The sequence below is a fragment of the Ctenopharyngodon idella genome, chromosome 22 (genome assembly GCF_019924925.1).
Source record: "Ctenopharyngodon idella isolate HZGC_01 chromosome 22, HZGC01, whole genome shotgun sequence".
NCBI classification, from domain to species: domain Eukaryota; kingdom Metazoa; phylum Chordata; class Actinopteri; order Cypriniformes; family Xenocyprididae; genus Ctenopharyngodon; species Ctenopharyngodon idella.
Window position 1 is genome coordinate 5,329,888 of NC_067241.1, and position 105,061 is coordinate 5,434,948.

The following is a 105,061-nucleotide window of genomic DNA, read 5'->3' on the forward strand; positions in this document are numbered from 1 at the left end:
AGTTTCATCTGTTTCTTCATGTAATCACATACAGTTGCAAGAAAAAGTATGTGAACCACTTGCAGAATCTGTGAAAACGTTAATAATTTTAACAAAATAAAGGAGATAATACAAAATGCATGTTATTTTTTATTTAGTACTGTCCTGAGTAAGATATTTTACATAAAAGATGTTTACATATAATCCACAAGACAAACATGCAAACATCTTCTGGGAAACATGCAAGTATTTTCTGTTGCTTCCGAAGGGCAGTACTAAATGAAAAAAAAAAATGATATTCAAGCGGAATAAGAAAAATTTGGACCTCTTCATCCTGTTCAAAAGTTTTCACCCCCCGACTCTTAATGCATCGTGTTTCCTTCTGAAGCATCAGTGAATGTTTGAACCTTTTTTAATAGTTGTGTTTGAGTCCCTCAATTGTCCTCAGTGTGAAAAGACGGATCTCAAAATCATTCAGTCACTGTTGTAAAGGGTTCAAATATGCAAAAGATGGTGAAAAACTGAAGAATTTTTGGGACCTGGAGATTTTTTCTGAAGAACAGAGCTCAGTTTAACTGCTCAGAATACACAAGGGACTCATGAAGAACCATCACACAACAAAAAAACAGTCGTAGATCATCCAGGTAACCACACAGTATTAAGAATCAATGGTTCACAAACTTTTGAACTGGGTCATTTTAATAAATTCAACTATTTTTTTGTCTTATGGATTATATGTAAATATCTTTTATGTCAAATATCTTACTCAGGACAGTACTAAATAAAAAATAAAATGCAATTTTTATTATCTCTTATTTTGTTAAAATTTTGCACATTTTCACAGATTCTGCAAGTGGTTCACATACTTTTACTTGCAACTGTATTTCCTACTGACACACTACAGCAAAAGATATAAATAACTGGCTTAAAACTCTTTTTGGGGGGGGTGAAAAAATAATATTAAAATAATACTGAGGTAGAATAATGATATAACCACAATGTTTTGTGTTACAAGGCTGTGGCATTGGCTTAAAATGAAAAATGAAAGACCTTGACATCATGGTGTGAAACTTCCAGATCACTAATAAACAGTTTTGTTTCTCAAAAGCTCTCTATAAGTAGACAAGAAAAACAAAAAGGCCTATTGACTAAAGATGAGGCTTGAAGGCGCTGTGGCTCCTACGAAACCACAGGTCTTGTAGAAGAAACCTTGTGTATCTTTGCAACTTCTAAATGACACATGATGACAAGGTTAAATGAAACTTAAATGACTGGATTTCAGAGATCACTCTCTAGTGTGCCCAGGTGCCATGCCACCATCAGTCTGTCAGACTTGCTGTTTGCCAAGGTATTTGAGGTATCCTGGATTATTTACAATGCAAATGATGCAAAGAAGCATTTTCCACACTACCGCACCAAAGAATATTTTCCATGAGCTTCATCGTGCAGCAACGGGAGTACGTCCTGCCTGCTTTATCGAGCAGAGAATTACGAACGTTAGCAAGATTTCAAAGCTCATAAAAGTCATTTCGAGTCAACCGCAAGCGTGCCCAGGTGAATAGATATATTTTACATTTATTGAATATACTTTCATTTCCATTACACCACAATACAAGCAAATACTGTATGTTTAAACAGGTCTGCTTACATTATTTTCACTTGTATTGAGATCTACTGGAAGGCTAGACACCAATTAAAAAAATAAATCTATTTTAATTGGCAGATACATTTCAACATAAATAATTTGTATGGCAAATATGCTTATATACGTATATGTGCATCTTAATTTCTGTATTTACTGAAGGTAATAAAAAAGAAGACATTTGGAAGAAAGGAAGAAGAGCAACACATCTCAAAGAAACAAAGAATAAACTTCCATGGAAACGTGAAAAACAGAGAATTCGGATGACGTATTTGGCATTTCAGTAAACAAAATGAAAACTCAGCAGGACTCTAACATATCTAATCGATCATGGCAGTAGATTTCCAAACACACACTCACACACACGCTTGGATAAACGCTATTGTTTGGGACTGTTAGCGATTGGACATAAAAATAGACTGAGTCATCCATCTTGTTTCTTTTCTTGTATTTGGCTGTTTCCTTCTTTTGGCTGAGTATAATGGAAAATCTGTTCTTTTATCAATAATCAAGTCACTACAACATGTTTTTTAGAGCTGCATAGTAAATAAAAACTGTCAAGCTTGTTATATTTAAAAAATAAAGGCATGTATGCATAAAAGTAGGTGTGTGTATTTTGGGTAACAACTCCAAAAGATCATAAAATCCTTAGATTAGCTCTTGTATTGTATTGTAGGAAACCTCTCATCATAGAAAACAAATTGTGTATATAAACACTCTGTATATAAACACTATTAATTAAGAAGAGCATAATAACACAATGTCAAAGTACAAAAATCTCTTTGTATACATCTATATATCACAAAATAGGAGTAAAAACAGTGAGAAACGATCTTTCTGAAGAGGTAAAAACCTCACTGTAGACGCACATGAGAAAGGCAGATGTGGATCCACTGTCCTCGGTAAAGTCTTTCAGTTTTGCATCCAATTGTCTCTGCTTTGTGGGTATTAATATGTCCATGTCTCTTCTATGAACAAACCAAGAGCTCTGTGGCAGTCAAATATTGTCTCATGAGGATATATGGTGCTGGGTGATAGTCCGAAGAGGAGCAATGCAGTCTTATGTGGCCTGCCAGATAAAGTCTGGCTGTAAAACAAGGCTATACCCCCAACAACATGCCCATGAAATCTGAACCGTTCTGTATTGCGATCGATGCTCCAGCTGCATTGTCCACAAATATGGAGGTGTACTGCCCGGCCTGTTAGAAAGAAAACATCACATTATTCAGCCAATGTGAATTGCCATCTGTAACACATTATACTTCAATGATTTCATGAATCTGAAAAAATTAATAAACAAATAAATAAAAAGGGTATTCAGCAAGATATTTTGGAGGGTTTTCCTATCAAGAACTGATTAGATCAGGGGTGTCCAATCCTGCTCCTGGAAAGCCACTGTCCTGCAAAGTTTAGCTCCAACCCCAATTAAACACACTTAAACAGCCAATCAAGGTCTTATTAGGCATACTAGAAACTTCCAGGCAGGTGTGTTGAGGCAAGCTAAACTCTGCAGGACCAAGTTTGGATTAGATAGTAAAAACTGAGCGTTCCATACCAGAATGGATGTAATGCTTACTAAAACAATGTTACACCAATAAAGGTATTGGTTAACATTGTCCAATATATTTCATGGACTAAGTGAGCTTTTTTTTCTTTGGAATAACATGCACTGATGAATCACTTACAATAAGACCAAAAATGCGCATTAAAGGGTTAGTTCACCCAAAAATGAAAATAATGTCATTTATTACTCACCCTCATGCCGTTCCACACCCGTAAGACCTTCGTTCATCTTCAGAACACAAATTAAGATATTTTTGTTGAAATCCGATGGCTCAGTGAGGCCTCAGTGATTTCCTCTCTCAAGATCCATTAATGTACTAAAAACATATTTAAATCAGTTCATGTGAGTACAGTGGTTCAATATTAATATTATAAAGCGATGAGAATATTTTTGGTGCGCCAAAAAAAACAAAATAACGACTTATATAGTGATGGCAGATTTCAAAACACTGCTTCAGGAAGCTTTAGAGCGTAATGAATCAGCGTGTCGAATCATGATTCGGATCGCGTGTCAAACCGCCAAACTGCTGAAATCACGTGACTTTGGCGCTCCGAGCCGCTGATTCGACACGCTGATTCATTATGCTCCGAAGCTTCCTGAAGCACTATTTTGAAATCGGCCATCACTATATAAGTCGTTATTTTGTTTTTTTTGGCGCACCAAAATATTCTCATCGCTTTATAATATTAATATTGAACCACTGTTCTCACATGAACTGATTTAAATATGTTTTTAGTACATTAATGGATCTTGAGAGAGGAAATGTCATTGCTGGCTATGAAGGCCTCACTGAGCCATCGGATTTCAACAAAAATATCTTAATTTGTGTTCCGAAGATTAGCGAAGGTCTTACAGGTGTGGAACGACATGAGGGTGAGTAATAAATGACGTTATTTTCATTTTTGGGTGAACTAACCCTTTAAGAAACTTCATTTTCCAGCATTCACATCAACAACCAATTCTAATTGGTTATAAGTTAAGATTTTTAGCTTTTCAGCGCAGGAGAAAGTAACCAGCTTTAGAAACACTAGATTTGTATGATGAGGATACAATTAATTAACAGTAAAGCTGCATTAAACTGAGTGGAGTATGTTTAACTAACTCTTACCTGAAGTTCCAGCAGTCCATGGACAGATACTGTAAAGATCTTGCTGTTACTCTCAAGGCCAACAATCATTTCCAAGGATCTGCACAATGGTATAGAAAATATTATGAGCGAACAAATTATTCATTTGTAGATTTCATGAATCAATAAAATTTGTTACTTGCCATTTGTTTGTAATTGTTTGTGATATTTAATAGTAATTTCTGAATTTCTTTTTAGTTTAATTTTTATTTTATTTAATTTTTTTAATTTCAGGCAGCGGCTATTTGCACTAAGTGAAAATAGCATATTTTCTTAGCGATAAATGCTATTAACACTAAGTGAAAATAGCGATAGATTCTATTTAGACCATGTAAAAGTAGCAATTTTTTTCTAATAAGAATAAATAGTAATTAGATGCTATCAATACTTTATATTGGCAGATACTATTTGCACCTCAGTATTTTTGTACATTAACATGTTTCAAAATTTTATCATAGAGTGTAAATGACTATATCTATTAAAATTATTAAATGGATGCTGCCTTATTGGCCCTACACCTTCCCCTAACCCTACCCAATAAACACTTTTAATATTATTAAACACTCATTCGCAGTTTATTTCCACTTTTAGAACATTATTTGCATTTTTTTTTAAATACATGCGAGCTCGGCAAAAGGTGGATTCGAACCCATGTCAATCGCGTTAAAAGCCAGGTCTGCAAGTCTTACTCGCTACTGCTGCACCTCTGAAGATGTTGAATACTGTGCGTCTTTTTTGAAACTTGAGTGGCCCAACCAGACATTGGTGGGCGGAGCTAGTGTAAATAGCATTTGCCAACAAGAGATGCTATTTTCACTTAGTGTAAATAGACACTCGGTTTATTATTTATTATGTGCAAAATATTAAGTAGTATAAATGGGAAATAATTCCATTAAAATAAATTTTTACTAACAGATGTTTTGTGTAAGTATATACACAGTGTTAATGTTATTGAAAGAAATATCAATTTATGTTTTGTTATACAGAATACATTGATAAAAATGTCTAATTCCTAAAATTGCATAATTTTTTTTTAAAGGTCTATATAAGATCTATCCAGCATTAAGTTTTAAGAATTATCCTTCAGTACTGTTGCTAAGACCAACAGGGACCCCACAAGTCAAAGGTGGCGGTAAAGGTTACTAAGGTGACACGGACCAGACTGAAGGTGAGAGGACATTTTTTAAAGGCCTGCTCCACTTTAACACAGGAAATGCCTTGCTAGTTTCCACACAAGTTTGAACAGACAACATGCTTTACAGCCCATGCGTTACACACAAAGTGCAAAAGAGTGCTAACGACCAGCAAACACTGGAAGAGAGTTTATCCAGATCTGCCACCCCCATTCCCCCTTCACCATCTCATGTACCCCTAGCAGTTTTTCTTTCTTTCTTTTAAGTAAATTCATTTTTGTTTGATTTGTGAAAGAGGATTTTTATGACATGCACTCACACTCTTAAGCCACTGAAATAAAAACCACATGCTCTGAATGTAGCTCAAGAAAGGAGCTCAAGAAAAATACTAATTTTCATCATAAGCGATGTATTCCTTGAGTCTGAGTCATGAATTTATATTGATGTGGATGTGGTCTGTGGACAACGGGTACAAAATCGAATGTTAATAAATAGACTACTTGAGGGCAAATTAGACATAATGTAATCATAATAACTTTCCTAGCAAAATTGCTGGTGTCAGATTTTCTCCTGGATAGTTTTACTAACAGAACTGACACTGAGTCTGACAGAAAGACCTGAAATCACCAAAACTCAGAAAAAACTTTGTGTGGCCAGTCAGAAACACACTAGAATTCTAGCACATTAACTCTTTCCCAGCCTTTTTTTAAAGTTGCCAGCCACCGCCAGCATTTTTGATCATTTTCACAAATCTTTCATGGCCACCAGAATGCTCTGTTGTATGAATATCTGAACATGCAACATATCAAAAGAAAGAACAAAGCCTCTTCTTTACAAAAAACTTTGAAGAAAAAGCTGAGAAAATCCCGTTTTTGTCAAAGACTACAACATTTGCATAAGCAATGCTTCAATTGCTTGTTTCTGCTTCTTTTTAGCCTGTGTTTTGATCCAGAGATTCTGTACTCTTTCAGAAGATGTGTAATAGCGCCCCCCTACCGTATAACAGTGAAAACATGGATTGCCGGAAAATTCCGTCAATGGTGGGGAAATAATTAATTACTGTATATACAGTTTAAATGATTCATTCATTAATCCAACATGGCTACTTCCCTCAAGAGCCAGACCAGATGTCAAGATTGTCAGAAAATAATGACTAAATTTTAGTCTGTTCGTCAACAAGTATATCTTCACAAAACTTCTAAAGGGTTAGTTCACCCAAAAGTGAAAATTATGTCATTTATTACTCACCCTCATGTTGTTCTACGCCCGTAAGACCTTCGTTCATCTTCGGAACACAAATTAAGATATTTTTGATAAAATCCGATGGCTCAGTGAGGCCTGCATCGACAGCAAGAACACTCCCTTTTTCAATGCCCAGAAAGCTACTAAAGACGTATATAAAACAGTAATGTGACTACAGTAGTTCAACATTAATATTACAAAGCGACGGGAATACTTTTTTTGTGCCAAAAATAACAAAATAGCAACTTTATTCCACAATATCTAGTGATGGCCGATTTCAAAACACTGCTTCATGAAGCTTCAAAGCTTTACGAATCTTTTGTTTCAAATCAGTGGTTCGGAGCGCCAAAAATCACATGATTTCAGTAAATGAGGCTTCGTTACATCATAAGTGTTTCGAAACTTCAATAGTTCACGTAAGTTTGGCAGTTCGATACATGATCCGAACTACTGATTCGAAACAAAAGATTCGTAAAGCTTCGAATAGCTAGTGATGGGCGATTTCAAAACACTGCTTCATGCAGCTTCAAAGCTTTATGAAACTTTTGTTTCGATTCAGTGGTTCGGAACACGTATCAAACTGCCAAAGTCACGTGAACTATTGAAGTTTCTAAACACTTATGACGTAACAAAGCCTCATTTACTGAAATCATGTGATTTTAGCGCTCTGAACCACTGATTCGAAAAAAAAGATTCGTAAAGCTTCATGAAGCAGTGTTTTGAAATCGGCCATCACTCGATATTGTGGAATAAAGTCGCTATTTTGTTATTTTTGGCGCACAAAAAGTATTCTCATTGCTTTATAATATTAATGATGAACCACTTTAGTCACATAAACTGTTTTAAATATGTTTTTAGTAGCTTTCTGGGCATTGAAAAAGGGCGTGTTTTTGCAGGCCTCACTGAGCCATCGGATTTTATCAAAAATATCTTAATTTGTGTTCTGAAGATGAACGAAGGTCTTACGGGTGTGGAACGACATGAGGGTGAGTAATTAATGACTTATTAATTATGAAAATGAATAATTTTCATTTTTGGGTGAACTAACCCTTTAATATAGCGCACAAGATGTATGGACAATTTTATAATACTTTTATAGTGGTATCATTTTTAAGCTTAAAATCTTTAGTCGCTATTCATTGTAACTGCATGAAAAAGGGCAACTAATATATTCTGCAAAAATGTTTCTTTCATATTTTCTAGAAGAATAACATGAGGGTGAGTAAATGATGACAGAATTTAAATTTTTAGGTGAACTATTCTTTCAATGTGAGATAAAGCAAACTTACGTATATCTGTGGCAGAGGGATTCAATGCAGATCAAAACTCGGACATTGTCTCTGGCTCTCAGCTGGTTCTTACTTCTCTTCACCTCCGTGTGGTCTGCAAGAAAGCACACAAAGACCAAAAAATTATATTTCCTGAGAATACTTTTCAGACATGCACTACAAACTGTGAAGAGTAAAGGCTGTTGAAATGTTGTTTGACAGAGTTTTGTATCTGGAGCACATGATGCCACAGCCAGTCATGTTTGACCTCCAGCCGTGTCTAAATATTGGTCTCTTCTATAAGTCTGCAGTGGATTTGTGAATTTGTTTGGGGATGTTGATTTTCTGCCACAGTCTACTGCAGAGAGCCAATTCCTTTTCCCGGAGCTGCATGGCGGCGCCACAGCTTAGAAGAGTTTTGCATTCAGAGTCCCTGGGGCTTATTTCAGTGTAACTCCACATAAGCATTGCCTCTGAAACGATGGATGAAGTCAACAGGATCACTGGACCCCTTTTTAAGCATCAACCAACAAAAACAAAATACGCTTGTGTGCTTTCAGGGACGGCACAAATTTGTTAGCTTTTTAAACATGCAAGATTGTGCAAGACACCCTCAATCTCAGCAAACAAATGCAGCACGGTTGGAATGTAAGTTACAGGGGAATGCAATCCATCTGTTGAGAATGTGCCAAGTCTGAAACACATCCGTTACATGATGGCACCTTCTGATAGAGATGACATTGAAATATTAATTTGTACTCTATGCAATTTGTGTTTATAGCCGAGAAACAGAACTGTCCATTAATCTTTCTTCTGTATTTGGCAGATAAAGTCTCTTTTATACAAAGTAATTTCAATGTATACATTTTTAATGCTTTTTTCCATATACTGTTCAACAGGTTTGGTTAAGGTAAGCTTTTTTTTTTTCTTTTTTTTTTAAGAAATTAATACATTAATTCAGTAAGGATACATTAAATTGATCAAAAGTGTCAGTAAAGACATTTATAATGTTACAAAACATTTATTTTTCAAATAAATGCTTTTCTTATGATTAATCGAGAATCCTGAAAAAATGTATCATGGTTTCCACAAAGCTGATAACAATAAGTAATGTTTCACACTGAATATATACTAAATATTAGAATAATTTCTGAAGGATCATGTGACCATAAAGACCAGAGAAACGGCTGCTGAAAATTCAGCTTTGCCATCACAGGAATAAATTACATTTTTAAATATATTAAAATATAGAAAACAGCCTTGGTGAGCATAAGAGACTTTTTTCAAAAAAACAAAAAAAAGGAAGGGGAGAGAGAGAGAGAGAGAGAGAGAGAGAGAGAGAGAGAGAGAGAGAGAGAGAAAAAGAACTGAATGGTACTGTATATATAATTACAAAATATAAATTATTAATATTATTAAAGGGTTCGCCCAGAAATTAATTACTCGCCCTTATGTCGTTCCACACCCGCAAGACCTTTATTCATCTTCGGAACACAAATTAAGATATTTTTGATAAAATCCCATGGCTCAGTGAGGCCTCCATTAACAGCAAGATAATTAACACTTTCAGATGCCCAGAAAGGTACTAAAGACATATTTAAAACAGTTCATGTGACTACAGTGGTTCAACTTCAATGTTATGAAGCAACAAGAATACTTTTTGTGCGCCAAAAAAACAAAATAACAACTTTATTCAACAATATCTAGTAATGGGCGATTTTAAAACACTGCTTCATGAAGCTTCGAAGCTTTACGAATCTTTTGTATCAAATCAGTGGTTCGGAGCACCAAAGTCATGTGATTTCAGTAAATGAGGCTTCGTTACATCATAAGTGTTTTGAAACGTTTCGAAATTTCAATGGTTCTCGTGACTTTGGCAGTTTGATACATGCTCTGAACCACTGATTTGAAGCTTCATGAAGCAGTGTTTTGAAATCGGCCATCACTAGATATTGTTGAACAAAGTCGTTATTTTGTTTTTTTGGCGCACAAAAAGTATTCTTGTCGCTTCATAACATTAAGGTTGAACCACTGTAGTCACATGAACTGTTTTAAATATGTCTTTAGTACCTTTCTGGGCATCTGAAAGTGTTAATTATCTTCCTGTCAATGGAGGCCTCACTGAGCCATGGGATTTTATCAAAAATATATTAATTTGTGTTCCGAAGATGAACGAAGGTCTTACAGGTGTGGAACGACATGAGGGTGAGCAATTAATGACAGAAATTTCATTTTTGGGTGAACTAACCCTGTAATAATATACCATTATTATTATTTTAACTTATACTTAGTACATCCATATGGTGTATCATTCATATATACCTTAAAATCACTGTAAATTGTTAAACATTTTAGCAGTTCATGCATTCACTGGTACTAGCACCCATGTTCTTCTATTTGAGCTTCAAGAACTCATCATTATTTAAACCGCTAATCATTGTCATACCCCAAAACCTCATGTTTCACACTGAAAAAGATTACGAAAGACAGAATATTTGTTACTGGTGATGTGAACCTTTCAACCTTTCCTTACCAATATGAACATTGGCAGAGAACTGATAAATTCCAGTTACAGGAGCTGTAAATCGGCCAGTGGACTGGTCCATCCCCGTCCCTCTGAGAAAGGCACCTTTGGCAGGCGGCTGAAGGTATGAAACAGGTGAGAATTATAGAGGGCTTACCATGAACACACCTAATAACCATTAATCAAACATCAACACTGCTCACTCTCTATCTGAAAATCATATAGGCTACGTAAATTGCTGACTAGCCTTCCAAGAATGTCAAGAATATGTTTTTCAGCAGAATTCTTTCTCTCCGCACTCTAATAAACTCGCATTCAAATTGAAGCATCCCGCATACAGCATTAGAAAATATACCAGTTTTAGGGCTCAGTTTGGGAGCACATAACCATTAAATGGCTAGAAATATGTAGACATCTGCCAAGAATCCTCCGATTCTGTTTTTGATCATAACTGCACACTGCAGCCATGCCAGACCACATTATTCTGCATTACGCCTCCAGAACCCACCAAGAGTTCCAGACTCAGACGCTTTTATAATGAGTCCTCCGATTAGTGTGCTAAACACTGTTCAGTTCTGCCATTTTTTGCGCTGTCAGCTTTGAACACATACAATGAATGCCTTTCATATACATGTCCGATCCAAACAGATATGTGAGAAGAACGTAATTTCATTTGACATGTATTTCTACATTGGATGAATAAAACTTTTGCATTGACATTTGTCATTTCATCCATTTGACAGATTTGAAATACTATATGATTATAATTTCTCTAATACGGAAAGTAAGAATCATACATCCACAGTGATCAGGAGATTTAAACGCTCATTGGAGCTTAGAGCGAATCTTGTCTACATCAATCAATGGCAATTTCTTTTTTCGTAACGGCTGTAAAGAAAGCTTAACAAATAACATTTTCGTGTGTGTCCTTGGCTGATCAAAATACCACAGGGTATAGCTCTTCCTTGTAACAGCACGCTGTTTTAAATGGTGTCTATTTTTATACACACCACTCACTAGTCCAAAACCTCATACAGAGTACCTTTTGTACACCACCAAGAAAGCAATGTAATTTGAAAAAGGATATATTTTTTAGGAGGAGGGTGGCTGAGGTTCTGCTTGATTGGCTGAGTTAATGTTCGGCCAATCCAGTGTGTCATCACCTATGTTCATATGACAAGAGCCAATCATGAGGTTACTATCACAGCTGGCCTTAATTCAGCTGTGTAATTAAAGCTGATTGGGTGGTGCTATCTGTTTTACTGACCAATGGTAGACGTTGTCAAAAAACTGAATTTTTGCCATTCATTTTGATTCAGGATGCAGAAATTACACACTACAGTTTGAACACACACATGTTGGAAGCGTTTAGAATTGGTGTTTAGTATTCTGTAAAACTGTCACCGTGAAGAAGCCAAATGGAACGATGACAAAATAAGCCAATTTGAAATTATTTGCAACCGACTGGAATTTCTTACGTTCTGGCGAAAGCTGAACCCGCTGCCACAAAGAGACGATCACATGTGCACTTTGGAAGTTGTATCATTTACTGTAAATGACTGTTTCTAAATCACTGGAATGCTTATTCAAATTGGCGTTAGTGTGAATTTGCTGCTCCACAGTTTTATAAAACCTTGTTTCCTTCTTTTGTTTGGGCTGTTAGCACTAATATGCTCAATATACAGCACAAGTCTAATGAACCTATCATAAAGGTGCTCTTTTTTTCTTGTTCTTGTTCATTTGATGTTAAAGATCTAGATATAAAACTATTTGTGTAAAAAAGAAGAGATTTTTAAAACGCTAAAAAATCTCAATGTCATCCCAGCTAAGGGAATGTTCTCAGAACTTTGTCTAACATTGTGGCAAGGTTCTCTCAAAGCTATGAACAAACATTTATCTAGTAACATGAATAGAATGTTCGTTCAAAGTTATTCTGGTCTTCAAAACGTTAGCACAAAAACATTATTCTTACATTGTTTATGGAATTTTTTTTCTGAAACATTTTAGTTGGATGTTCATCTACATTTTTTAAATGTTACTACTTGTTTAGAATGTTCAGAGGACATTCAAAAGTAACGTTCCCATAATGATACAATGAAATGTTTCCTTAAAACATTTTAAAAACTGGACATTTTGAATGTTCAGGGAACATTTAGAAATAACTTTTCAATAACTTAATATAAACATTAGCAAAACGTTCTTAGAACATACTGTTAACATATTGTTCATAACATATGTTAACTGAGATAGAGACAAAATACACATGAATAAAAAAACTGTTACTCTACAGATCAAAACGGACACCGTGACCAGTGTTATTCAATTACACAACAATTGACTCTTATCAACCAGTTCTTTTTAGTGAATCAACAACATATAGCACAACCAGTATAGTCTGATTCACAAACAAATGACTCCATTAAATTAAACAACTGTAAGACAGTTTAGTCTTCAGTTGCTTATTCAAAACAATAAGGATTAGCTTGATGACGCCGTGAATGAGTAATGTATTAAAGTTTTATTAACGTTACTGTAGTGTGCAGCAGGGTGGAGAGAATGCTAATGAGAGACACCTGCACGACACACAGGTCTCGGAAGGATATAAGAAGTGAATGACGACAGTAAAGGGCGAGAGAGGACCTGGCCTGGGACATAAGTCAGCCGCGGGTGCTTCTTTCGTTTTGTTGTTTATGTTTATGTTACCGTTAAAGTCACGTTTAACATTTGCCCGTTCCCGCCTCCTTATTCCCTGAACTCGAACTTTGTTACTGTTACCTTTGATCACTTAAATTCAGATTATTTTATTTCATTCTAATGAAACAGCCACAAGTGCTGATTTACAATTCATACACATCACTTTATTTGACGAATTAAAATTGTGGGGTAATGCAGCGCTGTTTTACTTGGTCAAAACAATCATACTAAAAATACATTTGAGTGTGTTTAAAGTTATGGTTATAATAACATTACTCTGTACATTAGCTCATTGAGACACTTAATAAATAAAACACGGCTATGACCGCTTCACCCAACGGTTCTGTGTATCACTAACACAATGCCAACACCCTTAGCAACTACTCTTAGCAATGTAAACTGTATGTTCTCAATTGATATTGTTCATTGAGGCTTACTGTATTATGTAGAAGAGTATTGGGTAACACTTTATAATAACTGCACACTACGAAGCATTAGTTAAGCATTAGGAAACAGTCAATTCATCATTTATAAAGCATTAATAGACATTAATAAGCAGTTTATAAATACACCTATAAATGCTTTGTTCTTGATTTATAAGCATATCTATAATGTGTTTAATAATTGTATTTTCATACTTTATTAATGATCAATTTATCATTTCTAAATTAAGTATTACATTATTTACAAACCACTTATTTAGGAGTTGTCAGTGGTTCATAAGATCATTTATAAAGTGTAAGTAAATGATTAATAAACTATTTAAACATATATTTATACATCTTATTATTTAGACATATAGTAATAGTTCTAAAGTGAGCACTATTCATGCCTCGTAAAGCTTTACAAAGAAGATTTAAAGGCTTAGTGATCTTCTGCACTGCTGTTCTCTAATGTTTTAAAGTTAGTACTGAGGTAGTTTTGACACTGTGAAATATTTTATTACATTATTAATGTTTTATAAAAACATTATTTGTTGTATTTTGGCACTCCTGTAATCCAGTGTTGGCACTGGTAAAATTTTATTCAGCAATGTTTACACTACAGAAATGTATTTTTATATCAGATTGCAAAAGCTTAGTTTCATTTTACTGCACAGTTATGTTTTTCGGAGGAGTACAGGGATTTTTACTTTCTGTGAAATTGTAGAGGTTTACTTTTAATTTTATATCAAGTTACCCATCGTAAAGTTTCATTTTTTTCCTTGAAATAAATATTTCTATGTTCTGTATCCTTTAAATCTCCTTTATAAAAGCTTTACGAAGCATGAATAGTCCTCACTTTAGATGAGCTCACAAAAATAGTTAACTGACAACTACTAAATGTTTTATAACTACCTGAATTAATCATGAATTACAGTAGGAATATGTATTAAAAAAACATTTATTAACACACTGAGTAACTATTACTATATGTCTAAATAATAAGATGCATAAATGTACATTTAAATTGGTTATTAATCATTTACTTACACTTTATAAATGATCTTATGAACCACTGAGAACTCCTAAATAACTGGTTTGTAAATAATGTAATACTTAATTTAGAAATGATAAATTGATCATTAATAAAGTATGAAAATACATTTATTAAACACATTATAGATATGCTTATAAATCAAGAACAAAGCATTTATAGGTGTATTTATAAACTGCTTACTAATGTCTATTAATGCTTTATAAATGATGAATTGACAATTTACTAATGCTTAACTAATGCTTCATAGCGTGAGTTATTCTAAAGTGTTACAGAGTATTGTGAGACAGAGATCGATTGAGCGAGTTTATTACCTGCATTCAGATTTAGCATTTTCCTTCAGGTCAGTCCTATGTTCTTAATAAAAAATCTGTTTAAATGTCCGATGTATTATCTTGTCCTTTTAACAGTTAAGGGGTTTTCCCGTGACTGACAGCGCTAGTCAAAGCATTTGTCAGTTGCGTCTTGTTCTGTGTTCACAACAATTCAGTCTTCATAAAAGTCTTCGCTACTGACTGACACACTCATAAAGACAGTAATAAAATGGCGTAATAATGTAACTTCTGTTGCTGTTCACAGTCATGGACTATTTTTTCCGGCGGAAGGAAGGCTTTTAGTGATTTTACTTCATGAAAGTTGCATTGATACATTTTTGGCTTTATTTGTATTGTGTGGTAACCGTTTTATGTAAGCAATAAGGTACGAGAGGCTATGCTGTATCGTGAATAACTCCGCTTTGCGCTGTGCCTAACAACGCCCTTCAGCCGTGACTTCACAAAACAGCACCAGCCTTGAGTACCTTATTGCTTACATATTTGGTGTTTCCATGGTTTCTACTGAAGTAAAACCGGAACTCGAGGGTAACGCAGATATGACAGGCTACACAATGACACGGGCCGTTATACTGGTTAAAATTGCTGATTTCTCTGGATTTAAACATTGTTGGAAACATTTGGGATAATGTAAGTACACAAGTCAACAAAATACTTAACATTGTTCTATATGACACATACTGAAAAATGTTGACATTATTCTTTCTACAACATTTTTGTTTGTTTAGTAATGTTGTTTAAAATATAGTTCAGGATTGCATATATGCCATCTCTATAAAGACTGTGAAAAGTCAATGTAAACATGCCTTTTAAAAAATTTACAATTCCCATTCCTATGCATAGTTTCTTGGCCCTGTACAGAATATTTTTGGCCAATAAATTTGCTTGATTTACCCGGCATTGGCTGATGTGTCAAAAAGTTTTGGACCCTGCAGACACTTACTGTCTGAAAGTTCTGCAACTCTGCCAGAGTCTTTTTATCCACGACGACAGGACCTTTGAGTTTGCAGTGAAAGGCTTCCTCAATTCTCCTGTAGGAGGTCATACCCTCAAGGGTAATCAGAGTCGTTGGCAGCTGACTGGGTTCGTTGGGCCTGTCCACTGCTGCTCGCCTCTCTGTGGCCTCTGTTCAAGCAGATCACAAGTAGACGCATCACTGTATGCAGTTAGACACCTCATCACTGTGTCTCTCGAAATGTCCAGCTAATCCTTATGATGGCCCTTCGATTATGAACATGAAACATGATGAACATTTTGTGGAAATGTCCATCATAAAACCTGCGCTGAGATTTACATGTTGTGTATTGTGGGTCCTCACCTTTGATCATTTCTTTGAACTCTCGCAGCAGGACCTCTTGAGTGACCTCTGCCCCAGGGGCTCCTGGGGGTCCCTGAGGCCCCGGAGGACCAGGAGGGCCCGGGGGACCAGGCTGATAGTCAAAGAAATATAATTGTATAATTTTAACTCAACCTCATCAAGACTCAAAGTTCTGAATGCTTAAAAGAGCATCTCACTTTATGTAATGACATATTACATCTTGAAATGTATTAAGGAATTCATTATGCAATAAATTACAAATTCTATGATAGAGATAAATTATACACTAAAAGTTAATTCTCACTTATATCTAAAAAAGATTTCTGCACTGAATGACTTTTTGTCTCTATTAATGGTCGCACATGTATGTGGACAGAATACTAAACTAAAACACTCTGACAGCACTTCCTACGGCAACATCGTTACTGAATCTACAGCAAGCAGACAGCATGACCAGTGTAGTCAGTGGTGTAGTCTAGTGAGTATACTGTGATTTTTCCCTCCCAGCCTCATACTCACCCATCCAAGAGCGACACCCCAAGTACCAGCACACTCACTAATGCATATAGTATGCATCTGATCTAGGCTATGAGAGCATTCTGAAAGACTGCTTATGTGTGTGTTATCAACATGTCAATTTATTATAAGTAACACAAGACTTTAACAGCCAATGACATTTACAGCTGGAGAGATTGGACTGATTTTCTACTGTTTAGTGTCAATCAGATATAAGGCTAAATGTAGATTTTAACTCTCTGAGTTATAGCCAGTTAAGATCTACATTTAACCTTATATCTTATATGAATATGGTCCCTGGATCATAGGTTTTATCAGCTGGCAATTTTCAATGCACATTTAAGAGTGCAAGTTGCAACTATTATTAATGGAAAGATGAGGCTTATCAGTATGTTTCTTCAGTAGAACACAAATGATGATTTTTAACTCCAACCATTGCGGTCTGTCAGTCGTATAATGCTTGTCAATGGTAACTCCATCTATAAGAGTCAAAAAAACATGCACAGACAAATCCAAATTAAACCCTGTGGCTCATGATGACACATTGATGTCCTAAGACATGAAACGATCGGTTTGCAGCGAGAAACTGAACAGTATTTATATAATTTTTCACCTCTAAAACACCACTATGTCCAACTGCCTTGCGCATCCGGTTGGTGAGGTCTGAATGCGCTCTGAACGCACTCACCAACCAGATGCCCAAGGCAGTTGGACATAGTGGTGTTTTAGAGGTGAAAAATTATATAAATACTGTTCAGTTTCTCACATAAACTGATCGTTTTGTGTCTTAGGACATCAATGTGTCGTCACGAGCCGCAGGGTTTAATTTGGATTTGTCTGTGCATGTTTTTTTTGACTCTTATAGATTGTGTTCCCATTGACAAGCATTATACGACTGACAGACCGCAACGGTTGGAGTTAAAAATCATCATTTGTGTTCTACTGAAGAAACAAAGTCACCTACATCTTGGATGCCCTGGGGGTAAGCAGATAAATATCAAATTTTCATCTTTGGGTGAACTATCCCTTTAAGCATTTCGATTCACAAGCTTGCAATTCGATTCAATACCAGTTATTTTGGATATACTGTATATCAGGTACAGTACATGGCAAATTTTCTCAAAAAAAAAAAAAAACTCAACTAATGCTGTAAAATATACATGGAATCAGTTGGTACTACATTAATATTGAAGGTTAAAATGAACTGATTTGTACAAACTTAAATTACACTTAAGGAAATTTTTATAATAATAAAATTATAATAGGCCTACTAACTTTAAAATGATTTCTACTCTTGAAATGTAAACATTTAAATGGTGGCTGTCAATTTGAATCTGATGGATTTATTCAAACATGCATTTCCATTATATAGGCTATTGAAGAACATTAAAAATTATAATTAATATGTAATATGGTGCATATATTTAGCTAAATTCTCCTCTCTAGAGTTAATTTTTCTAGCTGACTAATGAGTTTATGGTCACTGAATATGTTTGTTCTGAGGTAAGTGATGTTACGTGACATTGTTTACAAGCTGTTTTATTAACGTATTTTGAGCGATTGATTGAGCAATTACACGAGACATGATACGAATTTCGTTAAGTTGTACTGTATCGTTCAACATATTATTATTTATTTTTTTATTATTATTATTTCATAGTAAAATGGGCAGAATTTGAAATATGACACTTTGTTTCATGTCAAAAGCAACAAATCACAAAGCTTATTGTGATTTATTGGATGGTTATGTATCCTCAAGCTTTTTTAAGTAGGTATACGGAAATCCTTGACCTTTCCTAGTGGGTATACGGGCGTATACCTGCATATCCCTTAGACTACACCACTGAGTAGTCCCAAACGAATGAGCCAGTTCTTTTTAGTGAATCAAAAGCAGTTTTCTGATTCCTGAAAATAATGGCTCAGGCAGGTTTAATGAATAGCTCAAAACAAGAAGTTACTCAACATTTCTGAAGTGTGATACGTCTGTAATTGTGCTTGTTAGTTCCTAACGATTAGTCTCTACCTGTTTTATTAATTGGCACTCGCAAAATATATGCAAGTCATGTTGGTAAGAAGTGTTGGCGCAAAAATGTACTAAAGTACAAAAAAAGCATGCACATCCCCTAAAACGTCACTGTAAATGCTTGGGCAAAAATGCTCAAGAAAAAAGTCGGCACACTACGACTGCAAACTAAATTTCACTTAACTTGTTAAGACATTCCCACATTCCACACTTTTTATTGATTTTCAAGAATTGTACGGTACAGTCTGGGTGAATGAAAATTCCTCTCCTTTCCACAATTTCAGGTTTGTCTCATGCGTTATTGTCGATTATGTCTTTGACATTTGATAATATGTAATTGTAAAGACTTCCTCACCAGTGGTCGTTTTCGCTTTCGACATTTTCCGGGAAAGTTGCCCACAGGTCTCTTCACAAAATCCATCCATGATCCAAGAGGGTCCACTCTCTGGTTCTCACTAACCTGCAGAATAAGAAAGAATAAGAAGAAAAATTTAATTATGTGGATTATGATGCACAAATGAAAAATTCTCATAATATTAGGTTTGGTTAGTGTACACGTCAGAGCCTATGCATAAAAAAGGTATGCTACTACCAGTTTCATATTTGATGAGTCATTGGGAGAAGTGCTAACTGTGATTTATCAGATATTTATGCCAGAAATCATTCTCCAGTTGCCATTGAGTGCAGACCATCTTAGCTACATAACAAAATCCAATGAGTCATAATTTCTGCTTACAAATCCTCACAGGAACATTGTGCCGAAAGATGCTATTAAATGGTGCCAGACATCAAGGCAGGTTGCACCAGTGCAGTAAAGGAATAGGTCTTTTGTGTGGCATGCAGCACTACCTCATGCCAAACACACTCACTCAGTTTCTCTTGAGGACTTTACCCTTTGCTTAATTACTCCTTCTCAGTAGTTCTCCAGGTGCTACGTCAATTTTGCCCAGTAGGGTCTGTGAAAAATAAACAGCCTTTCTAAATTGATCTCTCTCAACAAGTTTCCATGAGCACAACATTACTGTTCAACTAAAAATGAGAGGCCAGAGACGTGTTGCATTATACTGTGGGTTCCTTTTTGCAAATGTTTAAAAACACATACAGTGGCTTTCAGTGGAAACATTGCTGGCTTCTCTGAGAGCCTGAAGTTAATTTCTCTAGCTCAATCTCAAAGAGAGGTTATCAAATATGCAATCTCTGATATAACTCATTCTATTTGGCAACAGTTTGAAACCTCTAAATCCCACACTGGAATGACTTCAGCAATCATCAGCCAAGCCAATGACATCTCCCCTTTTTTGAAAGACTCTACAATTTGAGCTACTTTCTCAATAGTAACATTTAGAATATATTATAAAAATGGACTAAGATGGCTGTCTGGTAGAAAGAACCCACTGCTTGAATGGGTGTAATGTAAATGAGTAATTTTACATCATATCCCTGAAGTAGCAAGGAAGTAATATTGTCGAGTAATGTTTTCAACAAAAAAACTGAGACTAAATAGATTTGACTAAATAGTACTTTTACACAGCTACATTTATAAGGTAAAAATCCTACAATGATCTTTAAACTTTAATTTAAAAGGAAGTCCATATTTAACTGGTCATTAAGATATAAATCATCAATTATTATTATTATTATTATTAAAAAATAAATAAATATTCATATTAAATAATATAATATAATATAATATAATATAATATAATATAATATAATATGTAAGCAATAAGGTACTCGAGGCTGGTGCTGTATTGTGAAGTCACGGCTGAAGGGCGTTGTTAGGCACAACGCGAAGCGGAGTTATTCACGATACAGCACAGCCTCTTGTACCTTATTGCTTACATAAAACAGTTACCACACAATACAAATATTAAAGCCAAAAATGTATCAATGCAACTTTCATGAAGTAAAATCACTAAAAGCCTTCCTTCCGCCGGAAAAAATAGTCCATGACTGTGAACAGCAACAGAAGTTACATTATTACGCCATTAGATGGCAGCAAAGACTGTTTTTATGAGTGTGTCAGTCAGTAGCGAAGACTTTTATATTGAAAAGACTGAATTGTTGTGAACACGGAACAAGACGCAACTGACAAATGCTTTGACCAGCGCTGTCAGTCATGGGAAAACCCCTTAACTGTTAAAAGGACAAGATAATACATCGGACATTTAAACAGATTTTTTATTATGAACTTAGGACTGACCTGAAGGAAAATGCTAAATCTGAATGCAGGTAATAAACTCGCTCAATCAATCTCTTTCTCACAATACTCTTCTACATAATACAGTAAGCTTCAATTAACAATATCAATTGAGAACATACAGTTTACGTTGCTAAGAGTGGTTGCTAAGGGTGTTTTGTAGTGATACACAGAACCGTTGGGTGAAGCGGTCATAGCCATGTTTTATTGTGAATAAAACACAGCTATTGACCAATCAGAATCAAGGACAAGAACTAACCGTTTTATAAAATATAATATATACTTAAATAGTTTTACTGAGCTAACAAGCAGGGCTGGGAGTTGATTCCAAAAAGAATCCTTCCTCAATTCCAAGGCATGGGAATCGAGAGTTAATTCCAAAAGTTGGAATCGATTCCATCAAGAGAAATCGACTCTTCTTTAAGAGTTTTTTCTATTTAACAGAGCTAATCATTAATTCGACTCTCGCTTCTTCGGACGGTTCAGCAGTTCTTTTACGCCATCGCGTAATGACGTCACTAGAACGTATTTCTAAAAACTGGTTATGGTATTTCATGCTGAAAAGCCACATGTGAATGTGTATTGCTGATTATAACCTTTCATTCTTTTAAGTTAATGGTGTTTGTTGTCACTGTTTCATTCTGTGATCCTGCATGTTGAATAACATACGACAGACAAATACTGATATCTTGGACAAGTTTCCTACATTGAAGTGCACCCAATGCACACAATACAGACATTGATACACAAATGAGAATGTGTTCTATGTGTCTAAAGTATATAAAAAATAATAAAATAATAAATCTATTGTTGGGTATAGCTATAGTAACATCTTTACTTAGTCAGCTTGAGATCTTTTCCATCTAAACTGGTTATATCTCTTAAGCCTAGTAGTGAATGTTTCACGAGCAGTAGGATAATCTCTCTCTCTCTCTCTTTAGTTATGAGAAAGAACCATATTCATCCACAGTCATGCAGAGCCGAAGCACAACCAAAACAATGTTCTTCTGCAAAATGCATGCAGTTTTGTTTTTTAAAAGTTACATAGTGTACCTTTAAGTGTAACATCTGATGTATCCTAAAGACCTTCAAGTCAATACACTAAAAAAATGTGCTTGCATTGCACTGTTGGTTCATGAAAATCTATCAATTTCAAAAGCTAAGAAAAAAAGTTTACTTTTTACTTTGAAATGTGAAAACTTTTGCTCAAGTATGTTTTTGTCTACATACTTTGACTTTCAATTGAATAACATTTTGATACAGTATACCATAATTTAACTTACACTTCACCAGAATACCAAACTAAATATTAAACAACTATATAAATATGAAATATAAATATTTATATACACATAATTGGTACTTTATGACCAACTAACAATACTGAAGAGCTGACAATGTTTTTGCTTAGATGAAACGCGAGGCTTTATAAATCCCAGTAACCACAAATATGAATTGAATCTCCTTGAGCCCTTCCCTAAACTTCAAATGACTGTGGTTGAGATAGAGACAAGTTGTAGAGGTGAGCTGTCTGAAATGGAATTTGTTTAGGTTTGGCACCAAGACCTGGATCACTTATCTGTTAAACTAACATGCTGCATCTCTTCACAGAAATACATGCCTCATGTTAAGCTGTAACAAAGTAACCCCTTGTTTTTCTTATACATACTGGAATGAGAGGAGCTCTTATTTTTGCTTAGGTGTATTTTTTTTTTCCTCTCCTTCTTTTCTCGTGACAGGAGACAAAATAAACAACTTAACTAGCACACAAGCCTCTCACATGTTGGATGTCTGAGTGTTATTGTTGTGAATTAGGAGCCTGAAGACAGCCAAAAGACAGACAGATTTGTACAGATACTGTTAAGACAATCCCTCAGATCTTCCCCAAACAAAGGGAGAAGACGTGATTTGTTTCTTTTCCATTGTCTTTTTAATGGAATGCTTTATAAATACAGACTGTATCATCACTGTATGTCAAAGCAGCACAGAGCTGGCTAGCCGTGCCAAAAAATGATCCGCTGCATTCTAATGTTACCAAAAAGAATAAACGCTCAGGTCATGAAGTCCCCTAAATACTGTTGATTCAACATGGTTCTATTAAGAATCAATATCGACTTTGGCGGGTCCATTGAGTTGTTTAATTTCCTGTGCCAAGTAGCACAGGATAAGCCACAGATGCTAGCACAGAAGCTAACTTAAAGCTTGAGGGAAATCTACTGCCTCACCAAGAGAGTTACAACCAGTTTCCACAAGATTTGCAAGGTGGACAAGTCAACACCTTCACCTTCACTTTAAAATATACGAGGAACTTCCATTAACACTTCGAATGATCAGAGTCGGATCAGATGGTGCATGGGGAGGATCCATAATTCTGTCAAGACAAGGATTAACTTGCCTGAATTTGCTGCTTGGAAATGTCAAAGACGTTTGTGGAGACACATCTATATTTTCTAATCTAATTTTATCATGTTCCCTCATGTTCTCTACTCCAAAAAGTATAAACCATTCTCTGACTGTCAGAAAACAATGATTCTGTCACTGTAGACATACAAGACCAGCACTGCTAAAGGTCTCTGAAACGTTTTTTTGGAACCAAGGAAACATTTTCACAGAGACTTTAGGCTGATATGGAATGTGCAGTGGTTTGCTCAGTGCGATAAACTTTCCAATATTTCAGGGCGCTGTGTACACAGTCGAATCGGTTGACAGCGATAACATGGCTTGTATGAAAAGCCCTATATGCTGAAGTATTTCAGATCATGACAGATCATGGCAAGCTGTTATTATCTCAGCATACCACTGAGGTGGATTTTTCTCTGATGAGTTTGTTTTGGGGCTGTTAAAACAGCAGAGCTTTGTGGAGCAAAGCTGCCAAATGCTCCATTAGAGACTGAGTAAAAAAAAAAGTCAATCAAGGAGTTTCGATGAGAGTCTGAGAAAATAATGTCTTATGAGACATTATAATAAACCCACAAAGCAAACACAAAGTTCCTTATTTTCGTATAAATAGAAGAACAGTATACTCAATCAAATATTTTTGTTAAAAAGTCCACCCCAAAATGAAAATTGTGTAATTTACTTACCCTCATGTCATTCCAAGCTTTCCTTTCTTCTGTGGAAAACAAAATAATTAATTTTGAAGGATGTTTCTGCTTTTGTCCATACCATGGAATTCAATGGGGTCCAAAACAACATTGTTTTTTTGACTTTCATTGTATGAAAAGAAAAAAAAAAAACAGAACATTTTTAAATTTTTCTTTCGTGTTCTGCACAAGAAAGAAAGTTCTAGAATGACATGTGGGTGAGTAAATTATAAAAAAAATTGAGATTTTTGGAAGAACTACACCTTTAAGGTGAAAATCAGTATTCACTAACCAACCACAAACTTTTAAGTGTCTTACAGGTATCTGCTAACTCTTCTACAAGTGCAAGCAGGAACCTGTAATTACAAAGTAATTTCTTTATGTAGCGTGTCAAACTTCTGTTTAATTGCAAATGGTTGTTTGCCAATCTGCAATTTCAATTTTTTTGGTTTACCAGAACAAAGCGCCTGGGCAATTCAATTCAATCTGTAGTGCACTTACTCGTGTATTAGAGTTGTTTCTGATGATTGATGAAAAAGCATTGCAGTAATTAGTTTCAATCATTAATTTAATAGTCTTTAAATGTTATTTAGGCAATAATGGAATTTCAAAATATCAAACTTCCAAAAGCTACCAAACAGACTTATTTTTAGATTTAAAATGTTTTGAAAGTATTCGCTTGATTAACAATGCAACTTTTCTCCACAAGTCTTAGTGCTCACTATTTATTTAACATTCAGAGAAAAAAAAATAAGAATTGGTTATTTTCAGAGAGAAACGTCAGAGACTGTTTTTATGGCAGCGCGCCACAGCAAACATAAACACGGCCATAAAAATCTGCCTTGAGGCCACAATCAACAATTATGCAGCAGTGTTTGATTGTGAAAAACCTTGTAACCTCATCTAGGCTGTATATCCATTTCATTGCACAGTTTGAAGGTACGAAAAGACATAAAATATTTTTACTTGACATTAAATCTGTGACAAGAATATAGTGCAGACATTAAAAACTGGGTCTGTTCTAACACATGCTATGAGGTTTAGTGACATTTTATGACGAAAAAAAAAAATGTTTCTGTTTGTTGATCTTTGTACCTCGGGTCCAGATTTTACCAGACATTACAGTAACACACAGACAGGTATGTAGTTAAAAATACCATATTTGTCTCAATGTAAAATTTTGAAATCATCAGCCCCAAATAAATAATAATAAAAAAAACTATTTGACAATACTTACATTAAAGACCCCCTGTGGTGAAAATCAAGTTTTTAATGTTGTTTATATGTCTATGCAGTGTTTATAATATGCTTTAAGACAAACTATGTGCAAATTCATAAGTCAACACCATTGCTGAGTATTTTCTATTTAAAAAGCTGCAGTGAAAATCCCTGGTGTAAGTGACAATGCAAACTACCTTGTAACCAATCACGTCAACGTGCCGGCGGGCTTTAGCATATCATTAACCATGACCTATCTGAGGCAGGAGAGTCTCTAGAGAATATATCCCGATATATTTGTCTGTTGATATAAAAAAAATCGGGTAGATTTGGCAATATAGCAGGCGTATGATGTGTATAACGATGTTATGATGAACTATATGCCTTTCTCCACTGACGTTAAGGTGTTCAAAGCGTTTCTAAGGATACTGATTGTTAGAAGACAGCTGTCTGACACGGGAACATGGTTTAGCAACACATTATTAGCTGTTTGATAATGTAGTCAAGCAAAAGGCTAATCATATTAATTACCGTTATGTGTCTGGCGTTGTAAAAAGCGATACCATTGTGCAGCGTTTACCTCAGTAAGTTGACCGAGTGGATCTATTGAGCTCGTGAGAGTGAGTGGAGGCGGGGCTAATTAGCATATTCATATATCCGTGTATAATAAATGAGGCAGGGGTGTAGAGTTACATTCAAGCTATTTTAAGGCATGAAGTTTTTTTTTTCTTCTTCTTCTTTTTTTTTTTTTCACAGGAAAAAAATTTAAATATGTCATTTTGGTGACCAAAGATGAGTTTTAAGGGATAAAATTATTGACTACAGGGGGACTTTAACAAAACTCGTATGCTCTGAAAGACTGAAACTATTGTCAACGCTACAAAGATGCAACAGCCGTTCCAACCTAAAATAACACTTGTTGACACTGCGAAATAAATTCAGCATGCAATACAAACACATCAGAAATAGTTGGCAAAAACAGTATACAGGTGCTTTACAGTGAGAAACAGTACTGAGGGCTTTCCCAAAGTCATTGTTGTTTCTAGAAGGGTGTATCACTGTCTGTGCGTTCATCCATGCATGGTTGGGTGATTTTACCCATCCCATGCCTATGGGGAAGGATCCCCCTTGCCGTATTGAAAGACAGACAGATTTGCGTGCGTCCTTCATCTCACACACCCATTATTTCCCAGTTCACCCACCATTTCTCGTATATACCCTCACTGACAAAAGAGAGCCCTAGAAGGACAACAAATATCGCTGTGTTCGAATATTACTTTTCAGTAGTCACTCCTCATGAACACGCTATGTGTGTGAGAGAACAAAATGCGATGATGGTATGTTCCCAAACGCTGCTTTATGGGTCGGTACACAGATTTATGGGTTTGATTATATGGACGCATTCACACCACACCTCAGATTCTTACCTGCAATTACAGTTTCTTTTGGTACCAAGTCATTACTGCTTTGGAACTCAGAACATAGTGATACGAAAGAGAAATGATTATTTGGCTGGATATCAAGCAGCAGAAAGCTTCAAAGGCCATCATTTAACAGGTAACAGACCCGGCACCACTGTATATTTCATTACCGAGGCCTCATTATTCTGTAATTCCTTCCCTGTGGACAAGGTCTGATAACTAATACACTCCAAATGGTCGACAGATAGAGTTTTTCTTTCGCATGTATGTTGAATATTTGTTTGGCAGTTACCATAAAGCTCCTTTCATCACATTCTTACGTGAGCAGTGAAACAGGCAGTTAACCGCTTTGTTATTACTCAGGGGGGAACGCTGGAAATGCGCCCATTATAGACCCACAGGTCATTAAACAGTGACATCAAAGACGTCTGATTCCAATTTACTCTCTATCTTCACTCGTACCAAGCACAACAACATGTATGTGTCAGAATACACTTGTAACTTTACAAAACTAACACGTTAGCAAAGTAATGAGGCTTTGTGCTATTTTAATAACTCTCGCTGTTCCATGCCATCATAGCAGGGTAAACATTGTTTAGATATTTATATGTATATCAAGTGTGCATTCCTGGCTAGTGAAGACATGTGAGGGGAGAGAGAGCCACAAGACTTATTATGAGATCTACTGAGGAATTATCCTGCCCTCCTCTCGCCATAAAAAAGTCAAAGAGTTGAAGAGAGTCTGATTGCAGCCTCACACCTGCTTTGTGTGCAAATTATAACGTTGAGCTAGTTTGCGCTAGTGCTCATTTCCCTTATTATCTGTGGTAGGTCAAATGGACAGCTGAGAAATGCTTCAGATAAACACCTACTTCAATGTACCTTAATGCTGCACTCTCCAGGATGGCAAAGAACTTCTGTGGTTTTGTGATTGTGAAAGCTCAAGTGTAATTTTGAACTCAAAAGACATAAAATAGGATAATTGTATGATTACATCTCACATACATAGCTATTTAATACATAATATTTTAATGTCAGCTAACAAAAAACTGTTTGAGATGTTCATATGAAGGCAAAAATGTGTCTTTAAGAGAGTTTATGGCAGTTCAGGGCAGATTTTTTTATTTGAGTTATCTGTACCCCATGTCTGTACATGGTGTTGCTCGGTTCCCTGTACTCAGTGTTCTAATGTGAATGTCCCAATGGCCTCAAAAGCCCAGTGGTCAAGTAAATATCAGAGCTTTATTACAATATTTAAAGGATCAGTTCACTTCAGAATTAAAATTTCCTGATAATTTACCACCATGTCATCCAAGATGTTTATGTCTTTCTTTCTTCAGTTGAAAAGAAATTAAGGATTTTGAGGAAAACATTCCAGGGATTTTCTCCATATAGTGGACTTCAACAGGGTTCAACGGATTGAAGGTCCAAACTGCAGTTTCAGTGCAGCTTCAAAGGGCTCTACATGATCCCAGCCAAGGAATAAGGGTCTTATCTAGCGAAATGATCGGTCATTTTCTAAAAAAAATAAATAAATGATATACTTTTTAACCACAAATGCTCATGCACTAGCTCTGTGATGCGCCACGCATTATGTAATCACGTCGGAAAGGTCACGTGTGACATAGGCGAAAGTACTGAGCAAGTGTTTACAAAGCGAACGTGCAAAAAGTCAAACGGCCTTTACAAAGAAAGGTAAAACAACGATGTCGGACAATTTTAAAGTTGGAGGAGAAAATGAGATGGTGATTACGTAACGTCCAACGTGATTACGTAATGTGTGGCGCATCGCAGAGCTAGTGCAAGATGAGCAGTTGTGGTTAAAAAGTATATAATTTTTTTTTTTTTTTTAGAAAATGACCGATCGTTTTGCTAGATAAGACCCTTATTCCTCGTCTGCGATCGTGTAGAGCCCTTTGAAGCTGCATTGAAACTGTAATATGGATCTTCAACCCGTTGAACCCTGTTGAAGTCCACTATATGGAGAAAAATCCTGGAATGTTTTCCTCAAAAACCTTCATTTGTTTTCGACTGAAGAAAGAAAGACATAAACACAAACAGACATGGGGGTGAGTAAATTATCTTGAAATTTTAATTCTGAAGTAAACTAATCCTTTAAAGTAATTTTCAATATTAAACAACTTCTTATTTATAAAGCCAAAACAGAGGCAACTCACTCTCACCATTTACTGTTCACTCTTTTGTAGGGCTGAGTATCAATTCTCAAATGGATCTGATTCAGATTCACAAGCTCGCAATTAGATTAATGTATAAATGTAAATGAGAAACAGTGCAGGAAGCACAGGGAACATTTTAATACACTTTAAAAATATAAATTTAAAAAAATTAACAACATGGTCTAAACAAAGGCAGTGATGTGAGTAATTCAACAGAATGCGGTGATACAGGACGTGAAGTGCTGTACAAATACATTTTCACAGAGCCAGTGAATTTAAGCACTAGATCAATATTGGGATTTTAAGAATCAATATTGGGATTATTGATAAATGAAGATAGCAATAAATAAAATATATATATATATATATTTATATATTTCTACCCATGCAGACCTACTCTTTTGGACTTTTGATGAGATTACCAGCAAGGCCTATGGCATGTATTGGTAGTAGTTGGACAATAAGCACATGGATCCAACAAATCCCACCTATACCTGTAAAGATGATTCCCGTCTCTATGACCACCCTGCATTGGTCCCCAGCCCGACTGACGCTTTCTGGCAGTGACAAATCTGGCAAAACACTAGGTTTTAGAGTGATTATGTCATTACTCTCTGATTGTATGGGACAAGATGAAAAGAATGTAAGCAAGGGGAGGGAGAGTGACTAATCCTTCTCGAGGTGTCCTCTTTCAGGACCCTTTCTGTGAGGCTTTGTGAGGGACTTATGCGGCCTGCTGCCCCAGTTTTTTCAGGGGGCCGCACCGCCCCTATCGGATGTCCCAGACACAGCGGAGTCAGCCTGGCTTGTGAATGACAGAATCAATGGGCTGGGAAAGAGCTCTGCCAAGGGTCTTTAAATATCTCCCCACCTAACCTTCCCAGGAATTACATCATGGCAGCCTGCCTGTGCTGGGCCATGAAGGGAGGAAGAAGAAGATGAGGAGGAGGAGGTAGCGAAGGAGACACGCTGAAGGTACAGCATCAAGAGTTTGACTCTTGACTCTTTTACAGGGGACTTCACTTCAAATAATTGTTTTATATAATGCACTTCAAATAATCAATTGAAATGGAAGTCTTTTGTAACATTATAAATGTCTTTACTGACACATTGTCTTGAACAGTATACATAGACATATATACCTACATACACATTTTTACTGTCTCTTTTTGGAAATTCCTAAATAAACAAACAGTAGTACGGGGATAAGGTGCAACCAGACTGTCACAACATACTTCAGCGATGTGTAAAATCTCAATAAGACAATAACCCTTGTCAACAAGATCACTGAAGCACAGTAGTTATGGTGAGCGGTTGAGAGTGGTTGGCACAGGGGTAGCATGGAGTTATTTGAGAATGCCAACTCTATGGGTGGGCTGAGACAGGAGCTGATTTTCCAATGGAAACCCTGATATCTAAACAATATAGGAGCAATAAACAAATACAGGGTTGGAATAGCAATATGTTGGCTTTGGTGGAGCCAGAAAATGTCAACGCACTTATGCACGATAATTCAGCTACAGACAGCACGATATAATATTTTCCAAGGTTTATGCACATAGAAACGAATGGTAATGAGTCCCTGTTTACCGTTATCATCATCCGTAACCTACTGACACCACAAGTCTCAAATAACAAACAAGCCCTCCTTCATGTTCTGGTGGCGTGCTCTGGTGGGAGAACCCCTACCGAGAGGACTAATCGATGCTCTCATCAGACCTTCTGAATGTGCATTCTTCCCATAACTCAAGCCTCACTCATCCATTTCACACATTAGAGTCTGTTCTTAGGCTCCTAAATGGCACACACCTGCAATAATGCTCCATTTATCACACTGAATCTCACTCTGTTGAGCTGTCAAGGACTCTAGCTCTCCAGAAACATACATGTTTGAGTCTGTGCCAAGCTAATCAGAAATGATTGTAGCATCTCCATCAAGGGTTTTGGATGAGCTTGCTGTAAGCTTGTTCAAATAGTTTGCAAAGCAGTCAGCGACTTCTGCTCAGGTGCATATACAAAGTATGATGAGAAACAACTGTGACTGCCAAATGCATCGGCTTTGCTTTCTGATGAGTGTGCTGACATATTTAACAGAGCATTTAATACACATAATTCGGAGGTATTTTTTCTGCCTAGCTGTTACAGGGTGATTTTGACACACTGTGAGGAATGATTGGTTGCTAAAATGCATAACATTTACACATTTGGCAGATGTTTTTATCCAAATAACTAAAAGTGCATTTAAGGTATATATTTTGTCACACTGTGCACTCCCTGGGACTCGTGTTGAGAAACAGGAAAACTTAGTGTGCATTAGCCTACCAACTATTAATAAATAATATATAATACACAATTACATACACATTTCTGTTCAACAGATTGTGGTTGGTAAGATTTTCTCTTATGCTCACCAAGGCTGCATTTATTTGATCAAAAATACAGTAAAAACAGTATTATTACAGCATAATAACAGTATCAGTATTATTATGTTTTCTATTTTAATATATTTTAAAATGTCATTTTTTTCTGTGACGTCAAAGCTGGATTTTCAGCATCACTACTCCAGTCTTCAGTGTCACATGATCCTTCAGAAATCATTCTAATATGCTGAAGAAACACTCTTATTATTATCAAAAATGAAAACAGTTGTACTGCTTAATATTTTTTAGAAACTGTGATTTTTTTTCAAGACTTTTTGATTAATAGAAAGTTCAAAAGGACAGCATTTATTTGAAACAGAAATATTTTGTACATTTTAGATGCCACGTTTGATCAATTTAATGCAAAAAAAAAAAATTTTATTGATCCCAAACTTTTGAATGGTAGTGTATATACACAATATGTTCATATTTTTACCGTCTCTTTTTGGAAATTCATTTATAGATGCCAAAGTAAATGCCTTCCTTCTATCATTTTTCATGTGACTTTACTTACTGTATGGCACCCAGTTAGGGTTAGGTTCTCAATAAAACAGAGCACCAAGATATTAAAAACACTAGTAACAGTGGCATCAGCTGTCTGTGTGTTTTCACAGACTTCAAACTGACTCAATACTGCAGATGTTTGTTAGTAAAATAAAGACACATAGATAAAGCCAATTACCACAAAAAAAAAATGATCAAAAACAGAATAAATAGCCATATGACATACCATGTCTGAAATGATTTTGCAAATATTTTACCTTTGGCTTGTTCCTGAGTACATAGTTGACTGCATATCAGTACTTTAAGATACTAATATGTACCCTTAAGGTAATAATAACCACCTTTTAGGGGTAGACAAGGTACAATTGTGCACTTTTGAGGATGCTGCCTCAGTAAAAAGCTGTTCAGGAGCCTAAAGGGACAATTTTTGAACATTTGTTTCTGATAGTGACTTCACATTAAACATGTGGATTAACAAAGATGTCCATGTGCAGAACTGGAAAATGAACAGAGCTTAAATAATAAGAAAAGCATAGAAAGTCTCATATGATATCTACCTTTGTGCTGCCATCCAGCTCCTCGCTGTTGGAAAGAGTGGTGTTGAATGCTTCGGTGTGCTGCGGAGCGAGTTCCTTCGGCTTCTTACGCACCTTCCTGCCCTCGGCCCACCCTAGAAGGATGCACTGGCTCCAGAGCACTGCCGTCACCACAGCTAGCAGCCAGCAACGCATCTTCAGCCCACCAGCCAGGAGACCGTGGTTGGGTCAGAAAGCAGACTCTCTCACAGTCTCTCTCTTTGCGGGAAGTTTTCGACTTTGAGAAATATATAAAAAAAAAAACAGCAAGATGTCCCACACGCTTGACCTCACTGGAAGAAAAATACTATAATAGGCAGGCAAAGTGATTAAGGGACTTGTCCACTCCACCTGATACCTCAGCCTAGTCTTGATCTTCTCAACAGCCAGCAGTATAAGGCAGGGGCTCAAGCTCCTTTGGCAAAAACAAAGCGGAGCTTACTCGACTATGAAATGTGTCAAGTGTGGAGTGGTCCTGGAAAATGACAGGTCGTCGCTGAGCTGACAGCAAATAAACCCATTAGTGAGATTTTTCACGCTTCCTGCCCCGTGGGGGGTACCAGAGGGCAACTGAAGAAGGTCCCAATGTAGGGAGGGGGGAGTGGATGGAGATTACTTAGATTCCCTCTCAATTTCTCTTTGGTTCTTTACCTCCGTCTCACTCCTACTGGGATGTGGAGTCTCTGCGGTGATGCAGCGGAGCCGATTCTCTGGTAAGCAGTGCTGAGCTCTTGCCCCATCAGTCTTCACATGTGGTTCCTTCTTGAAGCCTAGGTGGGAAAAAAAAACGTCCTGAGGGAATTGGAAGTTGGAAATGCTCCAGTTTTCGTAGCCTTTGGCCTTCTATTGCCTTTTTTTCCTTGCAGGGAAAAATCTGTCCCCCTCGGAGGAACTTCAAAGAAGTGAAGCACTTGATGGGACAATCACACCCAAATGCATCAGCCTTGTTCTGCAGGGTTACAAAAACACATGCACACTCACCTTAAAGTGCAAGATCTGTGTGGACTTTGTGGTAGGTCTTGCTCACAGTTGTATTTTCACCCTCTCCAGATCTTATGCTGTTGCTCCTGCACTCTCTCACTCTGCTTACAGGAGGGCTCGCAGCAGAGTTTATCACAGCCCCCTCTCTGTCTTTCGCTCTTTCTCTCTCTCTCTCTCTCTCTCTCTCTCTCTCTCTCTGATTCCCTTGCTTCTCTTTTCCTCATCAGTGAAACTGGCAACCTCAGTGGGCTCAGCCCTGTTTTATCTCACTAATGAAATACTCAAGTCTTGAGGGAGAGCTCTTTGGCAGGCAGACTCTAGGGAATGCGTGTTCATGTGTGTAGGTGTAAATCTGTGTGTGTGTGTGTTTGTGTGTGTGTAGTGTCCTACTTTGCAGTACATGTGACATTTGGTCTCAGATAATTCAAAGAAGTCATAAAGGACTGCTTTAAGGCACTAGAAAGTTGTTTGACCAGCTGACTAGATATCTGTGTGTTTTAAAGAAGAGCTGAACATATATATAAATTGTCATGGAGTCACATAATAGCTTGAAATATGTCCATCTGCATGTATAGTCATTGAGATGAAAGTGTCAGAAGCATATTGAGTAGAACAGACAATATTTACCACTATATGCAACAAAAAGCACAAAACATGGCATTAAAGGTGAATGTAATTTTAGTGATCATCATAGTATTTTCAAAATATAACCACAAACTGTTCATGCCATTCACCCATCCATTATTTTACTTTCTGTTACACATTAGCACAAAATATATAATCCTATTATTATCTTGTTATAATAGATCACACTTAATGTAAGATTACATTATGTAGATTTTTAACTTTGTGGTTAAAAATACAATAGAGTTCCCTCAGCACTGCAACCATACTGAGAGATATCCTACATGCCATAATGCTCTTCCCCCCTCTGGTGGTTGGAAATAAAGCTGCAGAAATGCATTTTGACAAAACTATTAGTTCTGGTCCAGTTAAAGGTGCAATATGTAAGAATTTTGCAGTAAAATATCCAAAATCCACTAGGCCAGTGTTATATATTTTGTTCACTTGAGTACTTACAATATCCCAAATGTTTCCAACTATTTGTAAATCGTGAGAAAATTGCAATTTTAACCAAGGCTCCGGGACTTGTGAGGAGTCGCCTGTCAATTGTGTCATACCCGCGTTACCCTCGATTTACGGTTTTATTTTGTAGAAACCATGGAAACACCAAAGACGCTGTAATATATTACATGTTTTAATAGACAAGGGAACAGCTGTTTTTATATATTTATAGACAGAAAATGAATTATTGTTATATAGCTCAACACATTTAGTCTTATTGTTTAAATAATGTTCTTGATTTTTTGCGAGTACCATGATTTTACCATGCCTCAGAGAAAAACACTATTTTGTGAAGTAGGTAACATAGCATAATCAGACGCAGCAGTAATACAGAATTTTCTCCATCATACAATACGTTTTAAAATTAATTGCATGCCATTTATCAATACAAGCCATCCAGCATTTAATATGATATTCTAAAATCGATCTATCTTACTGCAGTGTGCAACAAGTGTCTCACAGCAGCCGCAGAGCAAACGCACAGAGTAACGTTATAACATCATTTTCAACACATCATTTTCAAATGTATCTAATATGATAAACAGAGCTGCGTTACCTCATACTCAAGACCGGAAAAGCGGAAGCAGCGCCGGTGACTGTGACATAATAAAAGTTACGCTGCTCACGGCGTGTGTTGCGCAATCGCTCCAGCAGTCTCGTTCAGCTCCCACAACACTCGGTCCTGCTCTGCTTCATACTACAGTAACGCTAATAATCGCATACATGAACATGATTTCTTCCCGAGTCCTATCCCGATTATTTCCACCGGCAGTGATGTGAAGACCACATGTCCCAAGATTCCGCGCTCAAACTTGGCGTCATCAAGCTACGCCTTTGTTTTGAATAGGCCTCTAGCGACCTCTAGCGGACAGAAAATATTACATATTGCACCTTTAACAGTATGTAATAACAGCATCCAAAACTGTATGAGTTGATATGCAGTGGGAGTTAGATGACAGAAAGTTACCTATTGTTCATCTTCTAGATGTTGTAGAGACCCTCTCAATTTCCTTATCTTACAGATGGTATGATGGCTGAAAAAGGTAAAAAGCCTGTTACAATCAAGTTTCTTCTCTTAATATTCATGAAGGGGAATCAGCAAGGAAGAAAATATCCATTGTCCACTTAACACTACACATACCTTCTTGCTCTGGGCAAAGAGATACAGGCACTGGTGCACAGAAAAAACCTCAGGGTCTATCTGTCTGCCAACATTTGATCTGTGTACCGGGTCCAGGACCGTCAGTATGTGATTTATCATGAACCCTAATACACAGAAAGACCAAGGAATTGCATATTAATTCTCAATATCCTATAATTCCTGTAATATTTTGGCCCTCTAACTCTATATGTAGGCCTACATGGTCCTTCTGGTAAGGCTGCCTGATTAAGGAAGTATTGCTTGATAAGATTTTGATAAGTTGATAAGTTTTTAGAAGCTTTGTGAGGACATCAGCACACCTGCATCTGACCAGTTGTGATAGTTAAAAACCTGATAACTGACTTTTAAAGTTTATAATAGTTTCTATATTTGCTGTGACTATTCAACAGGCCCCAGTTGGAGAACACCACCAAGCTAATGTGAGTTTGAGATGACATTTCTCAAAAACTAAACCAGTAAGGCTTTCATCACTGATGGACAGAGAAAAAAAATGATATGAAAGATAAACATTGTATCACTGTATATATTTCATACGCATTTATCAGCTGGTGCAGTAGATGGCGATATATGCGTTTTCCCTCTCACCTCATGTTACACAAGAAGAAGATAAGCGTTTGCTGACAAGTGACAACGTAGCAATGTTTCTTTCTTGAACGCCTGTGTGAATTCTTGCGGTTGTCGGTTTGTCCTCTATCTGTTTGTGTATGTTATCTGAGTCCAGAGAGGGAGGACGTTACTTTTAGGGCCATAAACCGCTCCAGTGACCAGCGTTTGGTCTCGAGAGGCGACGTGTACAGGAACTGCGCGATGAGCTGCACATAAACAGTCCGCTCACGGTGCTTCAGATACATTAGGCCATTGGCTTCTATTCATTCATCTGACATTTTATTTTTTGGAAAGAACCTTTCAAGCAGACAAATAGGTAGGTGTTTATGTATTTCCATTCACAAGTGGCATCTTTATTCGTTCAGCAGGTGTTGTCAAACATATGTGCTGATTCATATTCATACTAACTGATAAAACGGTAGCGGATATAACTAACTGGTTCACTGGCTAAATAATTAATTAATTGTTATAATTCTGCCAATTCATCACTACGTACATTAGTAAAGTCTTTGTATTGTATCTAATATTGAAAATAAAAGAGCTGGTTTAAGTTACTGGTTTTAGCTGGTTTTCCAAGAAAGTGCCCATAATCCTTCTAAAACGAAAACAGCTTAGTCTGATTTTAGATGTTTTTTCACCAGTAAACTGCACTTTCATTGAATATGTTGACGTTTTCTTATGCCTGTTTTAATTGTATTTTTCTTTTCATAGTGTTTCAACAGCTGTTTATTACATTTATCAGAAAAACCATGTTTAACCGGAGAAGATCTCAGCTTATCCGCCTGTGCGCCTCAACTTTGGCAGTATTTGTGATGCTGGCTTTGAATGTTCAGGCCAGGCCAGCTAATATGTCAGCATTAAAAGACAAACACCCCAGCAGTAAGGAGGACAACGAGATCCTTCCACCCGACCATCTGAACGGTGTGAAGATGGAGATGGACGGTCACCTCAATAAAGACTTTCATCAGGAGGTGTTTCTGGGGAAGGAGATGGAGGAGTTCGAGGAGGACTCAGAGCCCAGGAGGAACAGGAAGAAACTCATTGAAATCTTCACCAAGTAGGTTTACAGCTGTGGAAACAATGAGATTTTCCCATGATGTGCTTGCGTGTCATTCTAAAGGCAGTTGTAGCTTAATCCAATGAACAGTGAGCAATTATTGTGTCATCCGGAACAATATGGTTAAAGATTTTCCGTATTGTGTTTGTGACATACATCCAAGTGAAATGGAAAGTGAAAATTATCGAAAAGGACAAAAGTGTAAGGCGGGGTTTTGGTTCTGTCTGTCAATGTTTTGATAAAAAGTGTTGAAAAATTTGCACTACTTTTTAATTGTCTAAATTGTACTTATTGCTGCATCATCAAACCTTTACTCTCTGTTTCTAGGGTGGATATTAATAAAGACAGGAGCGTCAGTGCTAAAGAAATGCAGCGCTGGATCATGGAGAAGACAGAAGAACATTTTCAGGAAGCCGTTAGAGAAAACAAGCTCAGTTTTCGTGCCGTGGACCCTGATCAGGATGGTAGGTGTATATTGTTATTTAGACCTGTGTCATATTGAAATTATATGATAAGCATATATATAGTTTTTGATTTCCGGCATTATGTTTTAATAACACAGATCTACTCTTGACTGCTTTTGGAGAAGTGAAAGAGAAATTTTACCTTAATCTGCTCAATTTGTGCTCTCTCAGGACATGTAACTTGGGATGAATACCGTGTGAAGTTTTTAGCCAGCAAAGGGTTCAATGAGAAAGAAGTGGCTGAGAAGATCAAAAACAATGAAGAACTGAAAGTGGATGAAGAAAGTAAGTTGTAATGTAGAAGATGTATTTGTCTGGTATGGTATAGTACTCTTAATAAAGCCATTTCTAATTATATAAATAAAACATGGCCTCACCACAGCTCAGGAGGTTTTGGAGAGCTTGAAGGATCGCTGGTTCCAGGCAGATAACCCTCCAGCTGACCAGCTGCTGAATGAAGAGGAGTTCCTCTCGTTCCTGCACCCAGAGCACAGCAAAGGCATGCTCAGATACATGGTCAAAGAGATTGTCCGAGATCTTGGTAAGCATAAATTCATACCCAAGAAAGGCCACACATTTCTTGTGATTCTTATTGTCTTTTGAAGAGTTGCTTTATAGCTAATTCGAATTTGAATTGAATCGAATTTGTTTCATAATTGATTAAATTTGCTGGGTTGAACAGTGTTGGGGGAGCACGTTACAAGTAACGCGAGTTATGTAATCAGTAACGAGTAAAGTAACACATTACTTTTAAATTTACAACAAAATATCTGAGTTACTTTTTCAAATAAGTAATGCAAGTTACTTTGGTTTCCCATGTATTGACTGACAGCTCTCCTGTCCCCATGTTGAGAGAAATCACAGGTGTAAGGTTCACAGGTGTTGTGTGCGCTGTGTAAACATGATGGTTATTGTAGTTGTAGACTAAATGTGAGCATGCATTTACTCATCTCACTTGCACAAAATGCAAACCTGCAACAATTAAAATGTTTAATAATACATAATTTAAGTATTAATCTCACTTTATTATCCAATGTCTTTGCTTTTGACCCTCGATGATCCAATTCAACCATACTAATAAGCAAAAATGACTTTAGTTAAACATCACATTTGTTTTTGGTTTTGGTTTTATTGCTGACGTAAGAGTGTTGAACTTTCTTCTCCTGAGTCATTTCACTTTTGTTGTGAAAGGGCCTTTACATTTTCCAAAAATGTAACAAAACAAAAAAAAACAAGCCCAGCCCAGGTGAGAAAAAATAACGCAAAAAGTAACGTAACGCATTACTTTCCATAAAAAGTAACTAAGTAACTCAATTAGTTACTTTTTAGGGGGTAATGCATTACTTTTAAAAGTAACTTTCCCCAACACTAATCGAGACTGAATTGAATCAACATTGAGCTCAAGCTGAATAATGACTTTTTAGAGCTGCTTTACAGCAGAAATTAAATTTCTCAAGTTTGCATTCAGTTATAGTATAAAAGAGTTTGCATATCTATATAGTATAAAAGTGCTATATAAATAAAAGGGACTTGACTTAAGTGGACCCGTTATGTTTTAAACAGATCAAGATGGAGATGGAAAGTTGACTCTTGCCGAATTTATCTCCCTCCCCATGGGAACTGTGGAGAATCAGCAGGCCCAAGACATCGATGACGACTGGGTTCGTGAAAGGAAGAAGGAGTTTGAAGATGTCATTGACGCTAACCATGATACGATTGTAACCATGGAAGAGTTGGAGGTTGGTCCTGTTTTATTAGTGTCGTTAACGGATAAGAACACATTTTCTTAGCGACTCATTTTAATGTATATCTGCTGATATCCCACAGGAATACATGGACCCTATGAATGAGTACAATGCCCTGAATGAAGCCAAGCAGATGATTGCTGTGGCGGACGAGAACCAAAACCACAACCTGGAACTAGAGGAGATTCTTAAATACAGCGAGTACTTCACCGGCAGCAAACTCATGGACTATGCCCGAAACGTACATGAGGAGTTCTAAGACAGTCTCCTCAAGTCTTAATGAATAAGAATAGCATGTATATATCCTTAGAGTGTCGCAAGGATGATGTTGGTCCTTGCTTGCTTCCCAGATTGGGATCAACAAGTGCTTTTGGACATGTGTTTGTAACTGTACATACCTGCAAGCTACAAAACCTTCTCTAATTTTGCAATGTGCAGGTATGACACATTACGTGGACTCTGCCTTCATAAAATCATAGATGTGATTTCCATATAAGCCCTATAAATTCCTATATACTTCATGTTAGACGCTTTGTCTAGTTTGAAGTTTTTGAGTGTTGATAATTACGTGAAATGTCTGTATATGAGGAATTGGTGAGGGGAAAGAGTATTTTCAATTTCCATTGATTTAAAAAAAAAATTAGATTAATGTAAATAATGTAGTTAATTGGAGTGCCATAATATATAAACATATTCCCGTTTTGGGTGGGTTGCTTTTGACAGGGTTTGAGCCTCCTGGGCTATAATGTGTTATTTCCAAAGATGATGAGCCAGCAAAAATTATTTGGGTGGTAATTCTGTTAAAGCTGTAATAGCACTTCTATTTGAAATCATAAATGCATAGCAGTTAAAAAGTCTAGTAAAGAAATCCTATTAATTGAAAGTGTATAGGATAATGAATCTGTCAATATAAAGACTTATTTCCATTTTTAAGAACTCCGTTATTCACAGTTTGAAGTCATAATTGTATATAGCCTGAATATTATTTTATTACATTTAAGAATTTAATTTACCCTATTACCTCAGCAATCTCGTTCAGTTAAATATAGTCAGTATAATAGAGCAGCTTATTCCCTGTTGACATTGATGTTTCTCCATTGACACCTGTTTGAGAGTTTGTTAAAAGTAATTCAAAGTGATTTAAGTTGAACATAAAATACTTGCTTTGAGAGAAATTTGATTATTAGGAACTATAATTTATCCTTTTTAAATTATGAAAAATGGAAGGACCATGTTTTTTCTGGATTTAAGAATAAAGTTTTATTAAAATACACATTTGCCTTAAAAAAATAGGTTAATGTGTCCTACCTGTGTATAAATTTGAGCTCTAGTTTTTATTTTATGTTATCAACACCCATTATGTGTTTTTCTGGATGTTAAAATACAGCTGCTAATGTGTTAATAATCATCTTTGTACACAACAATGACTGATCATATATTACATTCATCGTGTGGAAGTTCAATTGACTTGCTTAAAGTAAAGTATGTTGTGAAGCTTTTAAATGCATTGTGTTGCATTATATTGAAATAATATATTTTCATACTGTTAATCTGTATGTTAATTTATGCCAAACAGTATTCATAATCCGTGCATGAAATTACATTACCTTTAAAATTACTTAAAGGTTATGCTGTGAACTGTAAACACTGGTAATACTTAAATAGGTAACAGTCAGGCTGAAATTTTTATTATAAAAAATAAATGAAAGCTACACTAGTCTGTGCATGTCATTATGCATCCTCAGAATCTCAGCTTTAATTGCTAGAAGGCTATTGCTATTTCTTCACTTCTTTTATTCCTTACAAATCTACTTAATAGAAAATAGCAGAGTTTTAGAATAAATACACTCTAAAAATATAGTTCTATTTTAAGAATTACTGTGATAATCTGATTTTAAGTACAAATAATTTTTAGCCCTAGCTGTTTTAAAGCCCAGCATAAGTTTGTTTTGGATGCAGGGGTGTGAAGTACAGTAAGTAATTGTAGTTCACTGTATATAAGTATTATTTTAGAAATAATAAACTTTAATCGGTTACTTTTCATCTTTATTCAATTTCTGGGGGGGGGGGGGAATATACTTTTTACACCGTAACATTTTATTTAGACATTCCAATTACATATTGATAAGTATGGAGATTATGTAAGCAGTAAGGTACAAGAGGCTGTGCTGTATCGTGAATAAGTCACTGTTGAAGGGGTTGCAGCCGTTAACAACACCCTTCAGCCGTTACTTATTTACGATACAGCATAGCCTCGAGTACCTTATAGCTTTTATTAAACGGTTACCACACAATACAAATATTAAAGCCAAAAATATGTATCAATGCAACTTTCATGAAAAAAACTTTCACTAAAGTCTTCCTTCCGCCGGAAAAAATAGTCCCTGACCGTGAACAGCAACAGAAGTTACACTATTACGCCATTAGATGGCGGCAAAGACTGTCTTTATGAGTGTGTCAGTCAGTAGCGAAGACTTTTACATTGAAAAGACTGAGGCTGTTTCTCGATTCCAAAAGGCAGAGAACGGACTTGCGTTCTCGTGGAGTCCGGTCTTGCCAGGCGACCTTGAAAGAATGAACTCGGAAGGACGCGAGGACACAGAACGCATCATCAAAGTAGTTCTGTGTCCTCGCGAGTGAAAGTAAAATGAAAGTAAAATCATTTACCTTCACTCAATTATGTTTTTGCTAGATACTTTGAGTTTTAATTTAATAAAATCCTGACCATGTCGTCATTGCTATTTTTCTGGCCTGCAATACTGGTGTTGGCAAATAGAATAAATAGTTGCATTTTTATATCAGAATCATCTACACTCATTATATATTCTCACTGACTCATTAATTTGATAATGACTATTTTCTTAGTTTGTGGAATGATTCTTGTTGACATTTTTGTCTGGTTCATTTCCTGTTTGGGAAGAAGCAAAGCAGATCACATCCTGTTCAAACAGAGATGGCCAACATCTTTTTAGAGTTGGTTTAATTGTCAGTTAATAAATTAAATATGAATGTTCTATACTTTTTGAATTTCACTTCTGCACTTTTCTAACTCGACACTACTGTGTGTTGTGAATACCTCTGACTTTTATGATAAATTGCTTGCTATGTTCCTCATTTGCAAGATGATTTGAATAAAAGCGCCTTGACTAAAATTGTTTAATTGACTAAATATAAACGCTGATAAGAATCTTCACAATAAATAGTCTATTATTTTTCACTTCCTGAAGTTTGTAGTGTAACCACAAGGAGGCAGAAAAGTGTCAAAATTCATAGACTGTTGGTATGAGCATCATATGTGCCTCCGAACTCTATGACCCTAATAATTATTATTACACGTTCTTTACACTTATCTATTGCAAAATCCGATTTACCTCCTGCTATTATTTAAAATGATTTATTATAAAATCCATGCACAGCAGCAACCATTTTTGCAAGCATTACACATGCATGTAATTTCCACATTTCCACGCTCAATGCATCTAATGAGCATCATGAGCAACCAACTGGCAATCTTTAAATTATTAAAAGGAGTCTTTTTTCTGTCCAACAAATAAAACCGTCCCAAATGATGAAGTTTTAGCAGAGCCCTACTATAGGGTGTGGCATTGTGTAAAGAGCAGACAGACGGGTTTCAAGTATGGTGGTGGTAGAGAGAGCCTTTTTTTCACTGCTAGAGACTGTTATGTAAGGAGGGAGAGTCTTCCCACCTCCCCTCTCTGTTTTTGTTTTTCTCAATGAGCCAGGCTCTCCCTGACGCAGGCCCCTGCGCCTGTCCACTAGGCCCCTTTCCTGGAAACAGAGCCTGGCAGGGGCCACTCAGGGGCAGGTTTGGGTGGGTGGGGGAGAGAGTGATTGTGGGAGGGGGTCTCCTTCCCCTTCCTGCAAATCACATGGCTTCAGACTTGAGTCTGAGCCTTACAGAAACCTCAGATTTGGTCAATCTGGGCACAGCTCTCGTCGAGCATATGCACTCAGGTCACTGAGTGCACGGACCGTAAGTCACTGAGGGTGGGGGGCTCTAGGCAGGATTAAGTAGCTTATATCCTGTTCACTGATTATTGATATGTACAAAAAGCCTGAAGACTGAATGAATCCTGAAGATATCTCGGCATTTCAACACTTGGACGCGCTGTGTTGTGATACGATTGACTGTTTTCCACGTATCTTTTTAAAATCTTTTATTACTATATTAGTATTAGACAAGAACCATTATATTTACTTATAACATTACAGTAAATGTTATACTATTAAAATAAATAAATAGAAAATTGCTTCCATATTATATTATTATATTTATATATGTATTATGTGTGTTTATATATATATATATATATATATATATATATATATATAAACGTATATATTTGTGTGTATACATATGTATATTTGTGTGTGTGTGCTTGTGTTATGGTTTTTAAAGAAATTAATACTTTTATTCAGCTGTTCTTTTGAACTTGCTATTCTATTGTTTTTCTTTTTTTCTATTCTTAAAAATAATGTATTACAGTTTCTAACTGTTTTCAACATTGATAATAAGAAATGCTACTTGAGCACCAAATCAGCATATTAGAATGAAGGATCATGTGACACTGAAGACTGGAGTAATGGCTGCTGAAAATTCAGCTTTCCATTGCGGTAATAAATTGCATTTTAAAATGTATCAAGATAGAAAACAGTCATTTTAAATTGTAAAAATATTCCACTTTTTTTATCAAATAAATTAAGATTTGGTCAGCATAAGAGACTTCTTTCAAAAACAATCCAACTTTTGAACAGTAGCGTATTTTTATAAAAATTGAATGTATCTGACCACTATGTTAAACAGCCTGTCAGTTTTCTTGTTTGCTTGTCTTGATATGTACACCAGAGATGTTTGAGTCTTAGGGAACAGGTTCTGATTTCGCCCCGTCCTTGTTCAAGGCACCAATCCAGAATTGTAACCTTATAAAAAAACACAACAATTAGGTTGCCCTTTTTGGTTGGGGCAAGTTCTAAGATTACCGTTTGGGTCTAATGAACTTTTAGCAGGCAGGTACTCCATGATGTTACTTTACAGATTTACAAAAGGGATCTATCTGTCTCCAGAAGATATCTAAGTTGTTAAGAGCCCAGTATTAATTCTACAAGAGTCTTTGCACACATTTTTACTCTTTACATATTGCTGTAAATGTATGAGAAATGGAATGAGTAATGGAAATGTCATGTTTATGCATATCTCCTGTGAAAACAACTTACACAAAATTACTTCAAACATTAGAATTTGCTTGTGAAAAGCCTCCGTCAATGCTTTCTATCCAAATTATGAGTGACTGTAATCATTTTTTCAACCAGCTTATTTGCTGACTTAATTTCAATATTAAGTCATTTTAGAGAGCGCTCGCATCGCGACTCATGTTAAATCGAGATAGAGCTTCATTAACAGTCTTTTTATCTCTGACCTGACCTCTGTGGAATGCTTAGTTGACAGGACAAACAAGGGGCACTATCTACAGCAAGGAAGTGGCGTTAAAGTTTCTGTATCACATAAAAGCTTTCATTTGTAATGAACTGAGAAAGCGCAGTTACATATAAAAAAAAAGCTAATTATGTTGCTATTAATGATGCAGAATTCTACATTTTACTGTCTTATCTTTTTTATGTCCTTCTGTAAAAAAAAATATGTGATTGATATTGTGATGCATTGCAAACCCAAGTGCTCTTTGGTGATCCCATGCCTTCCATTGCAGAGTTGCAAAAAAAAAAAACACTTTTACAAAAGCAGAACATGTTTTGGAACTCTCTGGCTTACACTTATTTTAGTCACATATCTGACATCTGCACAACTTCCACATTTCTGTAAACAGTGGTACCATTATTGTTTATGTCTTGGTTTTGTGGTATAGAACTGGTCCCGTTTGGGAATAGAATAGATTTCCCACATAGGAGTTCTGGGCATTACTCCGGCTGGTAAAAACTCTGTGGCTCTTTTATCACTTACATTTACCATTCTCTTCCTCTTTTCCCTTGATTGAAAGATAAAAAAATATATATATAAAAATATAAGGGAGCACAACTTTTATTTCTGTTTGAAAACATATGCTCTACAATAATGCTGCCTCGACTAATAAACAAATGTGCAACATTTGTGGAAATTATTGAGGTAAATGCAGCTGCACATTTTTTGGACATAATTAGTTGCATCATTAAATTAGCACCTAAATGAGTTGTGCGGGTCAACATTACACTTGCATTAATCTGAGTAATTAAAATACAGCATTCAGCGCTCAGTTTATTTGTATTGTATTATTCAAAACAACTTTGATATAATTAATAATTTGATTGTGCTCTAGTTTATTATACACTAAAGTGCCACTTTGTCTTTTAATACACATTGTCTTTTAATGTTAGACTGTGTTTATTATTATTATTATTATTATTATTATTATTAAATTGCCTATTTTAGCACAAAATCTTCAGGTTACTCAATTTGTGAACTAACAGATATGAATTGATCAATATATAGCCTTAATTAATCCTCTTCATCATCATTATCATCACAACTACAGTGAGGAGGAGGAGGATCAGTAGGAAAATGACTAGGTGGATTAGGTGTGATGCATTTTGAAAACATGAGATTTTTTTTCAGATATTACTAATTCGATCGCATCACTCGTTTCCTTTGCAATTTCCTCATTACTAAATTAGCATTCCGACACTGTAATTTAGATTTAATACGACTACAGCTTCTGAATACTGATTTGCGACAAAACCAGCACTGGAATGTTTTCGGTGTGGAGTGTGCAGAACAGAAGAATGCTTCAGCTACTCCCACTTCCTGGTGATCCAATCCGAAACGACCAGCTGTTTCAAGGCGCCCCTCTGAGTCCGTCCAAAGCAAAACAATACACGGAAAAACATAAAAATCGTCAATTATCGACTATTTTCGCGTCTTACCTTCCTAAATTATACATCTGAGCGAATTGGTCGTGTCTTTTTTTTAACTGCTATTTTGGATCTACCCCAGTTACGGGGTTGTTTATCTGTAGTAAGGGGAACTTGAAACCGTCCTTGCCCCATGTCCTCGGTTGTTTTTCTTCTTTCGCCTGGATTCTCCATGTTGTTGGAGAAAAAGTGAGGGCTTTACCTAGACTAGAGGGGGCTATGGATAAATATACGAGCGACAAAGTAAACCGAGACGCGAAGCCTAGAAAATAGCAGATAAGATAAAACAAAACAAAGTGTCATGCCCCTCCCATGTGGAAGAGAATAGAAGGCGGGAATAAATAAATATCACAATAATTTGTCGCCGTAGGTTTGAGATATTTTTCATCGAACGGAAATTATTCATTTCAAGCCTCGCTAGCTTTTAATGCCACTAAATGCGGACCGACTGTTTGTCGCTGGAAAAGGTTGGTTGGACGTTGAGGGTTGTGCGTTTGTTAGATGGAAAGTTCTATCATCACTCAAGTGCAGAGAGAGGATTCTCGGTTGTCTTCGAAAACAGGTAGGCAACGCACTGTCACATGCTAAATGGTGATGTTTCAGCGCTGTCAGCTCTATAACATATTAGCCATTATCGCGTCTCACTGTTCGATGTGCGATTCGAACATGTTCGATGCTCGCGCTGTGACAGTTATTTGTCATATTGAGCTGATTGACATGTCACAGTCGCGAGCGGAATTCGTTAAGTTCCAACCGTTGGAACTTAACGAATTCCGCTCTGAACAGCGAAATGTAAATAAGCTCAATATCACATTTCAGGATATATATATATATATATATGTGTGTTCTTTGTTTTTGTATGTAGCTTACTAAAGATAAATCTCAGTTTAACTTAATTTTATTATTTACATGCTTTGCTGTTGCAGTCAGGCATTGCTGAATGTTTACGTAATATGATCAGTTTTTAAAAGGATTTTAGACGACCTACAGAAATCAATGACGTGCTTTTCTCTCTGTAATATTTTTTCAGGATTTTTTTTTTCTTAATGTATGTTAATAAACTATTGTTTTCTATGTATTTATTATTTGTTTATTTCAATATTGATTTATTGATAGTTTCTTTACATAACAGATGTAATTCTGATGTTTGGTCATTTTTAAGACGTGTAACCAATGTTAATAGGCGTTTCATGTAAGACACTGTTGTTTCCTCTTCTGTGGACGTCGTTTCATCGCTTGGTTAATGGATAATTTGAGTGACATGTTGTTTTAACGTTATGCAGATTATGCTTCAGAAACATTTTCTGTTTCACCGACTTACCTACACTCGCGTATCTCACACTCTTACTGAAGTAAAACTGTACAAAACATCGAGTTGAAATGTGAAAAACATCGGCCTAATGGAGAGCGCAAGGTGCCGCGCTGGAATGCACAACACACCCCTCAGCACACGCCCTCCATCTGCCGCGCGACGCTACCATTACACACGTTTAAACCTTAACGGTTAATGAAGGCCTTATCTAGATGTTTAACGACGAGTAAAGGCCACAGTGTTGTGCAGAAAATAACCATTATGCGGAAAGTAACCATTTTGTAACCTCTTACTTACTACCTGTCGGGCCAGTCTATCTCCTCACGGTATTTTGACCAGTGTTTATCTTGTGTCTCGTCAATATAAGCAGAACTGTGCGCTTTTTTTAGATATGACGCAAATACGATATAAACATCGGCCGTACTAGTATGACCATACTTAACTGATGTCAGTTTGGCTGTTATTACAGATGTCCACGATCTCTGTATTACTGAAATATGAGCAGCCATAATGTTGGGAAAATACAAGTCTGCAGAAATTCCTTGAAGACCCCTTGAACTTATTTTGTACTTGCTGGCATCAAGTGTCCAGTGTGACTTTATTTTTATTTATTTATTTATTTGTGGCCATAACAGCAGAGGCTCTCAGGAATTATGGTGCTCAGGATGTGAACAGATGCATTGGAGCAAATGTAAGGGTTAGGGTTTGTGCAAATATTTTTATTTAATAAATGAAACTGTCAAGTGGTGTAACCAATTAAAAAAGCACTGCATTTTTTCTTTTCACCTTGCGTACACATAAGTGTACTCATACTCAACAACATCAAAAACATTTTCAAAGATAAAAATAAAGGTAAAAATAGAATACATTTTTTGAGTCTTGAATATCAAAAAGGTGCTTAAAATGGTCTAAAGTATGTTTTTAACAGACTAAATGGCTGCAATTCACAGCCATCAGGGTCTAAAGGGGGGGTCTGTTTTATGACATGACAACAAAATGGCTTCCCGCTTGTTGTTATGCCACACTGACTTTAATTTGTTTGTCAGAAGTTTTTCAAAATAGTAATAATATTATTTTGGAGAAATAATAATGAAATATGAATACATATTTTTAAGAATTTAATCCTTTTAATTAAACTATTTTCTTTCTTTCTTTTTTTTTTTTTTTTTTTTTTTTTACAATCTCCAGAGAGTTACACTACCTAGACATTTTTTACCTTAACCTCCATAATAAAATATCAAAACTCATTTTAATTCAGAAATTGAAAACATGAAAATATCATAGAAGCCATGTGTTTAAGCTATTTCTGTATGAACTGCATTTCTTAAAGTATTTTAGAATAACAGAATAGATCTGTACAAAAACATGAGTGTCACATCATTGACCCCTCAAACAGATACCAAATGCAAAGAATGTTTGTTATGTTTATGTAAAGTCCTGTCTTTGCTATAGTGCCTTGTGGAATTAGATTAAATTACTTTGTTAAATATATTGCATTAATAGTATTAAAATGAAGCAAGGACTCAGGTTTAGAAATTTGTAATGTAGTAGAGTATTATGTCTTAACTTGTCATGAGCTGAGTATCCGTCAGTATCCAGTTATGGTTTAGTTAATGTACTTCATAATGGAGTGAAAATGCAATCCATGAACATAGGCAATGAAAAACAATGCTTAGTTGAAATATAATGGTCAGCCAATATGGATGTTTTTCAACAACCAATACTGAGGCTGATCGAGATCAGGGTGACAGACGGCCAATATATAATACAATTTAATGATAACAAATGAGATAAACAGAAAATTTGCACAAACACAGATAATCTCAAAGTGACCAAATATTTTATCAACGGTCTGTCACTATTAAGTCACTATATTATGTGCTCTAAGAGCTTAGTGAATTCTTATTTTGAGCATTTTTTTTTTTTTTTTTTTTTTTTTTTTTTTTTTAAAGAAATTAGGAATATTAAAAATGTTTGCATTAGAAATGTGTTTAGTTTAGGCCAGTGCTCAGGCAGCAATCTGGCTGAAAAAAAATCACTTCCATATGTATTGGTAATACATTATGTCTAAAAAGATTTGTTGTAGACCAAATCTAAGACATTTTGTCTAGGAAAGCATTGCTGCAGTAATGCCAGTGTTAGATACATGCAACACAACTGAGAAAAAAAAGTCTAAGTTAGCTGGTCTAATTACAACTATCAAGAATATGTTATTGTTTTCTTAAAAGATTCCTTGGACTCCAGTTACACACAATCCCTTGAAACTCAAATCCATGCTTGCCATTTAATTCACGTTAGAGATCTTTATTATCTAGGAAAATAAATGACAATTCACAAAGGTTGAAATTAGTAGCTGCTAGATTTTTAGCATTTTTCTTTTGTTCATCTGCTTTTTGGGAAATTGATTTGGAAAAAAAAAAATTCTCATTTGATTAGATCTGAGCAGAAGTGTAATAGCTAAAAACACTGACCACTTAAAAGCTTCTAACAGAACCTTTGACGTCCTTAACAAAACACTCCTTCCACTCCGCTTATAAAGCTTGACAATATCGCTTTATCCATATGTGACAAATGTTTGAATTCAAGGATACATTTTCCTTGTACTCCATTTCCTGAGTCCTTTTGTTAAGCAGGGCGTTATCAGAGAGTGTACAGATGGGCAAATACAGCACAGAGTAAATGATGACGAAGGAGGCCATTTTCTCTCATCCTCCCTCTGCTGTACATGCTGCTCGTATGTTACATAAGATGATTCCTATGGCTACATAAGTCCCCATAGGGAACAAGAGGGAAAAGAGGAGCCTGGGATCAGCCCCTGCTCATATTATGGTCAATTCCTTCAGCTGAGGGAAAAAAAAAAAAAAAAAAGATTACTAGTACTGAAGTTACATCACCATAGGAATAAAAAACAGATTCTAATCACTGCATGGCGTACTTTCATGTTGCAAGAGCTTTTATGCACATTTTTTCATTTTTGCTTCTTGGGAATTTCAACAGGCATGTCTGAACAAAATTATGTTCCTCTTACATGCAAATATTTGCAAGCAAAACTATGCAGAAGCCCCCTAAATATGCAAGCCCTTGTGTAATGCACAACAAAGCTCGCTACAGATGTCATGTTACAAAACATAGCTCTTATTTCTGTGGATAGGAGTTATGTCTGTGGCGTATGCACTTCGAGGGATTGTTTCTGCCAGACTCTTCTGTGATGAAATGGCAGGAGCGGTGTGTGTGTGTGTGTGTGTGTATATGTTTTGCTGAAGGTACAGCTGAAATGTGTGGGCTTTCCCGCCCTCTGAGATTATATAACATATACCAGCCGTGGCCAGCAGTCTCATTTAAAACAGATTTTCTGTTTCTGTGCAACGTGTGCCATCTCTGGAGAGGGGCGGCTGAGCATTTGGTCATTTTGATGTTGATAGGCGCCGCATTTACTGACGAAAACATACATTTCATTCCAGTGGACTGAATTATTTAAAAGATCCGTCAAGCCTCAGTGGCGCATTCGATGCAAATGTATCCAGCTGATTGGTGAATGTGAATTTAAGTTTTGTTTGTCATCTATTGGAGACTAAAGTGGTTAATTGAAAATATTTATTAGCATTTACTAATGCACTCTGGGTGGGGTTTGACAGCACTTAATGGGATTCAAGTGGGATTGTTTATAAACCGCACAACATGAGCCTTTTTACGTTATGTTTGTGCAATACAATTATCAGCAAGACTAATATATGCAAATTATGCATTTAAAAACATGGTTGTATTGTTTTCACACAGATCAGGTGAATAAAAACTCACCCCAGAAACCTGGAAGTCGGAATATCTTCAAAAAGCTCATCTGTTGCCTTCGAGCTCAAGATGCCCAACTGCCAACATCACCTACCCATGATGCCTTGCTAGCGCCTGAGGACAATGGGACCAATGCCAAAGTATTATAGGAACCATTAATCAAAACTTTTTTAGTTAGTTTGTATCCTTGAAACATAAAACAAAGATTTTAAAGATTTAGCAGATTCGTAATATGTTGTGAATGTAATTGTACACCTGATGTCATTTCACAAAACAAAAATGTAAATTAATACTGTACACTGATAAATTGTAGATGTCTGTGTATTATTAATAAATAATATTATGAATTAATACAAATTAATATTCAATAAAAATAAAATTTCATCATATATTTGGGTAGATTAATACAAAATATTAAATATAAAAACTGAAGAATTATCTGGATGTGTAAAATTAAATATGTACTATACATTTAAGTATATGTATAACAAGCAGTCCCTCTAATTTTGATTTTTTGGCAATCAAAAATAAATTTTTCTTGGTGTTGTTGACCTTCATCACTAGAATATAATAATAAAAAATAATAATCATGTGTTCTGGTCTCAACTGTAGACACCAGGAGAGTGTCTGCTGCCAGCAGTGACCTCTCAGGACCAGGGGAAGATCTGTGTGGTCATAGATCTGGATGAAACACTGGTGCATAGCTCATTTAAGGTACACGCAGTAACACTGATTGATATTGTAAATTTGACATTTTAAGGAAATGCTGTATAACTGAACATTTAAGAATAGATGCATATATGAAATGTTATCCGTTCGATAACTATAACATTTGCCTGTAAACAACGGTTAATAACAGTTTCTCACCCCACCAATGTTTTTAACCATATCCACATTGTGTTTTTGTAGCCAATAAGCAATGCAGATTTCATTGTGCCTGTGGAGATTGAGGGGACCACACACCAGGTGAGATCTGATAAATGTTTGTGTATGTGAGAAACACCAGTAATCCTCTGCCAGTGCGCAGTGACTTGAAGTGTGCAGGACATGTGCTTAAGGAAACAGTGGAGATGTTGTTCTATATTCAAAAGTGAAGGATGAGCACCATCTGCTGGACTGATGTGAGAACAACACTTCAGCAGTGGAGGAGGATTGTGGCGTCATGTTGTGTACAACCACAAGAGGCAATATTTGCCCATTGATTCTTTTGTTTTACTCCCAAAACCATGATAGAAAGCAGTGCAACTTAAAATGTGGAGATTGAACTCGCATTAAAATATTCCCTAAACCTTTGTTGTTGTCGCCCACTTTTCAGGGAAAATCTGCATTTGGCCTCTGCCTGGTTCAAGTAATCCAGGATAGGTTAGTTCCCACTAGTACGGCCTATTCTTGATTACTTGTTTCAGGAGGAGGCTACGAGCAACAGCACTAGAAGCGCCTTAGTGCACTACACAACATTTTGTGATTTGTTTTATTTACAGAATTTAAAAAAAATAGACTCTGAAGTCTCTACTCTACTCTAAATTTAAATGATGCATTAAAGTACATTAGTCTCATATACAACATACTCATCTGTCTTTTAGGTGTATGTGTTGAAGAGGCCATACGTGGATGAGTTTCTCCAGAGGATGGGAGAACTGTTTGAATGTGTTCTGTTCACTGCCAGCCTTGCTAAGGTATCAAAACATGCATCACATGTCATGTTTCTTTAGGAAAATTGTAGAAATTCCTTACTAGATGCTGGTTAGTTAATGTTATAGAGTTATGCCCTTGTAGTGTCAGATTTATTTTCTTCTCTCAGTTTTCCTTAACCCATCCCTCCTTCTCCCCACTAATGGCTTTGATAGTATGCAGACCCGGTGACCGACCTGCTGGATCAGTGTGGCGTGTTCCGGACGCGGCTGTTCCGTGAATCTTGTGTGTTCTATCAAGGCTGCTATGTTAAAGACCTGAGTCGCCTCGGCCGTGAGCTCCACAAAACCCTGATCCTGGACAACTCCCCTGCCTCTTATATCTTCCACCCTGAGAATGCTGTGGGTTTTACTGTCCTGCTGCTGTTTAGCTTTTTGTTAATCCCTGCCTGTAGATTCTCCCTCTTGCTATTTAACACTTGTTTATTTCACTGTATTTTACATAATATGCAGTGGAGTCCAAAGGTCTGACATATATATATGTATGTGTGTGTGTGTGTGTGTGTGTGTGTGCATAGATAGATAGAAATAAAATACTATATATATATACAGTATTTCATAGAAGTGAGTATACCCCTCAAATTTTTGTAAATATTTCATTATATCTTTTCATGTGACAGCACTGAAGAAATGACACTTTGCTACAATGTAAAGTAGTGAGCTTGTATAACAGTGAAAATTTGCTGTCCCCTCAAAATAACTCAACACACAGCCATTAATGTCTAAACCGCTGGCCACAAAAGTGAGTACACCCCTAAGTGAAAATCTCCAAATTGGGTCCAAAGTGTCAATATTTTGTGTGGCCACCATTATTTTTCAGCACTGCCTTAACCCTCTTGAGCATGGAGTTCACCAGAGCTTCACAGGTTGCCACTGGAGTCCTCTTCCACTCCTCCATGATGACATCACGGAGCTGGTGGATGTTAGAGACCTTGCGCTCCTCCACCTTCCATTTGAGGATGCCCCACGGATGCTCAGTAGGGTTTAGGTACCCTCAGCTTCTTTAGCAAGGCAGTGGTCATCTTGGAGGTGTGTTTGGGGTTATCATGTTGGAATACTGCCCTGCAGCCCAGTCTCCGAAGGGAGGGGATCGTGCTCTGCTTCAGTATGTCACAGTACATGTTGGCATTCATGGTTTCCTCAATGAACTGTAGCTCCCCAGTGCCGGCAGCACTCATGCAGCCCCAGACCATGACACTCCCACCACCATGCTTGACTGTAGGTAAGACACACTTGTCTTTGTACTCCTCACCTGGTTGCCGCCACACACGCTTGACCATCTGAACCAAATAAGTTTATCTTGGTCTCATCAGACCACAGGACATTGTTCCAGTAATCCATGTCCTTAGTCTGCTTGTCTTCAGCAAACTGTTTGCGGGCTTACTTATGCATCATCTTTAGAAGAGGCTTCCTTCTGGGACAACAGCAATGCAGACCAATTTGATGCAGTGTGCGGCGTATGGTCTGAGCACTGACAGGCTGACCCCCCACCCCTTCAACCTCTGCAGCAATGCTGGCAGCATTGGTCCCAATTTGGACATTTTCACTTAGGGGTGTACTCACTTTTGTGGCCAGCGGTTTAGACATTAATGGCTGTGTGTCGAGTTATTTTGAGGGGACAGCAAATTTACACTGTTATACAAGCTGTACACTCACTACTTTACATTGTAGCAAATTGTCATTTCTTCAGTGTTGTCACATGAAAAGATATAATATATACAAAAATGTGAGGGGTGTACTCACTTCTGTGAGATACTGTGTATATATATAGACACATATATACATATATATACACATTTAAAATTAACAACAACAAAACAAAAAAAATAACTAGGGAATCACCAATACGTGAGAAAGATTTGATTTTATTCCATTTAGTGTAAGTGGCAATTGATAGTGGATAATATATATAATGTACTGACGGTAACAGCAGAACCATAGCGCATCTCACAGCAACACTTTACTGAATGATTTAGCATTTTGAACAAATCGGTTGAGTCAGAGATTCAATGACCCATTAGGCTCGTTCGAGATGAATCGGCGCTGCCCAGACCGATCGGCGTATGACATCAATCGGTCTGTGCAGCACCAATGCATCTCGAACAAGCCTAGTATTAAACAACTGCCTCATTCTTGAATGAATCAGCCGTTTGAACGAATCGTGTGAAAGAATGACTCAATGATTCACTCATTAAGATGGTCATTTGCCGCCACCTACTGGCGGTTTAGTTTCATGTTTAAAAGTGTCATTCTTTCTAACATTTCTTAAACAATCTCATAATATTATTTAATGCAGTTGTAATTTTTCAGTGTAAATTATTTAATTTGATTGGTAACAGCCCTATAGTGTCTTATTATTCTAATTTAATTATTGATCAAATTTAAAGCTGCAGTCTGTAACTTTTTTTGGTTAAAAATTATTCAAAATCAATTTTTGAGCAAGTACATAACCAAACAGTGTTCAAAACTATCTCCTTACCTTAGCCCAATTCACAACGGTAAGCTTGTAATAATGTTTTATAATAAAATCGGTACTGGTGGATTTCCGCAGGAAATTTGAGCATGCAGCCGTTCGTCTTTGCATCGTGTCTGTATACATAAAGAAGGAGTCCCAGATAGTGATAGGCTATATGGCATGTGAGGATGCTGCTGGTAGCAGATCATTTATAGCTTTTTCTCACAGCAGCTGCAATAATTAAACTGATCATTTTGATGGCGGATTGTAATCCAGAAAGTCAAAAGCAAAAGACTTAGGACTGCGGAGTGGCTAAAGAAATGAAATCTACGTTAATGCTAATACACACTAAATACACATAGTCACGAAATGCTGATGTTGTTAACGTTAACAAGAGAACAAAGTATAATAATAATAATAATAATAATAATATGCACAGTTTGACGTGATCCGAGCTAAGCGATCATTAGATTTAATCACATTGGTAGCATGATTTTTTGCAATGCTTTTTTTTATCAGTTGGTCAGAACAAAAGTGGCAGACATGTTACTTGTTCAGATGACATTTTCCAGTGAAAATTCTTATTTTGGTCATACTTCCAAGACGTAGAATCTGTGATTCTGAAGTACAGTATCCACACCGATGTGGTGACTGACAGCAAACATTAGATTCATCCGTGCTAAAGAGCTGCACAACCCACTTAAAGATGAGAATTCCACAAATAACTGCAATTGCAGGTTTCAAACAGAGATGGCGACAAAGAGGCAAAACTTATGGACTGCAGCTTTAAAATGATAGATGAAGCATACATTTAATAAGACAAGGGGGAAAAAATGCCTTTTATAAAGGTAAAAAAAAAAAAAAAAAAGCCCTCCTGGTAAATATCACAAATATGCAGATTGAAATATGTCAAAGCTGACTGAACACTGATGAGAATATTGCTTCAGAATTAATTATATTTACAACACAAAAAAATTCTATTTTTTCTGGACAAGCAACTTTTTTACTCAGACAAGTAAATGACCACATGACAAGGCTTAATGTGGAACCCTATATATATATATATATATATATATATATATATATATATATATATATAAAATTTACAGAAATTAATTTGAATTGTAAAAGAAGTTCAATATTACTGCTTTTGACAGTATTTTTGATCAAATAAATGCAGCATTTGTAAACATACTTTTCAAAAACAAAAAAAATGACTGATCCAAACTTTTGAACAATAGTGTATATATCTATTATATAGAAACAAATATATTCTATTCTAATGCATATTTTTTCTTTTTAAATTACAAAATATATAGCTTGTATACATTATCAAACATGTATGTTAACAAATGTTCAAAAGCTTTGAAATTATATTAGAAATTTTCAGAATGCCTTTTTATCACAATTTTATTTTGAATTTTATTTCCCAGATTTTCAATGCAGTCTTAGACTTTTGGACCCCACTGTATATGTAACAAAATATTGTACCACCATCTGAAATATGTACATTTAATGTACTAAATGCACTAATATAATGATCTTCCTGCTTTTAAAATACATAAACCCAATAGATTTAAATAATCCCAAAATGATTATATTATTTCAACCCTAGTAAGCTAGTGGCATATAATAACCTGTGTGACTTTAACAGGTTCCTGTACTCTCCTGGTTTGATGATTCAGAGGACACTGAGCTGCTTCACCTCATCCCAGTATTTGAAGAGTTAAGTCAAGCCGATGATGTCTACAGCAGACTCGAACAACTCAGGGGTCCATAATCCCTACACCGCCAAACCGGGGCAAACCTCCATGTTGTGTAGCACTGACTGCCAATCATACACACAAGCGGCTCATATGACAGTAGACTCCGCCTTCTGACCTGAAAACAAACACAAAAGCTCATAATTCTGCTCAGCTCAAAGTATATGCGGTTCTGCTACATGGTTTGACGGACCTTAAACAGCTAGTGATAAATACTGTGGTCAGAGGCCAGCTTTGTCTCAGTCATTGAGCTTGCCTTTTGCAATAACCATTTACAGATTTTATATTCCTTTTTTACTTTTCTATTTTTTGTTATTAGCATTTTTTTTTACATTTATAATGACATCCTTTGGGAGATTAAACAGTTTGCAGGGTCTAATCAAGTCATCCGTAATCCGCAACTGTATTTTGTTATACAGCCCATAAAGCACAATAAACTTTCAGGCCAGTCTCTCTATGCAAGTTCTACCTGAACTCAACCTCACTTTTTTTTAATCTTCAGCATTCATAATCACTTATAGTGTTGAAAAATAGTGTTGCTAATGTATTCCAGATTACAGCGAAATGCCACAGAAATTAAGAAATGGCACAAATGGAATATACATTGTTTTATCCAACTTGCTATGCATAGTTTTTCCATAAATGTGACTCCAAGCACCCTTACATCTTTGTTTCTCCAGTCTTATTACTTTACACAAGGCCTTGTTTAAACTGCACACTTCTCTACTGTCGCTGAAGTGCGTAAACGTTACATTACAATAGCATTACAATACCTGTTTTTACAGTTTTATGTGAATTACAACTACATACCTTGACACTTCCTGTATTCGTCTTAAAGTGGCCTTATCTCTGCTTCAAGTGTACTTGATGGGGTTTTATTATACGTGAGGAGCAGAATTAACACCACCGAATGAACCAAAGAGATTTATCTTGTTCAGTTACTGTCCTTCTCTCTGCTGTATTTATGCAGACAATTACTTGTGCTGGCATTTGTGTGTATATTTGGTTGAACTTGAAAATGTCCATCTTTGTATGATACATCTTTGAACTTGAAAATGTCCATCATTGTATGATCTGTTGATGCAGACCAGATGCTCCACCTCTGTACGTCATCTTTTATTATTTAAACATGATCATGTTTATATTATAAGTTTTTACTGTAGCACAAATATTCGAAATGGCCATGATTTTTATAAACACAGCAGTGTTCGAAGGGCAGATTATTGCCTTTTGGTTCAAAAATTTGCCCTGATAAGGTCTGTGTTGTCATATTTTTGACTTTTGTATTGCCAACAATAAATTTTTTCTGTGCAACATTATGTATTTGTTTTCTTTGCATTCTCTCATTGAGCCATCGTAAGCTATTATGATAATCACACATATAGTCACACAGAATTCAAACATATAAATAGCATTTAAATAATTGCTAACATCCACTTTTGAATGATAAAACACCACAAAACGAGCATTACAATTTTTGCCCTAAAATATCTCATTTTGAATTTTTTTTTTTTTTTGACAATAAAGCATCTCAAATTTTCAATCAAAATAAAATTGCCATCATCTAACAAGTAAGTTGTTCGTCCTCCTTTTGACCACTAGGGGCACCAGAATCCATCTCAGTATAGGAAGATATGAGTCACATATTCTGTAATAAATATACCACAAAAAACGTACTTAAAAAGGTTTTTATTGAGTTGAGTTTTATTGAGTGATGGCGATTGCTTAGAAAGGAGATTATGAAAACACATTTATGGCTTTTGCAGGACAGAGTGAAAACAAAAATCAGATAGCACCTTATATAAACATTTTACAGATATATTAACAACTTCATCATAAATTCTTTTGTAAACATAGCAAACTAATATAAAATATTCCTGACAATTACAACAAAGTAAATAACAAAGGTTATAACGGCAGGCAAATTAGAGAACTACGATAGTAACACAAACTACTTATAAAAAAAAGAATTTTGTGACAAATCAAGAGAGTGACATGCGTATAAGATTGAGGATGGCTACAAAGTTAATTTATCTCTACAAAAATTTTACACAGGCCTGGAAAGACTGTTGGATGACAACGCATATATGCTTGGGAATGTTTTTAATTAGTCTTTTGTTGTGGTCGCTTCATAAAAAACAGCTATTGAGGTCCGCGCAGATTGGAAAGGATTCATGTTGTACTACTTTACTAACCTATGGCTTTTGAGCAACCACTTGAAAATGGAAAGTTTTTGCCTGTAATCCATTTCAGAGGATTAGCACAGTCAAACGCATGCATCGCACCAAAATGCTTTTTGCTGAAGAAATACGATGGGTTTGTGTGGGGGGAGAATCACGACCATTTCCCAAAGAAAACCCCTTTTGCTGAGTAATCAACATGAAACCTGGCTCACAGGAGGATAATTTCTAACAGCTGCGGAAAGATGCGTAAGGCAGAGTCAGCGTTATTACGTCAACATAAAGAGTAAAGAAATCATCAGCCACCCTTTCAAAATTCGCAAGGAATGATTTGATGATTTTTCATGTCTAGTCAGCCAGAGCCAAAATCTTGGGTTTAAGTTTAAGCTTTGTTAAAGTTCACTGATTGAAAGCAGGGTGGTCCAACAATACACAGTTCAGAATTAGGTCATGAGTCACAAGTTTCTTTAAATCATTGCAAAACAAAACTAACATACACAAAAAAAAAAAAAAAAAAAAACAAGTCATGGCCGGATCTGGAGAACAAACTACCCTATAGACGCACAGCGAGACACGTACACACAAGGTCAGGCACAGTACATGTTTGAACAGAACGTAAAAGGAGTAACCAATAAAAGGTGGTCTTGTCTTACCACGTTATTCAAAGAAAATAAATAAATAAACGTAAATAATAATTCACCGTGGAACACTGTAGCTCTGTCTTATATGGATCGCACTTACTGTATGTTGCTGCTACGAGGTTTTTTTTCTTCTTTAAACACAATGAATCAAAAGCCTATGGCTGATGCAAGTTTTACACAGATGCGTTTTTTTCTTCTTTTTTTTCTTTTCATGAAATATGCATATTAAATTAATTGAAAATCACATATATTAACATTCACTTTCCAATAACTTTACACAAATGTTACCAAAGAGAGTGTGCACTGATGTTGCATGAGAACCAGAACATTCTGTGAGATTAAAAACTGGAAGACTGTCGCGATGAGCTTGGATTCATCCTTGAAACGTAATTTAACAATAATATGAGTTGAACGTCACTACTTTTGCTACCACTTAAAACAGAGAACACGAATGAGATGATAGAGTTGTTATAATGGGCTAAAAGCACAAACACATTGTAAAAGTCCTTCTTCCAACCATCAGGATAGAAACGTGGGTATTTCGTGTACAGAGGGTAACATGTGGCATGAGCTTTTCTCTGTCAAAAAAAATGGGTTATCCCGTAAATATCCTCCTTCGAAAAATAGTGTCATGAGAATCGGGGTTACAAAAAGGTTGGTACCTGGTTATCATTCAGTCTCTCTGAAACCACTTTAGCCTTGACTACCACACGAGGACAGGCTGTCATAGAGGGAATCGCTTAGGGACTCGGGGGTCTCGAGGACCTGGGGATGGCTTGGAGACAGGCCGTCGTCAGGTCTCTCTCTCACCAACTCCAAACCAGTGTCCCTCACCATCTCTGGGTTTGCAGGAATACGGCTTTTGCCTCTACGTGCCTGTCCGGGTTGAGGAAGACTTCTCGGGTCTCCTTCACGGCTGGCTACGGAATCACTAGTCTTGTTGCGCTGCGGGAAAAACAGGCCCAAAAATACAAATATATGATTAGTGCTTTTAAAGATTAACTTTCAGTGAACACTGGATGATGGCAAAGGTAATCTAAATGTAAGAAAGCAAACACACCGCTGAACTTTACTGTGTGTATACTAACAGAAATGCACTACCGTACAAAAGTTTGAGGTCAGTAAGATTTTTTTAAGAAATTAATACTTTTATTCAGCAAGGATGCACTAAATTGGTCAAACATGACAGTAAAGACTTTTATAATGTTACAAAATATTATTTTGAACTTTAGAATACAAAGAGTCCTGAAAAACGATCACAGTTTTCACAAAAACATTAAGCAGCACAACTGTTTCCAACATTGATAATAAGAAATGTTTCTTGAGCAGCAAATCAGCATATTAGAATGATTTCTGAAGGATCATGTGACACTGAAGACTGGAGTAATGATGCTGAAATTTCAGTTTTATCTTCACAAAAAATAAATTTTAAAATATATTAAAACAGTTATTATAAATTGTAGTAGTATTTTCTATATTTTTAATCAAATAAATGCAGCCTTGGAGAGCATAAGAGAGTATAACTTATGTCAAAAACATTATAAAAATCTTATCGATCTCAAACTTTGGAACATTTTTATTAAAACAGGGAACTGGATTGCATTGTTGTAATTGTTTTATTGGGTGAAACTAGGATCTAAAGTGATGCTCACCCTCTTAAATGAACTCTTATGACTCACTGGCTCCACTCCGTCTCCAACGCCAAGATAAACCTCAGACGGTTCTGCAGATGCTTTGAGGTTTGGGAAAGTCCAGTTCTTTGTGGGGCCCAATTTCATAGGTGCTCCACAGATATCAGTGCCTGAAAAGATACGTTGAGAAATGAAGGGAAAATACCTGAAACTTCCTATTAATTAAAGCACAATCATTCTTTATTGAAAACTCCCATAATTGATTAACCTTAAAGGGTTAGATCACCCAAAAATGAAATTACTCACCCTCATGTCATTCTACACCACTAAGATCTTCATTCATCTTCGGAACACAAATTAAGATATTTTTTGATGAAATCCGATGGCTCAGCGAGGCCTCTATTGCCAGCAAATTAACTTACACTTTCAGTACCCAGAAGGGTACTAAAAAAAAACACTGCTTCGAATCTTTTATTTCAAATCAGCGGTTCGGATCATGTGTGAAACCAAACTGCTGAAATCGCGTGACTTCGAATTTGAAACAAAAGATTCAAAGCAGTGTTTTAAAATCGCCCAACACTAGATATTGTTGAAAATAGGGCTGCGTAAAAAAAATAAAATATCGATTTCTCGATTTTAATCGATTATCATTTTTACGAACCGATATCGATTCTTAAATCCCAAGAATCGATTAGTCTAGTCTGTTTTCAGTTGATGAATGAACAGAACATGTAGCGCGCCCCCCATCCAATAAATCGCAATAATCTTTGTGCTTTATTACTTTTGATATGAAGCAAAGTCTCAGATTTCAAATGACGTCCATCTTACTATGAGATTCAAAAAATAAATACCGTTTTGGCGCTGTTTAATGTGACGTGACAGATCGCTTTAGCGCCTCAGTTAAAGAGAAGCAGCAGCACGGAGCGCATGCGAACTTCCTCTCCACTTTAATACCAGTTACAGCGCCAAATAAACATGACTAAACATCTGAAGGTATTGTATATACAGTACAACTTACCGAAATCCGTATCATGTCTCTTGTAATAGCTCAATCAGTGTTTCAACCTCAGAAAGACGTCAATAAAACAGCTTGTAAACAATGTCACGTAACGTCACGTTTACCTCAGAAAAACATTCAGTGACCATAAACTCGTTAGTCAACTAGAAAAATGAACTCTAGAAAGCAGCATTCTGATAAATATAGCTATTCATTATAATGTTCTTCAATATTTAATGCATGTTTGAATAAATCAGTTATGACAGCCACGCTAAATAAATATATTTAAAAAAAAAAACGAATTGGAGTAGAAATATGATTATGTAATTCTAAACTTTATTTATAATAAAAACATCATTGAGTGTAATTTAAGTGTTTGTATATAAATAAGTTAATTTAACCTTCAGCGTTATTATAGTAGTATCAACTGACTCCCATGTGTAGTTTACAGCATTAGTTGAGAGATTTTTTTCCTCTAGAAAATCTGCCATGTACTGTAACTGATATACTACATCCAAAATAATCAATATCGAATCAAATCAAAATCGTAATCGAATCGAAAGCATGTGAATAGTAATCAAACTGAATCGTGAAAATTGTGTCAATACCCAGCCCTAGTTGAAAAGTCGTTATTTAGTTGAAAAGTCGTTATTTAGTTTTTTTGGCGCACAAAAAGTATTCTCGTCGCTTTATAATATTAAGGTAGAACCACTGTAGTCACATGGACTGCTTTAAATATGTTTTTAGTACCCTTCTGGGTACTGAAAGTGTAAATTAACTTGCTGGCAATGCAGGCCTCACTGAGCCATCAGATTTCATCAATAATATCTTAATTTGTGTTCCGAAGATGAACAAAGGTCTTACGGGTGTAGAACGACATGAGGGTGAGTAATAAATGACATAATTTTCATTTTTGGGTGAACTAACCCTTTAAATGACAGCTAAAAGTATTATATACCATCATGAACGATGTTTGCAATCTGGCTGGATGGAATCTTGTTTTCCAAAGTGCTGGTGTGATGGTCCATATCCTGACCCCCCATATAATCCTCTTCTAAACATGACAACTCTCTCTCCAAAGTCCAGGCCTTATGGGACATTTTCATCCCTGAGCCATGTTTTCCCTGGAGATGAGAAGGGTCACACTCCCCGTGGGCCTTCCCTTTGGGAATGCTTTTGCAACCAGCATTTGCACTATAGTCAGGAAGTGGGAAGGTGCCAATGCCACTGTCAAGGGTGTGTGTAGAGATTCCAGATCCTAAAAAAGAGAAATGTAAATATTATATAAATAATATATGAATATTATGTATGTATGTATGCAAGTAGGAATGTTTGTGCTTATATAATAGCACTGCATGACGAAGGATCACACCCTAAACATCAAAATAATGCTTGCTGCACATCTGTTGCTGTATGACTCAAATTAGGGAGCCACAGAAATTCAGACGCACCTAGATTATTCATCATCAGTGACAGGTTAAAACATGTTTTTGTCGCTACATGCTAACCAATCAAAATTCCTGCCTCTGGAAACATTGAAAGCCATGATGTCATGCATTGTAATCATGCCTTACCTGCAAAATGTTCATGATGAATTGTCTCAGCCAGGTTCTCATCTGATGTGACATCTTTACTCAGTAATGCAGAAACCTTGGGAAAATGAGTAGTCAAGGTAACATTAAAGTACTATTGACTACTTTCAAAACGATAACATACATTATATTCATGATTTTCACTTTTTACCTTTTCCATGTCATCACTGCTTCTTGTCTGACTAGCAATGCCAGCGCTCTGGTGACTGAATACAGGTCTGGATTTACAGTCAAACGAGAGGCGTCGATGTGCCATACTGATGCCACCAGTGTCCTTCCCATCAACGCTTATAGAAGAATTAGAATAAAATTGATGTGAAAATACTATTCACTGTTTGTTTACATTTCAGTCTGTTCCTCAGAAAAGCACATGGTTATAAAATACTTGGAATATAGCAGATCGACTACTTTTATGATCATCGTATCCCTTCTGAAGCTTTTTATTGAACAACTCTTTTTGAGTCACAAAAAATATCATACGTTTGGATTGAATGGGAGTAGATTTTTACATTTTGGTTGAAATAACTCTCTAATTTATTAAACTATATGCAGAAGCCTAGCCACTGTGACAGCTGGCTCACAAGTCATATTCAAATTAAGTCTCATTTTCTCACCTTACTCATTCATCAGTTATTTCAGTTAACCTTCATCACATGCAAACCTGCACTACAACTATGCACTTAAAGGTTAAGTTCACACAGAATTTATGTTGTTTTTGACTTGTGGGTTGCTTTTATTATTCATGCATGAAAAGAAAATGTCTTAGAATAAAAACACTGAAAATACAACTGAAAATATTATAACTTTTATACATTTATTGGCATTATACCAAACCAAATGGGATTAGGCAAAATACTTTTTTTTCTGCTTGAAATGTGTAGTTATGCCACCTTTAAAATAAATTACAGTTACTGTTTAAGTTGTTTTGTACTTACCGGTTTAGCAGTTGCTGCATGAAGTTGTCAGATGGCACTCCTCTGTACATCACAGACAGCTGGCCTTGGGCTTGGTCCATCACCACCTCACAGGAATGTCCCTTTCCTTGTCGGTCCAAGGCCACTCCATTCACATAAGCCCGTTCTTCTTCAAGAGCTTTATGCAAGCCCTCTGCCTTCTCAATCAACATCGAAATGTTTAGACTCTCACTCTCTTTCTTTGCAGCCCCCTTGGAATCCTTGCCCACCGAGGATATATTGAGCTTCCATTCTCTCTTATCATCTTTCATTTTCGATGTTTCTGGTTTACGGCTAAGAGCTGGAAGCTTGCTTTTTCTCAGACCAAACCAGCTGGCGATTCCATTGGAAGCCTTTTGCTTGACCTCAGCCATTTGCCCTTTATCTTGCTCCTGCAGTTTCAACATATTTTCCTCAATGCCCTTCATGACCTTCTGCTCGATAGAAGACTGTGGACTGGGGGCAGAGTGTCTCTTTTCTTCAGTGGACTCTACCGGCCTTGGTGGTGGAGGAGGAAGACTCTCTCCATAGGAAGAATTCTTCTTCTTATTGGCCCTGAGATGGCTTCTGTCCTCAGATTTGGACATGTACCTCTGAAACTCTTGAGTAGGCTTCCCATCTCGGTTCATAGAGGGTGGCACAGTTTTAGTTGGTGATTTGAGTGGGATTTTATTGGGGCTGCCACTCTGGGGCCCAGTGACATTTTTTGCATTATACGAAAGGCTATGGGGTGTTGTATTCTTAGCATAGCTGCGCAAAGCCTGAGCAGCCTCTAGGTTAGTAGATGGTGGATGCATCTTAGATTTTGGGCTTTCTTGCTTGGCTAAGAATGTTCTAGAGGATTCGTGTTCAAGTTTGGAGACTAATGTGCTAGATGGAAGAGACCTGGCTGTTTGCTCAACATGCTGAAAGGCTCCTTGTTGTTTCGAAACAGCACCATCAAGATGACCTGAATGGTATGATTTATCCTCAATGGAATCTGAATTTTTAGGAAGTCTATATTCTCCTGATTTACAATCAGAGTTTCTGTCAGCAGTTTTGCTTTTATCGGTGGTTCGTGCTGGTATGCTTGCAGCAGTATGAATTTCTTTCTTCTCTGCAAGTGGAGGACAAGCTGTGTACTCCTCCGGGTTCCTCAACTTGCCAAGTGCAGCCAGTCGTTCTTTAAAAGAATGACTTGATTCACCTGAATGTCTACCAATCCCTGATTTCTTAGGAACAGGCGGTGGGTCGTTCCTTTTAAAAGGTGATTCTGAGCTCTGTGAATCATTATCTACCATTTCGTTTTTCTCTTGGCTCCTGGACCTTGTGCTAATCCCAGTCTGAGCCTTCTGGGATGATGACTGACTTGGCAGACTGCGATGATTGACTTGCTTATGCCACACCGGGCTCTCTGCGCTGTCCTCTTGGTCAGAAGAATCAGACTCTGGTGAGATGTCCTTCTGCTTGAAACTGGTTGGTCTCTCTATACCAAACTTTGTCTGCTTTCCTTTCGCACCTTCATTAGCCGGGCTGGAATTTTGAAGAGATGAGCTCACTTCTCCAAGCAGCTGGGATACATCGGTACCACACGTTTTGGAGATATCGGAGACGTTTTCGTAGTGTGGAATTTTCTGAGGGGTCTTTTGAACATGAGTACTTTGTGTAGGCTTGGCTACTCGACTTGTTTTAGGGATACCACAGCCAAGTTCTTTTGGCAATGGTGCAGGAACATCATCAGGTTGGGGTGGAGAAGTTGGAGCAGAGTGTGACTCTGATTTAGAAGGGGGCAGCTGTCTTTGCCTCTCTGTCGTGGTGGCTTTTCGCGTGGCTACGGGCGAATTGTGCACCTCATAGTTGTTGCTCCGGCAAGGAATCTTTGAGCTACGCGTCAACTGAGGACTGAGACGAGGTGGAGCAGGTACTGCAGTACGTTCTCCAAGAGTGGGTATTTTAAGGAACTTGAGCAGTTTGGAGGGCGAGGCCTTGACCTCTCTAAGGCAGGAAACTTGATTTGGGCTGACCGTAACTTTCGATCTAATGGACTGAGGGTCAGATGGGATGTCTTTCACAGGGACAGAGATATCATCCAGTACTTTTGAGGCAGTATGATTTTCATTGGGAGAAAATAACAGACCTTTGTGGACTGGTTCAATGTTGTCCATCTCACAGTGTGTATTTTGTAAATTGTCTTTGAGTCCAAGAGTAGGCAGTTTTGAGGTGGCTATGTTGGCTCGACAGACACAGTCAGTGTCTTCTTTTGTAGCAAACTCTTCTTTTTCGAGTCTTTGTGGCACTACAGCATTTAAGTGCTTCAAGTCAGAGTCCAGCAGTGCCACATCAATTGTGCTATCTTCACAAATTGTCTCATTGCAGGTGCTGCCGCTTGACCTGTTGGATTGAGACTCAAGCAGAAGGTCAGATAACCTATTCTTGTCTCTTGTTTCTACAGACACATGATCCGAGACTCCTCTGGGCTGATCTCTTTCTGAAATGGTCAATCTCGGGTATGATTCAGGGGCTTCTAATGGGTGGGGATCATTCGGTAGGTTAAGACCTTGCTCTGCTGAAAGAATGGACATATCTCCAGATGCCCTATTTACAAACAGTTCGCTTGTACCTGTGGCAGGTTTCACAAGGCTCTGCATTTCCATGTTCTCTTGGAAATCGGGCCGAGCCAAATTGAGGTTATCGATGGTAATGGGGGCTGAAGTGCAACAGTTGTGGCTACTCTTGGCTAAGCTGACTGAATCTTTATTGGACAGCATCAAGCATGTGCTACAACTACCACACTTTACATTGCTGTGCTCTCCTCCATTCAAATGCTGATGTGTGCAAACATCTGGACAGGAATGGGAACAATGTGCTTTGGGTGCATTGCACCTGGATGAATTGTCTCTGCAGGCTAATACAGCCTCCTTGGAGGCAAGAGCCTGGCTGTAGTCACAGATCGAGGGAATGCCAGAGGAACGATGGTACCGAAGGGGATCTGTTTCTTCAAGCTTGCGGAGGACCTCCAAAATGTGTGCTTTCTTTTTCAAGAATGGGGACATGGCCTCCATGGACGTGGATGAGCCTTGGGTCTCAGGTATGCAATTTTGTGCAGATTCGCTGTTGCCCTGTGGAACCAAATTATAAGGATGAGGAAAAGTTGTCATACAAGACAGATTCAACAAACTTTGCGTACGGCTTCTACCTTGGCCTGTGCGTTCCTCTGAGCCTCAATCAGTTTGTTAGATTCACTGTGCTGCAGCTCGCCGATGTGCTCCAGACAGGGTCCTGGCTGCTTTGATAAGACACATCAGGTAAGCTTTAAGCTTCTTATTATATGAATCAATTACTGGATTATGCAAAACATGCATCACAAGTATGCATGCACAAAAAGGGTTTTTTGCCTGTTTACACACAAAATCCTTGTTGTCACAAGAAAAAAATGCTGCCCAAGCAGACCAGGAAAATTAAACAGGAAGAGGTTAATTGAGCCATTTTCTTCATTGTGCAAACAAACCTAATAGGACATCCCTGTGGAGTTTAAAGAATGTTTTGTGAAAAAAAAACATCAACTTTAAACTAAAATAGGACTTGCACTATGCACTTCCATCATATTTTGAAGGATTTAATTATTTACCTGCTGATGTACACATGATTGACTGTGCAACTTCTCCTGCAGGAGCTCGCACAGTGTTCTGTTCTGCCTCTCCAAATCAAACACACGCATTTTCAGCTTAATGCATTCCTCTCGGAGATCCTGAAAGAATAATTTACAGCGTTTAAAAAAATAAAAATAAAAAAAGTAAAATATTTACACCACTAATAAAATATACAATAACTATAGAAAAAAAAAAAAAAAAAAAAAAAAATCAAAAATGTGTAATAAATAATAATTAATAAATAAATATAAATTAAATATAAATAAATCTTTAGAATTTGCAGTTCAAATAAAGTTTTTATGAATATGTTCCTGATGCAAAACCACACAGTTTTTACCTTTTGATTGAGTAATGCTTGGACAACATGGTTGGCCACCTAAAAAACAAAAAATAAAAAATAAACACATGAATTAAACATAAAATACTTTTAGGGCAATTTTATTTATTATTTGACTAATGGCTTTGACTAATGAAATCATTATCTGACTAAAGGCCCCGATATACTCATAAGAAAGTTCTTTTTCATTCTTTGCTTAGAGGTAAAAAGAAGTTCAAAATACGTGAGCAGTGGTATACTGTTAGCGAACATCCTTACGCAACACTGCTGAGGGCAACATTTAGATGAATATGTAAATATGTGCTGCATGCTTTCCTTTCAGTAAACACAACAAAAATGACAGTGGTGAGAGAACACTGAACAGTAGTTATGAAAGCATCTGATTATAGCAATGTGGATACAGTTACATGAGCAAAACTTCATTTTGGCCTGATTTTGTTAGAAATTACGTCACACCAGTTTGTTCTTTGTTTTCGCTTGAAGTATATTCTAATATCTAACTGGCTGTCTGCATTAGGCAAAACCATTGCAAATCTCCATAGGCAAATGCATGGCTTAGGAAACAATATTTAACTCACCTCATCCAAGCATCGTTCATATGCTTCTCTCTGACTCTCGTTTGCTAATGAAAGGGCAGAGTTCTCGGCCTGTACAAAAATAGAACGGTTTAAACAGCAAGTCAAAGAAGAAAAGTAAACAAAACAGTATTCTTGGGTAAAGTATATGGCACTTACTTGAAGTTCTCTCACTCGCTCCAGAAGCTCACTGCTACTCTCTTCCTCTAGATAGGACTCCAGATCACCCTCCTCAGACTCAAAGTCCTCATCTACTCTATTTTGGGCCTCTTCTGACATTGTCTTTACCTAACAACAAGAAAGAGATGGAAAAACAAATAGTTTTTAATATAGAGCCATTCTTTTATAGTTCCTGCGCACACACTACTTAAAGTGCTCTGAGTGAAAAAAAAAGGCACAATATAAATGTAAAAAAAAAAAATATATATATTATTTCTTATTATTATTATCTTTCTTAGAGCTTAAGTGTCAAATGTTTTTGATGTCAATTAGGGCTGGGCGGTATATCGAGTTATACCGATATATTTTTAATATACGATACGGAATGAGGCGATACGTTTATATCGATATACAGTAGTTTTATACGAGCGCATCTGAAAAACAGCGGTGGACGTCGCGGAGTGCTGCTGCGGGGGAAATTCATAATACAATGTGGCCTAAACATGAGACATGCTTAATATTAAGGGCTTTAAAAATAACTCGTAAGATTAAGATATAGTTAACACGTAGGCCTATCGTTTAAAGCGGCTTGCCCCGTCAGATGGTCTGACAGATTCATGTGCTGACAGATATTTGCGCTGTTTAATGTTTTTGTGATGTGGTGTTTTCCTAAGCGCATAACTTACATTTCACAGGTATATTCTCCATCTGTAAATGTTAGAAAGTCATACAATATGACCATTTTGCTGTCAGGAGTGGACAAGCCTTCTGCTAGCCAATCTCAATCTCCTCTTAAGTTCATAGACTTCCGTGAACGAGCGCCGCCACGCGCATTCGCGCCAAACAGACGGAGCTCAATAGAATGGGATCGCCAAAATTCTGACTAAAATATACATTTTGATAAAATGTTTGTTGTTGAACAATAAATGTGCCATATGTAGAATTTTAAACCTACAAGTAAGTGTATTTTTATGATAGCAGTAACTAATTATATATATATATATATATATATATATATACACACACACAAATGTATAGCTAATACAATAGCTAGTCTGTGCTGTTTTTATTTAAATTTTTAGTCTAGTGAATTTAACTTCTGCTTTAAAAAGCATTATTTTTATTTTTAGATTGTAATGTTACAATGTTAGAATGTAAAGTAACTTTCTCATCTGTAGTCCTATTAGTGTGCCAGACTACATGGTTACATTCACTATATTTGTATTAATAGCTTTCAATATAAACACTGTTTATAGGACAACATTAGGCAGGATGTTAAATTAAGATTTTTAAAAAGTAAATACAGATTTTTTTTTTTTTTTTTTTCTAAATCCAAGTAGAAAAATGCAGAAAATACCGAGATATATACTGTATATCGCCATTTAGCCAAAAAATACTGAGATAGGACTTTTTGGCCATAACGCCCAGCCCTAATGTCAATATAAGTACATTTTTCTGGCCCAGTTTAATATGCAGAGACAACTACAAGTAAGTCTAGTCAAAATTGTGGCGCTTTCAAAACATTGCTATAATTATTTGAGCTGCCTGACATGGCAACTATGGTGGGACTACTTGAGTTTGGGATGGAACTACCTGTTTGTCCAACCAATGGACGATGAGGTAATTGTTTGGAAAAACTTGTTTGAAGACAGGTATTATATATGCAATTCCCTTTGATGTGCAAAATACATACTAGGGAATTTTAGATTCTTACTTTTAACCCCTGTTTTGCATACTGTAAACAACTGGTTAAACAACATGTAAACCAGCTTTCCAAACATTCTTGTGTACTTTCTGAGTTGTTACAGAACAAACACACTAGAAGTGTGGCTTTTAATCTTGTTGTAAAAGAGTTAGCGTGATTATCAAGTCTTTGAGACACCTGGGAGTGAGTAAGCAGAACTCAAGTCCCTGACAAAACCCATCTTCACTTTAATAGTGTCATCAGATGGGATTAGACAGAAGAGGACTGAAAACACTAGAGGATTCCAGCCATCATGCAGTTTCATGACCTACTGACATACTGACTGGGGCACAGAATCGGATCTTCACGGCCTGCATTTAAACTTAGATGACAAAAGCATGTTCAAAGACACGTTCTAGTGTGTGCTAAAAATACAAGGACTCTAAAGTCTGAGGTATTTTGAAATTAAACCAATGATAATGATTTTAATAAGTTAGTACGGTCAAACAAATTAAGTCAAATCTTACTTAACCAAGAATTTTGCCCATTACCCCGATTTTGCTTTGCATTTAAACACCTTTATTTTAATAAATGTAAAGCTGCACTGATGTGGTTGATACTGAAAAGTATTTATATTTTGAAGCAATATATTGGCCAATATTAATTATGAATTTACATTTTATGATTACCATAAAAAAAAAGCTGACCGATTTTACTTAGACCAATTCAAATGATATGACAAACATGCTTCTCTTGTGTTGAAAAGCCTGATGACTATCAGTGTTTTGTTGATGTAAACATCCTTATTGTTTAACTATACCACAACAGTAGCCTCCAGTCACTTTCATCCACCCATTCCCACCACTGCACTATACCATAAATTTGACCTTCAGTGCAAACACCGGATGTAGTCAACGGACAGACTAATCACTGCAAAATTGAATCTAAAAATCAATATGTTCATGGGACTCATTCATAATTGATCCTTTAAGCATTTGGTGTGCTCATTTATGTGGCAAGCTTATCTATAGATGTCTAACTCTTTGCGAGTGAATAGCTTAAATGGAAACTCCATATCTGGAAGTAACTGAATACAAAGGCTATTGGGGTGAGAGGGTTGACAGAGTGCAGCGGGTCAGAGAACAACGCTCTGCTTTACCAGTAAAGGATGGCACTAGGACAGGCTCCAGGCCACACTATAGAGCTGGTAGTTCCTGTAGTGCCAGGAGGCTCCTTTCACATGACAGACTCTTTTGACAAAGACACAAGGCATAGCCTTCCAATAGAAGATGTATTTGTAGCATAACTGTAACACATTAACCCATACGGAACGGAAGGATTTACACTTTACATTCAGAAGACACTCTCATCCAAAATGACTTCCAGAATGAAAGAAGATACATAAGTGGTAATTCATGATTAAAATACAAAATTTAATTAATTTACAAACCCATAAATCTTACAAATGAATGAATGATGCCTTAAAAATATTTTACTGCCAATGTACCAGATGTTTAATAAATAAATAAATAAATATATAAATTATCTATATAAATAAAATGAATAATATAAAAGCCAAAAACTCACCATAAAAAGAAAATAGTATCCAAAGCCTTGGGCAAAAAGCCTTAATGAAATTTTATATCTTAAAAAGCAAGCTCATACAATAGCCCCCTGAAGAATGAATATAGCTAGAGGAGTAGAACTAACCGGTATTCCAGGTTAATACTCTCGTCTTCTCTGAAAAGAAAAACTTAAAACAGCCCTCTGAATTTCACTGTCCCGCTCAAGTCCTCATGCGCGTGTCTAAAAGAGATGTGAGATAAAGATGATCTTGAGCTTACAAGGAAGTTAAATCTACATATTATGCGTAAGCGTTGACATTTAGGTTTCACAACATTTGAAATACAGGATTAGCTAGAACTGTGTCATGTCTCTGCTCCATTTTTACCCCATGTTGTTAATGCTTGACCGTTTTCCAATTGCTGGTGGCCAGGGCTGGGCAAAATCTCAAGAGATCACCACCAGCCTCGATCATCTTTCTTTTCATCTATGAATCATTTACAAGCAATGAGAAATGTATGGGTGAGTAAGCTGATTCTGGTGAAGCAGAGCCTCAAAAGCCTATTTTGGAGTCTTTATCATAATATTGTCAGTGAAGAGATGACTGTCAGTCAAGAAATTCCCCTCTGTTGCTACTGTACTTTTTAACCTTCCTCCAAATTCTCCAGAGAGACAACACCCAACATTCCTCAAGAGATGTTTAGACTAAGTAAAACTAACATTAGCCACTAAAGATGGATCATAATGGTGGAAATTATGGTTGAATAAATAAATATATTTTGATATAGTAATTAGTATTATAATTACTTAAATATTATTCTGCATTCATCTTCAACTGCAGGTTTAAATTAATCTAAATTCATAAATCAAATTATTAGTTTCAGTGTAACAACACCACTGAGTTGGCACTCAATCACCTTAACAAGGTTTGACCCAAAAATGATCTCCATGGTGCCTCCAAGACCAGGAATGAAAAACAATTATTCAGTCAAACAGCTGTTAGAAACATTACCTGCTTTTGAGACAACAGATAGGAATTCAAATCATGACTAACATTTTGTGGTGATACTCTTGCATCATCGTCGAACTGTTGCTCTGTCAAGAACAGATGTCCTGAGGGTTGATGGCCTCACCTACAGCACAATCATTTCTTAAACACAGAAGCACTGTGTTCAGTGCAACAAGGCTAATCCTCTGTGCTCTTGTAAGGATCTAAGCAGATTAGCATCAGTTTGCATCTGGCCCTAAACTTAAGATTGCTGCACATACACTGTCCTATTGCTCTTTGCTGGACACGTGTGACAACCTACCCAGATCTGTACTGGGATCTTTTGTAGAATAAATAGATGAAATGCAAATTGTGTCTTTATTTACTCACCTTCATGTTGTTCCAAACCTGAACCTTTTTTTTTTTTAAGAATATCTTGACCATATTTCAATACAACGTAAATAAATGGGGACTAGGTCTGTCAAGCTCCAAAATGACACCATAAAATGGTTCATATATGATTTGTGTACTATACTCCAGGCCTTCAAAAGCCATACAATACCTTTGTGTAACAAATAGACTGAAAAATACCCATATTTACTGATAATCATTCCCTCCGGTGAACTGTTAACTGCTGCAAACAAATCAGTGAATCATTGAGAACAGGATTAGTCTGAATCTTGGGGAAATTGAGATTATTTTGAACTTGATCAACTGATTCATTTAAAAAAATCCAACACAAAAGAATGATGCATTCAAAAAAAAATGGGCATCACTATAGTACATGAATCATATGGAGCACTTTTATGATACTTTTAGGATGCTTTTTGCAACATTGACAGTTATTAACCTGAAACAACACTGAACTAAATTCCCCTTCTGCAACTGAATTTGTTTCATAATTGATGAATTTTAACATTAACACTTATTTTATCGTTTATTCATTTGAAGCTGCTTTGAAACAATCTATATTGTATAAAGCTAAATAAAAGTGACTTGATTTTTTTGTTATTTTGGAGCATTCTATTGACAGCTCTAAATGTTAAAAAGAGTATTTGGAATATGCTTCATAAATTCATCTTTCTTTGTTCCACAAAAGAAAAATAAAGTCATACAGGTTTGGAACAACATGAGGACAAGTAAATTATAGCATTTTGGGGCAAATCAGGCTTTAAAAAAAAAAAAAAAAAAAAAAAAAAAAAAAAATCCACATTCATCAACCACTATTCGGAATACCAGGGGTGGATGAATCCGCCAAAATATCTAGGATGGTTATAGCCCTACTGTATATACCACAGTATAGTGGAGTCGGTTTTAGCGACAAGCAAAAACAGAGGCAAACAAGCAGCCATGCCAACAGGATTCTTGGCAGCGCTCAAGCACAATGCAAGCCCCTTAATCCACTGATATGCTGTATAGTAAACATAGCAATAAAGCACTGTGGCAAACCCAAAACAGGGCCCCAAACTCATTTGTCTGTAAAGCAGTACATTTATTGAGGCTAAGCTTCTGAGAGACTACTGTTAATGTTGGTAGGACTTATATTCTCCAATACTTCTGAGTCACTGGCTTGGTATGATGCCCAGAGGAGAGAAGTCTACTGAATGTGACTAAGACTAGAAATCAAAGCTCCACTCTGAGACAAGACCAACAAAGCCTGGTGAAGTCAGACACCAGAGGCCACTGTCTGTTTTGCTGGATATATCAAACACAAGAGAGCCACTCTTATCTGACAGTATAGAGGACACAGCTTCTTGAAAGGTTGGCAAACTTGATCAAATAATGTAGTGGAGAATGTCTACTCAATCAGAGAGAAAGATGAAGGAGTTTTAGATTGCACACAATGTCAAATTCATTTTTACCATCATGCATTGAACCATTTATGGGCCTGTTTGTACAATGCACAAGAGAAGGCCATATATATATATATATATATATATATATATATATATATATTATATAAACCACATGCCTTTTAATAAATGTAATTTATAAACTTTAACAATTTCAAAAACAAAATGGATGGTTGAAAGACTAAAACATTTTAATCTGATAATAAATAGTATAAAGAAACCGTTCCAGCAAATTCTAATTCTTCAAAGAAATTTAGTACAAGCCTATTTAACTTAGTCCTTTGTGCAAAAAAAAAAAATCCATAGTTCTTTTACCAGCTTCAGTTCACCAATAAGCCATGAATGAATGAATGACTGCCATGGATCTGCTTGTCATTTTGCATATTTGAGGGGGGGGACCTCGTACAGTTAAGAATGATATCTCGAATAATGCAAATTAGGATTTAAAAGAGTGTCGATAAAAAGGGGAAAGTGGATGTTGGGGGAGGACCAGCATGGCTCAGAGGGGTGGAATAAAGCCAGTGTGAAGGCAATCAAACAGAAGTAGGGCTCTCTGGGATCCCAAAATGTGCTGGGAGCTCCGCCTCCATCCCCCACACTCCAGGAGTTATTAAGAAACAGCCAATCGGCATCCGAAGAGACGATCTCTGATTATTCACACCCTGCACAATGGGCACAGAGCCCTCAGACACCTTCATAACCCAATTATTGATCTGTTCGCATGATTTACGAGCTGATAAAATGATCAATCACACCAGGAGAGGAGATAGACAGTCTACAAATGCATTGAATAGAGTTATAATGAATAAAAGCATTCTGTGAAGAAAAAAAAAAGCAAACAAACATATAGACATTCCATCAAGTCCCTAAGGGCATTATTTTTTCTCTTTGATGTAAATTATTCCCGGGGATAAAGAGTCTCTGAAGTATGGCGAGGGAGCTTCTATTCCTGAATGTGGCATTAAATATATAAAATCTTTAATAATGCAGGTTTATGCAGCTGGGGTAAAGATTTCCATTGCAATTTTCTGTGTGCTTTAAAGATTATTTCGTCCACTCGCTCTAGCTGTCGCATCAGTGACAGCAAAGGCCCCCCAAATGTTTATGGACTGTCTAGTCCTCCATTTTGCTCCAAACATGAAAGGTAAGCCATGTTACTTTGTAGCTTTCAGCAAAGTTACCACGCAGCCATCTGCAGACTCATGCACTATTGTTGTTCCTTTGCAGCAGTGCACCTATCTACACAAAGTACGTTGTCTCCGTCTACACGGCCTTGACTGCAGCATGAGCTACCTAAACACACCTAAATGAAGACTAAGCAAAAGCTTCAGCTTGTTCAAGGACTACTTTGATTCGCAGACTAACTGTAAATGAACTCCAGCCTAATTCTCAATTACTTACAGTTGGCTTTGAGTTAAATAAGGTGATCACTCGAACCCAAACAATGAGTCCTTCAGACATCACACTGAAGGATGTAAACCATGTTGTCCCTGATCCAATGCAAACAGACTTGTGCTTATTAACATTTTAGCACGCAACTGCTTCTCGAACTAGATGGCGATGAAATGGACTTTTTGATAGTCCTTTTAAAAATGGCATCAGCTGTTTTTCATGACAAGGAAAACTTGTATGGGTCATTTCGGCACACTACACCGGCTTAAGCAAAACGTTTTGATTGAATAGCATACGGAAATGATGCTCAATGCCATTGTGACCTACATAAAGCTTTAAAAAACGTTAATGCAGCAAGGTAATGTTGAAAAATATATAGTATAGTCTGCTGCAGAACAGTTTGCCAAGGGAAAAATGCATAGTTGTTCCATACTAAGCCAAATCTGATCACGAAACACACTCCTGACAAAGTGCCTACTAACACAAGTAACTGAAATACAACAAGAAACATATAGATGGGAATCGACCGTGGCTAAAAACCAGCGTTGCAAACAGCTATGCATAAAATTACCTTTAATTCCAGTCAGAGCATCCCAGACGTTTCAGTGCAGCCCATGCAAGGCAAATGTGAGACACAGGAGCAGGATCCGCAAACGCCACAAAGAAACCCTTTTGCGATATTTTAGCGTTCCTCCGAGGAAATCCTCCTCTCGTTACTGTGGTAGTACAGTGCCTGTCTTTAGGCAAGTGCGAGGAAACTGTCTCTGCCGTCTGCAGTGGCCTCCATGTCCTCCCATTGTTCAAGGGAGTGTGAGGCAGGCATCCTACCCCAATAGACCCAGCCTACTACAACAGCTGTGGGCCAGCCCCCCACCTCTCCTCTGAGTGTCTCTCCCTCCTCCAACGGCTGCAGCTAAACATTAACCCTACAACTGCTGGATAGGCCATAAAAATAGAGGGGGTTATATTTCAAAAAGGCACCCTGAAACAAAGATGAGGACAAGGACGGATATCCGAACAGGCGCAGGGGGAAGAAAAGAAAGAAAAAGAAAAAAAAATGGAGTTACCCGGGCAACTCGGCCCCTTGTCAAGGACCAGGAGCTTCTTTTCTAAGAGGATTGAGACTGCTTTATCAGACTTGCACTGATTGGATTGCAACCGCAGATACTGTGGAAGTCAATGTAGAGCTGCATGATCAAAACCTGGCCTGGATAAATAACACCATGACCAAGTGACTAAGGCTACGTCCACACAAAGCCAGAGCTTACCCTATCTGATCTTTTTTTCCCCCCACGTCTCAAGAAATATCTGCGTACACACGAAACCACTGAAATGACTCAAAACGATGTAGTATACATGCCAGATCAGCATGTGGTGCTGTAATTCTGCAATAGAGATACACTAAAAACAAAGAATAAGACTTGGAGCATGCGCGTAAACCTTGCGCGCTGTATACAAACTTTAGTAAAGCTTCGAAATAAAGCTTTATTTTAATAAAGCTTTAGGCTCGGTAGCTTCTGCAGCACGAACACAAGCATTTAGTACACTATTATTGTTGTTGTTGCTGTTTTGTGCTGTTAGCGGTGACTGACTAGGGTCGACACGTGGGGTGATGACATCATCATTTCACAAAATATACGGATTGGCTGTACACACGAAAACGCAAAGGTGGCGTTTTCAGATTTATCCACTCTGGGACCTGGTTTAAAAAAAAATAGCGGTTTCACCTTCCGAAAACACCGGATCTGTGTGGACAAAACGCCTATCCGATACAAAATTTGTGCGTATACACAGAAACGTGTCTCCGTGTGGATGGGGCCTAAAAAAAAAACAAAAAAAACAAAACAAAAAAAAAGACTACGGGTAATTTAAAATGATGTCGCATTAAAAAAAAAAAAAAAAAAAAGTCCAACTTTTAGAAAACAATGTTCAGTTTCATTCAGAGGTCCGTTCTTCGTACCTCACTTAATACATTTGAGATGATTTGACAGATGCCAGATCTAATCGTGATCGTTTAGAAACTCTGGCTAATTTGGTTCTTCAAACGAATTTGCGGATTTGATTAAAATATCTGGATTAAGTTATCTGATATTACTGCATGTTCTTGACGTTCCCGACGTCAAGACAGCAACGTAATGACATCCAGTGCTGCCAATTTAGTGATTTTATAGCTAGATTCAGCAACTTCCCCGCCCGTTATGAGACTTTTTTCAAAAGCCTAACGACAAATCTAGCAACTTCTTGGACAAACCTTATCTAGATTCCGAGATTATATTAATATAGATCAGTGGACTCGCAAGTATGACGTCATCTAGCGACCAGTTTTAGCTACTTTCAGCTGAAAGCAATTGGCAACACTCATGGCATCATATAATTAAAAAAGGAAACAGTTAAGCATGCAAAATGACAAAAGTTTTAATAGATAAATGAAATGTGTAAATATTTGTTACACAATTCCCAATTATTTCCATTTTTCATGATATCTAGTATTTGTACAGGCTTTAAACTTTTTTCATTGTCAAGAGTAGCCTATAGCAATTAACATATTGTAATGCGCGGACATCAGCAGACTGCATTGATGATGAATATTATATCACACAAACAGTTCACGAGCCAGAGCGGAATGCAGACAAGAGATCTATTCTTTCAGCTTAAGGTAACCCACAGACTAGTTGATTTTGAAAATATGTAATTTCGCACATCATATATAAAGCTATGTACATTACCTGTGATGGACAAACTAAGTGTATTTACAATGCACTTTAGAAGTTTAATTTCAGTCGGATTTTTGTTTGTTTGATTGATTTTCAACGGCATGCCAGCCTCTGTGGATATTTTTTTTTATGGCGAGAAAATTTATGGTAAAACTATATCAGGTTTTTACAAACTATTTTTGCTAAAAACTCAAACTGTATTTGGTTTAACTTTGTTAAAAATTTCTTCAAGAGTGTTAAAAGGTTTCTCACAGGGTTAAAAGCAGCACAATCTAATAAAATATGCTTCAGGGATAAAGGGTTTTGAAATTGGACCAAGCGCCTATATAATGTGAATGTAGCTCGATTACACATTGTGTCATGTATACGTCGACAGACAGACTGTACTTCGCTCTAACTAGATTATAACTGCACATGTATACATGTTTACTGGTAACCTGAGAGGAGATTTTGATATTGTCGTAGACTCATAATCCTCCCCTAATAAAAAACAATCCCTTTGCTAGAAGGACAAAGTAGTTCTTGCAGGCACTAAAACCTTATCTAAATATCTCAGCGTTATGGCTACAGGGCTGGTCTACGAGGCCAAAGGGCTGAAAATGCTCGTCCCTGACTGTGAATGAACCTCAGATCATGCCCTTGCCAGATACTAATTCATATGTGCATGTCTGTAGGAGGAATTCCACCTCAGCTAGTGTTAGTGTCTTCACATGAGTCGACCAAATTGGATGAAATGACCCAAATGCAAGGGGGTCACATGTTGTCTTGGAGTCAACAGTCAAGGGGTGAGAGCTTTCTGGACAAAGGGCCATTGTGATCCTTTAAACTCCACTTTCACGTCTCTAAACACCCAAGAGGGTTAGACTTACGGCATTACATACAATGATCCGGATCTATAATGAGGCGCATTGTGACATGATGGTCTTAAATGTCAGGAATTCAGAGCAGAGTCTTATTGGGAGGTCGTCTTGGCTTTCCAGTGTGTTACCAATTCACTACTCAGCAATGACATGCAAAGTGGAGCACACTTGAAAGCGTCTGTAAGCCTCAGGTGCCAAGTGACATTAACATGCTTGTAACAGTTCTGCTGAACTACATCTCCTTAAACACAGCTGGACATTTGGCCTAATTAGACAATCTCAAAGGAAGTAATGCAGGCAATTACATTTCAAGACTGTTGATTGAGCCTGACTGGGCAATATCTGGAACTCACAAATGTTACATAACTACAACAACATAGTGATTTGATAGAGCTGATTAGGGAATCTTGGATTCTGTGTGGGAGACGAGAGAAGGATGCTACTGAAATTTCCTGGAAACCAAATTATATTCCAAATATGCAGAGAGAACTGAAAAGAAAATATTTTAACAGATAGGGATGTAAGATATATTAGACCATTCAGTTGTTAGTAGGGGTGTAACGATACCCTGTCACGATTCGATATATATCACGATACTGAACTCACGATACAATATTATTGCGATACTGCAAAATATATGGTAAAAAGTTAACAAAAAATATTGATTAAAATGCTAAATTTGGTATTACATTGGAGTGGAAATGAATAGGCTTGGACTTGAGCTGGTAACCCAACGCAATGGACAATGGTGACATCAAAATAAAAATATTCACAATTCTGAAGCTGAAAATACAGAATTATTTTAGACTAATATGCTTGCACTCCGTCACTGACTAGATATATTTAAAATAATGTAAGACATAAGACATTTGGCATTATCAAGACCAACAAATATTCCCCCATTGCATTATTATACATTATACTGAACATCATATATAGTATTTTAATGTAGTACTGACACTAAAACACTGCTGATATTGTCACTATTCACAATATTGTTGCATTTTTGTATTGCGATATATTGTTACACCCCTAGCTTTTTTTTTAAATTAGCATCGATCACCTATGTATATTTTATATTGGTATCTATAACTTTTCTGCTTATATATTATTATTATTATTATTATTATTAATTTAGAGGTATTATAGTATCCAGACAGACAGATTAGATAGACAGATAGATAGTATAATATCACCAAATTAAACTGTTTAAACTGTTTTAGGAGATCTCAGAATGAACAGTTATCCATGTTTAATTATGTAAATAAAACAAAAAAATTACACCATTTATTTATTTGAAGAAAAATCAATCAATACAATAATTTTAAAAAGTTTGTCAATGACAAATCAATGTGATGCTTTCATTTAGGCATCACAACATTAATTTGACATCTACTGATTTTAATTATTGATTTTTAGTGTTTTTCTGTTTTACTTTTAGATATTATTATATATGATATCATATGGTATTATTAACAACAACAAAAATAATATTTAATGACTGCCACGTGAAAATTTAGCTTATCGATATCGGGCTGAATTTTAATACTGGTGCATCCCTAATAAAAAGAATCCTCGCGGCAGACATTTGCTAATGTTTGGTCCAACTCCATTTGCCAGCAGTTGGTCAATGACAAAGCATTTGGGTGACTCAGGATTAAAAGGAATAAATCAGGCTCATGGCAAAAAAGCCCCCATTGAGAGTGAGACAGCTTAATGGGCGGTAATGTGCTGAACTCCATGTGAGGTGGAGGGGCTGATCCACCTTTTAGAAATGTGACACTAGTCTAGGGGGCGAAGGAGGGGCAGTACGCCAATGTGCTAAACTGACCGGTCCTTCTGCCCCGTGGGGAACTTGTCTTCTGTATTACAGTGACAATTATGTAGTGTAAACACTAAAAATTAAGCACCATGATTTGATTTTTCCAATAAACAATAACTCAATCACACTTATCTAAAAGTATTTATCCTCCTAGATGGAAAGCACATAAATTCAAGGATCTGCGTGAACACTAAATTCCAAATATACCACACATGTACGAACTGTACAAACATGCTGAGACAAAATAACCCGCCTGACAAAGCAAATTTGACTTGGAGGTCACAAACACAAGAGTAAACGCTACATCTGCTGGACAAGGACATCTGGTAAAGCCAAAGCAGAATAATCTTGTAGTCATGGTTACCACCTTGACTAAATGTCACACCGGTTACTGTATTGGCTATGCTCACAAAAAAAAAGAAGGAGGGGAAAATAGGCTTGGGTTCCATTGATAAACAAAGAAAAAAGCCACACATATAACAAACCTGGAAAAATGTTCTTCCACTGTAAAATAAACAGCTCGGCATAATAAAACAGTGGGCTATACGCTTGGTTTGCAGACTGGCATGCGAGTTGTGCTGGCCGAGCCGGTGTCCCCGTGCCGGCACTGCAGTAAAGTGCAATGAAGCCTGGCTTTCAGCAGACTGCAGAGCCAGTGAACATGGACACAGCCACTAAACATCTGGACACCAGGCGTCGTGGCTCAAAGCGAATGCCCTCCGGCACCTTCCAGCTGGGCCGCTGCAGCCATTTCAGCTCCCTACCTTTCCTCTTTTGTTCTGCCGCATGTGGCCACAGTCCACTTAGAAACGCAAGAATCTACATTTAAGCCGTATTAATGTATTCTGCATGTACTTCCGCCCTGCCATTAATCCTCTGCGCTACATAAATATGTGAATTCTGTCAGCCAAAAAAGGTTGCAAAGATAATGGACCGCTCTTATGGGCCAGATTGATAATGTGGGTGTTTTAAAAGAAATGACCCTGTCGCAGGGCAGGATGCATATTTAACATAAACATAACATACATCAGCTTTGGTAAGCCTCTCAGGGGAATAGTTGGCGTAATTAACGGGTTAAAGGTCGCAGGATCCTAAACCACCAACGCTTTCATTTCGAGAGAAAAAAAAGAAGGGAAATGAAAGCACGTGAGGCCATTTTTTCCCGGCTTTCAAACAGGGTGGTGGTGTGGCTTTTCAAAGAGGGTCCGTGACTGTAGCCTCTTTGTGCCAGAGAAAAGGGACCCCTGCCATATCAAATGTATAGTGCTGTACAAATGCCCCACTCTACACCACTGACGATGAGGTTTGTTTGGCTCTCAATGCTGCCCAACCAAATCATACACATTTATCCCTTCTTTTCCCAAACAGGATGTGCCATTGACCTGGTTTGCTTGAATTGATTAAGGCCACATTCCAAAGCATATTTCCGCGGAGTAAAACTATGAATTGAATGTTTGTTGCAGCTGAAGACTGGCGCACTGTGAGAAACCAAAGCAAATGTTTGCTTCTTTTTTCTTTTTTTTTCTGCAGTGTAAATGTGAAGCAAAATAAATCCATATATTTTTGCAATGGTGCATAGCTTTCACTAGGTCACTGCTGATAGGTTCTCTAAGCGCCACTGTTCAACGCAAAAGATACTGTTACTTCCTAAGTACACAGGTAATAGGAATGTACGCTTGACAAACCCACTGTAATAATATATACCTTAATGTGTACGGGTCAATGACATAGAAGTGTGTCCATGATAAAGAAAGGGGAAAAAAGTTGAAAAATTATATATTAGTTTAAAACACATGGTGATATCATTTTCATTTTTGGGTGAACTAACCCTTTAAATTGAAGTACTAAAAAATTACTAAAACTGAAAAATTAATAGCTAAAAAGCTAAATATAAATTATATATATATATATATATATTATATATATATATATATATATATATATATAGACAAAAGCACATTAAAATTTAAACGAAAATTTTTAAAAAAAATTAAAAATATAAAATCATTCAAAATATTAAGAAATACTAGAACATAAATAACACTGTTAATGACAACAAATGTCATGTGGTGTAACCATGAAGCATAAAATAATATATTTTCACCTTTTACACCTTGAAGAAATGTGAGCATGCACAAAAGGATATGATCGTCCATCTTTTTCAAGGTAATTTTTTTACAATTATCATGAATTTTTAATTCATTAAATTACAGGGAGTCACACCACTTGACATTTTACAACCTGAACCTCACCTTGTCATAAAAAGTCAAATTATTTGATATTTTATAAGAATTTAATAAATGAACAGATCCAGACAAAGGAAAATGAGCATCATGCCAGTCACCAATATACATGAATGTGTAAAATACAGGCAAGGATGTGCAAGAAAGCCTCACTGTGCACCTCAAAAACACAAAGACTGGAGGGGGAGAATGCTGCAAGAGTAATTGCTCTCATCCAAATTTCTGCAGTGTTTGTGAAAACAGTAGTAATATCTTGGGGAAATGGTAGCCCACTTCCCTGCTGTGTATACGGCATATCTTTCCAGCATCCCAGAGTAATTGATGAGTTCTCTACATTTATATGATCCCCCAATCCATATCCATGGTAACTGTTTGCCCGAGGAGCAGGGTGGGGGAAACACGCCAACAGGGAAAACTGATAACAGACATGGCCGTCCGAACTCAGCATGGGTAAAACGAGACCCTGCGTGTCTGGAGGAAGTTGCTTTGTGCCAATGCTGGCCCATCAGTATACTTTTTAGCCTTTTATGTTGACAAGAAAGATGCTGTGGTAATGACGGCTTCCATTTTCTCACACTAATGCAAGACGAAGACTCTCAACCACTGCCAAAGGTCCAATTTCATGCCTCAGCCCTAATTGTCCAAAGAGCCATGTTTAGATGACCAAACGCAGGATGAAACTGCACAAGCTAAAAACACTACAGTTTCATGTTTAGATTTAAGGAAGGGTTCACTTCCCTACTTTCTGAGGTGGTTCCTTAATGCAAAAGACTACAGGCAAAAACGCTTTTTTCGTGCACTGGTCAATTTGGGGCTGTTTAGCTTTTCAAAATGTGTTGTTTCAGACTAGTGGAAAGAAAACATCCAAAATACATGTTTCTTAAAGGAATAGTTGTGAAAATTCTGTCATTTACTCAACCTCAAGTTGTTCCAAACCTGTATGAATTTGTTTCTTCTGCTGAACACAAAAGAAGATATTTTGAAGAATATGGATAACCAAACATTTGATGGTGGACGCCATTGACTTCCATAATATGGAAAAAATATCTTCTTTTGTGTTCAACAGAAGAAAGAAATTCATGCAGGTTTGGAACAACTTGAGGGTGAGTAAATGATGATAGAACTTTGTATTTTTGGGTGAACTATCACTTTAAGTGTTTATTTTATTGCACTTTATCTATTTGTGTCTGTAGATTTCAATTACAATAGATATCTTTAAAAGCTGTTTTTTCAAAATAAGTCAGAAATCTCCACTTCAGCAGCACTTACACCAAGGGCTTCATCCATATATCATTTTCCTAATTTTATACAACATATTTATTCCTAAAAACATGGTGAATTTTTTTTTTTTTTTTTCTGGCTGTTGACAGTATTTTCTGATTTATGGAGTGATATAAAGAGATATCCATAACCCCATCTGTTAAAACCTTTGACACTAATGTTTCAACAAAATAAAACAAGAACTTTGAACCTGGCTTTATCCAATGTTCAGATTTCTCTTCAGGAAATATATGCAAATTAGTGCATATTTCATTAGATAATGCCTCAGTTGCCCATTTTAAAAATATCAGAAAACTTTTAATACAAATATTTTTAGTTAATTTTTTTTACCCTATTGACCTGGGGTGTTTTGCCTTGAAGCTCCACCAAATTAAGAGACAAAAACCTCTTAACAACAAACATTAAAGCCGGGGGGTGGGAATCTGCAATATATCATTTCTAAATTTTCCCACAGCACCCTGTGTGATTTCATTCCTTTATCAGATGTTTCACAGGGGTTTTGTTTGTATGCGGTTCATGTGGCTCTGCTTTGCGATAGCAGCTGATCGGCGTCTAAGCCGTGCACTAGGATCAGGTGGCCAAGCACAATCTCCCCCAACCATTCTGGGCTCCAATCCATGGAATAACATCATGAGCCACAACCTGGAAAAACAACGAACAGCACTGTTCGCAGGCTACAACATAACAGAGTAACAACTTCAGGCCATGTGGGAGCTGTAACGCGTTGAAATGCTATCAGTCATAGCGCTGCAGTGCATCTTATTAAAATATGTATATATGGGAACAATAGTTGCGTGACCACTTTGGCACAGCCATTACATATAAGAATGCAAATTACACTGGTTTAAAATGAGTCAGAGGATTTCTACAGAATTTTCTACAGAAGTCAGTTATATCAGCGGATGCAAAAAAAACTTGTGTAGGTGAAAAGAAAGTTTGCATTTCTATTTTGACTGTGATTGCATTGCAGAGTGAAGACATCCAACAAGAAAATCTGCTTCACACAAACTGCCTAGGGCAAACTGGCACGTGTGCGTTCTATAAGCATGCAAGGATAAAAAACAAAACAAAAAAAACAACAACAAAAAAAAAAAAACACAGTGTTTAGATAGATATAGTTGCACAAACAGATAATCTGGAGCCATGGAAACATTTTCATATTTTCACACATCACTTAAGTGAATTCACCAAGGAAAACATTCTGAATTCCTCACTAAGTGTCTTGGAATCTTTAATAATGTGATCTTGCCTATGTCATCTGACTCCCATTATGGACAATGCATGTCTGCCGGGCATGCAAAAAGATCAAAAGCTACACAAAGATAATGTTGTGATCATGGGAGTAGTTCGCAAAATTACCACACAACCATGACTATCAGCAAACTTGGAGCAAGGCCCCCTGCTGCTGCCTGTAATGTCCTTTGTGGCCATTTGGTTTACTGAGCAATTTGGAGTTTATCTCGCCTTCGACTGCTGTCAGCTATTTTGGGGACATTATTTACTTCATCGGTTGTGCAACGCTCCATCTGGGCATCAAAATTCCAAGAGCACCATGTAGGAATAAATGGGTCTATGTTAAGCATTTATCATATTTATATATATATATATATATATATATATATATATAAAAAAATAAAAATAAAAAAAAAAGGATCTAAACTTTTGAATAGATTTTGGTATGACGTGATGGTAATGACGCAATACTAATCATATTTTTCACTTTTTGTAGTAAAAAGTTATGGATAAACCTTGGACTTAATAACTTAGAAAACAGTCAATTAACTTAAAAGAAATCAACTGCTTATGGAATAATTTTCTCAAAAAATGACCGGTTTGGTAATGACATCCATATGTGAAAATTCATTAAAATTAATTTCTGATCTTTAAACTTCCACTTGTCATTATTTAAAGAATGGTGATTCTTTGTACAATAAATAAATACATACAAACAATTGAAATTAGATAGATAGATAGATGTCCAAAAACAGAGCACAGATCAAATTGAATATTTCAACAATCTTATTACTTAGAAAAAAAGTAATTAAAGAGATTCAACAACAAAAAATGACCTTTTAAAATACCAATAATTGCTTAAAAGTCTTTAAAATCAACTTAAGAGACAGAAAAGCTTCCCTAATTGAAAGATCTCCCAAATATCTTGAATATTAAAATGTAGGAGAATTGTAGGTTGTAAGCCAGCCTTAACATGGTTTTAAACATGGTACTTGCAAATGTGAAAAACATCTGTAAAATATTAAAGGGGAGGGGCTGGGGACATGCTTTTACCCTCAATTACTCTTGAATTAGTTGCTGTTTTAGGGTCTCTAGCAGAATGAACTGCCAAAATTAGCAATTTTACAATGCAGTCTGCGTTCTCATCACACAAGTAAACACACAAGTTGTGGGTTGCCAAAGTGTGTAACTATAAACAGGCTGCACGTTCGCCGTGCTGTAGAAAGAGGAAGGGCTATAGCTTTAACTACATAAAACAAAGTCCTCCGGGGAAACTGATGCATAGGCTTAGGATAAAATCGGATTATTGTGCAATGCCATGAAAAATGCAAGGTCCGTATATAAAGCCAACTTAAAAACTGTATTGTTGCAGAATTAGTGATTTAAAGAGCCAAGCGCAATGCATTTCTGAGCAAAGCAGGATATCACGACAAGCATCCTCAGTCTACTACCCCACCGGTGTCCCAGATAGCCGGATGGCTAATGCCCCACATTTCCCTTTCCAATCTTACACCGCGCACATCAACATTTAATACCACAACAAACCCCCACAATGTCCATAGTACATTACATTTTGCAAAATCAGCATACTTTTGACACGTAAACGTCAAACTGCGCGCGATAGCTGGGAAAAAAAAGGAGATTTTACCTCACGCGATCCTTGTGCTGCTTCGGAAGGTGTGAAAATATCCCCGATGAATATCGCTAAGAAATACCTTGAACTGTACTTTTAAATTCACAGCTTGTGGACATGTTTATCTGTTTCCCCAGCCGCTGATTAGAGCTTTTATCGTCGTCTCTTCCCATCCGTCTCTCTTCCCGTGTTTAGGTTAAAGCACTCGCAGGAAAAGTGATGTCATGGCTTGAAATTGTGTTGCCCGCCCCACTTTTAGTAAAAGGCCCTATCTTGTGCTCCACGTAGCATTTTCAAAAGCATGTTTTCATTTATAGTTTTGCCTTACACATTTATCTTGTTTAGTATTATTTGTTTTATTTGTTAACGCGGTTTATTTTATTAAGCTACGGTATCATCGCGTTATTTTCGTTACACATCTGCAGTGATTTCATTAATCATGACTTGTGACTAAGCAGCGTTTCAACTCTATTTATTTTTGTCCGTCAGGATTGAAATGCAATTCAGCGTTGTGGCCAATCATTAGCATCCGTTTTTCTTTTTATGCCTTCGAGGGTATAAAATTTAATTTATATAATTAAAAAAAAAAAAAAGTACACACATATACATATATGTGTGTGTGTGTGTGATAATTTAATTAAAAAAAAAAAAAAATGTTATTTTTTACTAATCTTTTTTTTACTTACCAGCCACCATGTTCCAACCAAATCAAACTGCTTAATTTTCAAGCAGGGAACACAACTAGTAAATGTTCAACATTAAGACATCATTTCATTGTCCAGGGTTCTCCTCTTTTTGACCAATTTGTATGACCTTTCCAGTCATTTGCATTTACTGTACAAGTTTTTCTATTTAAAAATAACAGTTTGAGACCATTTCGCTAATGAATCTTTCTGTGAACCAGTTTGAATTATCAAAAAAAGAACCAACTCAAAAGAATGTTTTCCAAAGCCAACTATATGGTCACAAGTTCTGTCATTACCAATAGAGTTAAATGGAGCACGCTTTTGGGAAACACACATTTTACTAGAACCATGTATATCCACTATAGAAATTTCCATGACTCTGATGATAAAAATTCCCTGGTACTTCTAGGTTTTCGAGACCGTGGGAACCCTGACTGTCCCAGAGGAGCTCCTTTCATGAGTGCAAAATTATAATTAACAAGAGCAAGATGAGATGTAAAGGTTTATTTTAGTGAACAAATCCCAGTATGAGTCATAAATATCATATGAAACCAGAAATGTACTGGATAAAAGTGGAGATGGTGCATGGAGACTTTCTGTACTTAAACACATACCTCACCTTTGCCTTAGAAAACACAAACTATGTGCATACACTGTAACTGCTGTGCATTAGTTTCACAAGACACTTACAATCTATATCAGCCATTGTGCTATTTTAAGTAATGAGAATGCTGGGTGAAATTGCAATGAAAGCAGACTGCCGGAATATGGCTTTTAAATAGATATTTGAACTGTTTGAAATATCAACAGTACGACAGCTGAGAAAATCAGGTCACAAGGTGCTCAGGATAAGGCATCTGTTGTTTTCGTGTCAGAATCCTTTGACGAATTCTGCGTGGGAATTGCTTGTCCAACTGCTTCAAGTAATTCAGATTCAACCTGTAAAACAAGACAGTAGCTCTGGTGCTTAAATGTCCACTTACATTGCAAAGAAGAGACATATCAATGAGGTTGCATCGTTTACGTATTGCAACAGTGATAATTACCTCATCTTCCACAGACACCTCGTCTCTCTCTGAGAGCTCAGCATCTTGGGCAGATCCGTCCAGATCTCCATGCTCCGCCCCGGTCAGAATGTCCATGGGGGCTTCAGCAATCTCTCTGATAGTTTGGTCCTCTAATGCGAGTGCTGTGTCAAACAGCAAGGGGGACGGGGGACACTGCAATCCCTCATCTTCAACGTCGAGATCCTGCACACCAAGAAACTTTAATTACATCACTGAATAGGGATGCACCAATATTTAAATTCTCGACAATAGCTATTTTATGTTACAGCCAATAACCAGCCAATGGCTGATATTTTATGCTATTTTGTCTTAAGAAAAAAAAAAAAAGCTAATAAATCATAAAAAAAAAAAAAAATGCTAAATGCATCACAGAATTATGTACTGTATGAAAAATGGATAAAATTGCTAAATAAATTATCAGTGTTTTAAAAGATTTAAAAATACCTACTTAAAAATTTTCCTAAAAATTGGAAATGAGAGGAATCCAATACCAGATTTATATTAAAAATAAATAAATAAAAAAAGCTTTTGGCTAACTGATATGGTATTAATATTTTGTGCAATGACAATTAAAAAAAAAAAAAAAAAAAAAATCACAATTTTATATTCAGAATAGTGCAAATTGTAGTACAAATCACCACTAGATTGCCATTAATTTAAAATACTTTCATAATGTCTTATTTAAACTTTCTTTTAAATGTCTCAATTAATGGCACATTTCTTCAAACTAAAGTCCATTCATTTAAAAAAAACAAAAAAAAAAAAAACTAAATATTTATCCAAGACAAGTAGAAAATAGTTTTAAGTGTAGTACTTTGTCAATTCTTTTATCAGTGAACATGTTTTTGGAAACCAGCTTATGTATATTTAAAAAAAAAAATTCTACTAAACATTTAAACACTGAATTGTCACTAAAAGCCATATAACCAACACCTAAAATCCAGCAATATGGATAAATCTGCAATATTGTTTGCGTTTTTGAAAGCAGGCAGTGGGAACAAATAACGGAAAAGCACATAAATAGTTTGTAGCATAACAGGAAAATGAGATGTTTCCAAAAATGAAATTAAATGAGAGGTTTTACTGTGGGCACACAGAAAATGTCAGACACAAAATTAAAGGAAGATGACTGCTCAACATTCAGATTAATTTGCTTTTCATTCATGTGAGGGTATGGGATATGATTTACACAGCAGGGAACATGTTTGAGCAGCACTGTTAGCAGGCATGTAGATACTTGATGGATACTTCAGAAGTCTGAAGAGAGAGCAAGGTGTTTTGGTGAACAAATTTAGCTCAGATTGCCAAGTTAATTATTCTGATAATGCAAAACTTTGTGTGAAGGGATGTGCTAAAACACATGAGGAAAGCAATTGCACACAGCAATTTTTGTTTTAATGAGAAAAACCAACACAAATCATACATCACTGAATTCCAGAGGTAGATTTTCTGTAGGCTGGAGCTCTGCAGCACTGAGGTACATGTCTGTGGGCGCAGACGCCAGCTGCTCCGGGGCAAGAGACTCCTGCTCAGGCTGGTACATGGGTGGAGGCAGAGACAGGTGCAGAGGACAGCGGGGCTCCTCCGACTGTCCCATGTGCACAGGCCGATCACATGGAACGTCCTTCAGACCAGGGCACATCTTGAATAATACTTGGCTACTATCTTGATAAATGTCTATTGTGAAGGGTTAAGGAGATAAGGAGAACTGGGGAAATAACTTTTAAATGTCAAAGATATGGGAGGCTGGAAGAGGTGGAGAACTTGAACTGTTCCTTCAAACTGAATAGACTTCACCCATTAGATGATTCTGGGAAGTCACCACAACAGACCATAAGAAGACTTTTGTATGAGCCACTGTTTGAAACCAACAGCTACAGCAAGCTGCAGGCCTTGATTCAGGGCTACAAGAGCATGCATGCATGCATGCATGCATGCATGCATGTATGTATGTGTATATATATATATATATATATATATATATATATATATTATATATATATATATATATATATATATATATATATATATATATATATATATATATATATATATTTTTTTTTTTTTTTTTTTTTTTTGTTTTGTTTGTTTGTTTTTGTTCAAAAGTGTGAAGTCAGTAAGATTTTTTTAAAGAAATTAATACTTTTGTTCAGCAAGGACATATTAATCTGATCAAACGTTTACACAAAAATATTGAGCACAACTGTTTTCAACATTGATAAGAAATGTTTCTTGAGCACCAAATCAGCATATTAGAATGATTTCTGAAGGATCATGTGACACTGGAGTAATGGCTGCTGAAAATTCATTCAAGTAGAAATTACATTATTATTGCATTATATGTTAAAATAGAAAACAGTTTTTAATTTGAAAACAACTGTATTAATGTCACAATTACTGCTTTTTCTGTATTTTTAAATCAAATAAGTGCAGCCTTGCTGAGCATTAAAGATTTAAAAAAAACAAAACAAATCCTACTGATCCCAAACTCTTTAACAGTGTGTGTGTGTATATATATATATATATATATATATATATATATATATATATATATATATATATATAGTGTGTGTATACATTCTACATTCTATATTATTATATATATAGATAGATAGATAGAAGAAATCTGAACATAACATGTATAGATACACAAGAAACAAATAAGGATACGAGAGACGCAATGTCGTGTCATTGGCAGACACTGATTTGAACAGCGTGTCCCTTCCACAAAGGAAATACATCTCTGGCCTAAACGCATTGCCTGTGGGGAAAAAAAAAAAAAAAAAAAAAAAAAAAAAAAAAAAAAATTAAAAGATGCGCAAATGACATTAATAAAAAAATAACTGAGCATGACATAGGCTTAGACTGACACCCATTTGACACACTGACAATCAAATGTCATTCAGATCTGTAAAGGTCTGTAAAGGTTTAAACCTTTTATTGTCCATCTTAAAGGATCAGTTCACCCAAAAATGAAAATGATCCCATTACTTACTCACCCAGACGAACACAATCGGAGTTGCATTAAAATATATCCTGGCTCTTCCAAGCTTTATAATGGTACTGAATGGGGGGCCAGATTTTGAAGCCCCAAAAAATACATCCATCCATCCATAGAGGATGTAGGAGTATCGTAAGCTTAGACGCCTCTCGAGGTTTAAACAAAAAGGACTGTGCAACAAACTTAAGCTCCTCTTTTCTTATATCCTCTAATGAAATCCTCCAACATTTCTCTTTAAAATTTCTCGTTTTAGACCAATTCGTGACGGGTGTTTTGCTCTATCATCTGCGTTTCCTCGTTCGTCATTACGTCATGCGTCAGGTCAGGGATTATTCTTCCGCTGCAAATCGATGCGTACGGCCGTTTGCCAGAAGCTAGTTAGTATAGTTAATAAAGTTTTAAATTTAGATATTTTTTCTTACAAAAACCCATCGCTTCGCTTCAGAAGGCCTTTATTAACCCCCTGGAGCCATATGGATTATTTTTATGATGGATGGATGGATGCATTTTTTTTTTTTCAGTACCATTATAAAGCTTGGAAGAGCCAGGATATTTTAAATATATCTCCAATTGTGTTTGTCTGAAAGAAAATAGTCATAAATAACTAGGATGGCTTGAGGGTGAGTAAATCATGGGATCATTTTTAATTTTTGGGTGAACTATCCCTTTAAGACAGAGAAACAAAACCATTAGACGTTACTAGAAAGTCCATCCATACCTGTGGCGTGCCTCCCTCAGTAATCGCTTGTCTTCGCTCTCTGAGCTGGCGATGCAGCAATGCCTCCACGCCATAACGACGCCGATAACGCCGCAGAGCCTTTAATTTTTTCAGGTTCTCTCGTTCCTTCATGGACAGCCCCTCCGGACCTGTTAACAGGCTGCTCCCTGTATCACAAAATTGATTATATTATATTATGTTGACTGAATACATGAATGCAACCACAGAATGACAGCACCAGCCTTACCAATTGTCTCATGCTCAATCTTGCGGCTATGCAGGTAGCGTCGTTTCTTTTCTTTTAATAAGTGTTGCAGACGTTTGAATTGGTCTATGTAGAGGGACTGAAGTCTGATTAGTTTTTCACGTGTGATGAGCGCCACTTCCTCTGCTGTGTAAACACCCGCATGCCTATAGAAAAAAAAAAAAAAAAAAATCACACACTTCATCAACTGACATCTTAGGTGGCATTCATTTATTAAAACTGATTTTGACAAAGCAGATGAGAAAAATAAATGTAATGTCTCACTTTAAAGGGTCTTCATGGTCACTATCAAGACTTTCAGCATCACTGTCAGGGTCTCCTCTCCACGTCTGATCCAAAACAATTGGATCCTGCTCCTCCTCACTCCAACTCTCTTCATCTATACAAGGAAATAAATACAGACAAAATACATCAACATATTTATTCTGTTATGTTCAAATCTATTAAACATGAATTTTTGTCAAATAGTAAAACATAACATTTTTGTATTTCTGTTTAAATAAGTAAAAAAATAAATGTTTAAATGGCACAATATCTCACCGTAAAAATCACATGTATAGAGTTATTAGAGAAAACATTACAAAAAAAAAAAAAAAATTTTTACATTAAAATAATACATTGCATAAACCATTAGTCAGTATCCTCCGATGCAAGTTTAAAATCAGCAGGAATAAAATCTAAAATATAAACTGAAAATATAATTTAATAAGCAAAAATAGCTGCATTCTGTTTAAAAGAAGAATTTAACCATATCATAATAGGGTCTTTTGTTGCTTAAACCCCATTTAACTCTGTTGATTTCACTGACGGTAATTTTCTCTGGAGCAGCAACCAATTTGGAGTCACTTTAGTTATCAGTTCTCTCACACACACACACACACACACACACACACACGTTTGTTTGCATCACATCCAGAGATTTCACATCCAGATGACTACGCAGCCAAAAGCAAGTAACAGCACAATTTGAAGCAAGTTAGATCTCACCTAGTATGCGACTAGCTTCACTTCGGCCCTCCTGACTGTGAGCTCCAGATTCTGGCCGGCTATAGCCGCTGAGCTGAGAGAGTAAAACTTCAGGTGATGGTCCAGAAGCAGATGCCTTCCGCATTTGAGCTTGTTGAACCAAAGCATTTCTGCGTGCATGCTCAGCACAGAACGATACCCTAACAGAAAGAAAAACAACATTACAATCAAATATCTGTAGCAAGTACTTTCTTAACCATGTTAAGGGAGTAAACAAACACACCCACCCCTCTTTTTTCTCTGGTTTTGGGGCTGCATTGGGGCAGCGCTTGCCATTCTTGTTGGAAACATAGCTGCACTGCCTGTAGGGAGCATTTTTATCCTCAAGTACGTGTTTGATGCAGAACTCCAGGCCCTCCAGACGAGGCTGTGAACAGGGTCTCTGGGTGAAGGAGCAGGTTTGAGGTTCTTGAGAGCGAGCAGTTTGAGTCACTCGACCTCTGCTGGATGGCAGCACGTGGATCCGAATCCTGTTCATCACTGATGCAGTGATAAAGTCAACATAACTAAATTAAATACAAACACCATAATTCAGGTCCTCTGAATTTCCAGTCATTCATCAGAGTTTTCCATGACTGATACTTACAGTCCATACAGACCACATGTCATGAATAAATGCAATTTATTGTCATGACAGTATATAAATAAAGTGGCCAAAAAGGTCCAAAATGCAGCAAACAATTTGTTTATGCACATCTACTAAAGATAAACAAGAACTCGTTTAAAAATGTTAACGTAACATAGTAACGTTAAGGCTTTACTGTACATCAGCACACGAGATTCGTTCAGATCCCGTTAAAGCATGTGGGATATAGGGTAATCGTCAAGAGCATTCAAGCAGTCGTATAAATCAATTCTTTAACTTTGCATTTGTAAAATAAAAAGTAACGTTAGCATTGCAGAAGCTGCGAGCTTTTAAACATTATCAGAGATCATAAGATTGACATTTTAATTTTATGCAGAAGCGCCAAATTCATACGTCAGTGCTGCTGTTCGGCCATCTTTGAATTGGGAGGATAAGATACTCTTTATTTTAACTCACCAAAATTGATATAATTAATCAATATATACCATCGTTTTAGTCTAAAACTGTTTTTGTACGTTATAATATATAATTTCTACGTGAAAACTCACCTATGGAGTAATACTTGTTAACGTTTATGTGAGATCTTCCTGCTGCCCCTTCCACCGATCAAGGCAATGTACTAACAATGAGCTCTGTGTAGGAACGTCATCCATTTTAGCGCCCTCCTACGTTTACGTTGATTGGACCACAACCTTGTAAGGAACCATTTGATTCGAGGACAATACTTCACGATCGAGTATAGTCCTTTATTATTGGCTACAATATCCCAGAGCAGTTGTTGTTGGCAGCAACTCTATGCGCCAAATGTGTAACAAAATAAAAGCAGTCCAGCAAATAAACAGAAACAGACGGCCTCTAAAATAAATAATTTAATTCAAAAATGTTATATATATATAAATTCATGCTTTGCTTTGTGCAAGAGATTGATCTTTTCCATAAAGCTGCCATGACTTGTACATCCTTCTCAGTTTCCTCAGATTTGGTTTGGGAAGATCCTGTAGGGATATAAAAATGAAACCATACAAAATATCAGAGAAAATACGAAATGGAAAAAAAGAAAAAAAAAAACAGGATATATGATGGGTTACGGCTGACAATACTATGCTTATCAGCATTTATGATATTCAAACCTTTTTAAAATCCAGCAAAAAGCGCACAGACAAAACTAATTTTGTTGAAGATTAGCTGAAACATACCTGTTGATCTTCTAAGTGGTGAAGATCTGCCAGAGGGACGATGGAAGGTCTTCCATGAGCACACTGGAAAGGAAGATGACAAGAGGAGAGCGAGCTCACCAGACTACAGCACTCCTCTTTACTCAAAATGTCATTGAACTTAATTGCTCCTGTTAAGATAAACAAATAAATTAAATTCAATTTGAACAAGAATATTTTGAAAATGCTAATTATTGCAAATGACTAGGCATACATACTTAAAAATACCTAATAAAATGTAACAATTGTTAAATGTACTCAAAGTGTACACTAAAATGTTTAGACGCATTGTGGCTTCTTTTGTATGAAAATGGGGAGAGGGGTAAGACAGTCACTGTGTTTCCTATTAGTTAATAAATAGAATACATTTAAGTTGCACTCAATGGTGGATTTATAACACTAACCATGACAAGCTTGAGAAGCGAGAACATTATGTACTGTCAGAGGCAGCGTTCCTCTCACTCTTCCTGTTGAGCGGAGAAGCTGCAGTATGAGTCAAAAGAATAAAATATCATGAATATATCCCATTCAAGCTCCAAAAACATCCCATTTGTAGTATTTTGTTCACAGATTAGATGCAAATCACCAGTGCTGATAATATGTAATCTAGATTATGTAATCAGATTCCAAAAATGAAATACTTGTAATTATATTATATTACGTGTTAAAATGCTCAGACTACAGTTACTTTTCTATTGATTACATTATTACTTAATATTCACAAAATGGCAGTGAATTATTCAGAATTCATAGATTTTAAAAATTTTAAATTTTCATTCCTAAAAAAGCCCAATGCTTACATATGTTCAGAAAGTCTTCTAATTTTGTGGAATTGCACACACAGACTGGCCACTAGTCAGGTGACTATAATTACGTGGAAAATTAAGAGGCCACGTAGCTTAAACAAATAAAATATTTCATCTTTTTGTTAGTTAGTGTTTTATTTTGATTGTTTTTATTTTAAAATTACTTTAACATTTTTTAAGATTTAATTTTTTTTTTCAGGTTTTCATCAATTTATGAACCCCTGCAGTTCCTTCCCAAACCTTAGCTTGGGAAACTCTATCATAATGTAATTTTTAATGAACTTCATGTTGTTGATAACAAAAAAATTGAATAATTTTTCTTTCTCTTTGTATTTTGTATTATTATGGTATAACATTATACTATTCAAATCAATGTTATAAATAAGTTTGGTCAAAAGTAATCAAAAGGTCGTCAGATTATATTACTTAAAATGTGTAATGTATTAGATTACATTACTAACTAAATGTTTTTTGTAATTTGTATTCAGTATGGACATGCAAGCTCACCTCAATGTGTTCTCGCAGGTAGTCCTACAAAATAAAATATACAGTGTAAGAGTCTAAACTGAGTTTAAATAAAAAAAATAAAAAAATAAATAAAAAATAAGAACTGAGTCTGACCTCTGCAATGGTTTTAATTACGGACCGCCTTCCACGGCGGATCTCTGTGCTTTCTTTCTCTATGAAACATGTGGGAAGTCTCTGCAACAACACATTCAGTGACTCACTATTTGGGAAACTTACATCTAAAGCAAGACCCCTCAGGAAGGCCTGACAAGACCTACAAGAACAAAAGAGAGATTTATGGCATTTTGTTTCGGCAAAGGTGCAGAACTAATTGAACACACATGCATGTTTCAGACAGAAGATGACGATGGAATCAGGAATGTTCAAACAGCTCAAACAGCTGCACTGACCTCAGAAGTCTCAATTCCTCCTCAGTTACATTAATCTCCAAGGGTGGGGTTACACTTGAAGAACATAGCCTCTTTTTTCCAGGTGTGTCTGGATCATCCTCATAAGAGTCTACATCAAACAACAAGCAGTGTGGGAAAAATACACTGAATCCTTATGTACCTCTCTTTAAGTTTATTAGCCCTTTTTAATACTTTTACACGGACTTTGTTTTGTTCTTACGTTCTTATAAGTTTGGGGTTTGTAAGATTTTTTTAATGTTTTTAATGTTCCTTCTGTTCACAAAGGCTACATTTATTTGATAAAAAATACAATAAAATGTTAATATTGTGAACTATTATTACAAAATCACTGTTAAATCTCTGCTTTCTATTTTAATATATTTTTTAAATGTGATTTATTCCTGTGATTGCAAAGCTGAATTTTCAGCATCATTACTCCAGTCTTCAGTGTCACATGATCCTTCAGAAATCATTCTAACATGCTGATTTGGTGTTTAACCAATACATTACCATTTACCTGTTACCAACCCCTCCAGTCGAACTCTTTCATGGGCAGCATGCTGATCAACCAACACTAGGAGATTTCCTGCAGGTAGAAGGCAATGACAAATGTTTAGGACAGGGTTCCTCAAATCTGATCCTGGAAGGCCACTGCCCTGCAAGAGTTTAATTCCAACCCTAATCAAACACACCTGAACAAGCTAGTCAAGGTCTTCAGAGTTACTAGAAAATTGCAGGTAAGTGAGTTTGATCGTGGTTTGAGCTAAACTCTGCAGAACAGTGGCCCTCCAGGGCTGGATTTGAGGAACCCTGGTTTAGGACATTATCACACTATTCAATGTAACAATTTTCAGACCATGGTACCTTCATTTGTACTGCTTTCAGAGATGTCCTGCTCTGTTGTATTTATTAAACAAGCAAGGAACTTCTTGTCCACTTGATTGATGACCTGAGGTAATAAATAAATAAATAATCTTAGATTAATTTTTACCATTGTAAGTGTCAGTTCCTCAGTGCACAAAAAGAGTAGATGGGTAATACTTACTCTCATTGTGTGGATCATATTCTTGGTAAACCGGTAGGGGAAAAGAATATTGTGTATTTTTACAGCAAGACCCTCAGCTTGACCGCTGGTTACATCCACAGCAACCTTTTCAGAATAATTATTAGTGTGAGCCAAATTAATTAGAATATTTTTAAAAAAGCACAACATTAATTAAAAACAGTTTTAAATAGATTTAATTGCATTAAAAATCATTAAATGATTTAATTTATTAAACCAGTAGTCTTTATACCTCTGGAGGCCGTATGAACACTGGATTACTCCATTCTGAGAATAAAGTCGACAGTGAATCGGGACCTTGGGCATCCTCTTAAAAGAGTAACAAGAAAAACAATTAGTTAATGTGCACTAAAAAGCTGATTTCAGTCCTGATGTCAGTCTAGAGCTGTACCTCTGCTGTCTGTCCCTGAGTTAAGAGCTCTTTCTGCTCTGGGCTTGGGCAGAAAGGGAAGTACAATGTCTGTGTGAAATGGATAACACCTGTACTCAAATCCTATGAGCAAAGACAAGCCAATTATAATATAAATATCTGTACATTAGTGATCCAAAAACGTCTAACTGAATTTCTCCCACCTGTTTTTGAAATAACACTGACTGCCATGTTAGTGACATCTGTGGTACATGGCACTTGAGTCTCCTCCACAGGAGGAGAGTTATATTTGCTGAGCCCTGTAACTTGGTTTATGTAAACCAGCTTTCCTAAGCAACTGTCATAATGAGCCAGCCAGCTGCTGGACATTGGGATTGTTTCAACACTTTCATTTGTAGTCTGACCTTCATTTCCTGTGTCGCTGCACAGAGGATCATGCTGAGAGGTTACGCTGGCTTCATCAACACGGCTCACACTTCCCAAAAAGGAAGTCACATTCTTGTTGCAGAGATGCGAGTCTTCTAAAATAGAGGAAGGTATTGTTGCTTGCTTGAAGGTATTGTCCTGCTCAATCAGATCCAAGACTGGAAAGTCTTTAGAAGAATCATGAACAATTGAATCAAAAGTTCCAGATGATCCAAATAAAACATCTTCTTCTAAGAGGCTTTTTTCTAATTCACAGGAATTTTCTTCAAAGTGTGAGTCTTGTACAACTGGAAAAGACAAGTTTTCCATAGTAAGAAAGTCTTTGCTGACTTCTTTGAATGCCATTTTGTCATGTTTTAAGTTGGAACATTTGGCAGCCAATGATATTTTTTCTCCCTTGTTCCACGGTGAAGATACTGCATAACATTCAGAATTATATGGAGAATGAGCATCTGAAATGTTCCTCAATAAGGGCTTGTCTAAATCATCTAAGCACAAAGTAGATCCTACAAAGCAGTCATTGGATTTTCTAGAGGATTCTGGTTGTAAAAGGCTTGTTTTTTCCGTACTTGGTTGTTTTTTTTCAGCATCCTTCCCAAACAACCTTTTGAACTTGTCAAGAGATCCTGTTTCAAAAGACATGGTTAATTTACGACTTTGAGCAGCTCTGCAAGTCTTTGAGCTTGTACCATAAACAACATGTTTGTCTTCTTCAATGTCATTTAATGGCAACTTTCTCTTTTTTGGAGAGATTTTATTGGGGAAGCAGAATTTTTTTAAACTATCTTGCGCCCCTTTTACATCCAGAATTGAAATCTTGTGGTTTTTGCTTCCCATCACATTTATGTTGTTGTCGTTAACAGTAACTGACCAATCATTATGGCTTATATTTGGACAAATTGCATTTTCATCTTCTTTGCGGTTGTTATTCATTTCTGTAGCAAATGCGATTGTGGTCTGCAAAGGCAAATCCCCACAATGAGGAGCTTTTTCAGTGTCTGACTCTTCACTGGCGAAGGTTTTGGTGTTTATTGACACTTGCTCCAACATTTGAACACCACCAGAGACGTCCACACCACTTGCATTATCCTTCTTCTCAGTCAGTGCGTCACACGCTTCATGTGTTTCCTCAGCACTGAGGTTTTGTTCTGCCGCAGGAGTCTTTGCATTCCTCAATGGACTACTTGATGGACCATCGCTGCCATTCATGGAAAACTCTGTCACCAAATTTTCCTTAGTAAGAAATGCTTTTACTCCTTCTTCAATGCAGATGAGCACATTATCCCAGTCTTTGAACTCTATCAGGGACTTGGCTGGTTCGAGGCATATGTCATACTCTGAGTAATGGCATTTGATATTTAAGACATAGACGCCATGGAGATCACATCCGCCCCTTTGTTTGGGGCTCGATGTTAACGGATATGCAGTTGGGCTGTTGTTTTGTCTCGCAGCACTGCTTACTCTCTTCAGAAGGCTGTTGAGCGTTTTATGAATGCGTGTCTTCAGAAGAAGCCTCCCATTTACAAATAGGAATTGCAAGCTGTTATTGTAATGACCTTCACGGCCGATATGACCGGTCATTTCGAACTGCTCATGGACGTAACTGACCTCTCCGAGCTTTTGGGCTCGATTCAAGCCATGAATCTGCACAAACCTGTAATAGGTACTACTTGTTTTAGAGAGCTGCACCATCACGTGAGCCGAATTTTCTTTTTTCACTGTGAATGACACAGATGGGTGCATCAGAGATATGGCCTCCACTCTCTGACGGATGCGTTCGGTTTCTAAAACCGCATCCATTCTCTTTCTTCGGACTGGCATGTTGTGGAAGAGATTGTAGACGGTCACGGTCGTCCCTGCGGAGGGTCGAACGGTTTGAGCTTCAAAAACATCCGATGCATTTGCTTCATTGAAGGTTTTAACGTAAGTTTTCACCGACAGCTTAGTCCTAGATGACATTTCAACCATTTCTGCAAGGGAGACAATACTGGAAATCGCTTCCCCTCTGAATCCAAAAAATCTGAGATTATCCAGATCCTCCAGCGAGCTGCATTTGCTCGTGTTGTATCGCAATCCCACTCTCTCCATGTCCTCCCGGCACATTCCTGTACCATTGTCGATCACCTGCAGCTTGCAGGCTTCTATGTCTATTTTGACAGCCACACATGTTGCTCCAGCATCAATGCCGTTCAACACGAGCTCCTCCACACATTGCTGCAATGAGAAAATAGCAACACCAGAGCGCAGCTGTGCTTGAACATCTTGGGGTAAACTCTTGATCATTCTAAAAAACATAAATGTTAAAATGCTTTAATGCACAGAGATGAAATAGTCAAATGAGACATTCATGTAAAATGTAAATAACGACAGAAGTATAATTATGAAAGAAGTATAATTATCTTTTCATTTGAATGAATAATTAAACTAATATATGTCTATACCTCTTTGATGGGTTGTGAGATGTTTATTTGTGGCTGAACGTCCAGAAAAAAGCCGTCTGTCAGTTTTGTCAGCTTTGACGGTTGCCATGTAACAACACCGGTAAGTTTGCTAACTGTTGTAAAGATGAATTTCAGTCCTTAAAAAATGACGGTTTCTTAACCGCTCAATGTAAAACGGCGTTTCTATAACTTGTGATATAAATAACGTTTTTTATGGCATTTCATTCGTTAACTCATTTAAGAGGTACAGCCATTATTTCTGTTAAGGGTTCAATCTACTTTCACTCACAACAACAACGTGAACTGCAGCGGAAATGACGTCGAAGAATAAGCAGCAGCGTGAAGCAAGCGACCAGGCAACATACTAGTGCAGACGTACGTCATGAATAAAATACTTCATAACACCAATAAATATTAATTTAACATTAATATTTTCAAAATTATATAATAATATAGAATATTTGTAGAAAGTACCAAAGTTATTGTATGTGTTTTTGCTGAACGCCTTTTTAGGTCTACTTTGATTTTACTTCATAATTTATCAATATATAAAACTAAAACAAATCAATGAAATAATAATAATTCCTATTAGGATATGTGCTCATATAATATGTAATGTAGTTAAAATCAAGTCGCATGTATATTAATAATTATAATCATAACGTTTAGCTATTACTATATATATTATGATACATTTTAACTCAATGAGACATGACAGAATAGAAATAAGCACGTATTATTTCTTATTATTTCTTTTCTTTCTTAGTATTATTATTGTTTATTATGTTATATCTCTCTATCTTAATGAAACTTGAAAAAAAAACAATGGACTCACTAAACATTATAGGGCTAATAAATAATCTAAATCGATGTGATAATTAAGCTTGTTTTATGCTTGTTATGAGGTTTGCAAAGAAAAAGCAGTTGAAAAAAAAATATTCAAAATAATCTAAACATTATTGAGCATGATAAATTGAAGAATTTTCAGATTTTCATAAAAACTAATTTC

At 36.5% G+C, this 105,061-nt stretch overlaps 6 protein-coding genes and 1 non-coding gene across 16 annotated transcripts; 2 read left to right on the forward strand and 5 right to left on the reverse strand.

The window, feature by feature from the left end:
- Positions 1 to 761: 761 nt before the first annotated feature.
- c1qtnf12 (C1q and TNF related 12) lies at positions 762 to 33,659 on the reverse strand. 2 transcript variants are annotated; one of them, XM_051880042.1, is made up of 9 exons: positions 33,417 to 33,659; positions 32,418 to 33,205; positions 19,193 to 19,297; positions 16,299 to 16,410; positions 15,924 to 16,105; positions 10,488 to 10,596; positions 7,976 to 8,069; positions 4,294 to 4,372; positions 762 to 2,820 (listed from the first exon to the last, which is right to left on the reverse strand). In XM_051880042.1, the coding sequence occupies exons 2-9, from the start codon at positions 32,589 to 32,591 to the stop codon at positions 2,722 to 2,724; spliced, it is 954 nt and encodes a 317-aa protein (XP_051736002.1). In that variant the 5' UTR covers positions 32,592 to 33,205; positions 33,417 to 33,659; the 3' UTR covers positions 762 to 2,721. The 2 variants fall into 2 exon arrangements, with proteins under 2 accessions (XP_051736002.1, XP_051736003.1); XM_051880043.1 differs by having other exon boundaries at positions 32,418 to 33,659.
- Positions 33,660 to 36,289: 2,630 nt separating this feature from the next.
- On the forward strand, positions 36,290 to 41,292 carry sdf4 (stromal cell derived factor 4). Of its 2 annotated transcripts, none has more exons than XM_051880040.1 (7): positions 36,290 to 36,625; positions 37,052 to 37,366; positions 37,694 to 37,830; positions 38,002 to 38,115; positions 38,213 to 38,371; positions 39,394 to 39,569; positions 39,658 to 41,292. In XM_051880040.1, the coding sequence occupies exons 2-7, from the start codon at positions 37,059 to 37,061 to the stop codon at positions 39,832 to 39,834; spliced, it is 1,071 nt and encodes a 356-aa protein (XP_051736000.1). In that variant the 5' UTR covers positions 36,290 to 36,625; positions 37,052 to 37,058; the 3' UTR covers positions 39,835 to 41,292. The 2 variants fall into 2 exon arrangements, with proteins under 2 accessions (XP_051736000.1, XP_051735999.1); XM_051880039.1 differs by having other exon boundaries at positions 36,291 to 36,625; positions 37,021 to 37,366.
- Positions 41,293 to 46,468: 5,176 nt separating this feature from the next.
- On the forward strand, positions 46,469 to 58,825 carry ctdsp2 (CTD (carboxy-terminal domain, RNA polymerase II, polypeptide A) small phosphatase 2). Its single transcript, XM_051880155.1, has 7 exons — positions 46,469 to 47,058; positions 51,586 to 51,737; positions 52,210 to 52,311; positions 52,507 to 52,563; positions 53,181 to 53,273; positions 53,445 to 53,630; positions 57,398 to 58,825. The coding sequence occupies exons 1-7, from the start codon at positions 46,998 to 47,000 to the stop codon at positions 57,521 to 57,523; spliced, it is 777 nt and encodes a 258-aa protein (XP_051736115.1). The 5' UTR covers positions 46,469 to 46,997; the 3' UTR covers positions 57,524 to 58,825.
- A 355-nt stretch (positions 58,826 to 59,180) lies between these two features.
- nckap5l (NCK-associated protein 5-like) lies at positions 59,181 to 89,732 on the reverse strand. 7 transcript variants are annotated; one of them, XM_051879303.1, is made up of 13 exons: positions 73,472 to 73,586; positions 70,201 to 70,329; positions 70,045 to 70,113; positions 69,467 to 69,505; positions 69,108 to 69,227; positions 68,676 to 68,765; positions 65,483 to 68,598; positions 64,699 to 64,834; positions 64,530 to 64,605; positions 63,914 to 64,213; positions 61,980 to 62,128; positions 60,990 to 61,272; positions 59,181 to 60,905 (listed from the first exon to the last, which is right to left on the reverse strand). In XM_051879303.1, exons 1-12 carry the CDS (start codon positions 73,472 to 73,474, stop codon positions 61,021 to 61,023), a joined length of 4,479 nt encoding a protein of 1,492 aa, XP_051735263.1. In that variant the 5' UTR covers positions 73,475 to 73,586; the 3' UTR covers positions 59,181 to 60,905; positions 60,990 to 61,020. The 7 variants fall into 7 exon arrangements, with proteins under 7 accessions (XP_051735263.1, XP_051735265.1, XP_051735266.1 ...); XM_051879305.1 differs by lacking the exon at positions 73,472 to 73,586 and adding an exon at positions 89,482 to 89,732 and having other exon boundaries at positions 59,181 to 61,272; XM_051879306.1 differs by lacking the exon at positions 73,472 to 73,586 and adding an exon at positions 78,252 to 78,501 and having other exon boundaries at positions 59,181 to 61,272.
- Positions 89,733 to 90,641: 909 nt separating this feature from the next.
- Positions 90,642 to 97,585, reverse strand: kansl2 (KAT8 regulatory NSL complex subunit 2). Of its 2 annotated transcripts, none has more exons than XM_051879309.1 (10): positions 97,364 to 97,585; positions 96,457 to 96,709; positions 96,191 to 96,369; positions 95,468 to 95,582; positions 95,186 to 95,349; positions 94,939 to 95,105; positions 93,890 to 93,980; positions 92,643 to 92,896; positions 91,199 to 91,402; positions 90,642 to 91,091 (listed from the first exon to the last, which is right to left on the reverse strand). In XM_051879309.1, exons 2-10 carry the CDS (start codon positions 96,705 to 96,707, stop codon positions 90,996 to 90,998), a joined length of 1,521 nt encoding a protein of 506 aa, XP_051735269.1. In that variant the 5' UTR covers positions 96,708 to 96,709; positions 97,364 to 97,585; the 3' UTR covers positions 90,642 to 90,995. The 2 variants fall into 2 exon arrangements, with proteins under 2 accessions (XP_051735269.1, XP_051735270.1); XM_051879310.1 differs by having other exon boundaries at positions 96,457 to 96,735; positions 97,364 to 97,501.
- LOC127505613 (small nucleolar RNA SNORA2/SNORA34 family) lies at positions 92,987 to 93,127 on the reverse strand. Its single transcript, XR_007927754.1, has one exon. It is a non-coding gene; the product is annotated as a small nucleolar RNA SNORA2/SNORA34 family (small nucleolar RNA).
- Positions 97,586 to 97,671: 86 nt separating the features above from the next.
- mlh3 (mutL homolog 3 (E. coli)) lies at positions 97,672 to 101,351 on the reverse strand (the record flags this gene model as incomplete). The annotated part of the gene is made up of 11 exons (XM_051880744.1): positions 97,672 to 97,810; positions 98,012 to 98,160; positions 98,434 to 98,512; positions 99,343 to 99,366; positions 99,457 to 99,616; positions 99,753 to 99,861; positions 100,270 to 100,338; positions 100,617 to 100,701; positions 100,798 to 100,902; positions 101,048 to 101,124; positions 101,207 to 101,351. Coding segments are annotated over 11 exons (1,098 nt in total), but the record flags the coding sequence as incomplete, so codon positions are not given.
- Positions 101,352 to 105,061: the final 3,710 nt, after the last annotated feature.

Bases quoted from the DNA above. Each gene is read 5' to 3' on its own strand.
- c1qtnf12 (XM_051880042.1), bottom strand. From the start codon at position 32,591: ATGCGTTGCTGGCTGCTAGCTGTGGTGACGGCAGTGCTCTGGAGCCAG. The intron at 19,298-32,417 runs GTAGATATCATA...CTTATTCTGCAG, and splicing joins AGCTGGATGGCAGCACAAAG to GTTAGTGAGAACCAGAGAGT. The intron at 16,106-16,298 runs GTGAGGACCCAC...CTGCTTGAACAG, and splicing joins GTTCAAAGAAATGATCAAAG to AGGCCACAGAGAGGCGAGCA.
- sdf4 (XM_051880040.1), top strand. From the start codon at position 37,059: ATGTTTAACCGGAGAAGATCTCAGCTTATCCGCCTGTGCGCCTCAACT. The intron at 37,367-37,693 runs GTAGGTTTACAG...CTCTGTTTCTAG, and splicing joins CTCATTGAAATCTTCACCAA to GGTGGATATTAATAAAGACA. The intron at 38,372-39,393 runs GTAAGCATAAAT...TGTTTTAAACAG, and splicing joins AGAGATTGTCCGAGATCTTG to ATCAAGATGGAGATGGAAAG.
- ctdsp2 (XM_051880155.1), top strand. From the start codon at position 46,998: ATGGAAAGTTCTATCATCACTCAAGTGCAGAGAGAGGATTCTCGGTTG. The intron at 51,738-52,209 runs GTATTATAGGAA...TCTCAACTGTAG, and splicing joins ACAATGGGACCAATGCCAAA to ACACCAGGAGAGTGTCTGCT. The intron at 53,274-53,444 runs GTATCAAAACAT...TGGCTTTGATAG, and splicing joins TCACTGCCAGCCTTGCTAAG to TATGCAGACCCGGTGACCGA.
- nckap5l (XM_051879303.1), bottom strand. The intron at 64,606-64,698 runs GTAAAAAGTGAA...CATTTTCCCAAG, and splicing joins GCAGTGATGACATGGAAAAG to GTTTCTGCATTACTGAGTAA. The intron at 62,129-63,913 runs GTATATAATACT...GTATCTTTTCAG, and splicing joins TGCAAACATCGTTCATGATG to GCACTGATATCTGTGGAGCA.
- kansl2 (XM_051879309.1), bottom strand. From the start codon at position 96,707: ATGAACAGGATTCGGATCCACGTGCTGCCATCCAGCAGAGGTCGAGTG. The intron at 91,403-92,642 runs GTATGATTTGTG...CTTGGTGTGCAG, and splicing joins TACCTCTGGAATTCAGTGAT to GATCTCGACGTTGAAGATGA. The intron at 91,092-91,198 runs GTAATTATCACT...CTTGTTTTACAG, and splicing joins AGGTGTCTGTGGAAGATGAG to GTTGAATCTGAATTACTTGA.